This window comes from Pholis gunnellus, assembly GCF_910591455.1.
Source record: "Pholis gunnellus genome assembly, chromosome: 18".
Taxonomy (NCBI): Eukaryota; Metazoa; Chordata; class Actinopteri; order Perciformes; family Pholidae; genus Pholis; species Pholis gunnellus.
Window position 1 is genome coordinate 18,659,035 of NC_136545.1, and position 144,179 is coordinate 18,803,213.

General features: G+C 41.5%; 5 protein-coding genes across 11 annotated transcripts; 1 reads left to right on the forward strand and 4 right to left on the reverse strand.

The window, feature by feature from the left end:
* Nucleotides 1-259: 259 nt before the first annotated feature.
* On the forward strand, nt 260-20,917 carry pik3r1 (phosphoinositide-3-kinase, regulatory subunit 1 (alpha)). 4 transcript variants are annotated; one of them, XM_079178613.1, is made up of 15 exons: nt 260-470; nt 1,207-1,829; nt 11,233-11,325; nt 11,462-11,536; nt 11,774-11,905; nt 12,538-12,739; nt 13,051-13,136; nt 17,523-17,724; nt 17,817-17,997; nt 18,097-18,222; nt 18,311-18,453; nt 18,542-18,718; nt 18,827-18,901; nt 18,993-19,163; nt 19,547-20,917. In XM_079178613.1, the coding sequence occupies exons 2-15, from the start codon at nt 1,493-1,495 to the stop codon at nt 19,734-19,736; spliced, it is 2,190 nt and encodes a 729-aa protein (XP_079034739.1). In that variant the 5' UTR covers nt 260-470; nt 1,207-1,492; the 3' UTR covers nt 19,737-20,917. The 4 variants fall into 4 exon arrangements, with proteins under 4 accessions (XP_079034739.1, XP_079034740.1, XP_079034741.1 ...); XM_079178614.1 differs by having other exon boundaries at nt 13,054-13,136; XM_079178615.1 differs by lacking the exons at nt 260-470; nt 1,207-1,829; nt 11,233-11,325; ... (2 more) ...; nt 12,538-12,739; nt 13,051-13,136 and adding an exon at nt 14,707-15,099.
* Nucleotides 20,918-36,729: 15,812 nt separating this feature from the next.
* On the reverse strand, nt 36,730-64,723 carry tnca (tenascin Ca). Of its 3 annotated transcripts, XM_079179389.1 has the most exons (29): nt 64,446-64,723; nt 57,871-58,432; nt 55,738-57,051; nt 55,131-55,394; nt 54,912-55,027; nt 53,842-53,995; nt 51,839-52,108; nt 50,756-50,941; nt 50,575-50,664; nt 50,150-50,413; nt 49,443-49,844; nt 48,226-48,642; nt 47,489-47,764; nt 45,865-46,137; nt 45,431-45,703; nt 45,048-45,320; nt 43,603-43,917; nt 42,329-42,601; nt 41,962-42,084; nt 41,442-41,585; nt 41,182-41,301; nt 40,787-40,930; nt 40,546-40,676; nt 39,855-39,987; nt 39,355-39,506; nt 39,179-39,275; nt 38,940-39,101; nt 38,097-38,260; nt 36,730-37,887 (listed from the first exon to the last, which is right to left on the reverse strand). In XM_079179389.1, the coding sequence occupies exons 2-29, from the start codon at nt 58,346-58,348 to the stop codon at nt 37,777-37,779; spliced, it is 7,119 nt and encodes a 2,372-aa protein (XP_079035515.1). In that variant the 5' UTR covers nt 58,349-58,432; nt 64,446-64,723; the 3' UTR covers nt 36,730-37,776. The 3 variants fall into 3 exon arrangements, with proteins under 3 accessions (XP_079035515.1, XP_079035513.1, XP_079035514.1); XM_079179387.1 differs by lacking the exons at nt 43,603-43,917; nt 45,048-45,320; nt 45,431-45,703; ... (1 more) ...; nt 48,226-48,642; nt 49,443-49,844; XM_079179388.1 differs by lacking the exons at nt 40,787-40,930; nt 43,603-43,917; nt 45,048-45,320; ... (2 more) ...; nt 48,226-48,642; nt 49,443-49,844.
* A 28,114-nt stretch (nt 64,724-92,837) lies between these two features.
* Nucleotides 92,838-98,924, reverse strand: LOC306710166 (TNF receptor-associated factor 2-like; the record flags this gene model as incomplete). The annotated part of the gene is made up of 10 exons (XM_079178567.1): nt 92,838-93,073; nt 93,499-93,647; nt 94,357-94,534; nt 94,750-95,322; nt 95,455-95,529; nt 95,938-96,012; nt 96,121-96,282; nt 96,805-96,903; nt 97,901-97,979; nt 98,737-98,924. 10 exons carry the CDS (start codon nt 98,922-98,924, stop codon nt 92,855-92,857), a joined length of 1,797 nt encoding a protein of 598 aa, XP_079034693.1. The 3' UTR covers nt 92,838-92,854.
* Nucleotides 98,925-100,190: 1,266 nt separating this feature from the next.
* LOC306710237 (GRAM domain-containing protein 2B-like) lies at nt 100,191-107,285 on the reverse strand. The gene is made up of 15 exons (XM_079178655.1): nt 107,133-107,285; nt 106,650-106,775; nt 105,755-105,842; nt 105,601-105,670; nt 105,424-105,527; nt 105,239-105,334; nt 105,091-105,162; nt 104,614-104,787; nt 103,811-103,891; nt 103,588-103,699; nt 103,058-103,174; nt 102,390-102,462; nt 102,182-102,286; nt 101,982-102,066; nt 100,191-101,046 (listed from the first exon to the last, which is right to left on the reverse strand). The coding sequence occupies exons 1-15, from the start codon at nt 107,219-107,221 to the stop codon at nt 101,008-101,010; spliced, it is 1,431 nt and encodes a 476-aa protein (XP_079034781.1). The 5' UTR covers nt 107,222-107,285; the 3' UTR covers nt 100,191-101,007.
* Nucleotides 107,286-118,308: 11,023 nt separating this feature from the next.
* On the reverse strand, nt 118,309-122,892 carry LOC306710717 (zinc finger protein 703-like). Of its 2 annotated transcripts, none has more exons than XM_079179385.1 (2): nt 122,341-122,892; nt 118,309-121,278 (listed from the first exon to the last, which is right to left on the reverse strand). In XM_079179385.1, the coding sequence occupies exons 1-2, from the start codon at nt 122,557-122,559 to the stop codon at nt 119,785-119,787; spliced, it is 1,713 nt and encodes a 570-aa protein (XP_079035511.1). In that variant the 5' UTR covers nt 122,560-122,892; the 3' UTR covers nt 118,309-119,784. The 2 variants fall into 2 exon arrangements, with proteins under 2 accessions (XP_079035511.1, XP_079035510.1); XM_079179384.1 differs by having other exon boundaries at nt 122,329-122,892.
* Between the last annotated feature and the right edge of the window lie 21,287 nt (nt 122,893-144,179).

The following is a 144,179-nucleotide window of genomic DNA, read 5'->3' on the forward strand; positions in this document are numbered from 1 at the left end:
AAACCAAAAAGGACTTCGGTTTACATTGCGTGCGGAAAGTTATGTAATTTTGATCGGTGTTTCATGTTGCGTGCCAGAGTACATGGACGTGGGGCGTGAACGCCACTAGTGAGAATCTGATTGGTCGTGCTCGAGTGACGTCAATGATTGACAGCGCCACGGGGCCAATGAGCGTCCTCGCTTTGGTCTCGCCCCCTTGTGGGCCGCGGAGGAGACGTTCAGAGTAGAGGGAGCTTTTTTTTTTTTCTGGACGAGGAAACCGTGCCGTTATGTCGACGGGCTGAGTAGGTTTTAAAACAGTTTGTTCTGCACGTTAAACCCAAGTTTCAAACGCGAGGGGATGTTTTTTCTTTCACCGGCCCTGTAGAGGACATGTTTAGGGTTCTGTTTTATTTGAAAGTACCCGCAAAACTCTGAAGTTTAACGCAGTGGAAGCGTTAAAGAGGACTCGTTGGACCCATGCAGACTCGGTATGTAACGTCAGGCTTACTTCTGTCTAATCTCGCTGACTAAGCTCGCGAATGTGAACGTTAAACGTGCTAATGTAAGACGCTGCACTTCGTGTCAGGTCTCTGCATTTTTTTCCCCCCTTGAAGGTAGTTAAACTTAAGTTAACGTCTAGCTTTTCATTTCTTTTTTTCCTCGTCCTGTGGTTAAGTTATCAGCCATGTTCTTCCCCTCTGCGTCCTCCACATTGGTTCAGTAGCGTCACCGCGTTGGACTCGATTCAAACGTGCATAAAAATCACTTTATAAATCCACAAGTTTCTTGCAAAACTTCGCATAGAGGTTTCCATGTAGTTATAGAACAATTAACGTAGTCAATTAAAGCTGTGGCTGATTATGCTAATGTTAGCACTGTGTGCCAGAAACTGTTAAATATGCCCTTAAGAAAACAGCTGATCACTAATTGAGTTTGCATTAATAAAGTATTTGCTATTGTAGATAGTATGCATTGGTATACTTAAAACTTAAAAGTGTATATATATGCAGTACATAACTGAGTCAAGTATTCAGTAGGCTGTGCATTCTTAGTCTAAATATAAATTCTGCCCTTGCAGTGTAACATCCACAATGATTCTTCTGCAGAACAATCGCTGTCTTAATTCAGGGTAAATGTTAGTTGTGCATCCCAGCATTGAGTGTGCCTTAAGCTGTAATTGTCTTATGCAATGTGTTCGTAATGGCCTCTGCTCTCATCTTACAGGTCTGGATAGCATTCTCAAGGCTGCAAGCTGCAGGCCATCTTCTGATGGGTACACGCACCGAGAGAACCGCAGATCATTCACGAGAGACAGGAACTGTGAAAGAATGAAGACGAGCTAGATAGTGTGGTCTCTCACAGAGCTGCAGGAGGTTTTTCTTGGAAGTGTACACGTGCATTTGAACTAGCAAATGTGTAGCTGGACTCAAAACATAGTCAGAGAAACCTGAAAAGTAACCTTGTTCATTGAATCTTCGGAAGAGGCACCCTTGACACAAAAGTGATCAATATGAGCGCTGAAGGATATCAGTACAGAGCGCTGTATGACTACAAGAAGGAGCGGGAGGAGGACATCAGCCTGCATGTGGGGGATATACTGTTGGTGAGCAAAGGAGCGCTGGTGACTCTTGGGTACACCGATGGCCTGGAACAGAGGCCGGACGAGATCGGCTGGCTGCCGGGCTTCAACGAAACCACTCAGGAGAAAGGCGACTTCCCCGGGACGTATGTGGAGTTCATTGGAAAGAAGAGGATCTCCCCGCCCACGCCCAAGCCGAGGCCCCTCAGACCCTTACCTGTAGCTCCAGGGGGCTTCAGGGCGGAGGCCGACTCGGACTCCGAGCAAGGTGAGTTCCACACCGCTCGGCAGAACTCTTTAACTCTTTTAAGTGGGCCTGCGACAAAGAATGTAGAATAACCGGACAATTATTCTATCGCATGTCAGAAATAGAATTCATAATCGATTTACAACCATAGGAAAACCAGAACATTTTGACTATTTGATTATCATAATAGTAGAAGATTCATTTTCTGTCAATCTACGAATCGGATAATGAAATGATTTCAGCCGTTCTTGATCAAGAGGATTTAGTTTTTGTGGGTAACGCATATCCGTTTCTTACAAATTGCAAAGGAAGCACTAATTCAGATTTCATGCAGAATACTTGTATACCTCGACACGTCAGAGACGAGACAACAACGCCGATAAGTAAAAGTAACTTTTTTATTACCCGTCCAAACACTCCAGTGACTACTTTGAAACATGCATGTAGTGGGATACGACACTCATTGTCTGTTAAACTACATCCGAAAGTAAATGTTGTGTTTTGGATGCAGACATAAGACTTCCTCAATAAAAGCTATAGCGTAACATGTTTACATATTGTTACAGAATCCTAATTGTTCTTCTGTGGCGCCGGTGAAAACTACAGGATGTGAACTCCACAACGCCACGTTTGAGACACAGTGTTAACTTTTGCTGTTATTTGTCACGTTTCAGTTGTTTGTAGAGTTTGTAAAGATTATTTGTAACGTGCACTTTTTCGAGTAAAACGTAACTTTAGTGAGAATTCATGTTGCATGAAGATCAAAATATTATGGTGGAAGCAGCGAAGGGTAAAGGAAAGAATCAGCTGTGCCTACCAGATGTGAAATCTATATAGTCTGATGGTTAAATGACTTTTCTTCTTGCAAGGTTGTTGAATGAAAACGTAAACAACTCGCACATTTGGGATTCAGTGTGAGAAAAATGCTGATTTTGCAGAACAGTTGCGGCCTCTGACAACAAGTGTCTCTGCCCCGAGCTGTACAGCTGCACTGGATGTGAACCAACTCGGTCCCCGAGGACAATGCTGGCGTTTGTCCAGGCTATAGTACACCAGAGCATATCGGGGCCAGCCATATGCTACCAGTGGATATCATCTGTGGTTCTCTCCACAAAGGCACATCTTCAGGGAATGCGTTTCCTTTCGCCAGTGTTGAGAAAGATGATTAGATCACTAAATACTGGTGATTAAGGCAAAGTGCTCTGAGAGCCTTCGGGGAACAGTTAGTATAGCTCCATCGCGACTGAAATAAACTACGACCCCACATCCTCAAAGATGTCTTGTTTACATCTTTCAGTTTCTTCGCTGGTCATTAAAAACCCTCAGGCTCTTTTTGTTGTTTAATTTTCATGATAATGTTGCGACTAAATTAGCAACAGTCTGCTGCTAAAGCGACAGGGCCTCGCTTGGACAAAACTCATTTACACTTCTTCATGAGAAGCTCTTTTTTTGAAGTTCTGACACATGTAGGCGAGCAGTTCAAATCAACCCAATTTGTATGCACCATTCAACAAACACAAACCACGAAATCAATCTTTTATTTGCTTTGCGTGAGAAGGCAAACAAGTCACGAGTCGGACCGTTCCTTTTGCGAGTAAGATCTTTTGCTAAAAGAGTTTACGTGGCATCGAGAAACAATAAAAGTAGTGCCTTGCTGTAGTTACAGTTTGTAGTTTGTAGTCTGTATTTAGCACGGTTTGTTCAAGTTCTGCAAATTTCAAGATGGCTGCGTATGAAAATTACCCTTTTTTTTTTTTTCTGAATCAATTTAACTGCTGTTCATTTAACTATGAACTGCAATTAAAAACTCGCGTCTTTTTAAAGACGCTGCGGCTTGCGCCAATGTGCGCTCACGGCTTTTCTGCTCACCTAAAGAGCAGCTGTAGCTGCCAGGTTTCTAGTTTCTGCCCTTTGTGGTGCGATTGTGAAATTCTTTTGCCGTGGGTTTTTTTTTTTTTTTTTGCAGGGCGAGCGAGGGAGCTGCATGAAGGGGGCATGTGTTGAATGGCTGTGTTGTGGTTGAGTGGCAGCGCCGAGCCTGGAGCGAGTGTGAATGTAGCACCGAGAGAAGAAAAGTCTCTGTGTCCCGGGCTGTGGGAGACAGAGAGAGGGAGAGAGAGGGGGGGAAGGGGCCCCCAGGTTATGGGTAAGGAAGAGAGAGAGAGAGAGAGCGAGCCCCTGTGCTTGCTAAAGGGTTCGTGCAAGGGATAGTGTGCAAAAGGATCAGGATTGGAGCAGAGCTGGGGGCTTGGTCGAGGGGCCGATGCAGCGTGGGGTACAGTGGGGGAGGCACTGGGAGGGACTTGGGGCTCTGCGGGCTCAAGGGGGCTTTGAAGAGGGGCCCTGGGATGGAGGCAGGGCTCTTGCTGCTCCCAGAGTGTTTGTGATTTATTGCCCACTACCAAGGGATCTCACTCACTCCCTTCCTCCTACTCCTCAGCTTTTTTTTTCTTCTTCCACCTCCCCTCCCCTCTTCCTCCTCTTTTTTTTTTTTTTTTTTAAATGTTTTGATAGTTCCTACAGTGAACTGTGGTGGTGGGGGGGGGGGGGGGGGGAATGGAGGGGCCTCTCCTCTCTGAGCCACAGGGGTTTACATGAGTGCAGCAGATGTGGAGAGGGCGAGAGAGAGAGAGGGCTGGGAAACTATTCCCCCTCATTCCAGCTCTCAGCCTTCTCTCTCTTTTTTAAACATTAAAGTGTTGCTCCTTCTCTGGGCCCCTCCGTTGAGAGGATATACATGTGTTGGGCCCCGCCAAGAGAAAGAAACTCTGAGATTAAAAACCCATAGAACGAAGCCCGTCTGAAGGCCCCATTATTCACATTTTAATTGCATACAGAAATCCAGAATTATTTATTTTATTAAAGCAGCTTTTGTTTTTATCAAAGTAACAAAAGGTGGAAGGTGATACTCTTCTCAATCTTGATGAAGCTCAGTGACCATGTAGCGTATTTCGACGTCTCTAACGTGGTTACACGTTCTCCGTTTATAACAGTCTTCATCTCCAACATTCTTCCCAAATGTCGGAGATGAAGGTGTGAATAACCGATCGTTGCTCTACATGCTCTCACAAGGTTCAGCCGTACATGCTCGGTCTTGTTCAGGAAAGTATTTGATGCCATCAGACTTCATCTTCGTCTGAGGCTTATCATCAAGTTTTCATGTGTTATAGTACATTACGAACAAAAAACGCATTTTAAAGCTCTGCGATGAATATGACTGTAGTACATTTCAGAAGCACATTCTATCATCTTCAAACATGTTGATCTTCTGATCATATATTTGTGCAATAGGGCAACATTTGGGTTGAAGTCGTCGTTCGGGGCTACTGGAAGGAAGCGAGCAGCCGTTACAAAGGAGACGGTTGCTGGGAGAGAGCTGCATGGCTGCAGATTTAGATAATGTAGTTTTCCTTCTCCGGGCCTCTCTCTCTTAACAGCGCTGTTCTCTGCTCAGAATGAACTTCTCTCTTCTGGCTCGTACATATACGTGCACACCTACTACTAGAGGCGTCACGATTTAGAGTCTAAATAAAAAGAATCCATCAAACTGACCTTCACATTTTCAAACCCACCCGCAAAAACCAAACCGCCCTCTGCAAACTGATTTCAGACCATTTTAAGGGTTCTAATGGTGCGTTCAGGTACCTCGTAAACTCTGAGAAATCAGTGACACAGTACCCTCCTGCTCTCTAGTGGACCCTCTTTTTTTTTACTGTGTAACAGTTTGTTCCCAATTAACTGGTGAAACACGTTATTACATATGAAATTGATTATCAAATGTGGCCCATGTGGCTATGCCGCAGTCTAAAAATGGCAGAGCCGCGGGAAAAAAATGTTGAAATCGAATCGTGGATTTTGGAGAACCGCGACACCCCTACTTACTACTACACACACGACTTTTATTTTCCAGGAAGGACGGTCGCATATCGCTTAATCCATCCAAGTTACTGGAAGCATGAACGCTGTTTATGATTTTCTTTTATTAGCCCTGATGTTTTCCTCCTGTGAGGCTGAAGGCAGGAATGTGTTGGCGCTTCTTTGGTGGAGGGCTGCGCACAGACTGCGTGGGTAGACTGATTTGTAGCTTTGTGGTGAATCAGTATTGTGCTAAATGCTGATTGCAGTAACTTGGTGCACAATGCATGTGCACAATAAAAGGTTTGCACACTGAATGAGACCCCAGCGGTTGCTGTTTTACACCGTCGGTGTTCAGCGTACATGCTGCGGGCATGAAGCTAATTTAGGTTTATTTATTAGAACATTATAACAGTTTGTCGAACATTCTCGTTGTTTAGCATTAGCTCGTCGTGCTGCCAGCATTAGTCGGGGGTGAGGAGAGCGGCAAATCTGTCAGACTGGAGCGGGACTTAAATATATCTTTGACTTGTCATAGTTTCCGACAATCGGATTGTGTCACGGAGAGGATTTGGTCATAAAATGTCTGTCATGTTCTTGTAATCCCTTGTTTAACTTTGAGAACATGAGTTGCTGCTTTTGTTTTCTGTGGTTGTCGCTTAGCGTTACGACAACACACACTCGTCCTTCTCTTCAAAAGCGTGTGAAACAGGAATTACTCACCTCGATTATATCGGTTGATCGATTGTCTATAAAATGTCAGGAAACGGTGAACATACCGTCCAAATTCCCTTTAAACTTAAGATGTTCTCTTTAAATTTCTTGTTTTGACGGATCAGCAGTCCAAAGCTCAAAGATATTTAGTTGACTATCACATTAAAGTATTAAAAAATGGCAAATCTTCACATTTGACAAGCTGGATCTAAAGAATATTTTCGATTTACACTTGAAATTGACTACCAATAGTTACATATTCATGTTCTCTTGGCTAATCTATTCTTTGCTCAATCTGAAAATCCCCCAAAAAACTAAAATAATGACGCCTCCTCTACTGCTGTAATTATACCAAATAAATGTGTTGCTGTTCTGTGACGTGACAGAAAAAGATAAGTAATGTCATCTCAGGGCTCAATAAAATCAACGTTGTAATTAGATTATTTTATTTCTGTCCTAACTGCGCTGTTGGATGAATCCTTGACTTGTGTGCGTGAAACGCGTTTCATTACTTGATGGTGTGCAGAGACTAAATAGGTAAATCTTCTTTACTAGAGTCGCAGCATGTCTGCTAGCAGGATTAAGAGAGAGAGAGAGAGAGAGGCTGAGAGAGAGAGAGACAGAGACAGGCTGAGAGAGAGAGAGAGAGAGACAGGCAGAGAGAGAGACAGAGACAGGCAGAGAGAGAGACAGAGACAGGCTGAGAGAGAGAGAGAGAGACAGGCTGAGAGAGAGAGAGAGAGACAGGCTGAGAGAGAGAGAGACAGGCTGAGAGAGAGAGACAGAGACAGGCTGAGAGAGAGAGACAGAGACAGGCTGAGAGAGAGAGAGAGAGAGACAGGCTGAGAGAGAGAGAGACAGAGACAGGCTGAGAGAGAGAGAAACAGGCAGAGAGAGAGAGAGACAGAGACAGGCTGAGAGAGAGACAGAGACAGGCTGAGAGAGAGACAGAGACAGGCTGAGAGAGAGAGAAAGACAGGAAGAGAGAGAGAGAGAGAGACAGAGACAGGCTGAGAGAGAGAGACAGGCTGTGAGAGAGAGAGAAAGACAGGCAGAGAGAGAGAGACAGGCTGAGAGAGAGACAGACAGAGAGAGGCTTGTTAGACTTGAAGAAGTGGTGCAATAAGACAAGAGGTGCGATAAGAGAGCAGCACAAAGTCGAAGGAAAAGGTATTTGAAATATGTCACGTATTTGACGGGGAGGATCCACGCTGGACTGTTGCATAAGTCCCCGAGTAAGACAGACGGCCTCCGTTATTTCAGACCGGGGGAACTTTATTTTCCTAGTCGGGGTCATCGCGCAGGTAAGAACTATTTAAAAACAGAAGCATTTACCTTCTCGTATATCTCAACATGTATAGACCGCCATGCCGAGGAGAAGGGCAGCTCCAGCACCCCCCCCCCCCCATCATTTAAACAGCCGTCTCACTCCTGTCACACGCCACTAGAAGTGCTGTATCAAGGTGGTACAAACTTGGAAAATGCTCACATACGAACCACATTCTGCCTTTTATTCAACAGACTACAGAAACACTTTTACCCCTCGCATCAAATTCACCGATATTAAAATCATTAAAATCCATCTGCATTGGTGCAAAAGCTAGACAAATACCACTGTACAGGTCTCTCAGTATGCACTCATACATCCAGGCTTGCAGACTCTACTCCAGGCATTGCATGTGTCCTCTCTGCAAGTAGTAGTTGCTCAGTACACCTGTTGTTATGTAGCCTGTTATAAAACTAACTGACAGTTAATTGCACATCAGGAACCTGGTTGTGTGTGTGTGTAGGTGTTGATCGGTGCTCTGCTCTTTTATAGGGTTAATTGTCAGGCTGTAGCAACAGTGTCCTCATTGGCTGCTGCTTAGCTTATGCACTGCATCTTCCACCCTGCAGGAGGAGACATTGCCTGTTCCTTTTTTTAACAATATATTTTACATGCTTCAGCTCAGAGCTTGTATCAGACTTTGTCTTATAGTATTATAGCGTAAACCTGTTAAAGCATGTTAGAGCCTCAGTTGGAAATGTGTTCATGAAAGTTCTCAGAAAGTCTGACTAACGCTTTACATCAGCTGCACCCTTCTTCATACATTCCACTGAACAGACGAATATTATAACATGTAACACGCGTTGTGTTGTGATGCACTTCTTTGCTCGATTGTGTGCTGTGGTGTGCGTTTTTTACTGGCGTGCCTCAGCTAGACCTTTTCTCAGACGAGAAGAAATGGTGTAACCTGAAAATGCTGGTTACTTGAGTAGACCCTCTAAATTTATCCGGAGCGTGAGCTATCTTTAGTGTGTCGGTGGTGACCCACGCCTGTCCTGCCCACAGTCTGCAGTCTGTTCGGTTCAGACATACCTTTTCAGCCCGGGAGATTGTAACCCCCCCCCCCCCACACACACACACACACACACACACACCACAGCAGCACCAGTGGCAGCTGCGTCGACTGCCTCAACTTGTGGTTGACTAACTGACTACTGACTGGCGGGAGGCCTTTTGGGATATCATGAGAAGGTCTGCCAGAGAAACGCAGGCGTGTAGAGACATGTCCAAGGGGCCCCTTGTCTCCTCGCTCTCCTTTTCCCAAACTGCCACAAAAACCACCCTTCAGTTGAAAAAAAAAAAAGTCTCACGATCAGCTGTTCTAAAACGAAGCAAGACAACAGAAGTACATTGCGTCGCGACTGTAGTCGCACTGCAGTACGACAAATACGATTATTTAGTGCGTTGGTGGCGTTGGTTATACTTGCAGAACGTGCATCGGTCGTATATGCGCGCTATACTTTAGTGTGTTTACGTGGTGAAGTTTGCTCTACCTGTTTGCACGACATCAGAGAAAGCTCTCTAGTTATTGTTATCATTGCTTAAATGAACTTTTTGCAAATGTTTCCACATTATTTGGGTGTATTTCTGTACGTGTTTCGGTGGTTATTTTGCTCTGGCCGGTAGGGGCGTTGTTCGTGCATCATCACCGATAGCTCGTAACATTTCTGCCATTTTTCCGTCCGCTACGTGATACAATTCCTATCGCATCGTCGACTCTACCAAGAAGCAACTCTATCTTCACAGACCCGACCCGACCCGTGTCGCGCAGAGGCCGACGGATACATAAATAAACAAATAAAACACGTTGGAACTCTTTGAAGGGTCTTCTTGTTACAGCGATTATCACCAATCTAGAGACACGCAAGGTGGACGTGAACCTACTGTTGAATACGGCGCTCTTTAATCCTTATAGATGTGTCTTAAGTATTTACAAATTGCCGTATTTAAAACCTCTTATAAAGACAGAAATGTTATCTTTGTGTGTGTGTGTGTTGGTGGTAAATTTAGGTTCAGGTTGTAAATTGAGTTTCTCAGAAAAAGGTTGGCTGTGGAATGGCAGCCGTGTTAGGTATCTCGTCTGGGAGAAAGGTTACGCTTCCAAGGTGTGCGATGGCAGCACTGCGTGTCTTGATCTCTATTTAGGGAAACTCTGGTGTTCCATCTCAAAGTTCACTGCTTCTGAGAAACCCCCTCCCCTCCCCTCCCCTCCCGCTTTGCGGTTCCAATAATGTCTTCCAGATGACCAGTTGTCCTACATGGAGTTGTGTGTGTGTGTGTGTGTGTGTGTGTGCTGTGGTTAGAGGGACTTTGGTAATCCAGTTTTCTTCACACGCAACATGCCAGCCTGTGCGCTGCGCTGGCCAGAGAGGATGTGGATTTGGATGAAGCGGTTCTTTATTTGCTTGATTGAACCCTCTGCGGTGGAACAGGGTAGTTCCTCGGTAATGAGCAGCACGCACGCATCAATGGGGACCAGTAGATGCGCCCGATTTTCAAAAAATTCGTAATAATTTTTAAAGGGAGAAAGAGAAAGAAAAATATGGTCACTAGAAAGGCTTCCATTCATAGTTTCTGAAGCATTTTTGAAAACTGCAGACTCTTGTGTTGGAACAGTCGAGCCTTTCAGTGCAGCGCCCTTTCAAAATACGCCTTTGCAAATCCAAATAAAATCCCTGCCAACCCCTTCATCCTTTCATGTCCACACCTGGGTGCAAAGTTCTGAAGGACAAACTGAGACCTGGCTTCCCTCATATCACGGGGTATTTGCTTATTTCCACCAAACCCCTAACTTCAGTGCTCAGCACCTCCCGTGTTCCTGAATCGCTCTGTTGTAAATACTCACTTTTTTTACTTGTGAAGGCGCTCCTCTGCCCCTCGTACCTGTAGCGTGTAAGTCACGCACCCAATCGGCCCGTCGCTGGTTCAGATGAATTAAATTAAATTAGCTTACGTAAACATTCATCTCAACTTGTGATGACTAGCAGACCAGTTCCATTTGTGTATGGGCCGCTTTTACTTTCCATTTTCTGTGCTTTTTTTTTTCCTGATACGACTTATAATTGACCGAAACCGTGAACAAAATCCATCCAGTCATCGTCGCCACTCGCCTCCAGAAAGAAATGGAGCAAATGAAATCCCCTCGGAGGCCAAAAGGATGAGACGATAGACTCTCGTAGACATTATTATTACCTCCACATTGGCATTTTCTTTGCATCAGACAGAGATGGAAGACAGACAACGCCCTCATTTCACTTTATCACACCCATCAGCCCATTGCGTAACACACATCACATCATCGAAGTGATCAGCCATTGTGTACTTACTGGCAATCATTTTTATATAATATTAACAAACATGCATAGTTCAAACTTCTCAACTGTTAATACTCTCATAATGAACTAGTATCTTTAGGTTTTCAGGGGTTATGATTTACATTTTTCACTGCTTTTAAATGACTGCATCGATTACATATGAGCACCCTGTACTCCTTTTAAACATCAGTTTGTCTGTTGTTCTTCCCTCCAGGCTTCTATCTGCTGGACTTGACGGAGCAGTTTTCCCTCCCAGAGACCAGTCCCCCCATGCTGGCCAGCCTGCTGGAAGCTATCGAGAGGAAAGGTGAGCTCCACCGAGGAAACGCTCTCCTGCTGTTAACGCTGACTGTGTTTTTATTATCGCATTTTGTCGACCGGTTGCACAGAAGTTTTCTCAGTCGAAACAGATAATGATTTGTGTTTTCGGTGATTATTTGCAGGTCTGGAAAACCCCACTTTATATCGAACATTTACTGCTGGTGGTGGACTTGAAGTCAGACAGTATTTTGAATGTGGTAAGTAGTTTTTTTTTTTTATCGCTCTATGTTCCCGATCGTCGAGTGAGGAAGACAGGTGCTAGAAAGAGGAAGTCTCATATAGAAAAATAATCAATGTGTGCGTACACAGTATGTTAAAAAAGAAAGGAAAGTAAAAGGGTTTCTGAAGGCTCTACTGCAATCGTGGTTGAATATGCATGATGTAGTTTTGCAGAGTTTTAAGTTTTCAAACGTTTTTTTTGTTCTGTGCTTCAGACCCTCCCTCACCAGACCTGGAGCAGGTGGAACTTCCCGTCCTGTGTGATGGTCTGCGCCGGTACCTGCAGGATCTTCCCCAGCCCGTCATCCCCACTGCAATATATACTCAGATGGTCCACACTGCCAAAGGTGAGACCAGACGCACAGATCACATCTTCACCATCAAGCAGAAGTACCGACGTAATGCAACCTCTCTGCACATGAACATTCAGTACTTTGAACACAAAACCACAAGACCTCATCAGCACGGTTTAGCCCTCAAAGAAGACTTTTATATTTTAACTTTATTTGCTTTTTTTTTTTTTTTTTTTTAAGTGTAAAACCATAAAATATGTAATTAGAGTTTTTTTTTTGTCTCTGTTAACTTTAGTTTCTGTCTGTCTTGCTTTTTTTTGCTGCAAGCACAGAAACTCAAACTCACACACGCTGTTCTGAAGCGCTGCATTCTCTCGCTGTCACATGGCCAGAAACAGGATATCTGTGGTTAATAGGAACTAAAACAAGCCTGAGAGTTTTATCTCTAGCATCTCTCAGCAGCCAATCACCTCCCAGTGTACCTTACGCTCATTGTCAAACCACACAATCTCTCTGCGGTTTCATAACCCATCTGCACATGACGTGCTTTTTTCCGTCTCTCCATTTTTCTTTTTTTTTAAAGAAACGTCTTTCACTTTACGCTCCTCTTCCGAATCTTTGACGTGATCACTTTTTTCACATGTGTGTCGCTGACCTCTCGGGCCTGCTCTCGTCTTATTCAACAGAGGTGGGGAATCCTGAGGAATGTGCCAAGCTACTACGTCGCATCGGCAGCACCCCGAGCCTGCCTCCCCAATACTGGCTATCCCTCCACTGTCTGCTCAGGCATTTCTCGAGAGTGTGCCAAAACGGCTCCAAGAACCTGCTCAGTGCCAGAGCCCTGGGCGAGATCTTCGGCCCCGTGCTTTTCAGACAACAGGCCACCAGGTGGGTGTCGGGGTCTGAGGGATAAGGGATCTGCACAAGTGTGCAGGCTCAGTCATGCAACGCCGAGACTCTCAAACATGCACTCACATTTAGGCTGACACATGTACACACACTGTCAGGCACTCATGGGTTTTTTTTTTTAGCTGCACACGATTTATATAGGCTGGAGCTTTTCTACTTACCAGCTGTGCTGCGCAATTAAAGTAGCTAAGCCTGAATTACCATCAGATTGAAGCCAGCACAGAGCAGCAGAGACTTTAACCTGCGCTGTAAAAACGCAAACTTTATGTAACTTTTATTTGTTTTTTCAGCAGTTGTGAACCCAGCTTGGATGCTCACATCAAGATCATTGAGGTTCTGGTGACGAGTGAATGGAGTGAAAGTCAGTCAGCTCCAGGTATTTAACAACTTCATTTTTCTCTTTCCGCAAAGTTTGAAATGCTTGTTTTGATCGAATATTATTTAGAATGAAATGAGCGTTGCTGCTGTTGGGTATGTAGCATGTGTTGTTGGGTGCAGAGCGCGGTTGTGTGTGTTCTGCAGGGCCTAAAACAAGAGCTGAACGCCCTCGGGTCTGAGCTATTAATAGCTTTGAAGAAAGATGTTGAGACTTGCAACTGCAGCAGTTGTAGATGTCCGTGGACGACACTGTGGTGGTAACAAACTGACACATGGTCATTTCCTGTTTGAATCAGTGCGACAATGTTCCATAAGGTTTACCTGCTAGAGAATGTTTCACGTTTTTTGAGCTTGCAAATGACCTCGTTAGAAATAAATGTGAGTTTATGAAAGAGTTTCCATAAGAATGTATTGGATACAGGGTCCAACTTTATCTTAATTCTTTTAACTTTAGCGTGATGAAGGCGGTTGCTGGTGAGTTTCCGTTGAACAAATGTCCGTGTAGGTGTGAGAACAGAAGATTGATAAAATCTTCATGACATTTCTTTTTTTTCTGTTCGCGTGCGATGTTATTACTGTGTAACACGTCAAACTGGGAGCTGCACAAAGTCGGGTCTCATGGCCGGTGCAGCGGTGGTCTGCCATAGATGAAGCTGGTCTGGTGGTTTGTGTGAGTGCAGAGCGCTGCGTGGCACAGTTATGTTTTTACAGTGCTAGTTAAAAGCACGCTCGTTGGCTGGCCCTGGACTGGCTGTGGCTGTTTAAACATTTTATTACCTGTTAGGTCTATTTATAATGTGCCTGTGCATGGGCCACTCTCAGCTGTCAGTAATTTGCACCTGCGGGGGCACTTTGGCACTCGGATGGATGGATGGATTGAAGGGCGGCCAGGCAGTGAAACACTTTTTTTTAGTTCTTTATACACACACACACACACACGTATAAACACAGGACCCAGTCAAACATACAACAAACTTCAACTGTGCCTAGCTGGTTTCAGTCACCTGTCTTTACAGATAACCGGGTCACAAGACGAGAGAGGAAGAATAGCCTACTTTGTAAATACACATGTACATTCTATACGTGTGTGTGTGTGTGTGTGTGTGTGTGTGTGTGCGCGTGTGTGTGTGCCTCCTCCCAGTTACTGCGTGCCTATTTTAAGTAAGCGACAAAAGGCCCACTTAGATTTGGTTGGCTGGAAAGTCGGCCTGCTCCACAGAGCGCTTCTTGTTAAGTGAGGGCTGCTTCTAGTTTCTAGGGCCACTCTCTCCCCCCTCCCCCCCCACACTCTCTCCCTCCGTCCTCCCCTCCGTCCCCCCCTCCGTCCTCCCCCCTCCTGCGCCTGGATCTCCACATGTTCTCCCTGCCTCAAAGTGCCCAGCTCAGCAAATATTTGAAACTTTGCAAGTTAATCATAAGACTGAACTCCCCCTGCCTCCTCCTTTACAAACACAGAGAGAGAGAGAGGGGGAGAGAGAGAGAGAGAGGGAGGGAGTGACCGACCGACCAACCAACCAAAGAGACTGAGAGAGAGAGACACACTCACACACACACACAGCTGGTACGACTGGCTGCTTTCAGAACAGGCAGCACTGACACCAGGGCAGCAACAGCTAATCATTAACTATCTGCCTCCATGCGAGCAGGCCTCAGAGAGGAGGAGGATAGAGAGAGACTCAGCCCTTCACTCACACTCACAGCAGGAACTCACTCAGTCCGCTCAGACAAGTCGCACGTTGCACCTGCCTCACGCCGAGCGGATTACCTGGATTTCTTATAAGAAGCGAGTAAAGCTGTGTTACCTTTTTCTAAGAGTTCAGAATTTAACTATTCAACTATGAAATGGAGCTTTACTGGAGGACTTGAAAGTAACTCTGTTGGATTTAATTTACAATTTGGGAATAAAACAGAAGATACAAAGAAGAGATTGTTGATTCCACACAACATGCACAGCTTACAACGTAAGTTTGATGTTCTGCATCTTTTTAAATTGTCTTTTTTTTAAATTGTCTTTTTTAAATTGTCTAGTGTGTTTCTACTAAGACACAAATGCCGCCGCTTACAGAAGGACCAGAACAAGAAAAATAGGTTTTTGTTTCCTTCGAGCCCCCGAGTCCGAGCTGTCGGTGAGCAGTTTCGCCTCGGGCCGCTGCTGATGCCGTTTATTCTGTTCTCACAGACTGCATATAAAACTGAGCTCTGCTCGGAGGCAAGTTTTATGAATTTTAAGAGTTCAGTAAAGAGCTTCAGTTCGGACTTAATATTCCAACAGGAACGTGTGCGTCCACAGCGGAGGAGGGCGAGTTTATTTTAAATCAAATAAGAACTTAAACCCTACAGATAATAATCGTCACATGCTGGATTTTCCTTACAATTCAGATCAAGGACTTTGACATTTATACCTTTTTTTTTTTTTTTTGTTAAATACACTGATATGTACTTAATCTGCTCAGTGGTATTACTTCATAAATTAATCACGTAGAGGCCTTAGTTGAACCTAGCAGCACTGTGCTCCACTTGAATCCTTGTACTTTACCAAGAAACTAGGTCTATTTTCATTTCGCTCAGGAAATCAAGAGAGTTATCTCTGTCATGCCGAGTGTCACGCTGTGGGATTACAGGCGTATTTTGGAGCTCTGGGTGCCGCTAACCGGGCCCAGCATTATAATTTAGCTGCGTACGTGCTGCTGCAGCAGAGCTGGCTTTGTCTGAGTGCCAGCAGTGGGCCGGACTAAACCTCCGCACGACACACGCCGAGAGGAGGGGCTGAGCAACCTGCAGGGGAGAGAGAGAGCGAGAGAGAGAGAGAGAGAGAGAGAGAGAGAGAGAGAGAGAGAGAGAGAGAGAGAGAGCAGCCCAGCCCAGCTCGACAGAGAGGGAGAGGATGACCGAGGAAAAGCATGGAAACAGGCTGCAGGTCCGTTCTTTCCTCCGTTAGTGACTGGCGCGTTTGAGATGGATGCATACTAGGACGTAACGTCGGGTGCTGCAGAGAGAATAATGAGGGTTGGTTTTTTTTTCGTCAAGCTGCAGTGTTGTTAAGAATTGAAGCGGTAGGAGGTAAAAGGCAATGGGCTTTCAGAATGACCTCATCACTCTTAGGAAATGAAAGATGCAGGAGTGGTTGGTGACAAACCCCCCGTGTGATTGGCTGTGGTAAGTGATGTAACACGTTACTGAGCAGGCTGCACTTAATGGCTTTTCAAATAGATGTGTTGGTGGTTGTATAAGGAACTTATTTTTTATCCAATATGCAAGCTGTACATCTGTAGAAATGTGTCTTCTGTGGAACTGTTGCGGAGAGCCACCGTTGAGACTGGATTGTCCACGTATATGTGGGGTTGAGAACGATACATTTCTTCGAATCCGGAGAGGAAATGCGATGCGATTGGAAGGCAAAGGTGCAGCGGAAACGACTAGCTGTGGTTAGAGATGGCACGCTGCATTTCTGCACAGATTGTAAAGCTTTTGCATTTTCATGCCGTCTGCCTGCGGTCTCTGTGAGTCCTGCGAGGTCCGTTGTAGCAGTAAAGGGTGGTGTAATGTGCAGAGGGAATGAACAAAGGCAGTGCAGATTTGTGGGTTAAAAATAGCCCGCTACCTTAGCTAGCGTCACTGTGAAACCACCAGCTTGTGATCAGCCACTGCAGATGTAACGTGTTGATTTTAGATCACCAGCAGTCGTTAAAATGTTCCATCACGTGATTATCGCACATAGACACAATGTAGATCTGACTCTCAGTGCTGCTTAAAGCTGCATTAGGAAAAGGAGATCCAATGGTCTGATTGTTAAGTACACAGTTAATGTTAATTATCTAACAGAATCTGGTTATTTAGGATTAAAGCTGGGTATTTGCATTAGGTTTTCACGGTTGCATTGCTTCATCCATTCTATTCCCCTTTGTCATGATCAGTATGCATCGCGGTCATTCATTTATTCCTGCATGAAAATCTATATATTTCGCCACAGAAATCTCCTTTTCCTGAATGAAATTCATTCTCCCTGACTCATGCTTCATGTCCCCTCCCACCGCCTCGCTGTTACCGCCTCTCTGCTGGAGAGGGGAGGCAATTTTTCATCCCTATTTAATCAATGGGGGGGGGGGGGGGGAGGAGAGAGAGAGTCACAGAGCTTGTGCGGAATGCTGGACTACATTCAATGTAGTGGATCTCCCGTTTTGGTCTCCAGTTGTGTTTTCTGCTGCTTTTTAAAGAATGTGTTCGATGCCGATCGAGAGCCTCATTAAACAAGTCGCAACGAGCGCCAGAAAAATCAATCGTTCACTTCAAGTTGAGAAGCCGTTTTAATGTAAACATGGACACATTTTAGTACCTTTTTGTTTACATTCTGTGTTCTTTCCTCTTTTTGTTCCCCCCCTCACAGCTCTACCTCCGAAGCCACCCAAGCCCACGCCTGTGACTAACAACGGTATGAACAACAACATGGCGCTGCAAGACGCCGAGTGGTACTGGGGAGACATCTCGAGGGAGGAGGTCAACGAGAAGCTGAGGGACACCGCGGACGGTACTTTCCTGGTGCGCGACGCCTCCACGAAGATGCACGGCGACTACACTCTGACTCTGAGGTGAGTTTGAAATCACTTCCTCTTATCAAGCATCTTGTTTATTCACGGCATGTAGTTTTAACAGGTTTTGCTCCTTTTTTCTTTGTCTACAGGAAAGGAGGAAACAACAAGCTCATTAAAATATTCCATCGGGATGGGAAATACGGCTTCTCAGACCCGCTGACCTTCAGCTCAGTTGTTGAGCTCATCAACCACTATCGCAACGAGTCCCTGGCTCAGTACAACCCCAAGCTAGACGTCAAGCTGCTGTATCCCGTCTCCAAACACCAGCAGGTAAGACGTCCGCTTAGAACTAGAACTAGCAACTCTTGCAATGCCTTAAGTTCAAGCAATTTACTGCAACGTTTTTTTTGTTTTGTGATGTTTCCTTAGGATCAGGTGGTGAAAGAAGACAACATAGATGCTGTAGGGAGGAAGCTCTGCGAGTACCACCAGCAGTACCAGGAGAAGAACAAAGAGTACGACCGTCTGTACGAGGAACACACCAGAACGTCACAAGTGAGTACCACCCGGAGTCCAACCACGATCGAGAACTTTTCCGCGTTTGCTTGTACGACGTGCGCTCATCCTGTGCCTCTGCTTCCAGGAAATCCAAATGAAGAGGACGGCTATCGAGGCTTTTAATGAAACCATCAAGATATTTGAGGAGCAATGCCAAACACAAGAGCGGTACAGCAAGGAGTACATTGAGAAGTTCAGGAGGGAAGGCAACGACAAGGAGATCCAGAGGTAAGAAAGCACCACACAAAAAAAAACACCATTAACAGATAATAAAAAGTTGAATTATGTTGAGATTAAACGTCATTGTTGCTTTCAGGATTATGGGCAACTACGAGAAGTTGAAGTCCCGGATTAGTGAAATCGTAGACAGTAAGCGCAGACTGGAGGAAGACCTGAAGAAACAGGCGGCAGACTACAGAGAGATCGACAAGAGGATGAACAGCATCAAGCCGGACCTCATCCAGCTCCGCAAGACCAGAGACCAGTACCTCATGTGAGTACAGCGCTCCGTCAGCGGGCTGCTCCCGAAACCTTTTATGCTTCCCTCTGGGGAAAACCAAATTGGTTCTGCCCTGGTTCCTAACGTTCTCCTCTCCTGTAGGTGGTTGACCCAGAAGGGAGTCAGACAGAAGAAACTCAACGAGTGGCTCGGAATCAAGAACGAGAACACAGAAGAGTGAGCATCCATTTAATTAAGTTTTAACAAATAAACTGACGGTGGAAGGCCTTTCCCTCTCAACTTACATCTTACCTTGTTTTTTTTCTAGTCAATATTCTATGGTGGACGATGACGAAGACCTTCCTCATCACGACGAGCGGTCCTGGAAACTGGGCAACATCAATCGACTACAGGCGGAGGCTCTCCTCCAGGGCAAGAGAGACGGAACATTCCTGGTTCGAGACAGCAGCAAAGCGGGATGCTACGCCTGCAGCGTTGTGTACGTATCCGTCAGACAGCCGTTAACGGGACAGAATCACAAACAGAAGTCAGGTCCCCCCTGTATGATCAAGTGGTGTCCTCCAAAGTTAGTCTGTTTAGTTCAAAACTCCTTCTTTCATCACTATGAGACTGCTGTAGCCTCATACTAGCTTCAGATATATTTCTGCACAAAGCAATGACTTACCCCGTATGAACTGAGGGCATGATTACAGCAAGCCGAGTCTGCATTATTCTATATATGGGCACCTGACTTGATGTTGTTTTGGAATAGCGTGTGGTTTGTGGTTTTCTATAAAGAAGCAAGCGGTCGGAAAGAACATTTTTATTGCCTGCAGACAGCGGAACCGATCGTGACCGTTCTCTCTCTCTCTCTCTTTGCAGTGTGGACGGTGAGGTGAAGCACTGCGTCATCAATAAGACCCCCTCAGGTTTCGGCTTCGCCGAGCCGTACAACCTGTACAGCTCACTGAAAGAACTCGTACTTCACTACCAGCACACGTCTTTGGTCCAGCACAATGACTCTCTGAATGTGACGCTAGCGTACCCGGTGTATACCCAGCAGAGACGGTGAGGACCCCGGATGTTTCCACACGGACACAAAGAAAAAGGCCTCACGATGAGTTTGAGATACCTGTTCCTCGGGACTCCCATGATTTATAACAAAAGAAAACGGCTCCGTTTGCCTAACTCAGACTTGAAAATCGGAGGAAAAGACTCGATGAAGCCTGAAAACATTTCAGTGACTTTGCCCGAACCAGGAGCCCCGAGTCTGAATGTAGATTTATTTCTCTCTTGCTTTTTTGTTGGAGCACAGAATCAAGCAGAAACTGCTGAACTCTGCCGCAGTGGAGGACATTTGAGGCCTTTTCCTAACGGTGCTTGTTTCTTTTTCAAAGCTTTACCAGCCGGGAATGTCTAATCGCAACAGATGAACTCTGCTAACGGAACCGTACTCACCGGCCACAACGCTGTTTTCTTTCCACTTTTTTGTTTTCTTCCCATCTTTGTGTGTCTGTTTCTGCACAAGTGTTTGTGTGTGTGATTGTGTGCGTACGTGTGTGTGTGTGTGTGTGTGTGTGTGTGTGTGTGTGTGTGTGTGTGTGTGTGTGTGTGTGTGTGTGTGTGTGTGTGTGTGTGTGTGTGTGTGTGTGTGAGAGATTGTCCATGTGACCAAAACTCATAGAATCAGGAAAGTGTGTGACGTCGGGGCAGGCTGTGTAACACATTCGCTTGTGTTAACTGTTCACTAGCAGACCATGGATCAGCTGACAAATGTAGCAAAATGGCACTTTTTAAACAAAGTTTTAATTTTTTTTTTTTTTTTTGAAAAAGACTCGTATGGACTTTTTATGAGAGGAGCAGAGGGGGACGAGACTTCCGCATCCTGCCTTCACACTGTTGAGCATTATAGTGCAGACGCAAACTTGATCTTTACTGTGGCGCGGGTGAAACTATGAATGGACTTATATTTCATGTACATATGTGAAAATGTGCAAAGTCATGAATCAAAAGTGCACCATACCAAAAAGGATCAGTTCCTGTTTAGTCATATTCTGATCTGCTATGCAATTCTTTCTCCATTATTCTTCAGAATTGTGTTTCATTCTGTCGCAACCCACGATATAAGCTTGTTTTATTGCTTGAAAAGTATCTTTTCCTGTGTAAATATCCAAGAGGGTATTTTGTGTCAAAACGCCAAGATACAGTTAAAAAAAAAAAAAAAAAATGCTTATGATTTTTAAAAGATAATAATAGCAACATACACTTTATTATAGATTACTTTAACTGGTATAAAGATGGAAAAGATGAGTATTTTATTAGTCTTTTTTTTTTTTTTTTTTTTTTTTTCTTCAAACTAATGTTCTTCTCAGGCAGAGCCTTTTTAGAGTATTTGAGCTGCTTCAGTCACAAGTACTACTTCTTACAGAGCTACGCGCAGATCTTTGTTGAGCTGGACAAAGAAAAGCGCTCGGGAGGAGCGAGATGACGCGATTGTACAACCCATAAATGTAACCGTCACAGCGAAAACGACAGGTATAGATTTATTTTGTTATAAAATATATATGTTCCCACACGAGAATATATCAAAAGCAGACCGGTGTTTTCAACTGATGGATATTGTTATTAAAAGATCGATATACATTTGTCCACTTAGTATTTTTCTGTATCAGAAAATCACTGTGTTTACATGGGTGGATCGGCTCATTTCAGATAGTCTTTAATTTCATATTTCAACGTGTGCCAGTCACATCCTTGACAGAAAAGTGTAACCACAGCTCCACTTCATTTTCTTTCCCACATCTTTTATTCTAGCTCTTTAAAAGTCCAAGTGACCCGGTACGTGTGTGTGTAAAGCCCAGTGGACTGGTAATAATCACCGTGAAATGTTTTAAATGAAGCCACCAGAACTACCAATGTATCATTCTAATTAAGTCTAACCGATGGGGAGGAACTTAAAATCACTCAAACGACAGCGTCCGCCACTAATAATATATATTTCAAACCATTATTTAGATATATTTTTATTCCCACACTAAAATGTAATCATGCTCAGCACACGCTGTCAAGTTTAAACGGTTGAATATATCTTTGTGTAACAAATTAGTTGTAAAGAAACGCAAACATTAACCCGATGTGATATCGATTAGTTCTTTTCAAATCTGATTCTCTCCGTCTTTGGCACAACTTCTATTCGTGGTAAAAAGGAAACGAGCTTACCAACGGCGTTGTGTGACGAATGTAGACGATAAAGGAACGCGTTCGATATCACTGGATGTGAAGAAATGTGTCCGCGTGGAAAACATTTGATCATTTTCTTTTAGTTTAGTGCATATTATTCCCCTCTCATGGCAGACGTGTTGTACAGCTTGGACAAGCTGCTCAGATGTTTTTAGATGTATTTGACCGGATTGCTCATCCAAGATCGGTTCTTCCAAAGCCGTTGTCGTGGATGCTATATCTGTCATATATGACGTTTATTTTACTAGAAGACTATTTACCGCCCCAACAACTTTTTTTTTTTTTTTTTTTAATTCTTATTGTCAAAATTATTTTCTTTTTTTCTAGTACTTGGACAACGTGCACCATTATTTTCTTTGCCCCAAGTCTGGGTTGTCTGGTTATTTTAGGTGTCTTCTTTCTTTTCTTTTTATTTGAAGCTCATCTTTCTGTGGGTGTCCCAGACATAATGATTAGATTGAGATTTACCAGTGTTCCCCAAGTTATGCTTCAAATCTGTATTGGGCTTTGTTAAAAAGGAAATAAAACACTTCTTTTTAAGAAACTGGTCTTGTTTAAGTCTTCTTATTGAAGTTAATGCAAATATTCACAATGTTTTCCTGTTCCTTTTTTTTACTTCTTCAACATATACTATGACTTATTCATGATGTCATAGTATATACAACCTGAGCGTAATGTAGCAGTGATAGGATCTCAATGGGATCTCAATGTGGACGCTGGAGACGCATGTTTAAGGTGTAAACTTATTCAAGTTAAATCATATCTAGATACAATCTGGAAACAAGGTGTAAAGGTAGTAGTCTTGTTTTCCATATTTCCAACAATTCAAAAACCAACTGTTTTTCCGCCTCTTAACTTTAGCAACCTGCTAACTGTCAAACAAAACCAGTTCTTTGGATATCAGCTGGAGGCCTTCGCCTTATTGTGAAATATCTTTGATGTTTTTAAAGCAACAAACTCCGTGAACGTGACTGTAACACCAGGTGTGCAACAAAACTACAACACAGTGTTACCAGTGTTCCCTCTCGCCAGATGTTATCATTTCTTTCTTTCTTTCATGGGAAAGTGGTGGAAAATGTATAAATAGTCACTCTTTATAGATTAAACTATCAATAGTCATACAAATCAGTTAACATGAACTCCAGCAACTTTAAAATGCTGATAACACACGTATGCATCAATAAAAAGCAATAACTCTGCATAGTGATTATTTTACATCTGGCAATACTAAGTGTTATGAAATACTATTATGAATAGTATTTGAGTTAAATCTAAATATCTTAATCTCTAATAGTGTGTTTTTACATTGTGGCGTTGCTACTTTCACTTGAGTAAAGGAACCGCACAGTTACACAACGGCTCTGAATGTATTGCAGACACCCAGTCGGGGCAAATAATAAGAAAAATATCTCTAAAAATGTAGGTTATACATCAGACAATACATATATCAGAACAACACGTTTACCCCTGAATATCAATCATTGTTGTATTCCAAAATATAACAAAAATTGAATAAAACGGTCATTGTGAAATAATGAGATTCACTAATTCTCTTTAAAACAAGAGTGTGCAGTAATTTATTCACTATTGCACAAATGCTAATGAGAGGAAAATGTGTCTCTTACACAGACAGTATTACAAATTATATATATTATATAATGGGGGCAATGGTAGTATCGTGCTGCACCATAACACATATCATACATGTTTATGTAACTTATGTACTTCGACCAACTGCAAGAGTAAAAACACTAACAGCAGTGCATCCTCTGCATATAACCCCACTGGGTTAATGAAGCAATACGAGTTGTGCAAGGGGGGGGGGGGGGGGGTCACGAGTCAACCACATCTGCTCTGGACTCGTTCCTGGTGAAAGGTGACTCTCAGTGTGGATCAATAAATAACATGTAGCATAACCACCGCCATAAATATTTCAAAAAAGTAGAGCATTTTAATGCTAGTGCCAGTGGCACTTTCATTCGTGTGCTATCGTTACAGGCTACTTCAGTGTTCAGAGTATGGGTGGGATTTTACAGCTCCAATCACTGTGATTAATGGTCATAATCTGCAGGGAATGTTTAATAGCATTGGGGTTTGTGATAGCTTGGAGTTTAAATAAGGACAGAGCCAGTGGGTCGAGATATTTAAGGTGAATCATACATGAAACTGATGAAGCACTTCGTCTTTTATAAGCCAGCTTGCTTGAAGCAATTACAGTGAAATGCCGCTATTTTTCCTTCGGTCGTCTGCCGGCCAAAGCATCGTACAAAGAATTCCCATTATCGTAAATGTACTTTTGATTTTACTTTTCTTTTTTTTTGTGTCTCTGGTCCTTTAAGAAGAGGAATTCTTCCTCTTTTTAGGTCACAGACTGTAATGTAGTCGGGCCAGTTACAGAGCTGTAAAGGATGAGGTTTGAAGATATGGCAACGGGTTCAGACGGCTTATCTTTACAAAGAAGAAGAAAACCCTGATAGAGGCAGCACATGCTCCGGCAATGTACAGCACCCTGTTAATGTGTAACAGATATATCTGAAGCATTGATGGGCAGCTCTCAGAAAGAGATCTCAGGGATGCGATTGGGGAACAAAGTCCATCGATCGCCGCCCTGCAAAGTATTGACATGATCAGTTAGTCATTGTGTATCAGAAATATTTCAGCAATAAGCTGCATTTACAGATACAATGTTTTATCTCTCTGGTGTGTTTAAAACTATTGTGTCTCTTTTGACATGACGATAATTCTGCAAAAAAGAAATCAAGAACAATCATATTTTCATTCTCGAGCACGTTGCCTTGATGTGGACGTTTGGTTCACACACCGGGACATTCAGACATGAAACAAAAAACGAGTTCCACTGTCGATTCTTTTTTAGATTAGATGTAATCAAACCTGACGTCTTTTTTTGGAAACTGACGCGTTCCAGGAAGCAGGTTTACCGAGTGATCCAGATAACTTTGATGAGTAACAACAAAAACGGGACCCGCCTAAAATCTGATGTGCAAAGAGACACGTTCTGGAAACCTGCTTCCTAGAATAGGACCTTTAAGTGGAGACTTGTTTTTTCTTAGACTGAATTACCAGGAACACAATCTGGGAATGTTCCAAAAGTACATATAGGGCAGACTCAGGCATGGCGCTTCCTGTCGACTGGCCCAATGTCCAACATGTGATCACATTGAAACCTCCCAAAAAAAACAAAACATAAACAACCTCCACCTCTCGAATGAAATAAAATGACTTTATTACCTATAGTCACATGCTGCTGAGCGCATCGCACCATGTGGCCGCGCTGCAGAAGTCTCCATACTGTAAATACTCAGACTGTTAATGAATAAACCAGGCCATTATCCTGACTCAGCAACTCTCGCAGGCGCAGTATGTGGTGTCTGCAATCAAGAAAGACTCTATGCCTTCACATCTGCCAATCATTTTAGACTGGTGATAGAGGTGACTGTGGGTCAAAACCTTTAGGTTAGGAAATAAAGCTGAAATAACTTAAATAAAAGACTCCCTCTCAAGAAGCTGAGTACTCATTAAGCTCGTTAAGGCAATTAAGGTGCTTTAAAACCCCGAATGCAGCAATTTGCATCAAAAATCATCTTCTTGGAGTCATAACTCAGTCAAATATGAACACACAGACATGATACACATATCATTAGATTCGGGTTGACTTATGTTTTGCCGAAGATGTTATGAACTCGGATGTCAATCGTGAATAAACGTCCATTGATCCGGTTAGAAATCATAGAAAAAAAAGACGCTCCTTGTAATTTATTGGGACATTTTCAGGACTATTGTGTGTTTTGCCAAAAAATGTAACACGTGTAGGCTAATAAAGTCTATCTAATCTAATCTAATTAGACGGGGCTGCCATGTGTCCATGTCTGTTCACGTCCCCAATAGTCTAATGATTGTGGGAACTGTAGTTCCAAAAATGAAAGCATGAAAGAAAGAAAGAAGACCAAACGTGACTTTGGGAATGACAAAATCAATCCACTCTTTTCATGTCGCCACATTTAAATCATAATCTGATCACAGTCATGAATAATAGATGAGTTTTTGAGTATTAAACTCTCCTATTATACCTTAAGATGTATTTATTAACTTTGTTGCCTATTTAATCGTAATATTTGATGTAATATGAAAATACTTCAGTTTTAAAGCTCCATTTTTCTGTGGCTTTAACCCCCAAACAGGTTACAGACTAAGAGGAAGGTAAATCTATGACGCCGTCTCCAGACTATGTCCAAAGATCATGTTTGGGGCGATAATGTAATTGCTAATGTTATATGGGCCTATCAATAATTGAAGAGGCAGGGTCCGCCCGGCCCGCGATGACATCAGCTCTGATTAGTAGAAGTGTGTGGATGGAAGTCAAAGTGCTGAGAGAAGGCCAGACCATAAATCATGATTCCATTACTGTGCGCCTTAATTAATGAACTAGTCCGTCAGGTCGCAACACAAACAGCAGGGACAACAGAATCTCTGCTGCCCTAAAACAAACAAACAAGGTTTGACTTCACAGTAAGATATTAGCAGGTCTGGTACAGACGATGGTAGTTCTATTGTTCCCTCCTCAAAGCGGCAGCCAACGCTAAAGCAGGAATTACTTTCAATCCTCACCGTCACTGATCTTCTATACGAGTCAGAAGCTACACACATGTAGCCAGCGGTGGAAGAAGTAGTCAGATCGTTTACTTAACGTACAACAATTCACAAGTAAACGTCATGAAATTCAAAATGTTACTTAAGTAGAAGTAGAAAAGTATTAGCATCAAAATATAAGTAAAATACAAAGTACTCATTATGCAGAAAGGCCCACATTATATTATTGAGTTATATATTATTGATGCATTAATGTGCTCATCACGTTAATGGGATTTTTTTGTTTACTACTATTATTTCACAAAGGGATCAATAAAGTCTTATCTTCATCCGTCATCATAAATCATCATTATGTGTTCATTTGATTTTGTACTAGTTCCAAACATCTTTGAGCTTCACTCTTATGTGAAAACCTTCAGAAAGATCATTTTCCATCATGACTTGTGAGCACATTTGAGCCTCTCTCTCTCTCTCTCTCTCTCTCTCTCTCTCTCTCTCTCTCTCTCTCTCTCTCTCTCTCTCTCTCTCTCTCTCTCTCTCTCTCTCTGAGCTTGTGGCCGGTTCAGTCAACGTGGTGGAAATGTCTCATTGTGTTGTAACTTCGCTTAACTGTCACAGTTAAGAAACTGTGGTTTGTGCAGTTTCAAAGAGGAAATCTGTGAACATGGAGGATGGTTTTCTCCTCTTCCTTCTTCGCACATTCTCTGCTTTGGGTTACTTGCTATAAAATCACATGAAGGTTCACTGCACCATCATTCTTTTGTCATTTTTGCACGTTATTAAATCCTCATCATGCTCTTTGCATTCTATATCACCGTAACATTTCACCGGGCCACATGCTCTTTCCATTGTCTTTATCAGCCTCTGCTGATCTTTGACCCATTGATTTTCAACAATTTCAGGCCTCATTCAAAGCTTCCGTTTTTAGGAGGAGCAATTTGTGGCTTTGCAGATATGGAGGCATATAGTCATATATTTTGATTTAACACATTTTAGCTCGTGATAGAGGTGACTGCAGGCCCTTGAACTTGAGTAGACAGGTTAATTAAGGTTTGTGCAACAGGAAAGTGCTCTATTTATTTATTTTAAGTTAGATATTATATATTAAAATGTATAAATGACTCTTAAGGAGTTAGTTCATCGACTTCATTGTCAATATATGTGAAATATGAATTTTCTGTAAGTCCTCTATTTGCTCCTCCTTCCTCCTCAGTTCCTCCGCAAACTCCAGCTCGTCTTTAATCCAATAAAAAGGAGCCTGATTGAAATCTCGTTCAGCTTACTTAGAGTATGTTTCCATCAGCTGAGGATGAGAACTACATTTAAAATCATTTCAACAGATTTGACCAGGCTTGAGTTTCCTCACATCTGGATTACTGTAACTCTCTCTACAGCCTGAACCAAGAGTCAATCTAACAAACTCTAAGACTTTTTAAATAATTACACAAACAACCTATTGCTGCTCACTTTTACTGGTATGTTTAATCCATGTTTTACTTAAATGATGTTCTAGTAGTGTCATAATTCTAGCATTTTTTTTGGATCATTTCATATTTCAGATTATTATTAGAACTCTTTTGTTATTTATTTGATATTGCTGTCCAGGTCCAACAGAGACAGAGATCAGTGGTTACAAACTGCATCTTCTTCTCTATTCACTACATCAACCATTGCATTGCAAAGAAAAAGAACCACAAACGATTAACCGACCGAGGACCAGGAGCCAGAGAAAAGCAAGAGAATGCAGTTAAAACGCACTGGAAGATGAAACCTGCCACCACCGGACTCTAAAACAGCATGGCAGTTATCAAAAACGGACACCTCACTGGAATGACAGCTGATCAAATCTATGTTTAGCTACAACACGGGATGGGGGATTTATAAAACATTTCAAATGTCAAAGGTCACGGAGGAGCTGACCTCTGGGTTTGAATGCCAGAGGATTCATTGTGATGCTAATCCTGTTTTATCCAGTCGGACCCTAAAATAAACCGAGCGCTCTGAAGAATGAGCCGTAATCCCCATCACCGAGCGCCGTGCGCTCCTGTTCTGAGCCGGGATGTTATGTCACAGTCGGTGCTGCAGAGCTAAAACCATCATGAAATGAGGGTGAGGATACGAGCAGGTACAACAGATATCATAAAAGGATTTTCTGAGCTGATTTGAAATGTTTTACGCAACATATAAACAATCCAATTGTATGCACACAAACCCCACAAGAGCTGGAATTAACATACATACAAACACAGAATGATGGATTATCCTCCTTTTAAATTTAAAGGAATAGTGTAACATTTTGGGACGGTTATTCTCATTCTCACAGAGAATTATATAATGCAACGCTCGTGTTTGTAGCTTAGCATAAAGATAATTATGCTAAGCAAGCTGTTTGACCAGGGGGGCAAACAGCTTGCCTCGCTCTGTCAAAATGTCAAATAAAATCCATCTACCAGCACGTTTAAATCCCACTTATTAACACATTATGTCTCGTTTGTTTAATCCGTGCAAAAACAAAGTGTAAAAACGCCAATTTGTGATTTTGGTCACTGGTACGGCCAAGAAATGGTCCAGCACAAAACCCCTTGTAGACAATTTATTAGAACCTTTGAAAGAGCGAGGCTAGCAGTTTCCCTCCGTTTACAGTCTCTATGCTAAGCTAAGCTAACTGGCTGTAACTTCATATTTAATGTACAGACATTAGATCTTCTCATCAAACTCTCAACAACAAAGCAAATAAGCGTTTTTTTACCAAAATATCAAACTGTTACTTTAAGGAAGTACAAAAAATGCAATAAAGCCACGTACAACATGTCTTTTCGTTACAAGCTCTTTAATCAGGATTACCCCTCGCAATTCCATGCCCAAAGAAGACTTTTACTATACATTCACAAATGTATAGGCTGATGGAATTTGTTAGCATTTTCTGTAAGGAGCTTTGGACCCAAAAAGCCCAGAAAGTCCAGATGGCAACTTGATGAGGTAAAGAAATTGGGGTTGTGATCTCTGTATATAGGACTGCAATAAAGCAGCTTGAGCCGTCATATGTGAGGTTCAGCATGCATGCTATAAACACAGCTACAATCCTCTTAGGCTGCGGTCCAACTTGACGTACATCTGCAGCGACCTAATGAAATGTGTTTTCGACCTTAATGCTCTCAATGTAAAGCTATGAGGAGGAATGAACGTGCACAGCCATGTGAGGGATTACAAGATCACTTAATTTGGGCTAAAAAGGAAGGAAAGCTACCGTTCACAGAACAAAAGAGGTTAAAACTATAGCTTTGAAGCTCAAATAATTCACTATAATGTAGCTGTCGGCTCTGCTTTCTTGGCTTAATCGGCGGTCAGGCATCAGACATCTGGCCTTGAGGCTTTTCATCGAATTGCGCCGCTTTTCTGAAATGGACAATAGCATCAAATCTATCAATTCTGATCAAATCCTCAGTGATTAACTAAATGAGCTCTTTATGAAATCGGGAACCATTAGAGGAGATCACTCGGTCATAAAGCCCCCGCCCCCAAATGCATGTTGTAAGCATGTACATGGGAGGTCACTGACCCTCTCTCATTTTCCACGCTATCCTTTTGATGACACGCCGGATGGCTGCACCCATTGTTGAAGGCCACAGATGTCAGGAGATGATCACAACGATTAATGACTATATAATGGGATATCATTTTCCACAATCCCTTGTGCGAACGTATGTGACTCTACAGTACTCTACAAAAAGAGCTGTGCATCATTTCGTGGTGGAAAAAAAGACATTGCATCACAATCAGCTTCTGGATTGATGGATGAATACTGTTTTTACGCCCTGTATGGTGTCAGAAAAGTTGAAATTCTTTGGTTTTCCATTTTTCCAAAAAGGTTCAGAGTTATGTGCTCTAACAGGTTTGTTTTAGCATGTTAGCAGCATGGCTCCACACCCAACCGTCTCAACAACTATTTTCAAAAACTATTTACTGCAGACATTCCTGATGCCCAGAGGATAATTCCTACTGAATTTTCATTTTATGTTACTTTATACTTTTACTCCACTACACTTTAATATCAGCTGGGTTGGAAGGCAACCTGGACCGGCCAGAGACGAAACGGAGGAAAAGCACTTGCTCCTCATTGGTGAACTCCTCCAGGCTACCTAATGTTCATCAGGACTCATCCCGCCTTTCTGTCCTGCTGTAAAACCTTACTCTCCTGATATCAAAGCCTTTTTGTACTACTGCACCTGACCTGCATATAGTTTGATTTATTTTAGGTACTGAAGTTACTATTTTCCTTTACTGTTTTTATATTATGCATATAATGTATTTTATTACCTTGTTTTCATCGGTCAGTTTATGTATTGGATGCTTCTGGACTTCCGTGTGTTCAGTGAATTATGTGCAAATGCAGTAAAGAAAAGAATTTAATGATGAAACCCAATTGTGTTTTTTCAGTTTGTTCTACTGGGGTTAAAGTCGAAAACAGTCAAAAAAGTCATTCAATCAGGAGAGACTACATTAGAATTTCACAATAATTTATTACACATTGTACAAATGTGAATAGTGCAACGTCTTTGGCGATTGGACTCCATCCTGAAGGAAGACAATCGATGTTGATGAAGGGAGTTGCTGCGGAGTTATAAACAGCATAGGATGTCGAAAAAAGTCATGAAAAAGTCAGTGTAGTAACTTTAAAAGTAAAGTAACTAAAAAAGTAACTTTAAAAGTAAAGTAACTAAAAAAGTAACTTTAAAAGTAAAGTAACTAAAAAAGTAAAGTAACTAAAAAAGTAACTTTAAAAGTAAAGTAACTAAAAAAGTAACTTTAAAAGTAAAGTAACTAAAAGAGTAACTAAAAAAGTAAAGTAACTAAAAAAGTAACTTTAAAAGTAAAGTAACTAAAAAAGTAACTAAAAAAGTAAAGTAACTAAAAAAGTAACTTTAAAAGTAAAGTAACTAAAAAAGTAACTTTAAAAGTAAAGTAACTAAAAAAGTAACTAAAAAAGTAAAGTAACTAAAAAAGTAACTTTAAAAGTAAAGTAACTAAAAAAGTAACTAAAAAAGTAAAGTAACTAAAAAAGTAACTTTAAAAGTAAAGTAACTAAAAAAGTAACTAAAAAAGTAAAGTAACTAAAAAAGTAACTTTAAAAGTAAAGTAACTAAAAAAGTAACTAAAAAAGTAAAGTAACTAAAAAAGTAACTTTAAAAGTAAAGTAACTAAAAAAGTAACTAAAAAAGTAAAGTAACTAAAAAAGTAACTTTAAAAGTAAAGTAACTAAAAAAGTAACTAAAAAAGTAAAGTAACTAAAAAAGTAACTTTAAAAGTAAAGTAACTAAAAGAGTAACTAAAAAAGTAAAGTAACTAAAAAAGTAACTTTAAAAGTAAAGTAACTAAAAAAGTAACTAAAAAAGTAAAGTAACTAAAAAAGTAACTTTAAAAGTAAAGTAACTAAAAAAGTAACTAAAAAAGTAAAGTAACTAAAAAAGTAACTTTAAAAGTAAAGTAACTAAAAAAGTAACTTTAAAAGTAAAGTAACTAAAAAAGTAACTAAAAAAGTAAAGTAACTAAAAAAGTAACTTTAAAAGTAAAGTAACTAAAAAAGTAACTAAAAAAGTAAAGTAACTAAAAAAGTAACTTTAAAAGTAAAGTAACTAAAAAAGTAACTAAAAAAGTAAAGTAACTAAAAAAGTAACTTTAAAAGTAAAGTAACTAAAAAAGTAACTAAAAAAGTAAAGTAACTAAAAAAGTAACTTTAAAAGTAAAGTAACTAAAAAAGTAACTAAAAAAGTAAAGTAACTAAAAAAGTAACTTTAAAAGTAAAGTAACTAAAAAAGTAACTAAAAAAGTAAAGTAACTAAAAAAGTAACTTTAAAAGTAAAGTAACTAAAAAAGTAACTAAAAAAGTAAAGTAACTAAAAAAGTAACTTTAAAAGTAAAGTAACTAAAAGAGTAACTAAAAAAGTAAAGTAACTAAAAAAGTAACTTTAAAAGTAAAGTAACTAAAAAAGTAACTAAAAAAGTAAAGTAACTAAAAAAGTAACTTTAAAAGTAAAGTAACTAAAAAAGTAACTTTAAAAGTAAAGTAACTTTAAAAGTAACTAAAAAAGCAAAGTAACTGAAAAAGTAACTTTAAAAGTAAAGTAACTAAAAAAGCAACTTTAAAAATAAAGTAACTTAAGTAAAGTTCTGACTTTTCGACATGGTACACTGACTTTTTCATGACTTTTTTCGACATCCTATACTATGCTGTTTATAACTCCGCAGCAACTCCCTTCATCAACATGAAGCTGCTTAGTGACAGAAAGAACTATTCCTGCATACAGCTATAGTCTTTAAAGAAGCTGTTACTAATAAAACAGACTGAGCAACAAAGTAACATTTTCACAATATTTCTTGCTGTTTATTTTTAACTTTTTGGGCCGAATAAAAAGGTACTTTTTACATTTTATTGATGCTTTTCAATGTAACTGGTATTTTGTGTTAACAATGCTATGCATGTTGGGCTATTTTACCCATGACTGCTCAATGATTGTCAGTAATAAACAGCAGTGGAAGAAGTACTCAAATCTTTTACAAAAGCAAAGATTGCAGAGCAAAAAGATACTCTGCTACAAGTAAAAGTCCTGCATTCAAAGTCAAAGTACCATGTATGACTATGAAGAAAACCACAACCTAGATTTTAAAACAGTCAAAAAGATCATTTAAATGATTGATATTATGTCTGCAGGCTTAAATACAATATTAAAGCATGTTTCTTTATGCCACAGTTATCTTCAATCTCAGCACACTGAGCATATGTGTGACGGTGGAGTGGAACAAAGTGTGTGGAGTGCACTGACAAGGCCGTGAGCAGATGATTTAGATACATGCTCACACAGTGCCAGGGACTCTGCACCTGAGGGCAGTGCCAATTCAAATATAGCACAAACTCTTGGGAAGAAGTTTCCTTGAAAAACATGATTAATGGCAGCCCAGCATGTTTCGGTGAGGCTGCATGCGTGACTAATGCAAACAGGGATTTTTGTTTTTAGGTAACAGACTAACCTTTGCTCAACTAGCACCTTATTTTGGTTCCTATTTGACCTCTATATGAAGCTATAGTACAGCGTTGCTTTCAGAACATATTTTACACCCACACCCACTTTTCTGCATGTTGAAAAACAGCAGCCAATCATACACTAATAATAAACATAATGAAAGCCGCCCCCTATTTGTTGAATGCAACAAAAATCTCAGGGTATGTTACAGGATGCGATGTGCACATATGCTGAAAGTTTCGTGAATTTTCGACAAATGGTTGAGAAGTTATGTGTATTGATATTAAGCCACGCCCCTAGGAAGTTTATTGGTCCATATCTTATCAACGCAAAGAGATATCAAAAAGCTTTTGATAAATCTGAGTGATCTACATACAATAATGATCCACAACAAATTTGGTAGCAATCGGACCCATCATGTAATCAAAGACTGAGCAGTTTGCAAAGATTTGTTTTTCACTAAATTCAAGATGGCGGAAAATCTAAGTAGGCGGAGCTTAGGGGTCTGAGAGGCTTTTTTTTTTTAGATCTAGCAGATTTGGACATGTGTGTTGAATTTCAAGTCAATCAAACATACTGGCAAAGGGGCGTCGCTGGAGCGCCTTGTAGGGGGCGCTAGAGAGCCATTTTTGTACACACAAATATGCAACCTATATCAGATGGTTATTTTCACCAGGCCTGACAAGTGTGCAACATTTGGTGAGTTTTCTAGTATGGCAAGTCCCCCAAATATGCGCCCGAGTGCGTTCGATGTACTATGTGTGTGCGAATTTCAATAGGGCCTTCGCTGGCCCGACGTTGTCGGTTGCTCGGCTCCTAATAAACTATAATTTACCGGAATAGAAACCAGACTGCGTGAAGTCAGACTGGTCGTTAGTTCGTTGCATTAGCAGGTTGCTGAGTTGGCTGTGTACATTTGAGGCAGCTCTTTGTGCAAACAATGATATAACTGTGCAAACAAGTTGTATCACAATGTGTAGCAACACCATGACAGTTCTGAGAACTGTTGGCTAATTTTGGTTCACATGTATTGAGGCAGGTCCTTGTTGAACTGCAGCCGTACCTGATGTATACATTACCCTATAGGACACAGCTGCACAGCAGGTTTCTATATACGGTTAGTTATACTTTCTAGTGAAGATAAATTAAATGCCAACAAGACAGAGTCTACAGCGATGCTAACTGTTAGCAGCTAACAGTGAGGTTGTATTTAGGCACCTTTAGGCTTTGAGCTAAATGCTAACACAAGCATGGACTTTAAAAAAGATTTAAAATACTCATATCAAGCAGACATTGCACACACTGTATATTCCTATATTCCTACAAAATGGCCAATTAAAAAATAGTTAGTGTTTTTCTAAGCAGCTTGAGGGTGTCAAATCCTCATTTCACTTTTGTAAACGTTTGATGTCATTTATGAATCAAAGAATGCAGTCACGCTAGCAACTAAATGCTAGCATCAGCATGCTAACATGCTGATATTTGGCACGCATAATGTCCATCGTCTTAGATTAGCGTGTTAGCATGCTAACATCTGCAGGTATTTTTTGTCATAAACCAAATTAAACAAAATAGTTTCCACTTGATCGCCAAAGGTGTTACAATTCACCATCTGGGGACCATGAATGTCGTACCAAATTTGTTGTACAGTTGGCGACAAATGTGAGCGTCATGGTGGTGCTCGAGGAAAAAATCTAGAGTTATCACCAACGTCATCAGCATTCATCATCTGGGCATGCATGACAAAAAAAAATCACAAATATGTGATTGCAGTCCATCCTGTAGATGTTGAGATATTTTGGTCTGGACCAAACGACCAATAGGCAGACATTACCATCTCTAGAGCCACTAGAAAGGCTAAAAACAATAGCAATCTAAACGCTATTTCCTTGGTTAGCTTTCTGGAAAATCTGCTTGATTTGGGGGTATTTCACCAAGAGAACCCATGAAAATACATATGGTCTCTAAACAGAGGCCGTTATCGGCTCTTATCTGTCCTCTTGGCGACAGGAAGTAATCGAGGGTCATGGGAAATATGGTGCTGCTGATTTTGACAAACACAAGTGCCAGACAATTGCGTAATCTAATCTCCTCCTAAACATTGAGGGGTAAGATATTACAGTTACTCTTCGGAGCTTTATTACAAGGACACTTGAGTCATGACCTCCAAGTCCTCATTTAAAAACATCTCGGGCTGAAATGTGAGCTCAGCGTTTTGCATTCGTAGAAATCCAGGTCAAGAGTTATTTCTAAATCCTGAACTTCATACGGAAAACTCCCAGCTCCGTGCCAGCCGACATCTAGTATCTCCTCATTCCTCACAGTCATATTCTAACTACATGTTCCAACACACTAGACCCTCGACAGCTGAGAGTGTCGGGCTTCTCTCTGAACAGCACGAAACATATACTCAGAAACATCCTGCTGTGATATGGACTGAACCAAACATTCAGTCCCGGTCTGATTGACCTCGAAGAAGATCGGATGCAGGAACATCGGACCAAATGTACCCATAAAAGTGGGCTTCAAAACAAACACGGCACTAAAAAAGAGAGGACACTGAGGTGGCTGCAGATTAACACTAACGGGAGGGTCAGTCGCCCACAGGATGTTGAAAGACTGGAAAGAGCCAGTAGGAGAGAAGTAGGACATGCAGATCGTTCATATATAATTCAATCATCTCTCACTTAAAGCACTTGTGTTATTTCCAAGAAGTTGGGAAGTCTTCCGACACCAAAGTCTCCCCTTGTCATAGGTGAGGACTTCAGAATCTGGAAGCTAAACTTATATGGATGTGAAGTGCAGAGCAAAGATATCGATTATTTTGAACCCTGTGCCGCTTGCACAAAAAGGTTCCAAAGGGCTACAGTTGCAAAAAATAAATAAATAAATAAAGATAACAGACTTTTGGACTTTGGAAACATGGAACAGATCCTATATATAACTATGAGGCTGCACTAAAGCCAGCAAGTGGCCGTCTAATAGGTTTATCAGAGAACTATTTCAAACCAAGGCTTGGTTTCATGTATGTTCATAAAAGTCCCCAGAAAGCAAAGTCAACATTAAGAGTTTTAAAGTTTCTTGTTTGAGAGTAACTCCCGACTCCTGCCATACAATGTATAAACTGAAATTACATTTTTTATTTGAACGGGAGAAAGTTTTCTGATATCAAACAAGTAACAAAAGGGTTTCTGCAGAAATTAAGACATAAGTCATAGAATGACAAAATAAAAATGTGAAAATATGATCAACAACCTGAATTAATTGACATTGATGCCACATTTGTTGTCTGTACTTCCAAGCTTTATACAACATAACAGAGCAGCAAAAAGATGATGATTAAAAAATAACATATTTTTTGTTTTGCTAATTCATTGAAGTATTTTTAAAACTACAGTACTGAATGACATTATTTTCAAGTCCATAAATAATTCATATTTTTTGAAAGCTCTGTAAAATATCATCCTAAGTAGCACAATAACCACATGAAGTACATCCACATGAAGTACATCTTACCGTTTTGCATAGCGGGTAAACACTGCCATCTAGTGGCACAGAGGTGGAAATCATTTAAACGTCTACTTGCTTTCTTTCGTTTTTAAAGAGTTCACACACACTTTTATCAAACTAATGTTTTTATTTGTATTGAAGGTTACAGAGCATCTTTCTATCAAAACTTAAATATGAATTCAGTGGTGGTCTCCAAATGGTCTCTTGGTTGTACAGTAAATACATTATATTCATTAATGTCATTTTCTTAATTTACCCTATAACTCATAATGAACATTGAATTAACTTTACGTTATTTTAGAGGGTGTGACGCCTTCTGACTATGTGCCCTTGACATGTGACTGATTCAGTGGATCCATTTACACACTTTTACAATGAATTCCTCATATGATAACAGATGTTTGGTCCCAATAACACACTTACGTACTGTATGTCCATTTACGCTCATCAAACTCATCGCTGCTTCCAAATATACAATCACACATACGCAACAGTGCCAAATTGGGATGGCGACACAAAAAAACGGTCCGATTCTTTGGCGTAAATGTTACCAGGTTCATTCCATAATTTCAATTACATTCAGCGTGATTGTCTTTTGTTTTGTGTGTATTTTACAGAATGATTCGATGATGAGGGAACACGGAAGTTCATGACTGCCGTCGAGGCTCGAGAGTGTGTGTGTGTGTGTGTGTGTGGGGGGAGATGAGGCGTAGACGATGACGGGGGTTCGCGAGTCTACGATCGTTTTTTTCTGCCCTCAAAATTTCTGAAGTTGGCCGGCCTAATCTTCATCTCTGCAAATTCAATTGAGTGTTCGTGGCCCTTCCAGTGGAACCAGTTGATCCCCTGCAAAGAAATACACAATACAAATCGTGAGACATCTAACGCGGCGAGACTCGTCTTTCCTTAAACGGGACGTCCAACAATTCACAGACGTGGAAGGAATTCTACTGGAAAAAATCACCAAAGATGAGACGTAAACAGTTAAATATCATCCCTTCCCCGAGCGATAAAAAGGAATAATCTAAGGCCTTATGACATCAAATGTAACGTACCTTGCTGTGACTGTTGTCACCATATTTTCCCATGAGGTTGACACGATGACAGTTTTTATACCAAAAGGCACCTTTGTACGACAAGGCGCAGTTGGTGACGGCGATGTCGTTGTCGTTGTCGAAGGTGGAGAAGGGTCGACCCTGGTGGTACGTCATGGAGTCGCCTGGTGGAAATGTTTTTAAGAGCAAAGCTCAGAAAACACAGCTCATTAGTCAATTAAAGACTAATAAGTAGTGTCATGGAGGCTTTTCTTTAAGTGCGTTTAGTGTAGAGCTAAAGCCAGGGAGACAATTAGCTTAGCTTAGCATAAACAGCTATCCTGTCTAGGTCTAAAAGTAACAAAATCTCCCTACTAAAGCTCAATAACTACACTATCGCCCAGAAAACATGCCTTTACATCCCCAAAACCAATCAGGAATAGCTTCTCAACCACAAGACTTGTATGCCTATTCATGGTCTCCTTTGAAAGTTAGGAAGCTAAGGAATATGAATCCATTGTAAGTAAACCTATTTCTACCAACATTCCAGAGTAAATAAAGATGCAACAAAAGAACTCGCCGAGTAAATTGGGTGTCGTCAAATCAACCAAGACTAAAATGTTGAGGATTGTCACTTTAAAGTCTTAATCATTGAGCTTTAGAGGTGCTGGAAGGTTGATTTCCTTATTTTCAGACAGAACCAGGCTAGCTGTTTCCCCTTGTTTCCAGTCTTTAAGCTAAGCTAAGCTAACCGGCTGCTAATATTTACTGAGAGTGGTACCATTTTTGTCATCCAACAAAAAAAAAAAAAGCAAGCGTGTTTGCCCCAAAAAGGTCAGACTGATCCTTTAGAGTAACACCTACCTGCTGTTCCACTATACGCCCCTATGTAGACTTTATAGCGCGTTTTTGGCTCTGCAATCGTGAGCTTGTCGTACTGAGCGTAGGCCGATTCCCCGTTGTCCCTCATGTCCACTCGCAGCTCATAATGGCCAGAATTCGTGATTTTATGGAGGTTGGAGAGACCTGTAATAATTGAACATGTGTGAGTTGGGCAGAGGGGCTGACGTAAGACAGAGAAAGAGGAGGCGAAGAGCTCTTACCCAGCCAGAACTCATCGTTCTTGTTTCCGAAGCCAGCGGTGTAGTTCTTCCAATTCCTGAAGAATTCCAACTTTCCATTCTGGCGTCTGAGGAAAACCTGAAGAGCACAGAGTGTCAACAACAGCTTCGCAGTAATTAAAACAGGTTTACGGATTCCAGAAGGTTGATCCACTCACCAACCATCCTCCGCCATCAGTGGTCATGTCACAGTAGACCTGGATGGGCTGGCTCTCCTCTCCTCCCACGTAGGTGGTGTACAGACCAGAGGTCGTCTCTCCGTTCAGTAAGATCTGAGCACAGTCCTTAGGGCGCCTGTACAACTGTCCAACTAGAAGCACACATTAAAAAGACATCAGCTCAGAGGCCTCGGCTGCTTTATCTTCCAGACAGCACATCAGGACCTTGGAAAGAAAAGTAAAGAAAGGAAAAACAAAAAGGCTTTTCCATCGCGAGCAGCTCAGACAGAATGAAAAATAAGCACAGGTGGAATATCACATTAAAGGAAAGGAATTTGCTTTGGAAGAAGTCAAATATTTCTATCGAGCATCTGGACAAATCACCAGCTTTCAAAAAGAAATAAAAGTACCGGCAAGTTAACGCTGCTTTTTTTAGGTGCATGCACACAAATAAATAAAAACACTAAAATGTGTGTTCTTGCATGTGTTTCCATCCTCACTAGTAGTGAAGACGGTGGTCACGTGACGACTCCTCCGGTCTCCAGCGATGGTCTGAAGTCTCACGTTGTACTCGGTGGAGCCGGTCAGCTGAGCCATGCTGTAGGAGGACGCCGTCGGGCTGAGCACCACTTCCTGAATCCAGGAACGTGCATATATAACGAGACAACAAGACATTTACAAAGAGCAAAACCACACTGGAGGGTTAACCACCACATGTGCACGTTTGGCATGATTGGTAATTTGTTTCTTATACCGACTTTTTCATTTGACACGTCATTGACTACATCTCAGAGGTAAATATTGTACTTTTTACCATGATAATATTTATGTACTAAATTGGCAGTTGGTGCCCAAAAAGTGGGCTATGGGAAAAAAATCTAACTTAGAAAACAATAAAATAAAAACACGTGAACACCGTAAAACTGATTCTTTTTGAGTGTCCTGCATTCAAAAGCAGATTTCAGATGTCTGAGTTTCCTTGAATGCACCAAAAAAATAAAGTTTTTATTTGATAAGTGATTCCTTGACGGTGTAAACAGAGAACAATGACTGCCAAGAAGTTATATAAAACAGGACGGCATGCTTTTGGAAAATTGTCGTCAGTAAGCATGAATTCACGCAGTCTGTGTTTTTTGGGGATTTAAAGAAAAAAAACAGCAGTGATTGGACTCATGCGGCGGATGTACGTACCCTGATTGTACCATCAGCTGTGGAGAAGGTGAGCGTGTAACCGGTCACAGCAGCCTGCGGAGGTTTCCACGTGAGAGTCGCACTGTCGGTTTGAATGTTTACAGCCGTCAGATCACGAGGAGGATCCACATCTGAAAAATACAGCAACACACTGTAGATTCATCATTACTGAAAATACACAAGAATCAATACAAACATTGAGTTTCAGGGCTTTCCTCTCTCTCTCTTTCTATGAGCCTACCGGTGGTGAAGTCAGTAACAGCAGAGTCGCTCTTCTGAGCTTCCTTCATAGCATGTACTCCAACTGTGTAGTGTGTTCCTGGAACCAAGGAGCCCATCTCAAACTCCACCGTGTTCCCAGAAACATGCTCCACCATATGGGACACTGTAAGGCAGGACACACCCACCAATCAATTAACCAAATGTCACAGTATCAAAGCAAAATGTGTCAATCACACACACTTTGATACACCTTGAAATAAAAACTCTTTCACTTGTGTTCTGTACATGTATATTCTCGGTTCAACCTGCTTACTTTCTCCATTCAAGTCCATTCAAAATCAACCAGGATTGAAATCTTAAGGAGTGCACCTTTAAGGGTTAATGCAGATAATACATATAACAAAGAGAACCCACCTGTATCAGCGGTGTAAGTAATGACGTAGCCATCAACAGTGGCCACAGACGGCTGCCACACCAACAGGGCTGAGATGTCGGTGACATTAGCTGCAGTCAGACCCTGAGGTCTGTCCAGAGCTGGAGGACACACAAACGGGGACAATTCAATTTACTAGGAACCGACTCCAACGTCAGTACGAGTCAGGGAGGACTGACACAGACGTGTTGTATAATAGAAGAGGAGGAGGAGGAGGAGGAAGAAGAAGAAGAAAGCCAACCTGTGATTACAGTGTCGGTGCTGGGGTCACTTTCCTCAAGACCCTTCACAGCACTCACAGTCACGCTGTACATCTTTCCGGGGGTCATGTCGGGCAGCAAAGCCTCAAACACGTCGCCGTCCACGGTCATGATCAGTGGGCTTCCTGTGGAGGAGAACGGAGTCAAATATGGACCCTGCACTAAAAAACACATATTGTACATTTTATTTGACGATTTATCTGCAAGTTCACTCCATAAACAACTCTTGTATAGTTTCTGATTTTAGTTTGATATACAGTTTATCTCTTATTTTTTTTACTTTCTCAATTTACAGCATATGTACTTATTTCTGTCCTTGTGATGCTGTAACAACCAATTATACAATTATATATTTGATCATTTCATATTTGACTTTTCAGTTTGATTAAACTAAAACATATTTAGCAAATTCAACTCCAGCTGAACTATGTAAGTAAATTAAAATGTGGAAATAAACCAGCAGCCTATCTATGGCAACACAACAACGGATTGACCTCCTACCTCCTTCAAAGGGCACATAGGTGATGCGGTAGTTATCCACTGGAGAGCGAGGCATGGACCAGTGAACCACAGCCGAGGACTCCATCACTTCAGAGAAGCTGAGTCCTCTTGGAGTGCTCAGGCCTAGTAAAGTATATATGCACAGGACAACAAAAAAAAGGTGAGTTAAAGTGAAGAAAACATGTCCAATAACATCGCAAGAAAAGAAGACGCTCGGAGGATCCATCAGAGTCAGACATGGAGTGAAGCCTAGACCAGAGGGATGAAGAGGATTAGTGGGACTTCAGTTCTCATCTCTCCCAAAAAGCTTAGTTGTTAGTTTTAAACTCCACACTTTGCTGTGTTTTTTTTTTACATATACATATACCTGTCTGAGCAACCCCAGTGATAGGTAGGGAGCGTTGGTCCAACGTGACGCCATAGAGCTCGATTTCATACTCGGTGCCGCTCATGAGTCCGGTTAAAACCTTGGTTCGCTCAACGCCGCGGACGCTGTACTCTCGAGGGTGAGCTAATCTTTTGCCGTCTCTTATTTTGATCACGAATCGGTCGAACAAGTCTTCGTCGGCCGTCCACGACAGACGGAAACCGTCGGCCGTGATGTCCGAGACAAAGAGATGCTCCACCTCCAGCTCAGCCTCTGGTTAGACAAGGAAAACATAAACGTTGCAGTGGGATTTGGTGTTTTTTTCCCCCCCCCCCCCCGGCAATATTCATCAACTTCTGAAGAAGAATGGAAGAAGTCAGGAAACAGGTTTTTCCAGGCGGCAGCCACCTCTCCACATCTGCCATGCTCAGGCGTCCGTTAGTGTAAATCAGTTAAAAAAAAACACACGGCACACGGGCGACGAAGGTTTGGTGGATTAAAAAGTCAAGATGCTTTTTGTAAATGTTTATTTACGTCACATTCCTTAAAAAGGCTCTGAGGGCTCTGTTGGGACGGATTTCGTCAAACGCCGGTTGAGACGAGGTCCCCATGCGTCTTCGAGGCATTCAGTGCATTCAAAGACAATGAAACAAATGAGATTAGAAGTTAAATCAACTGACATTTCATGCTCAGAATGTCTTGTTGATTTATCAGTGTTTTCCAGCGTCTGATCATTTAGTTTTTTTTTTTTCTTTAAAACCCGATTGATGAACCCAGCATGGAGAAGGAAAAGGGTAGCAGCTTGGTGAAAGTAACTTTAAAGTCCACAGACGTATACGTGTGGCGCCAATCAGAAATATGAAGGAAAACACATTTTAAAATATGAACACAAGCAAAATTGCTTGTTCATATTTTGGGAGGTACAGGAAGAAACGGGGAGGGAGGGAGCTTCACGTCTCGTCCTCCCGGTGACGAAGCAAACGCTTAAAAGTAAAGAAGAGTGAGATCGTTCTGGAAAAAGAGTCGTTTGTTATAAATCAGAGGTTAGGTCACAGAACCGAGCCGCAGCCTCACCATCCAAACATGGCGGTGAGCAAACTTTGTATGACATCTTTTATTTTAAATGATCAAACAAAGAGCATGAATTTCAAAGCTATTCATAGACCAGCCAGGGTGTGATGGTGAAACTTCAGTTTTTGGATCACATATTTACAGTAGTCGACAGGGTTTTTTTTAGTAAGAGGAGGGGCCTTGCGGTGCACTGTGAGTGGTACCTGTCACAGCCACTGTAGTCAGAGGCCGAGAGAGAAGCCCCGACTCTGACACCCCGGTCAGCCTGACCTCATAGCCTATGCCGGTGATGAGGCCCCAGATGTCCAGGTGACTTTGGTTTCCCGGCACAGTGAACTCCTGAGGCTCCAGCAGCCAGCCAGAGTCAGTCACCACTATGTGAAAACGGCGGAAGCCGCCACTAGAGGGCGCTAATTCCTCCGGCTGCTGCTGCTGCCGCTGCTTCACCTCCCACGACACACGGAAGCCGTAGGGAGTTATGTTGGAAATGGTCAAGTTTTCCACTTTAGGCAAAGGAGCTGGAGAGGAGTGGGTTTGATTTTTTTTTTTTGTTGAAGTGTGTGGGAGGGGGAACAAGATGCCGTCAGGAGGATAATGTGTGCAAAGATTGCAAAAGCATGTCATAAAATCTGTTCCTCCTGTGAGGCAAAACGATGGGAACATCTGATCTGAATATAATATTAGTAGAATATGGATGTAACCTCTCTTTCATAATGCCACATTTTGAAGCTTGGATTTAATATCTGGAGCCACAAAACCAAAGCAAGAACGAGGATGTTACGAATCTCAAGATTTGAAGGCAGAAAAGTGACTTTTGAAGTCAACGCGGGCATCTACTGGTCATTAGTGGAACTGCATCTTAACACGATTTCGGCTTTAGGTTTTAGCCCTAATCATCACCTGATGTCTTCTACTGACGTTTGCACTTTAAAAGCAAAGTTTAATCAATGCCGGCTCTTTATCCAGAGGTGGAACGTAATGAAGAACATTTACTCAAGTACTGTACTTAAGTACAAGCTTGAGCTACTTCCACTTTACTTGAGTATTTCCACCTTTTGCTTCTTTATACTTCTACTCCACTACATTTATTTGACAGCTGTAACCCAATAACATAATATATACTGTATTATTTAAAAATGGGACATACTGCCAAATGACTGGTATATTTTAATGCTCATACTTTTGTACTTTTTAAATCAGGATAATAGAGTATTTATACACATATTATACTACTACTTTTACGTAAAGTAAATTATCTGAGTACTTCCGCCACCATCTTTATCATATTTACTGACACAGCAGCCAATTTTAACGAAATAAAAAAAATCTACAGTATATGAAAACTAACAATTTCTGTCAAAGCTTATAGCGAAAGATTTTTTGCTTCCTAACAGAAATAAATATTAATATTATTTGGGGTTATTAATTCAAATTATCTCATGCATATGCTAACAATATGTGCTCATGATGCATGTCAAATTTGCTCTTATATCAACTTATAACAATATTTATTCTCTGCAGTTATTCTGGTATGTTAAGCTGATAGCAGGAGACACATTTCCCCAAAAGCTACTTTTGGTGCAAAACCATTTTTTTACAGACGACTACAAGAGACGCGAGTTTAAGACATGAGTAAAATACGTAGTACCTGTGACGCCGTGGGCTAACACAGAGGGAGTGTGGCGCCCGTGAGAGATGCCGTACAGTTCAATATCATAGCCCGTGGCGTCCATCAGGTTAGAGACGGTAAAGTTACGGGCGTCACCGGGCAGTCTGAACTCCAGCGTATCAGACTGCTGCTCGGGGTCACTGACCCGGACAACAAAGCCATCAAAGTGGCCCGACACAGCGCTCCAGGACAAGCTGAGGTTATGTGGGCTCACAGATGAAGCAGCTATGGGCCCCAACTGTGGGACATCCTCTGAACAGAAAAAAAGAACACGGCTTTTCAGTTATGTTGCGCTGTGGTTGAATCACAATGTGGCTGCAGTGCCGGTAAAAAACAAAAGAAAATGCACGTTAATGCGATACCTGTTGTAGCTACGTCAAACAGGGGCTGTGTGTTGCGGCCCCCGGCGCTGGCGTACAGCTTTATGCTGTAGCTTGTGCGCGCTTTGAGGCCGGCCATGACCGTGGAGCGCGCGTCTCCTGGCAGAGCGCGCCCCATCGCCTGCGAGGGCAACGCAGACTCTCTGACTTCTACTATAAAGTTATCAAAAGCCTTCTCTCCTGTCCGCCACGACAGAGAGAATCTGTCTGAGGTAATGTTAGAGACAACTAGCCTGGACAAATCAGGCTCTTCAGCTACAAGGGGGGAGGAGAGAAAAATATAAAATATGTTGATTTGTGGACATAGAAAGCTTGTATTTGTCTCTGTGTATACAGGCCCGAGCCGAATCTACAGCGCAGATAACACATCTGATAATAGGTGATCCTATTCTTTGTAATACACAAAATCAAAATACCTGTTGATGCAACAATACTGAGAGCGCTTGTTCGGGATCCCTTGTACACCCCATAGACGTAGGCTACATAGTCAGTGCTGGGCCTGAGCCCGGTTACGTCGCGGGACTTTACACCGCGGGACACGTTATATTCCTTTTGCTCCGTCAGCCAATCGGAATCAATTATCTCCAGGATAAAACCATCAAATTCTCCTTCAGTGCCGTTCCAGAAGATTGAAAAGCTCTCTGACGTTAAGTTTGAGATATATAGTTTGCCAACTACTGGTTGATTCACTAAAGAGAGAAATCATTATTAGAGTTTCATTAATAAAAGACAATTTGCAGAACACATTCTAAAAGAGGTAATAAATTACTGGTAGCTCATTGGTTTGATTTATCACATCAAAATGTGTTACAGGACACTCACCGCCACCCACTTGCAATTCCTGATAGTCTGAGTAGCTTAAAAGATTAAATACATGCAGATATTTAACTTGGCAGCTTGACTTTTAAACAAATTATGCCTAATGCTTTTATTTAAAAAAAAAAAAAAGGTGAAAATAGCTGAAGATTACTGGCCTGCAAGTGTTTATATTAATGTGAAAATGCAGCAAAGGAAGAAATATAATCGTATAAAAAATATCTCTTTCATGCGTGTGGAGGGAGATCTGATCGTGCAGTTGATCTGAGATAAATTCTGCAAACTGTTGCACCGGAGTGATCCAAAGCAGAAAAGGAAACTTATAAAAACATATTTCCTACATGCGATGACAAAGCCAGTGGCTTGCAAAACATGCAGCAGATAAATTAGGCATCATTCAGACGTAGAACAAGGTGGCGTTACTGTAAACCTCACATCATATTATCAGCTTTTTACCTTGATAACGACAAGAAGGTTTAATCATTTGCCACCTAGCAGTTCAAAAGGAAATGAGGATATTTACTTTGAATCAGAATCGACAAACTGATCTCACACAAGCTAACGGAGCTCAATTGTCACAAAAAATAAATAAATCAAAACGTGTGAGCAGCACATCCACGAGCAAATGATCCCTCAAGGTTAATCAATTATTCACTGAATGAGTGTTGATGGGATGAAATGAGATGGTCACGCTGTCGTGGTGTGACTGGGCGTGAAAGTAGGTGAAAAGTTATTGGTTTTGCTTTTGCAATCATTGCAGCACATCAGCGTCAAACCTCAACCACGATGCAGGGGATGGTAGAGGGGGAGGAGGGGCTTCATGCACTTCGGTAACTGGGATGGAGGGAGCGGTTCGGGGTAAGGGTGAACATTTGAGGGGCGTTTGCTTTGTTCAGTGATGCGGCACGAGTCCTCATCACCCTGCCCTCTCTCAGCTGGACAGAAACAGTGGCTGGAGGGTAAAGAATGGTTCACGGCATGTCGGTTAAGTCGGACAGTGACGACAAAAACAGAAATGAGGTTATTGTGTCGTTCTCGTTTTCATGCAGCGTGGACGCTCCACTGTGAGTGGGGACAGCAGAGGTTCGAGTGTCTGTGTGTGCTTCGCAGACACTCGACTGAAATGGAAAGTTGTGAATCAAAAAGGGAAAGAAAGTTTAAAGAGTTAAGAGGCCAAAAGAAAAACAAAAAACAAAACGCTGCAACGCTGCGAGTTGCAGGTACCTGTGGTGGCTTCAGTGTACACGGGTTCAAGGAAGGAGCCCTGATACATCCCAAACAGGCCAACCATGTAGCTGGTGTTGGGATTCAGCCCGGAGATGCCGAGGCTGAAAGCGTCTCCGGACAGACTGAGGTTCTGGCTCTCTTCGAAATTGTCCAAGTTTGTTACCTCAATGACAAAGCTGTCAAATTCCCCCCCGGTGGGGCTCCAGGACGCGGTGAAGCCGTCCCATGTAATGTCAGAGGTGGTGAGGTTCACCACCATGGGCTTCAGCTCCTCTGGTAGACAGACAGATCAGAGTGGGGGGGTCAACTGAATGGATAGATGGACTGTAAAAAATGACTCTCGCATAACCTTTCACAATATTCATGAGAAGTTGGGCCACAGTGAGAGAAAAATTAATCTCAGAATTCAGGATTAAAGACGAACTATTCTGAAAAAAAAGTCATAATTCTGAAGAAAAAAAAAGGAATAAAATTTCGGGAATTCACATGGAAATTTATGAGAAAAAGTCATAATATTTTATAAAATTTTTTTTTAATCTTGAAATATTATGACTTTAATCTTGAAAAATAAAGACTTTTTTCTCAAAATATTTTGACTTAAATATGAAATAAATGTATTTGCGGCCCTATGCTCTGCCGTAAATCAGAGGTAAAGCAAAGGAACATTCGGGATGAAAGAGGGTGACGGGTTGTGATGAATGCCTACAAAAAGAGAAAACATTTGCTCCATGTACCTGTAGTAGCAAAAACTTTGAGAGGTAAAGATCGCTTCCCTTCCACCAGCCCTTGCAATGTGATATGATATCGTGTGGAGGGGGACAAACCCTCTATTTCAGTGTCCCTCACACTTCCTGGTAGTGTGGTCACATGCTCTTGTGACGGAGCACTGAGCTCCACCAAAAAGCTATCGAACGCCTCGTCAGGCGCCGACCAAGCCAGGCCCACGCTGGTGGAGGTGACGTGGACCGTGAGGTCCCCCAATACGTCCAGGCTCGAGCTTTCAGGCTCGGCACCGGAGCTCGTGGCACCAGTATCGGGCGTGTTTAGAGGACGGAGGGGATCTGGGCTTTGAGCTGCTCCGATATCCAGAGCGGTTGTCGGGGCATCTTTGATGCTCAGCGTAAGAACATCTGGAGAGGTAGGCTTGGGTGCTAATGTGAATAAAAGCAGGTTAATGAATGAATTTGTCACCAGATCTGTTGATGACTGAAAAAACAAACCTGTGAAGAAGAAGCTGGGTTAAAATAAGAACAACATATCGTAAAGTTCAACTAAAATAATTCTGTCCGTGACAACCGGAACTCTCTTATTTTCTCGTCTCTTGTCATCCCAGTTATTTCCAGGACCGCAGACTTTATCATCAAGCAACAGCTCGGGCATTAATGGCGCTAGAGGCAGCGCCATTAATTGTTGAAGCCTTTTGAGTAGTCCACCAGAGTGGAAGTACACAGTCGTCTTCAAATAGATGGTGAAGCCATGCACAGCCATTTAAAGTTGCTGCTGTTCTAAGGAAGTTCCGAGTCACTGTTCTTTTGTCATGCGAGTGACATACGTTGTAATTTTGCTGGAGGATCATTTTATTCTGAAATGGAGAGGATGAATGATGCAGATGGAATTAGCTTTCAGAGAGCAAAAGTATTGCTTTTAAAAGCTCAAATGCAGGAGGAAATCGGGACAGACGGCATCTGAACTGTAGATCTCTTCTTGTATTTGAATTCTAGGAAGCAACATTCTGCTGCTGTACTGAAGCCTCGTGAGATGACAGGTGGGATGAGGTCAGATGAGTTGTGTCTGTTAGGTTTGCCTTCATTCTGTCATGCATGATGGAAGGTATGATCTCAATGAGGAAAATACCAGCATGCAAATCACACCGCTAAACAACTATCCGTCCTCTATGCAAAACAGAAAACGGGACAAAGTGTCCCTAATAAACTAAAAGACGAGCTTATACCTGTGACTGCAACAGCTTCAAGTAGCGCAGATCTTTGGCTACCGGTAATTCCATAAAGTTTTATTTGATACTCTGTCGATGCATTCAGGCCCTGGATTCTAGAGCCAGTGGCATCTCCAGGAAGTTGGGCCTCTCTCGCATCCCATAATCGCTGAGTGTCTTTACATTCTACTGTCAAACTATCATAGACGCCGTGAGCCTTTAGTTTCCACGTGAGGTCAAATCCATCAGGCGTGACGCCCGAGATTGTCAGCTCCCCGAGCTCATCCTCAGGCTCCGTCCCGACTGAGAACTGGGACTCGGAGGGGTCTAAATACGCGAAGCTAATGACATTGTCCTCCGAGCCTGTGGCAGTCGTTAGCTCACGGTCGTCTGAGTCAGCTAAATAAAACGTGAAAGAGGCTACAAGAAAAAACAAAAAAGGCACAAATCAAGAACGCATCATTTAGGTGTAAGTGCATCTCATTTTCTTGGTGTTCGTTGGCAGCAAAGTCTTCAAATCTGTGGCGTTCATCCATTTATAATATACACTTAAAAAAACACTCAAATCCAAACAATTGAACAGAAAAAGGTCGTTTTCATTCATCTAATGCTCTGAAGAAATTCTGACAGCATATTTTGCACGACAAATCTGTTTTTATCCTCCTTTGCGAGACATGTGTTCTAATTTCCGAGATTATATTGTGGTGAAATGGTTCCCTACCCACCTGTGGATGCAGATAAGGTGACAGGTGCGCTCCTCTTGAAGCCCCTCTCTGCAGCCAGAGTGAGGGTGTAGCTCACTCCGGGAGTCAGGTCGGACAAGACGTAGCTAGACGCCGTGGGCGGGATCTCCACCTCCCCGACCTGTCCGTCCCTGGAGACGTACACCAGCCGGTAGGCGCCGACCTTGGCCCGAGGTTTCCGCCACCTGACGGTGAGGGAAGTCTCTGTGGACGCCATTTCTTCCAAATCTCTGGGAGGATCGATATCTGACAAAGAAGAGGAATTGTCTCACTTCTGTTGCATGGCTCAACACAAATCAGAAATCACTTCCACCCCCACAGTTAGTTTCATTTTGTCACCCAATTTGTATCAACAAACATGTCCGGCTGTGTGCGTATGAAGGGGCGTGAGGGACAGCGTCTCTCACCAGTTGCAGCATTTGTAGTAGCAGGGAGGCTCTCTCTCTCGTTCTTCACGGCAGTCACACCAATCCCGTACTCTGTCCCCGGGTTTAGCCCTGCAGCACAGAGGGATAGAAGGAAAATTACCCCGTGGGATGACTAACGCAAGTCACCTGTGCTCGCACTTAATATACGTTTGAGCCTTACCAGTGATGGTAGCCTTCGTGGTGTCTCCCGGTCCTCGTGGGAACAGCTCCTCACCGTGAGTCGCTCCGGAGATGGGACTGTATTTCACCAGATAGCTGCCAACATCCGCTTGACTGTTGGTCCACTCCAGAGTGATGCTGTCGTCCGTCTGGGACACAGCCAGCAGGTCCACGGGGGCGTCCAGGGCTAACGGAGGTAAATACATTTATCATCACATCGGGAGAAATATTGTTTCTGCTCACAAACATTGAAATTGGGCCACTGCAGATTGCAGTATGCAAACAGATGTATGCATAACAATCAATCAAACTGTAGTTGTGTGGCACCTTTCATAGAAATGAGTGCAGTTCAAAAGGGTTTCACAGATGACAGGCAAGCCAAAAATAAGACCGAGAAAACAACAGATAAATCAAAAGAATCAAATATAAGTAAAAGATAAATAATAACAATTTGAGATATACCAAAGTATCCCAAAATAAATATGAATACTGTAAAAAATATCCATACTAGTATGTTCTGCAATACAGCATTGTCCCATGAAAAGACAAACATCCCTTTGGTTCCTATCGAAGTGGTAAATCTCTAGTAATTTTGTTTAAAAAGATCAGTAGTTTACTAAAACAGCTGGTCAACGTGGTTTTTAATCAAATGCCACTCAAAAAGGAGGAAATGGGGCATTTGTTGGGGACTATTTTCAGCGGCGGATTAATCCACACGTGGAGCTCTAGTGAGTAATTGTGGCAGCAGGACGGTGAATGTGGGATTAAGTTAAAATGAACTACAGTGTGTGTTGTCATAATGAAAGAACATGTCACCCAGTGCAACAATGTGGCTCATTGAAGTGTTTTTAATCGTTTTTGGACAATAATGGAGCTCTAATACACAGAGGGAGAAGATATATCAGGCTTTGATACACATACTTGTTGGTAGGATACAATTATAGATAAGAATAACATAAAATATCACCATAACTTCAGTATTCCCCACAACATTTTGACCTTGCATTATGTTTGTCATGCGAACCGCCCATATAATTGCAGCTATAAAGTAATTTAAAATATAAATCCGCCATCACAAGCCTACCTGTAGTGAATGTGGCGACGGCAGGGTCACTGGTGAGCCCTCCGCTCCTGGAGACGAGCGACACCTTGTACTCGGTGTCTGGCCTCAGACCGTCGATGTTGTGCTGCTTGTCCGGGGGGGAAATCTCCACTCTGGTTTCATCCGAGGGGTCGGCGCTGGGCCCGTAAAACATGGTGAGTCTGTCGGTGGGAGACGCCGGCTGAGACCAGCCGACCAGAGCAGAGGAGTCCGTCACGTCCTTCACCTCCACCTGCTGGGGGCCGTCGATCTCTAAGGGTGGGAGGCAAGGGTGAGTCAGAAATGAGTGGGACATCGAGGGAGAGAAAAGGGCCGACTCACTATATATAGTTTCTTATCTGTAGTATGTGAGCCATTAGGGCCATAACTAATTACTACTTTCAATGTGATTTACAGACCTGTATTACACCGGAGGATGAATTGTAATAACTGATAATCCGCTGACTTTTTATCTAACACCATCTTCAGGTCCACATTTTCCTATTTTATCCAATACTTTGGTTTATGATGATAATACCTACAAAACGATCGACATTTCCCATCAGCCTCAGTTGTACTGCGCTTTTTACTTTCTGATCTTTAGCAAATGTCTGCATGCTAACAGGCTAAACCAAGATGGGGAACGCGATAAACATTAGAATAGGTACAAATCAGCATTGTCATTGTGAGCATATTAGCATGCTGACGTTAGCATTTAATTCAGAGCATCACTGTTTTTAAGTACAGCCTCACAGAGTCACTGTGAAGATGAGACACAAAAAAGTTACTGCTCCTGAAAGATTGTTGCACAAAACCTTTTACACTTCGATTTGAGTGTGGAGTAAACAAACAAGATACTTTGATAGTTAACATGTTAAATTGGACGCTTTAGAGGTGCTGTTTCTCTTTGCTTCAAGTCTTAATGCTAAGCTAAGCTAAGATGATCAGCTTCACATTTAGCAGACTGACATGAGAGCGGTATCGAGCTAATTTTCAGAAAGCAACTAAGTGTATTTCCCAAAACGTTGCACTATTCCTTTACAGTTCTTCAGCAGAGAAAAGTCTCAACTTTAAAAAAAAGATTGTTATTCTGCCTGTGGAGGAATGATTTATCTTCTAATAGCGACATTCACAAATCAAATCAGGACAAAGTCTCAGTCTGCATTGGTGTGAGACCAAACATTAACACTCCTGCTATGTTTTTTTGACCCTTTATGCATAAAAACAGCTCCTATAAAGCTGAACTTGGCTCTCTCATAATACAAAGCAATAACTTGGATCAACAAGGAAAAAGGCTATAGTGAAATATAATGTGGTTCCCTTTCACTCTACACTACTACTTGACAAACCTCCTGTGTTTACATGTGGAGACGACGTCTTTTCTCCATGTTAAAGCACCTCTGGTGGTAAAAAGGGTACGAAAGTTTTAAATGTACTTCTATCATTCATCCCTGGAAACCACGTTTAGTTTTCAACCTACACAAATAAATGACGTCAGAAATGACGTCTTTTCCATGCACAATGAAACTTGTTTGGCCCGGCCTGCCGTATCGATTGCACGAGCAACTGGAGGCATGTCGACAGCGTAATGTATGGAGTAGCGCCGCAATAAAAAGCTGAGAGCAAGATTTAGTGAAAGTGAAAAAACCCTGTAATGTGGTCATGCTAGGGTGAGACTCAATGTGTCATGAGTTATTACTCTTCTCTGTTAGATGGAACTAAGGAGAGCCAGCAGGGATTTCCGGTTATCACTCTTCTCTTCATTATGGTATTTCACTCTGACATTAATGTATTTTTTTTTTCACTGCTCAACTGAAGTGAAGGTTTTTTTTGTATCCTCCCAAACTGGTAATAGCTGCCAGACAGAGCAGGAACATGACATAATCGTAGCATCTGAACTTTTCTTAGGTTGAAACTGGATATTTTTAAACATCTATGATCTCACCGGGTCAGTCTATTTAATCCAAAGTGCTGAGAAAAGGTTTGTTTGCAACCGGGAGACTCACTGGTAGTGACTTTTTTGGATGTTGGGGGACCTCTGGTGTTGTTCTTGACGATGCTAACAGACACTTCGTACTCCTGTCCCGGTCCAAGGCCTGACTGGTGAAACTGGTTTTGAGAAGGTGGAAGGGTGCTCAACACTTTTCCGTTTTCTTCTTTCTGCAAGGACAGAAAAAAACGAATGTAAAATATCCTGTTGAGGACGTGAGACCAGATCACTGCGAGAAAATAAGTAAGCTAACATCCAGCCGGTCTGTATTTAGATTTCTGGCATTTGATAGAAAAAACATTTTTAGGCTTACTTTCTTTGTTGTCGAGGTTTAGTAGAAACAACCAAAAGCATTCTTATATCCGTCTGTAAATTTGAAGCTCGAGCCGGCAGACTGTTAGCTTAGCTTAGCATAAACACTGGAAACAAGTGGAAACCGCTAGCCTAGCTCTGTCCAAAGATATAAAGGAATTATCCCACCTTTACCTCTAAAGCTAAATCAAACCAATCCGTACAAAAACGGTGTCTTGTTATGGTTTCATTCATACAGAGCCGGGGTAGCTGTTTCCATCTGTTTCAAGTCTTTATGCTAAGCTAAGCTAACTGGCTGCTGCTTCATATTTAGTGTACAGACATGAGAGTGGTATCAATCTTCTCATCAAACTCTCTGTGTTTATGTCTGCAGCTGTCACAGGAAATGTGTGAGAGGACAGAGGGCCGTCGTGAAGTAAACTACATCACACGGCCCGTTATCAAAAAAAGGTCAAGAGAGGACATGCGTGTTTAAAAATGGATGAAAACTCTGCAGCATAATTTAATAAGGCCTCCGACTTATCAGCTGGCACAGTAATATATTTCCAAGTCATAACTGCCTCGGATTTACCCGCAGTGACATCCAGACCTCGCCCTCATTGAGGGTTTTTTTTTTTCCACATGTCAAAGCAATTTTAAATGCTTAGCACTGAAATAAATCCATGTTTCGCTGAGACTTCCAATAAGCTGGTACAGCTTTATCACCGCTCACTTTTTCCCCTGTCGCTTAATTAAAAACCCGGGCGAGCCTTCAAAAGAGTCGGGCAGACTGACCGTGTTGCGGAAATAGATCTCCCAGCCATCAAAGTGGATGTCCAGCTGGTCCCACATCACCTCCACCGAGGTCTCTCTCACTGATTTGAATATTAAACCCTCTGGCTTTGGAAGCTCTGGAGGGTCGGAAACAGAAATAATCATAGTCAGCTGAGCCACACCAACTTATTCTTCTATATTTATTCACATTAAACCAGCAGGAGGACGACTGTGACGTACCCGTGGCCACCCTCGCGCTGATAGGGACGCTCCTCTTGTTGCTCAGAACAGCGTAGACATTGATCAGGTACTCGATGCCGGGTTCAAGCTCTTTGACGGTGGCCGCCGTTTTGTCTCCTGTCACGGCGAACTCCAGTTGAAGACCATCAGGACCGGTGGGCACGTACGTCACGAGGTACTCTGTCACCAGCATCTCGTTGTCCCAGGACAGGTCCACCGTGTCAGCGGTGACGTCGCCGACAGTCAGGTCCTTTGGAGGAGACACTGGAGGGGGGGGGGGGGGAGCAAAGGGGTGTTTCCTTGTTACCTCAATCACCACACAGAGCTGATGCAAACTCCAGAGCCACATCTGGCTGTGGTGTAAAGAACTGCCAAAAACAATTGGAAACAAAGTGCACACAAGGGCAATACACGAACCAACAAACCTCTTTTATATTCACTGAAATAGATTCTCTCAAGATGAGTGAATTTTGAGAATAAGTGGACATTACATCACCCTGGTTTTGATTTTACGGTACAACTAGTTAACACATGGAAAGTTTCAGAATTTGTGAACTGCCAGATAATTTGTTTGTGTTTCTGCGGTGAATAAAACAGAGCTTCTTACCTTCTGAGCAGTCTTCTCCGATGTATCCTTCATCGCAGACGCACTGGCCGTTCACACAGCGGCCTTTGTCCAGGCAGCTGTTGAGGCAGCTCAGCACTGCGCAGCTTTCTCCTTCATATCCACTCTCACACGTGCACCTTCCTTCGACGCAGCGCCCCCTGTTGTTGCAGTTACCCGGACAGGCGTGCACAGAGCAGTCGTCTCCCGAGTAGCCTTCCCGACAGACGCACTTGCCGTCGACGCAGTGGCCCCGGGCCAGGCAGTCGTTGGGACACGCCTTCTGACCGCAGTCCTCTCCGGAGAAGCCCTCGTCGCAAACGCACTGCCCGTCGACGCATCGGCCGCGGTTTCGGCAGTTGCTGGGGCAGCTCAGCTCGCCGCAGTCCTCGCCGGTGAACCCCACGTGGCACACACAACGGCCCTCAATGCACTCGCCGCGGCCGTAGCAGTTCGAGGGGCAGGTCCTGATGCTGCAGTCCTCTCCGACAAAGCCCTCCTCGCACACGCACTGGCCGTTCACACAGCGCCCCCTGTGCAGGCAGTTGTTTGGGCAGGAAAGCTCAGCGCAATCTTCTCCCTGGAAGCCGACATCGCAGGCGCACTGCCCGTTTACGCACTGGCCTCTGTCGTTGCAGTTGTTCAGACACGCCAACTGGCTGCAGTCTGCGCCTTGATAGCCGATGTCGCAGATGCACATCCCGTTGAAGCACGTGCCCCTGTCGTTGCAGTCTTTGAGGCAGGTGAGCCGAGAGCAGTCGTCTCCGCTGAAGCCGGCGGCGCAGACGCACTTCCCATCCACGCAGTAACCGTTACCGTGGCAGTTGTTGGTGCAGGTGCGTTGTCCGCAGTCCTCCCCGGCGAACCCCTCGTCGCAGTAGCAGGTGCCGTTCTCGCAGCGTCCGCGGTCGTAGCAGTCTTTGGGGCAGATGAGTTCAGAGCAGTCGGAACCGGTCCAGGGTTCGTCACACAGGCAGTCTCCGTCTTCACAGCGACCGCGGCCAAGACAGTTGTTGAGGCACTTGGTCTGCGAACAGTCTTCGCCGAGGAAACCATCCGAGCAGATGCAAACCCCTCCGACACACTGGCCGTGTGCTCCGCAGTCCGCAAGGCAGACCTCGGTCGAGCAGTCTGCTCCGGTGAAGCCCTTGAAGCACTCACACTTTCCGTCAACGCAGCGGCCCCGGTTCTGGCAGTTACCGGGACAATCGGGTTTGGTGCAGTTGGGTCCCTTCCAGCCCGGCTCACATATGCAGCCACAGGTTTCAGCGCTGTAGTTTCCATGACCGTGGCAGTAAGGTTTAGTTCCCACCTCACCTTTGATAAGAAAGTAAAGACCAATGCAATTTTTACCAATTCAATTACAAAGTTTTGTTGAATATGCAATCAACTTGAGTTTCTGGAATTGAAGCAATAGCTTATTTGCTTTCTTGAGAGTTAGATGAGAAGACCACACTCAAATTAAAGGACAAGAGTGTAGGAATAAGTGACATCTAGTGGTGAGGATGCAGATTGCATCCAACTGAAATCCCCTCTGCTCACCTTTCCCTTTTCAAGGGTGTCGGAGAACTACGTTTGCATTTAAGTAATGAAGAAAGTAAAGCCAGTGTTTGGTTTTCCGTTCTGGCTTTAAATCGTAAAAAATCAAAGGGTAAAATGAAAAAGTGTATTTTATGGAGGGTTACCTGCAGGACTATTTCTTGGTTGGTTTTTTGTTCCAGGCGTTATGCTAAGCTAAGCTAATCAGCAGCTGGCTTTATATATCGATGGCGTCGATCTCCTCCCTCTAACTCTCAGCAGGAAAGCGAATATCGTGTCTCCCGAATGTTAATCTCTTCCGTGACGAGTGCATCACTCAGAAACGGTCCAAAGCTTATTTTAGCAGACTTTTCACTTTCATTGATATGCAGCAACTGTATCTCATGGCATTTGAGCCAAATAAAGGCCCTTTCAAACTGGAGAGTATTACACCCCCGCACTGGATTCCTGAACTCCCCAACAGATGACTGGAACAGATGTGCTGTGTGATATTCTTAACGTAGCACTTTCCAATGCAGTTTGAGAGAAACAAAGGATTATTTTACTTGCTGTAAGCTACATACCAGACAAAAGCACGACAGACAAAACGACACCTACCCGTGACCTGTGCACCGCAGCAGGGCCCGTCACCGGTGCACTGATCCCTAAGTGCTGAAATTTCTCCTTCAAGCATCTCCAGTCGGCTCATGAGGTCTTTCAGGCCGGGTAGGTCTGCGGCGCAACCGCAGGCCTGCCGAGGTACGTTGATGCGGTGGGTGAAGACGATCTGGTTCTCCCCGTCGACCGTGTGCTCGGCGATGTGCTCGCCCGAGGAGACCGCTGCATCTTTAGGACGGAGCTGCGTGCTCCCTGGAGCGTCCAGGTCCACCGAGCACAGGGCACTGGCGGGAACATTGATGTTGTAGACGTGGTTGAACACCACGGGATGGTCCGCGCTCGGCAGCGTGACGTTATGTTCTTGAGAGGGCTCCAGAGTCTGTCGTCGATGCCGGAGGATTTGCTTAACGAGACCAGCGTTTGATAAACTGAGCAAAGCGGTCAGGAGGAGGCAGCTCAGGACGCCCCGTGCACCCATGTTAGATGTGGGACGTGGAATTAGTGAAATAAATATCCGTTTGAACCTCTGAATGAAGGCCAATCCTTATTTCAAGGGAGGGTTCTGGAAAAGCAGAATGAAAGTATTTCATCACACAAATGTAAAGCTGCAACGATTAGTCAATTATTCGATAAATAATTGGCAAAACCAACCGTCAGATCCAACAACTGACCAACTCCTTGAAGAAAGCAGTAAGATGTTTCAATATCATCCGATACCAGTGAGTTAAAAAAACAAAAATATCTATTATAACACAGGAAGGTCTGAAAACATATTAAGGATTTTTACACTCAGGAACAACACTTCACTTGCTACCTGATGTTTACATCCTGGCTGATTTCGAGGTAAGCGATCATTTTTTTCCGCAGCTGATGGAAGAAGCCAACAAGTGAGCCAATAGTCGAATAGTTTTGGAATAGATATGCTTTGTTTTTATGGGTCACAAGCCAAAAAACACTGTTTAAGACAAATGAGTCCAGTTATGAACCCAATGGTCTGGTAATGGCAGCATTCATTCATTAAGTCTTAAGTGTGAGAAGAAACCCACACAAACATGTGAAGTGTCTGAGAATTATTCACCCGCAGTTGCTAAACAATCAATTATATGAAGCTATGATGTTTTTTTAATCCACTTTTTCCAGAGATATTACTGCACTTTTCTAATTCCCACTGCAACGCTGCAACAAATGTGTTCATTGGAACAAACAGCAGATGTCAGTCAGAGGAACCAGGAGTCCCTTCACACTATTCAAACTGACTCCAGGCTTTTTCTGTGGCCCACCCACAGAGACTTTATTTTTTGTGCGAGTCAGTCTGATTATTATTTACAGTTTGTGCTACATTTCTAACTGACAACAGAATACCGCAAGCCACCATGGGTGCAGGAGTTCGCTGTATAAAAGAAGCTGTTAAAAACCAAAGAATCCACAGCTGCGCCGGCACGTCAAGCTCTTTCGTAGTGCACATATATGAAAAGTCTCAGCTGTTTTACATGAAATACTATATAGAACGTATAAGACAGAGCATATCCCATACGCAGGACCTCCTTCTCGCCCACGATGACTTCATCAGCTGGACACTAAGAAGGCTATAATTTGTGGGAGCCAGACGAGAAGTAATGACAAGCTTCTTCCTCAGCGTGGGAAAGCCTGCCTGGATTACTCAGTGTTGAGTTTCCGAAGGGTCCGAGTAAGCATACTGAAAATCGATAGAATAGGCCAACAGACTAACTGACATACTGTATCTGTGCCCCTGAGGTTCACATGCACGTCTGCTGCTATGTCTGGGAGGCTGCGAACTCCATACGCCTATAAAAAGGAGGTTTGCATCTCTGTCAGTGTTGCATGATTGGGTTCAGATTTTTTGGATTGGTAGCATCTGACAGAAGCTCGCACATTCAATCAAATGAAAAATGACTTCCAGAAGTGAATTGTTCATGCGGTGATAGCTACGAAAAGACATGTGGTGCTCTTGGATTTAGTTTCTCATGAAGACTTCTGGAAACTATTTGTTCAGACAATACTGATACTCGGCTATCAGGTGACGAAAAAGTAGATATTTAACAAAAGGATGTCAAAATGCAAAACACAGAAGGCAGTAAACGTTTGACACACAAAGAAGCCTAAACATACGAGATCCCGAGCAGGACCAGAAACTATAGTACGAATGAAAAACAATAACACGCAAAAATACACACATTTTGCCTCCCTCTGCATTCTCAATATTAAACCCGCTGCTTGTCTACCTTTGACCCGACACCACGGGGTTAATGCAGCGTTCATGACATAGAGCTGTCGTAATTACACGTTTCTGAGATTGTTATAACGTCTGACTTCAAGTTGAAACGGACAACAATGGGAATCTCTACCATCCATCCCATTTGACATGAATGCTGCAAAATGCAAAAACAAAACTCTGAATATCTTCTAGAATATCAGAATCTAAATAGACTTTTAAATAACAAAACTACAGTCACAAGGTCCGTGATCGATGGGCAGATTGAAACTGTGTGTATTCATCTTTTGTTCCAAAATATGAAGGAGCTCTTCACAGGTAGTGATGAATTTTTCCTGCTAAAGATTTATATTTGGGGAAAAGCACTAAAACAGATTAAAAAGCAGGAATCAACAGTTCATAATGTGACACGTTTCGGGCTATTGGCCAACAGTCTTTGCAAAGAGTCCAACAAGCTGACAGGACATTTTGTGGTTTCATGCAGATTAATTGATTATATTTGGACGACAGGCTGCATGATTTGTCCCCTAAATCAAACAAATACTTTCCATTACTGTCACCACAGTGCCTCTTAACCCCTCTCATCAATCCTCTTTCCTCTCCTTTCTCGGCCTGACCTTTGACCTTTTCTTTCTCCTCACCGGGGTGAAGTTTTGCACCCCGCCACCTAAGACACAGATGTAAACCTGAGCTTGAGTTTCACAAGTCCTCGCACATCTGGCGAGTGGTGGGATAAAAGGTAGGTTGTGGCCGGTGTTGTAAATCAGGAAAACCCAAGTCTGTCAATATGTTTCTGATCTCCTTCCAGACAACTTTACAAGACACAGAGAGTGATAATTTGCAGGTCTTGGAGGTAAAGAATGAATCCTATAAAAAAAAATCCTCAGCACACGCTTCAGCTGAAGATGCTCAAAAGTGGCTCCGTGTAGCTTTTCTATGCATTTTTAAATTCATCAAATAGGATTCATATACAGAGTTTCATACTGTAGCCATAATGCTTACAGTTAAAAAGCCAAGTTAACGTCTTTTAAAGTAGACTAGGAGTTGACCGAGGACATCTCATGTGACTACGGGGACATGGGAAGACAATTTGGAGAGAGATTGAAATAAATATAACCTGTTCACTAAGCTATAATCCAGAATTGCTGTAGCTTTGGTACTCGTCCCTCATGCTGGCAGAGAGAAGGGAACTTTTCCGCGTGGAAAAGAGAAACTGGGAATGTTGGCCCCGGACTGCCGACATCTGTTTTGCTTAGTCAAAGAAACAAAAAAAGAAAGAAGGCGCTGTTGTTCTTGTTTGGTTTCCAGACAAAAAAGAGAAAGTGTGACATGCATGCGTCGTCTCTGATCATCTTTGTGCCAATCAGCCGGCTGAAGAGCCGCTCCTGGTGACGAGACGCAGACGAGGTCGTCTTCGTTTCACATCCATGGAAGCAGCACAAGTGCACCACGTCTGGAGTCTGGACGCACTCATGGAAAACATTTGTGGCCGACGGCGGCGTGTCAGGACTCAGCGCAGTGAACATTAATCTGGTGCATCTGCTCGTTTGATCATCTGTGATATTTTAGCTTTTTTTCATTTATTTGTATTTGTCTGATTCTCACGGCACAGCTGGAAATCATCTCAAGAAAAGCTAATTGGGCCTCGTTACTGCAGCAGGTACGACAATAGCAGAAATCGTAACACCTCATTAGCATATTGCACATTTTCCCCGCTGCTGAACAGATGAAGTGTTCCTTTAAGAATAATAAACCTGAGCTTTATGTGTTCCCATGTGAGCCGGAACAGGATGCAGGCTTCACTTTCAATTTGCAATCATCGGGTCTCTCCTCAGTCGAGGAGAAAGAGCTTAAAGATTTGTAAAAAGAGACTTGTTTTTCTTTCTTTCATGGAAAATTAAACAATTTTCATAGTCTGCTATTTGTTTCAGTCATTTTTCAAGCCAAACATCTGCTGGTTTCAGCTATTCAAATGTGATGAGTTGCTTTCTTAAACTGAATATCTTTAGATTTTGGACAAATCAAACTATTATAATATGTAACCTTAGCTTTTTACAGTTTTCCGATTAAACACCGATTAAAGGTGCCCTGTGGAGTTTTCTTTTAAACATACAAAAGTTAATATCCAGCGATCCTTGAGGTCATTCTCTTATAATTTCATTACAGCACTTTTACTTCTGTTTACATCCATGTTTACTAGCTTGCGGTCTTCTTCTTCCCGGTCTCTGTTGGCACATTGCACCGTACTTTGACGTGTCACAGTTTGGATCAGAGGAATAATGGGAGACCATTGGTCGGACTGTGCATCGCGTTACCGGCACGAGATAAACAAAAACAAGGACCTCCTCACGAGGAAACAGCTCTATAGCACTACGAGAGGTCTTAGACTCCACAGGGAACTTTTAATCTGCTGAGAAAATAATCGGTAAATTAAACGTTACTGAAAAGTTGCAGCTTGCGTTTATAGCTGTAACGCTCATTTTAAAGTAAGCAAAAAGGTGAATTTATAAACTGAAGTATTGGATAAATGTACATTTTGCAGCTCTAGTATTTTTGTTTTCTGAGCATTTAATGCCAGTAGGTAGCGCTGAGCAATTAATCCAAATGTTATTGAAACCGCAATATGACCTAATGCCATTTTAAAAACCGCAGGAGGCACAATGTTGCTTAAATATTGTTATATATAATGTTGTTCTATAGTCGTGCTGCAGAGATGTACACATCACATTCAACATGAGATCCACGCAAGAAAATCAACTTCATGTTTTTCAATGAAAAGAATATGACGTGTGCAGCGTTTGAGCCAAAGACAAATATCCCTTTGGGGACAATAAAATATAGCGTATCGTAATGTATAAAATTAGATAAACAATATTAAATGATCTTTCCCTTTAATATTATATATATCGCAACTGCAATATGCAGCCAAATATTCGCAATTTGATATATATTTGTTTGTAATGTTTCAGCCTTATCAGTAGAATATCAGAAGATATTCCTGCACTCGTTAACGACCAAGAAAATAAGAGCAGACTTTAATAACCCAGAAATTGAACTAATTACAAAAGAGCAGTCTAATCGCCCTCCTGATCAACACACCTGATTCAAGACGATAAGACACAGAACCTGCACATCATCCTCAAATATACTTATTAAAGTATTCTGCACTTTAAAATGATATCTAATGTTATTTCAGATTGTCTGACTGAGGACAAAGAGCGACATGGATTATTGGACGAGTGAGCCCGTCACACCACATCCTCATTAACCCACACAAGCTCTGTCGCTCAGCTGACCCTGGAGTCCAACACATTTTCACATAACATGCTAAAGAAGTGTGATGCTGAGTTATGATCGACCCCTGGCTCTTTGAGTGCACAGAGGTCACGCAGAGGGAAAGTGTCTGGACGAGCCCTGGGGGTGGGGTGGGGGTGGGGGGGGCTCAGGCTATTAAACCCGCTGTGTCCCTCCGACTGCATGGTTTGTTTCACAGAGACACCTTTCTCTCCCTCTGCTGCATGGACACATCCCAGGACGGCCAGCAGCACATAGCAGAGAGGCTGTAAAACATCCTCACACTGAAAAGCTGCAGATACGAGTCGTGGGGATGAAACTAAATGATTATAATCTTCCTCAGCTGAAAACATTCAGAAGCTAAAACTACCAAAAGCCAGACTTTGATTTCAATTAAGCAGAGCTAATGGACTGCATGGATGAAGTCTTTTTTTTTTTTTTCATCCTTGCCCACACTGGCAGACGCTGCCGTCCACTTTTCCCTTTAATTTAATCTCCATGATGGAAAGATGACACACAATGAAAACAGAAATGCATTGCAGAAGCTAATGTGATGAATCACCAGGCTGCAAAGCTGCAACCAGGGAAAGCAGATACTTGCACACAATGTTTGCCTCCATACACAAACACACACACAGATGGACAGTTTATTTTTATTTTTTGGAGTATTGATCTACAACCTGACAAAAATCGGCGAAAATCTTTTTGGCAGGAAGCGTGCTGGCTGCTGATCAAAGCTTCCACATGTTCTACTCCCTCAGCAGTCAGTCATCTCTGATCCTGCATTGGCTGCTGTGTGTGTGTGTGTGTGTGTGTGTGTGTGAGTGAGGAAGAAGTTGCAGTATAATCTAAAAATGTACTTCCAACGAGCTAGAATCAACGCCTTCTGGCGTCGTAGTAACCTGCGCTAGACTGCTAAAGAAAGCCACTATTGCATACACCTCTCATATGGAAACCATAATTCAAGAAAAATGCACAGGAAAAGTCAAGAAAATGGACATGAATTCCAAGGAAATGTCTATAAATATACAGAAATATATCTTCCTACCTGTCACAAGCACTTGCAGGTCGGATGAGGCGCTCCTCCGAGTCCTCACGCATCCATTGAGGCCAAAACAAATTGATGCTTTGCTCCGTTGTGACAACTGCAGCCTCTCCAGCAAGGTAGCAGCTCTGTCAGTCAGTCCTCCCTCAGCCAGCTACCTTATCGCTCCTTCACAGCTCAGACTGGAGTTCAGCTCTTTTACTGACAGACAGAGAGAGCGAGAGAGAGAGAGAGGGAGAGAGTGTGAGTAAATGTCTTTTTAAAGTGTGAGGAATAGTTTAGGTCAGACCCCCATTGCTTAGACTCCAACCCTTAAATAGCCATCATTTCTCCCTCCCTCCGCTGCTCTTCATTCCTCCCTCTGCTGCAACTAATCTGGGCTGCTGCCTTTAAATGAGATGCCAGTGTTACTGGGAGTCATGACAGAGCGAGCAGCGCTTGCGGTTGTGCAGGAAAATTAGAGGGGGAAGCCGGAGAATGAGAGGAAAGTTAAGTCCGAATGTAGACAGCAGACAGACTGTTTCCCTTCAATGAGTTTGCAATAATGGTTTACGAGCGTCTCCCCGGACAAATAAAGAACAATCGGTGTTCTCTTTAATGAAATATATAATATTTGAGGAAATAACTACGAACAACTACTTCTGATTTCCAAACTTGTGATGGATATCTAACCATTGTATTATTGCTATGCATGAAAGCACTCTTAATCGAATACATCTGCGGCACGTTCCCTGATTGAAGAGCTCCAGTGATTCTCCAGTTGGTGATGGTGGAGTTTTCTTGCTCAGACATAGTTGTTTCTTAAACAGACACGGTTTCTTTCTCAGACATTTAACAGACGGGATGAGCAGGAAACGGACACGTTCTCAACCAGCCATCTTGGATTAAAATGAAAGGCTTTCAGGGAGAAACGTAATACCAGTTATTCCCAAACCTGCGCGTATACCTGCAAGAAAACTCAGAGCTCAGTTGGGGAAACAGGCACCATACGGACGCAGTTTACCCACAATTTAAACTTAATATGATTAGATGAGGATTAAACCTCTGTGAGGCGGGTTTAGATGTTCACAAATCCTTTAGATTGAGTGGAACAACTCAGATTAGGCCACTAACTTTATTATTGATTAATGTGCTGATGTTTTTGTTGTTTAATCGATAATTCATTTGGTTTATTAAATGATAGAAACACAAGGTGGTGTTTTTAAATTGATTCTTTTGACCGACCAACGGTCCCAAACCCAAAGATGATTTGTTAGTCATCACATTAGATGAAGATGAGTAGGAAATGAGTTAGCGAAGAAAGTTAGTGCTGCAATTAACAATTATTTTCATTCATGTTCCGTTTACTTCGATGAATCATTTGGTCTTAAAACTGTGAAAAACTCCAGCGCGAAAAGCATTAAAAGCCAAGATTATTAAAATTGCTTTTCTTCCACCGTCCGGATCCCGTTTATATACAGATTACTCTCACATGAGATAAAAACATGCAACGGATCCTCACAAACTTTGGTATTTTTTACTTGAAAGAAATGACAATCATTCAATTATCCAAATAGTCTTAATTGCCTAATAATTGTCGTACTATTGAAGGATATTGTTTGATAATAGATGACCATGTAATATAATTATAGCTCTAAACAGAGAATCCGTTTTTGAACAAAATCTTAAATACGCATCAAAAGATTTGACCCCACTTCTGCATTCTTGAAGAGAAAATGAATTCCAATTAGAAATGTAAGTTCTGACCTTGTTTTTATAAAACGGAGAAGAAGAAGCAGCATCGAACTAAAACAATAAATCCGGACTAATCTAACGGCACTAAGTAGATTTGTCACTCTTCATTGCGGGACGCTCGGGTACACGAAGCCACGAGATGCAAAAACAACAAGCGTCTGTTCTTCAACACAGGAAATATCAGCATGTCTGGGTTCAAGTATGCGACGAAGAGGCTCCACTCACAGAGGCAGGAGGATAAACTCATGACATCTGTCATTGTAACATCTGTCACATAAATCAAATATTCTCCTCAGCTTCAGAAGACCGCAGGGATCTGGTCTGAAGGAGAGATGAGAAGATGTGTGTGAACCAAGTTCAAGGCTTACCGAGTGTTTCACATGCAATGCAACCCATGAGGCTCATGCACGAACACATAGAACAGCTGTAAACACGGTGTTGTGATTATAACAACACAATCTGAAGAACGTCTGACACCAACACGCTGGTGTTTAGCAGGTCAAATCGTCTTAGCTTAGCGTGTTAGCATGCTGACATCGACTAATTAGCTCTAAACATAAAGTTCAGCTGCGGTTGATGAGAATGTCGGGTATCTGCTCATAAACATTAACATAAAAGTGTTTTCGTCGTATCCTACACGTCTTAATCGGAAAGAATTGTCACATTCAGAATAGTGGAATATTAGTGTGCATATAAACGTTGTCAGTGTCAGCAGGATTCATCCTCTGGGGAACATTCTGCCGACATTTCTACCTTTCAAAAAGTACTTCAGTCTTGGCCAACATTTGAATCTTCAGAGCCAGAACAATAGAAAAGCTAAACATGTATAAATCTAGCATCCATCAAAGGCTGTCAGCACCTCTGAATGTAACTCAGCGATACACTAAACAGAGGGTCAGACAATGGTGGTGAAAACAAAGTATAAAAGTCAAACACCTTCACGACTAAATCTGCCAACCAGATGTGTCTGTGAGGAGACTCAGACTCCAACACAAGAGCACCGGTGTGGTTTTAACAAAGCAGGCGTTACAGATACAAGTCGTCTTCACCTTAAAAAAAAGGGTCCAGTTCCTGTTATTGAGCTATGATTCATAGCAGGAATATGAGTCTGGGGAAATAATAACGTGCACGACAGTAAGAACACGGTTTTAGCTTCAACATCAACAACTAAGTTTCAAGAACACCTTAAATGAACAGAAAGCAAACGGTAAGAAGCTGGGAACTCTGTGGCTTAAGTTGAGTAAAATCTATGAGCTGGTCGACAATTTTAATAATCAGTTAGTCTTTGAGTCATGTTTTAAAAGCAACAATGACAAAACATCAGTGGTTCCTTTTCAAATGGAAATATTTGCTGGTTTTTGAAGTCTTATATGATAGTAAACATAATTTCATTCAGTATTGGGACTGAGGTTTATCAAAACTAACCGTCCAAACCTCTTAAATTGAGGAAAACCCACTTTTTTTATCATCTTCTTTAACAATAAATTGATTATCTTTGGGTTTTTGACCTATTTCAGTATTTTCTAATGTTTTTAATGACCAATTAATTGATTAATGGAGAAATAATCATCAGATTAATCAATAACGAGAACAAAGAATTGGCATTCAGTTTTTGAGACACTCAAAGATTACCGTCGTCTCTCTTTAAGTGCACTGAAATATTCGTTTGTCACTAAAGACTAAACATGAATTGGTAGTTTATATTCTGGCATTCTTTCCTATAAATTATAACCCGTCCATACAGGTGCTGACGTGTTACTCGGTCCAGTCCTCTATAATCTCAACAGGCTGAAAGTGGCATAAAGAAAAGCAAAGTGTCTCCAGTCTGACCTTTGGACAGGCTTGTAATCATAGAGCGCAAAGGGTCACGGCTAGTTTGGCCTCAACTGTTCACTTAAAATGAACCGTGAGGTCAGTAAATGATTTGTTCAAACTACAAGAAACTGACTTTTTTTTCATTTATGGGCCAAATATGTGCCAAACACATGTTGATATGTATAAAATACTGTTTATATGTAACAACGTGGAAAGAGCCAATGAAAGACTCATGTTTTCATGTAGACATGGATTACAGGGAAATATTTACACTGTCACTTACAAAATGTTTAATTATGAAGCTCTATAATTACTGTCTTTTGCGAGAGGCGTTAACGTACATTACATTACAGTCATTTAGCTTTTATCCAAAGCGACTTACAATAAGTGTATTCAATGTAGGAGGTAAACGAACAGTTTGATCTTGTTTTAGTTAAAGAGTACAAAACTAAGGGGAAGAAAGAACGAGGAAATAAAGTCTGAATGTGTTGTGTTTGATTGATTACTCTTGAAATAGTTGTTGTTCAGAGGTGAAGGTCTTTGTTTTGACAGAATTGCACATGCAGTTCTCTTTAGTGAAGGTCACCAGGAACTTCCAGTCCTTACATGGTTTAGATTTACGCTTTCATTTCCTTATCATTTATTTAAGGCATGTCTTGTATCATCCCCTGACTTGTGCTTTTCATTCAGCTTCTTTTAGGGTTGTTTGAAGTGTTCCTTCGTCTTCACGGTGGAGCTTTTGTCACAATGTTGTTAAGCAACACACATGTGGATCTTCCAGACACATGTATTTATACTGCAATCAATTAAAACTGCACTTTAGGAATATTCCATTAAACGGGTAAGTTTTGTTTTTTATTGAGATCCGTTTTCACTTTTGACATTTGAGTCTTTTTTAAATAATCAGTATCAAAAAGCCACATTAATTATACTTAATATAAATATATGTATTCAATGTTGTAAAACAATGAAGCACAAAAACTTCAAAGGGCCGTGAATACTTGAAGACTACCGAGACTTTACCCTAGATAAACAGAACCGTGTTGTACCTTATCTGTTCCTCTAGACTTCTACATTGTGAGGGCTTTTTCCAGCGCTGGGTCATAGATTCATTATCAACAAACTGTCAGTAACACATAAACACGGCAACACAGCTAGAAGCTCCTTCTTAGAAGACCTCGTTAGCTTTAATGACTCTTGTAAAGTTGTGACAGTTGCGAGAAACTGTAGCTGCCTACAAACGGATTGTCTCAAGATTACAGCTGCTCGTCAAACGCTGGAGGGTTAAGCAAGGTGAAATGAAGACAGCGAGCTGCAGAACTAATTAAATACTTTCAGATGACAAAATATTTGCAGTGAGAGTCGGCTGCACTAGAGACAAAGAAACCCCAGTAAGATGGAGAGCCGTTGCATCCTCAGATGTGGCGTTGCAACCTCACCAGTCTGACTCTGAGTCAGCGACGGGCCATGTGCAGACACTGAGCAGACCAGAGACGTCACAGCTCACACAAACATGAACTAATATGGCTCTGGAGTGCTTTCGCAAAATCCCTCTCAGGTCGCTCCGGAGGATGCCTGGCAGATCTGCAGAGAGCCTCTGATTGCAGCCACCAGAACCACAGACAGAGCAAACTCTGCACGGAGATCCCTTTGTTGTCTCAGTGCGGTAGCTCTAATGAGCTTGTGCGCTTTACAGATTAGGAGGATCTGAACTTCCAGGCATTAGTTGAAAGGATTATATTGACACTGGGTGAATGAGCCGTACTGAATGTGACCCTATTGTTAACAGCTGTGTTTGGCTGGGTTGAGTTGGAGCTCAATCAACCCGCAGGGCGCGATGTCATTCATGAGATCGGTGATCAGTCATTCGTCACCGCGGTTAATGTCACAGCGATGAGAAGGATTACACAAAGCATGACATATACAATTCATATCATGAATGTATTATATAAGTCCAGTTTGCTCCATTTCTACTGAACACTAATAAAACATATACATGTGTACATTGAAGTGAAGATCGGCCCGTTGATGACACAAAAGGAAACGTTTAGCGCTCGCCGAGGTTTTTACAGCCGACACAAAAACAGGAAATGTGTGTGTGTACTACATTTTATGGCAATTCATCCAATACTTTTTGAGAAATTATCTTAAAAACAGACGTCCATCTTATGGCGCTAAAAGGAAAAAGTCAGTGGATCATCAAAGTCAGTGGGCTTCATCCTCTGGAGACGATGAACGTTAGAACATTTCATAGCAATAGATCTGAAAGTGGTATGGAGATATTTCAGTCTTGAACAAAGTGGTGGACCAATCACCCGACAATGCCATCCCAATAAATGAATACATTATCTTAATTCATATTATATAGTTCAGATAACTCTGAACACTTGAACAGATTCAGAACACAGCTCCGACTTTAAAACTACAAAAGGAACGCGTGTGTCCGCCGTTATCGTCGACACAATCCAATTTGTTGAGTTAATGGTTTTATTGAGTTTGGAGGAGAAATTATCATTGTCAATTAAAAACAGACAAAGAAATATGAAAGACATGCACTGACTGCATTAGGAGTCTTTTGTCGGTGCTGCATGCTCCGGTGAACTCAGTGTTGTAAAGTGAAGATGTTCGGTGGTTATTAAACTTAAAAAGAGAGTCCTGAAATAAAGAGAGACAACTCAGGAGTAGATAAAACCTGCCTGAGTCAGAAGTTTAAAATAAACCCATTACCTTTGGCTGCATTTGCTATGACTACTTGATTATAAATAACTTCATAACCTTTACTTCAAACAAATGATAAAGCAGAGAATCCACAGCTCGATTCTGTGTGAACAATACTATTGTCACAACAACGCTGAAGCTTGCCAACACAAGAAGACAGAGGAAACGTGCACGTTCCCCCCCCAACACATCTTCTTAGGTTCAGAACAAGCGACACACATTTTCCCAAAACACATCAGCGAAGCAGAAGGAAGCCGTGAATGTGTCGACTCAGATATCCCGTTGAACGTTTATGCCAACGTCTCTCTGGTGTTTACGTCCCTGCATTAGACTGTAATCCTCTCCAGGGTGTTGATGACATTCACGCCAACTGCAATCCTGCCGGGTCTCTCCGTTTGTGTTCAGGATATTTCTATGGAACAATTCAGCTTCTAGCTTTTGAGTAACGGTCTGTTTGAGCGACGACGAATGCATTTAAAAGTGTTTTGTTACTTGTTTGAATAGTGACCTATCAAAGCAAAGCAACGGCTACCTTTGCTGCAGACTCTGTGTCTGTGAGTTGTCTGCCATATAGTTTAATTTCAGTAGTACTTGTACTGAAGGGTACTGAAGTACTGAAGAGATACCGCCATCTATTTCACTAGGAAACTAGAAGTAAAGTTGTGTGTAGAGTAACTGTTTTAAATCGTTTTCATCTCTCAATGGTTTCTGCTTCAATCCATATTTGTTGCAGTTTAACCAGATAAATCTGTTGAATTCATTTAAAAACAGAGTCTGGATTACATAGTTTATCCGCTCTAAAGTGTAACATATCTTAGGTGATAGTATCTTAAGTCACAATTTAAAAAAAAACATAAAATCTAAAAAATCAGCCGATAGTATATGCAAGAATCCAGTATTTGACGGCCTATAAGATGATGTACACTATCTTTTGTAAAATCTTTTGTAAATCTTATAAACAAGAATAACGTAACGTTCTCTTTAGTTTCTTCATGCACGGCTGATTCTGCTGTACCTTAATTAATATTGTGGCTCTAAACACGTCATTTTGTGCCTTTAAAAAGCTTCGGCATGCAGCTGAAAACAGTCCCGGAGAAGTTAAAGTCTCGCTGGCACCGTCTGCATGAGCTGCAGGGTTTTACCCGGTTTCCAGGCCCTTCTCTCATTCCGTCCAGCCGACATTTCACCTCACTGTGGGAGATGGCTGGTCTTCACAGAGGCTACTCAGTCTGGCCTTAGTTAGCAGCTACTCAGCGCTTTCATGCACACAGCTGCAGGAACTCTGCGGTCTCAACTTGGACGAGGACATATTGGAAAATGTGTGGGAGCATGAAGCGATCCTTCTCACTGTGACGTAGTTTTTCATCGAGAAGCGGTCTACTAAAAATATCCAGTGAGTCTATGAGGAAATGTTGAATGATTGTAAAAAAAGTGAAGCCATTTCCTAACTTAAGGCTAATTTCCACAGTGAGTAAGAGTGAAATATGGCAGCGCTAACGTCCACCAACTGCATTACATTCAACTGGGAACAGACCAGAGGTAAACGACTTCCTCTGCAGATGAGCCGGCTGGCCATCAATAGCTGTCAGCAGTGGCTCCGCTGCATAGAGGGCATAAAGTTTACACCCAGCTTGAAATAAATACGTCATGTCGATAAATACGGTGTATTTCAAACTACGTCAGGCCCCATTGAGGCAGCACAGCGCACCGGTTTTCCTCTGCAGATGACAGCGAGGACAGGCGTGTCTGCAACTGATCATTATCTTTTTTTAAGAGATCCTTTCATGTCTGATAAAAGAAGGCTGGCGATACATAAATGAGATGTTCCGTTAGAGTAGATTAATTCACTTTGGCTCATCCGTGTGATGAGCAATGGAAACAGAGCATTTGTACAATGTGGCAAACATTACATTGTTCATGGAGATGACATTTTGTAGTCGCTGTGCGTCTGCAGGAAAGCCCTCACACACACACACACACACACACATACTAATGTACCGTACAAATACACACACACTAAAGGCACGAGAGTCAAACTCAGCCTCATATTTAATCTATCTTGTTGGGGAAAATCTAAATGACTAATTATGATGTGTGCTTACAAAGTTTGGTGTCCTAATTTGATCATCTTTATTGCACCCTGTCCTTGTTGTGTGAACTGCCTCTGACATTAATTAAGGACCACAAATGTTTAGCCTATTCGAAAGAACACTCAGCAGCGTGTCCTGGATTGAAATGATAATGAGGACTGTGGGAGCGTTAAGATGGGTACAGAGACAGATCTCCAAGTAGCCTTGATCCATGTATACTGTATGTGAATCAACTCTGTCTCCTTCTTTGCAAAGAATAAATGTCCTGTTTAATGATTTTCCATCGGTCTCGAGTGAATTCTTCTAACATATCCTTTATATTATTTTGTATCCAAAGCTGAACTAAAGCATGTCTGACTTCTGTACTTTCATCTACTTTAGTAGCTGGGAAACAAGTACCAGGAACTTTAAGTTCCAGGGAAAGTCATTGTAATAAAAATAATTAATGTATTGATAAAATGAAACAATCAAAATGTGCTTTATTCGAAGTTGACATGCACATTATATGACAGGCACCAGGCGTCTATCCAGTCGTATTTTATATCGATGTAATAGCTTCTTACATGGTCTTGGCAGAATAAAAAGGTATCAAAGTAATGAGCCGAATAAGCCAAAGCTACCGCAGGAGGAAACTTCAGCACCGTAAATGCGTGAAAAGCCACGAACATGTTTTGTTCATGATTCTATTTGTATAAAATGTGGCAGGAAACATTAACGAATGCACACAAGGCACAACCAAATATTTACCACATTAGGTCATGAGATTTACAAGAGTGTAGCGGACGAATATAGAAACGGGAGGAAGAGAAAAACTAGGCGCCAATCACATCAGCAGAGGGTGTTTCCATGAGAACCTCTTCCAAAGGTTTATCACTTCAGTACTGCTCAGTCATTGTCATTTGTGGGAAGAATATGGTGAAGTTCACAAAAACACAGAATTCATGAACAATAATTGAGCCCTTCTAAGTAATTCTAAATCTGGAAACTAGACAAAATACTGAAATGTTCTTGTTTCAAACAGCTTAAAGATTGTTGATTTTTCTATTTGCGGGAGGGTTCTCTCTCTTGAAGAGCTGCTTCACTTCACTTCACAAACAGACACCTCTAATCATTTCCAGGAGACCGTCGTCAACCATTATACGGATGAATCTGAGTTCAGATGAAGATGTTCTTTTGTTGACATGCCAGCTCAAACAGAGAGTTCAGCAGCTGCTTTGTGATCCAAACAACAGAAGAGGAGAGGTGATGTCATGCTTACCAGGCCACTGGGAACGTTAGTTCAAGTCAAACTCCCGGATAAACATGTCCACGTTAAGTTAAACATCACCGTGCCAAGTGTCCATTCATCGGATTCATTACTGGAAAGCCAATGGAATGTAATCAAAACTTTAAAAAACAGCGAATATCAAACTGCTGTCATTTAGAACAATAATAAAGTAAACATTTTTTATTTCACATTGGAGTTATTTGTGGCTGTGATCATTCCTCCCGTCCTTACCAGCAGTGAAGAGATCCTTTTCTAGAGTAAGAGACAAAATCTACATCACAAAAAATCATAAATGACGTCACGATGACAACGTCCACTTATTATATACAATAAGAAGTGGACGTAGTCATCGTGACGTCACACATTGGTTCTCGTCGTCGCCATCTTGGAAAATGGCCGTATGTTGGGTTTTTTCCGCAACCAATGAACAGAAGTTACCATATTTTAAATTCTCTAAATTTACTAAATGAACATCATGCTGTATTGAAGAAGACTTGAAACTAGAGTTTGAGACCATAAACTCATGTTTACAATGTTTACTGATGGAATAAATCAAGAGAGAAGTAGAGTCATTTTCTCATAGACTTCTATACAACCAGAGGAGTCGCCCCCTGGTGGACATTAGAGAGAATGCAGGTTCAAGGCATTTCAGCTTTGGCTTCACTTGGCAGAACCGGAGGTTTCCGCCTGCAAAAAAGGCAATCAGAAGTTCAATGAATGCTAATAAAGTGTTGTTTACCAGTGGATAGTGCCTACTAACAAGAGGGCAGAGGATTTCGTATCAAGATGGACTTGAAAAGATGAGAACAAATCCATAAAAAGTACCAACAACGTTGATGTTCCAATTCAAACATTTCTCAGGGCAAAATCAAGCCTCATTGCAAGGAGGGAAAAGCAGTCGACTACAAACCGTGAACATGCCACACACTGTGGCCAACACCAAACCACCGTGTCTTCCTGCTGCTCGCGAGTCAAGTTCTTCCAAATATGAAGTCAGAGGTTTACTGGTTTTAAATCCTTGTGGAGGAGATCTGTAGCTCAGATCAAAAAAATCTTAATCCACTTCAAAAAGGGAGATGTGTTGTTTAAAAAAGCGTGCGTCAACGCTAGTCGACCAAAAACAAAACTGAGGCCAAGAAACATTTTGATCAATTTGATCCAAGTCAGCTATTCCTCAATGTTTATGTCCCAGTCGTTTGGTTCCATTGCAGATTCAGTTTCTCTGGTTTATTTAACAGGCCAGCTCCCCCAAATGACACAAAGACATATTTCAAATTAACCCCTAATGTCATAAAGCCACGCAAATACAATCAGTTGTATGTGTGGAGCTTTTGAGCAATTTGTCTCTGAGATTTCTGCCTCCAAGCCAGTACGAGGAAAGGAATGTCTCTGGTTGAGCTGAAAGCATTGAAAATAAATTTGAAAAACTGAAGAGGAATGAAAACGTCCCACTAACTCTGATGATCCACAGACCTCACTGTGAAGAGTTTTCACGTAAGAAATAAGGATGAAATATGTGTTTTGTAATATGGATGAATTAAACCTTTACTGCTTAACTAGAAGAGCAAACACAGCAGGTCAGTCACTATTCTGTCACTATTACATGAAACTAAAGATAAAACTATTAGTTGATCAACAGAAAAAGAATCGGCAACGATATTTCAAGCAAAAATGGTGAAAGAATGCTACAAATTCTCAGGTTTCAGCTTCTCAAATGGCAGAATTTCCTGCTTTTCTTCTTCATACATCACTGTAAACTGAATGTTTGGGCTTTGGACTGTTGTTTTATACAAAACAAGACATTTGAAGAAGTCACATTGGGTTCTGCAAAGTTGTCATCGTCATTTTTTGTTGATGGATGGATAATAGAAATATTATAATAGTTGTAGCCCTGAAGTCAACATGTTCATGTGAGCTATACACTCAGAAGTCTGTACTTTTTGATCCAATTTATTACATCAGAGAAGGGACAAGCTGATACAAAATGAATTAACGCATTAGGTGCTTCATAGCACCATTTGAACAAAAGGTTTTTAATATGAAATTCAAAAGGTTAAACCACTGAAATCAAAAAAGAAACACGACACATTAATACCCTTAATTACTCAGACTAGCTGTTCAATATGACTGAAGACTCGGTGGAAGGGATTTCTTCTAGAAGAGACGTCTCTACAGACGGAGTGGAGAGGAGCAGCTCCTCGGTGAAGGGATTTCTTCTAGAAGAGACGTCTCTACAGACAGAGTGGAGAGGAGCAGCTCCTCGGTGGAAGGGATTTCTTCTAGAAGAGACGTCTCTACAGACAGAGTGGAGAGGAGCAGCTCCTCGGTGAAGGGATTTCTTCTAGAAGAGACGTCTCTACAGACAGAGTGGAGAGGAGCAGCTCCTCGGTGGAAGGGATTTCTTCTAGAAGAGACGTCTCTACAGACAGAGTGGAGAGGAGCAGCTCCTCGGTGGAAGGGATTTCTTCTAGAAGAGACGTCTCTACAGACAGAGTGGAGAGGAGCAGCTCCTCGTGGAAGGGATTTCTTCTAGAAGAGACATCTCTACAGACAGAGTGGAGAGGAGCAGCTCCTCGGTGGAAGGGATTTCTTCTAGAAGAGACATCTCTACAGACAGAGTGGAGAGGAGCAGCTCCTCGGTGGAAGGGATTTCTTCTAGAAGAGACGTCTCTACAGACAGAGTGGAGAGGAGCAGCTCCTCGTGGAAGGGATTTCTTCTAGAAGAGACATCTCTACAGACGGAGTGGAGAGGAGCAGCTCCTCGGGCCTCACCGACACAAACCGACCAAAACAATCTGCTGTCCCCATGACAACCACACTGCTGCCTTCAGATGTGGGCGATCGTGGGAGGTGGAACGTTTCCGTAGACGTTACTCATACGATTATCCTCACACGGACATCCTGCTTACAAATTGAGCTTTTTGGGGAGATTTTGCACTAAACGCATCGTCTTTCACAGATAATCAGCGAGCAGTCGCTGAGGCTGCAGCTGCTTTATGGACGATTGAGGGATTTAAGAGGCGATGGAGACTTTAAATGGTATTTTTGCACAATTAGTGACTGATTACAGGCAGTGACTATTTAATGACATGAAGTTAAATGAGGATTTGCTGCTGCAGTGTTTTAGAGTGTTAGCTGGACAAAACACAACAAGATGTCATCTTGAGCTCTAAAGAAAAAAGTGACATTTAACTGACTAAACACTTAAATCAATTAATAAACAAGAGTCTACAGCAGCACCTTTTCAGCTAACGTCGGCATGCTAACATGCTGAGGTTTAGCAGGTATAAGATTTAACCTGTTAACCATCTTTTTTAGCGTCACATAACCACAAAATACAGCTGAAGCTGAGGGGAATGTCATTGTTTTAGCAGATATTTGATCATAAACCAAAGTATTTGACAAATCACATTCGACCCTGATGGTGGCGCTAGAGGAGAAGTCAGGGGATCGCCAAAGTAAGTGGGATTAATCCTCTAGTGAACATGAATGTCTGCATTCTGCAAATATTTTGATAAGTGATTAATCATTTTCAGCCTCCGAGATATGATGATTTCCTGCGTTTCCTATCATTGCACATTGAGCATCTCGTGTTTTGAAGAGTTGGTCAGACAAATGAAGACACAAAGATGTGACTTTGGACTCTGGGAAACATGGCTGGACATCTTTCACAATTTTCTGACACTTTATTGAGCAAACAATCAGAAAATAATAAGCAGATTAATCCGAAATTAAAACTATAGTTAGTTGCAGCCCCAATAGTTATTTTTGACTCTTGCAGCCACACTTTGCGCCATGCTAAGAGAAAGGTATACTGGTAGAATATTGTTTCCATACCTGCATTAAATACTACAAGTTATATTTTAATTCTGCTCAAGTGTCACCATGACAAACTGGTTTGTCCTGTGAGGATACGGAGATTTGACCCCGGCAGTTTGCACTCCGACATACTTTCTAAGTTGCATTTAGCATCAGTTTGTGTTTGTCTCAAACTCTGATCCATCTCCAGGAGAACACGACTGCAGTCTCTAAAACCATGGTGAGGGAGACACAAACATCTCAAACAGTGAGAGGGATGAGGGGAGACGCTCAGCGAAGGAGGCCGTCGGTCTGAACCAGATGTGCCGACACATCAGCCAACTGCTGTTTTCAACAACTCCTAAATAATAGACAGTTAGATTACAGCTGTGTGCTACTGAACCCTGTTATTTATAATGCTATTAACTAGAAAGAAAATGGAAGTTTTTGTAAAATATTCCCTTTGTTTTCAAAATCCTAGTTTTTAAATCATTACTGGATAACAGGAGGTGTTTTTCTTTCCAGTCATAGTCAATGTTCACAACATGGTAATAAAACAACGTGTATACTATATTATGTATGTAATGATAAACGTTGCGAGACAAAGATATTTAAAAACTGCTTTGAATGCAGCACTCTAAAATAAATAAAGTATATAATAATAATATATCACAGGATTATAATTATTATGCATTAACCTGCAAGCATCACTAATGTTGCAGCTGGGTCTAATTTTAACTACTTTATATACTACAGGGTAGTTTAACCCATAATAATACATATTCATTTATTTGTTGTATTAATAATCCGATTGTACAAAGTAACAAACGAGCTAAAGCTGTCAAACTATTTTAGTGGCATAAAAATACAATATATAATATTTCCCTCTCAGATGCACAGAATTCTTTTGACGCCGCAGTGACCAAATCTATTCGCGCAGAACAATGACATTAATGTCTGCTGAATAACACCAAGGATTGTGGATCAATAATGCTAATTTTGTCCAATATTAGAGTAAAACAAGTAATTTCTTAACACTTACAGTAAAAGACGTTTGTCCACCGATTCAACTGGAGCAGATGAAACCAAGTCCTCTAGAAGAATCCTCCAAAACACACATTAGAGTTAAATCCCAGAGCATCCACATGATCCAGTGTCACATTGTATCCACCGATGGAGTACTGATTCAGCTATTAAAAACAAAAATATAGAATTAAACAATGGATTTATCTTAAGCGGAATAAACGTGTAATGTTTGTTGGCGTCGCCAACACTAGCTGATATGTGCATGGGTCATCTGCCTCCCTGCAGGAAGTCTGCAAAAATAAAAGAAGCCAAAATCAATACCGGTAATAAGCCATCAACTGAACAAAAGAGGTCAGTGCTTCCAGACAGAGAGGGATTAGAGCTGGCATGCTTGTCTGGGCGACGCAGGCTGAACGCTGCTGTCCTGCACTTGGATGGAAGTTTTTACTAGCAAACATGTCTACTTTTATTGGATGTCCTGTGTAATCTACAGTTAATTAAAAGGTCAGCTTAAAAGACGGTTTTAGTAAAAAAAGGTTTATGGAAAAAACAATAAAGGAAAACCAAACGACACCCCGAGAAAAGAGAGCTGACCTGTGGTTTAAGTTACAACCCACATGACCCTCTGGGGTTCCTGAAGAGAAGGCATTGAGTGTCTCAGGTCCTGCGTTAAAAGTGTGACATGGATACCCTCTTGGTGCCTTTGATGTGTTTCTTCAGGAGGCTGCCCCGAAGAAATTCTTGGAAAATTAACCTTTGGGCCCAGCGATGGGCCTGACAAACAAAAAGTAGCTTTTGGGGGAATCCTCTTGTTTGCCAGAGCGTAACAGTAACAACCAGAACCCACATAAGATTTCCCCTCTTCTGTCACTGCAAATGTTGGAAGTTATTCCACCTCAGGGGTTGGAGACAGGGAGGTGACGAGTAAATCATCGCTCACCAGTTTTCCTCTGAGGATGTCAAATGTTACCTCAGAGTATCATCAGTTGACTTCATGTCCCAGAAATTGAAAGATTTAAACTTTTTTCCCCCCATGCATTAGTCATGACACTGAAGTGTTACGCCCAGCAGACTTCACAATGATTTCTCTATCACTGCAGCTAATAATACTGTGGAGGCCTAGAATGCCACCAACAGCTGAGTCATTGTCACAATGAATCACCACTAGTTGCAGTCGAGGCTCCAACTTCTCAAAGGAAAGATTTGAAATTGTGACCTACATTTTCAGTATATCGTCACATTTTACAATGGCGCCTCATTGATTAGTCGACTAATTGGTCGTTTTGGTCTCTGATTAGTCGTTTTTTTTATGCTTTTATCAGGCTGAATGAATTATTTTTATGAAACTTATGAGCATGTATCTGGTAAACACAACATTTAAAGTGTCTTTGTGGAGAAAGTAGGTTTTACAGATCTGTTGATTAAGTTGACTTATCGGTCGACAACATCTTACAATAGTTCAGGGACTTTAGTTGAGGACGGCCCTATTTTATCGACTTAAAGAGGGATAAATGTCTCACAACATGTACATTCCTGATGTACAACTGATTCTTAGTGTGAGTAAACATATTCACACCTCGGCATATTACATATCTTTCCCATTTTTAGACGGCATTGGAAACTTAAATTGATCAATTTCTGAATCAGCTCCCCACTGCACAGATCTCTACTCGTCAATAGTGAACATGAATTACAATAATCAGGACGCAATCTGCCCAATCCAGACGAAGAGAGCCATCAGATCAGATGAGTATCTGGAGATAATTTAGATTTCAGGGAACAGAAAAGATGTTCTGGCTCATCCCTACGAGTAAAGACAAATCGCTGCTCATCGCTTTCATTGATGGATTTGACGTAAAACCTTTTCTGTAATTCAAATTTCACGCTATAATACGCTAAATTATGCATACTTGTGTTTTTAACATTGCTGAAGTGACAGAACACCAATAGATCAATATGCATGCTGCCTTTTCAGTGTTCAGAGTCCGAAAAAAGAAAAAGCTGCCGTGTGAGTGATGTCGACCTGGAACTACTGGAGACCGAATGCACAATTTATGCAAAAGTTTTCTGTTTTACGCCATTGCATTCTGTTATACAGACTTGTTTTGAAGTAATCAAAACTGTAACTTCTCATCAAAACCACTTCCTGAACTTGATTCAATCCCAAAAAAAAAAAAACTGCTGATGTTTCCATTTTTCTTTAAATATTTGGTTTCCAGGGAAACTTTTGACTGAGCATCAGTACAACTGTGTTTTTTAAACATGCTGACAGGAGTTCTCTTACTCTGAATCTTTGGCTCGTTAACTTTTTGTCTAACAATAATACTTCTGCATGTTTTGGATGAGATTAACAATGGCACCAGATGATGCTGAGCTGTTTGTGATGCATGGCTGAAAGCCAGCAGTAGCAGAGTTTACTCTGCAAGACTTCTAATCCCACATGGACAATTCATTAGTATTGTATCGCAGATGTGTTGGCACTGACACGAACTACTGCAATTTATAACTTTAGATGCAACACCAGACTCTTACTTTCAGAGGCAATAAACTGGAGCAGACAAATCCAGAAGTGTCAGCAGGTTTTTAAAAAAGGAAGCCGAGGGTCAAAATCAACCTCGTGGAAGAAAGAATGTGATGAATCAGGTCGTTGTGAGATTACATCATCGCTACAGGACGACGCAACAGTCTGCGAGACAATTCTGATGATTACTATAAGTTATATTCATGTTTTATTGATCAGTTATCAGACATTTATTAGACCGATTCTCAATCCGGCGTCTGCGATCAATATGAGACCATGTATGCCTAAAGATGATATGCATCTTTGTTTTTACTTTCTATGGATTATATTGGATCATTGAATCGCTGTTAAGATCCAGATCGATTCAGCGTTACACCCCTATTCACTACTTTTTGGGTTGCCAGGTTGTGATGAATTACCTTTGACTGATATTTATCCTCTCAATTCATAACAATTTCTATTAACATGTTGTTCTAAACAGTGGTAAACCATAAATGAATACTCTTTTTCTGATAAAGTCATCAAGTCTGCAGTTATAAAAGCTAAAATATAGAGATTTTGGTGTAATATATGCAAAAATCTTTTCCATAAAGTAAATCCAGTGTAAATTAAAGAACTTAATCGACCAAATAATGCAGGAGAAGGATAAACATCAGTGAGCCAACAGGATGTCTCACAACCTGGCAACCCAATAGTTCTGCTAATAACTGATCTTCACAGCATTGGTAAATCATTTGTTAATATTAAGGCCACAACTCATTTATTTAGGCAAAACTGTGTGCAAGTTATTCAATATGTTCCAGCAGGTGATTGATGTCGTCCCAGCTGTTTTTAAAATTTTGTTTTAAAAACAAAGAGGTTACAAAAAAGTAAACGTTATACAGTATAATGTACCGTTAAGATCTGGACAGAAGGTTTTCCAGCCCACTGTAGATATGTATCAGGCTACCAATAAATCTCTCTTTCTCTTTCTGCGTGTCCTGAGCCAATCTCATTAATTGTGTAATAGATATAAAAGCTCAAAAACAGTCTCCTCTTTTCTCCAGGAGTCTTTCCAAGAAGAACAAAGACCCGGGAGGCCCTGGAAGATCTCAGGACTTTTTCAGGAAGTTGTTGAACAAGAATACCAATAAAAACACACTCTGGTTCCAGAAGACCGTTTATCTCGTGGGGCAGACGGCTATTTAGGAGACAACAATGTGACGGATTGAGCAACATGTGAATTCCACTAAAGAAACTTCCTACGAGCTTTAAAACTACCGGTGACGTGAAGTTCATGATTTCTTTGCAGGTTATTACTCCTAAAATGTTAGAAATCATCAGCCGAGTGACTTTGTTTCTGTCAACTTTGGATGAACTGAGTTTTTACGACACGATAAAATGTGTTTTTCTCAGTGGAGTTTGGTGTATTTGAGCGATAGAGCTGCTGTTTCAGGTTAAACAAAAAGGATTTTACTTTTTTAACCAAATGTAGGGTCCTTTTCATAATGTTATGATGTTGAGCCAGTATGGACTCCTTTATAGCACGGACAGTTTGACAGAGTACCGGCTGGAGGCGGGGCTTAGCGAAGGGTCAATTAAACGACACTGACACGCTTCAAAAAACACAAACGGTGATTTAGCTTTGTTGACCAACAGCATTTATTTGCCATTTCTGTCTCCACTACTCATATTTACTTTAATTACTAACATTACAGTATCTAACACTTTATTCTTTAAGTCCTCAAAAAGAAAAGGTCTGGTTTACTCAACAGTCGGGACCTTAATTTGGGTGTTGAGTAAACCAGACCTTTACACCGTTAACGCTGGTTGTATAGGTTATAAGTCACAGCGAGAGAGGATTAAGTGAATGAGCTCACTGATGTCCAGGTGGAGGATGAATCGGTTGCAGATGAGTTACCCGCTGGTCGTGCAAACGCTCAATCTCAAACACTGGAGCCACTGACATCAAACCGAAACACCAGCAGGCCCTTCATTACTCAGCCTTTGTACTTTTACATTTGGTGATGGATATTGTGGAGGAACAAATGTGTAGTTTAAGGTTCATAATATAAGACATTACTCAACTATACGGTCGCCTCCTGACACACCACACACTGGTTCATTCTGTGCAGAGAGAGCAAGAGAAGCGTGACTGTATCCGGTCTTTTTAATTACGTATTGACAAGTCCCCGGGGAGTGACCCAATTTCAATGCTAACCAGTATTTAGTCAGCCAATGTGGGACACGGTAATAAGCTAGAACATGATACAATAATGTATAAATATACATACATAAACCTTTATCAGACTAGTGGCTTGTCAAAGTGCTCTTGATGTTCTGTGATTGTATCATTAGCAGCCCACTCCTCAAATAACAGTCATCTCAGATCTTTTACTTTAAAAGTAGAAATACCACGGTGTAATAAATACTCTGCTACAAGTAAAAGTCCTGCATTCAAAACATAAGTAATCAGCATTCAAATCTAATAAAGTTTATACACATTACCAACTATCTTAGGTACCAGACTATGTGTATAAATGTGTATAAACAATAATGGAGCTGCTACAATGTTAGCAAAGAATAGCACCGATTGATCAGAGCTTCATTAAAGTTGTTTGCTCGTCGTCTTGCAGAGACATGAATTCAGACTTTTTACAAATCTGCATTATTATGTAGTTATTTCAGCATCCCTTTTATCCGTTTACTATTAAATCAGAGCAAAATTGTTCATTTTGGGTTCATACAGCAGTAGTAAACCGATCGACCTGTGGATCAATAGATAGAGTAAATACAGCTCGATGAAATTCACACAGCGCCATCCATAATATACTTTAATAGTTTGGGACACTGTGGTGTACATGTCTTGATTCTCATATGAATATCACTTGATTTTCACACATACTCAAACAGCCGAGGCGTTTTTCCTTGTCTTGAATAATGCTGCTAAACTCCAGCCACAGCTCGCTTGGCTGAAGCTCAAGCAGCAAAACTGCGTCCAGGACACGGAAATGGAAACTGTGGATCCTGTAAACTCCACATGGAATTGTTTGCAGCTTGATCTCCCCCTCTGAACTCCCAAGATATTCACATTTGACTTGGTTTTGTATTTGTTGACTCAACTATAGTTACCGGGCTCCTCTAGATGTCCAGTAGGGTCTACAATAATCTGACTGTGAGGTTGTTTTCAGTGCTTCCTGGCAACCACAGACTGTCCTGTGCTTTAAAGACGAGCTCTTGGAATATGACGTTCAAAAGTATGAAGACTATATAAACAGAGGAACTGAAGGTGTTCCTGCTAATCCCCTTTGACTAACCGCCAACACACATTCGAGACCAGGCATGCCATCATGATTGCCGTTATGAAAATACATCTTCATCTCGGGGGGGGAGGAGGGCGGCATACATCAGCCATGACAGCACGAGTAAATGTTTGGATCACAGAGGATACTTAATACTGTCAACAGGAATGGAGTCTTTTTCAAAAATTCAGCCGTTTGTCGACTAGTAGTTTGAGAAAAACAAGACAAAGGGTCTACTGCCATGCTAGCGGCTCTGTGGTGTACGTATCAGCATGCTAACACGCTACATTTTGACTTGGTGATGGCGCTAGATAAAAAGTCAGACGATCACCTTTCAAAACAAGATCATCTTGAGCTTCTATTTTCTGACATTTTGTTGACTAAACAATGAATCAATATCTACAGCAGCGCTTTGGAGCTAAATGCTAAAGTTATTACCATGTTCACCAAATACCTCATCTTAGTTTAGCACATTAGCATGCTAACAACAATACAAACCATAGCCTGTATATAAGAAGTGGATGTAGTCGTCGTGACGTCACCCATTGGTTTGTGAACTGCAGTTTTGAAGCCTTCAATTTGGCGTTTTGGTGGTCGCCATCTTGGATTTCTGCCACCGCCATCTTGGCTTTTTGCAACCAGTGAACAGAAGTGACCATATTTCAACTGTGGAGTGACACCTTGGTAGAGATGCCGTATACGACCCGATAGCGGTAACAATCCATCAAATATTAGTTACATTATACACAAGAAAACCTGCAAATGTCAACCTGCTGCTGACTCTGGAGAATATATGAAGTGGTGACAAAAATATCATCCTCTGGGGACCATGAATTTATTGCCAATCCATCTTATTTCCGTTTTTACCAAAAGGTGGACGAACACGCAACACTTCATCCACATTCCTCCCCTAAATAACCCGACTCTGTTCCTTCCTGCAGAGCACCTCACTTTAAATGAATGCACCTCGTGAACTTTAACCGCACTCTCCAGCCACAATCTTTCAAACAGCCGCATATCTGGGGGATGAGCAGAGCGTCCCTGTTCAAAGTTGCATTACGCAGAGTCTTCAACATGGTGACATCATCAGACCTCAGCTGTTGCCATGACTGAGCAACTCCTGCCTGACCTGAATCGCTGACGCTGTGCGAGGAGAAGCGCGCCAAACTTTCTGCGAATAAAGATGCCACACAGCGTCGCCAACACCTGCGCAAATAATACATCAAAACATGCAATCTCATCGGGAATCGTGTGCAATTAATTTTCTCAGAGATTCGCCCAGCGGTTTTTATAATTTTATAATTAAAATAATTGTTTGTTGCAGTCCCTAAACCAAATGTTCAGTTAATTTGAGATTATCAAGCATTACACAGAGAGCAATTTAGCATTAATTTGCCAAAAAAACGTTCCCTTACTTAATAGCGCAGACGTCATAAATCCAACAATGCCACTTCAAATTTATGAACAAGTTAATTCATGTGTAACAGCTAAACCTTTACCCTCTACAGAGATAATAGATGCACAATAAATACATACTAAATAAGGTTTAATAGAGTAAAAAACTCTGTGCAGACTCTGGATCACATCATCTATAACCCCTCATGGGTTTCCACAGAACCAAACAACACATTCAGGACTCTGGTTGTTTAGTCTGAGCTCGATGTCTGACTTAAAGAGAGCGATCCAAAAGTGGCGATGTGTTAATGCCTCCGTCATCCTCAAACGTCTGGCTTGTGTACGTAAAACCTCTTTGTCATTCTTGTTTGTTGCTTTCGGTCCAAAACTGAGCAAGGTGACGTCTGTCTCAACTGTTCTGAGTCAGAACTCGTGCGAAAAATGGACAACTTTTGTTTTTGGGACGGAGATTACAAACATTTATTCAAGAAGTAAAACTTAACAAACTTAAGAGACTGTACTCAACTTAAGTATTTCCTTTTCATGACACTCTGACGCTTCTACTTTACTACATTTCAGATTAAATATTGTGTTTTTCTACATGTATATGCTCATATTTAGATTCTACATGAAACTGTATAAAATGTGATGCATTGCAAGAAAGTAAATCTACCCACCAGTATCAATTTTAGCTTAAAATGATCAATAAAGACTTATTAATTATATTTTTTAATGCTTGTATTTAAAATTTTCCATCAATATTCCAACACTCAATAAGGATGTTTAACTGTGTTCATAGATGGGTTGTATATTTAATTATCATAGACGTATAGCATTTTTGGAGACTTGCTTGTTTACAAAATAAAACTCAGAATTCAGTTTCTGTTGAATCTAAGAAAGCATTTTAAATGATGTCTTTTTAGATAATTATTTTTTCAGGAGTCTCCATCTGGTCCAAACTTTTTTCTTACTGGAGGTCATACAGTAAGTACCGTTAGCATTTCCTTAGTTTCACCTGAAAGAGGGAAACAGAAGGAAAAGTGGACATTTTCAGTCAGAAGTTCATTCGTTTTCCATCTGCTTGCACAGAAGAGGAATTTCCACTCTGTCCTCTCGTTCGTGGTCCCAGCTCAACAGGTGCTGAAACTACACCTCATCTCGCCACCTTGTGCATCACTGCAGGTGTAAATGATCCTAAATCCTAAATGACTAAAGACAAACACGTGCATTGGATGTAAGTGATTTAAATATACACACAGGAACTGGCTGAGCCAAACAACAGTCCACATCCTCCCAACAGAGCGGACAACACTGGAACATCTCTGTGGAGATTCACTCGGCAGCAGAGGAGCTGGAAACAGATCGACGTGTGCAGCAGCGCGTCGTCTTTTCCACTCAGCCGTAGTTTCACATTTGAGTGTTGGAGAAGAGGATGCAGATGTTTATCTGCTGCTCCGCTGTGACAACCTGCAAACATCCTTGTGTCAGCACGACGACGAGTCCTCCAAGTTAAACAACAGAACGCTCCGCTTGTCCGTGTCCTCCAGAACAAAACTGGACAACGTTATGGTTAAAAAGGCACAACTTGTGTCAGGGAAAGATAATGTTTAAAAAGAGGCGCTGATTCAGTTTTGTGGTCATTTTGGAAGCTGTTTAAGCTGTTTAATTAAATGTATTTGTACAGCCCAAAATCACAATTCACACATTTACCTCAGAGCACACGTGTGCTCCTGCTCTGGTGCGCCTTTGTACAAAACAGAAAGCCTTTGAATTTGCACTGTTCCCTCTCTTATCTGTGTTGAGTGGCTCAGCGGAAGCCAGATCATTGGCGGTTGGCGGTTCGATCCCCGGCTCCTACTGTCTTGCATGTCAAAGTTTCCTTAAGCGAGACACTGAATCTCATCAATGCTTATAGGGCAGATTAAATGCAAAGGCCAAATTTCGTTTACAAACGCAATATAAATTGCTCTCATTTAAAATGTGATAATCTCAAATGAACTGAACATTTGGTTTAGTGGCTGCAACACACAATTATTTTCATTTTTCATATTAAAAATGTCCAATGTGACATCTTCAAAATGCTTGTTTTGTTCCAACAGTACAAAACCCAAAAGATATTCACCTTACAATTATATAAACGGGCTGAAGACATCATTTGTATTCTTGATATATATAACTGACATGGTTTATTGATCAACAAAAATTGTATTTTTGTTTATCAACTAATCGTTCATCACTAATTTGTATATGAAGATTGAAATAAAGTTTAAAGTGTGAAGGCAGCAGGTTTCTGTTGCATCTTCAGTCTCTAGAGGAGAACTTTCTATTCTGTTGTTGATTCATCTGACTCCTTATATATAAATACAGGTTTCTCTTTATGGCCACTCTCGGCCTCCGTAGCAAAAATGGACGCCAAAAAAGATGTACTTAGCTTGGTGAAGTGTAGCGGTTTTTCCGTCTTTGAAACGGTCCTTCAAAGATGTCTGAAGTGTTGGTATCAGGCTGAGCTGTTTTATGAATTCATGTATTAAAAGTAGCGGAAGCTACACGGCTCCTCCGGTGAGAATAACGTCCAGCAACAGGTGAGGCTCGAGGCTTGAATTAGCCGCGCCATTGAGAAGGGTGCGCTCGATTTAAGAGCCGGCAGGTAGAGTGTGGAGTCATGTGTGAGTGAGACTAGCACCGCACAGGAGTTTTATAAAAGTATGAGTGAAGAATATGTATTATATAAATTATATATTAAAATATTATTTGTATTTGTATCTTCATCTTGTTTTTCATTTTGTATATTTATTTATTTATTTTATTTTATTTTATTTCATTTATTTTATTTTATTAATTTATTTTATTTTTGTATCATAGACTTCCATTAGTGAAATAAAAGCTCAGATATTTTACTCAAGTAAAATAAAATTCTTCATTACAGGTGTACTTATTATGCAGAATAAAGCCCCTCTGAATGTTCATTATTATGTATTATATTATTGATAATGTTGCATTAATAAAAAAAAATAGACAGATAAATAGTCTTTATTGTCCCACGTGACACATACAGTGGGCATAAATACACATGTACATTGATATATGTTATTAACATTATTATTGTCAAAATAAAGGTCATGGGAAAACCTTACTGTGAATCACTGTCCCCATCTCCTCGTCCCACCACATCCTCTAAAGGTGACCACTCCTCTTGTCAGCTCACTTCCTCCGAACTCCTCTGCACAGTCTGACTCACCAAGACTCATTACAGAAGTATTTAAAGTTCTGTTCATGTTTGATACAAACTCGTCCTGTTTTTGAGCATTTAGGAAGTGGAAGGACACAAATTAATCTTTATTTTTAAATCCACTCGGCTGTGAACAAAGCACAGCATTGTTCTGAGGGCCAAACTGCTCACTTTATTCTTTGTGTGAAGAAGTTCACGTCCAGTAATTATCTGAAACTGTAGATTAATTTAAATTACTCTGCACATAAAAGTACAATGTTCCCCGTTTCCCTGGTTTTTATTTTTAGTGAACTGAGTGACCTCATTCAGAGCAACAAGGCCGTTTGTTTAGCGCCCTCTAGTGGGCAAAGATGGGAAGTAACTGTACAACTTTGAGGTACTTGTGCTTTATTTAGAGGTAAAAGTATCCAATATTTCACCAAAACAGCAAATGAAGACACATTTTTGAGACAGGACTTTATTTCCTTCTTTCTGATCCTTCAAATTTATCTCAGGATTAAGATAAAATACCACCTAAAATACTTAAATGTACATGAATTAGTTTAAAAAAAGTAAAATACTGCTTTCACATTAATGCGTATTGAGTATTAACAATCTAATGATGTCACATTTAATAACAAATCAATATCAGGGGATATTTCTCTGCATAACATTTTGATACTTCAAGTACTTTTAGCTGATAATACTCTAAATAGGATTTTGAATGCTTGAGTATTTTTATATTGTTGTACTTTTACTTCTGAGTCAAGCTTTCTACGGAGAAATTAATAAAAAATACTCAACAAGCTGAAACCTTTATTACATACTGCATGTCCTTTATTAATCGTAACACATCAATATTATCAACGTCAGAATATATATATATACACATATATATATATTTCAAGGTACATAAATCACTCAACGAAATACCCTGTTTTGGACAAACAACCGATACAAAGTGCACAAATAAAGTGGATTAAAGTCGACTGCATCACATTTACAGAACTGCTGTTTTGCGTTTAGAAAAAAATAAATCTACATCTTACATTCAAAAACCAAACCTCGGGAGGGTTTCTGTACTCATGGGTTAATATCATATATTAATATTCTTAGAGAAGGGGTGACCCATGCGGCGTATTCAAATGACACACACACACACACACGCAGCACAAATTGAAATATAAACATATTTGGCACCATATTTTAGCATAGAACATAAAATATAACTTGCAAATACAACATTGTTAGTATACGGAGGTAATATTTGATTTTGGCACGATACAAGACCACTTAAGACATGTCATGTTCATCCTACTCGTTACATGCTCAGTCTTCACTGAAACGTTGTTGTTTTATTTCTTTTAAAGTGAAGAATAGAAACCTCAAGTCCTCAACATTTAAGAAAAACGTCTCTCTAAAACCTCACTTCATCAATAAAAACTACGCTCAACGACGAGGAAAGCGGCGTTTTCTTTCCTGGAAAAGTTCCACGAAAAAAAAAGAACGGTTGCAGTTCTTCGGTGTCACAAATGAGTGATGTGAGCAACTGAGTGGAGTAGGACTTCTGTAAACCCTTAAAGCCAAAGTGTCATCAAAATATAACAGACATAATCGTACATATTGCACTCTAGAAGGAATCATAAGTCCTTCCTGCACGAGGGGGGGGGGGGGGGGGGGGGGTCGTCCTGGCCTGTTCAAACCATCTTGACAAACAAAAAGCTGGTATATAGATATAGAATTAATAAGGTATTCAGTAATACTATGTTTATTATAACATCTCGTGTATATTAACATTGATATATAGATTATTTCAACATTATGATATGAAAGATACATATTTATAAATTGCTATGAATATAGGCGGCTGCTGCTGCTGTTGGACAGACGCAGCGCCAGATATAACATAATAACTATTCTATGATTATTGTTTCGTCCAAACAAATCACAAATAAACGCTTTCACACACGCGGCCCACGGGGGGGTAAACCCCCGTGCGAACAACTCCATAGTGAAGAATGGATTGAAGCCTCCCATGCACAGAGAGGGTTCAATACAGGTCGAGACTGGTTTTCAAACAGGCCAGCGTGAAACCTCAAAAACCTCAGCATGCATGCTAAGTGAGAAGAACGGCAATCTCTGGTGGACACATAGAAGAATTACATGTTATAATGTGGATTATTGTGCAGTGAGAGCACATTCAAAAAACACTAAAAGAGCTATCTGGGGAGGAACATCTGCAATAAGTAACGTCAACAACGTCAAAAGTATTACAATCTCTCGTTTTTCACGTCGCTTCTCAGCCTCCGCACACATTTACCTCATGTATATTTGCACCGACATATATATATATATATATATATATATATATATTATAGATTCTATCTTAAGAGCAGCAGAAACACACACTTGTATACTTGTATGGACAGAAAACAAGGAACGGACAATCCCTTCATTTCGTGAAAAACCTGTGTTGACCTCGAGTCTGTGGTGGGGGCACAGTACTATGTGTTGAGATGTGAGCTAGTGAGCATATCCTGGGTGGGGGGGGGAAACTCCAGCTATGTTTGATGTTATGTCAGAGTTTAATGCCTCAGGCTTGACCGGCAAGCTGCCCTGACTCCTTGGTAACTCCACTGTATCTTCCACAGATGTACCAAACCACCAATCAGAACCACCAAAAAAAAAATAACCCCTAAAGAGGAACAAATAACACTAACTTTACATGTTAAAGTAGCCTGGCTCCAAAGACGTGCAGGCAATGTCCACCATCACGGATGGCTAATTCACTAACGAGTTCAACAACAAACGAGGAAGCTTTATCGTAAAGCTCAGTGAGAGAAATGAAAGAGTCATTTTATACGTAAAAAACGCCAGCGGCATGCCAAAAAAAATCAAAAAGAAATCAAAAAAAGGCAAAGAAAATGCCTGTAATCTTATTCATAACATAACTCCACGTTTGTCTATGCAAATTCACTCGACACTGGAATTGAGAAGCTCACAATATCCACAATCTGCAAGAAAGAAAAAAAAGCTGCAATCAAGCCATGCTCTAACTCTATTATAAGTCATCAGAATGATCACGCCAGCTGTCTGTAATCTACAACCCTGTTTCTAGCACGCACCCCTTCAACTGTAGGGGCTTAAAGGAAGATGCTTACTCACTCTTTTTGCACTCTTTCTTGCACTCTTTTTTGTCAACTCTGCTCCTACTCAACACTGCGCTGACCCTCGCTGCACCGGTGCTCCTGTGTCCTTTTTCTTTTTTTAACTGAAAACGTTATGTGCAACAACTGAAGTGACATTTTACCGCCCAAAAAAGGCTTTTTCGCACCCCGAAATGTACGGCAATGGACGGTGGTCCTCGCATAGAGACCACCCTGGTATATGACGATGTCAGCGCCGTCCGGACGGAGCAGACTGCAGCCACACTGCAAGGGGGGGACAGTGAGAGGCCTGAACAGAGCCCTAAAAAGGACCACCATTGAGCCTAAATGAAGCTTTTAATGGTCAAACAGCTGCCTGGTTGCCAAACCGGAGGTATGGGGGGGGGGGGTGTCTAGAGGCCGGTGAGGTCCACGATGGCCTTGATGAAGATGGTGTCGTCGCGGATGTACGAGTTCTTGGCATCGAGCTTGGAGAGCGGGCAGAAGAGCGGACAGCCGCTGGCGATGTTCATCTCGCTCACCGGCCGCTGGAAGGAGGAGGAGGTGACGTCGGGTCGAAAGGCGTCGATGATGTGCTCCCTGTTGCTCTGGTCCAGCAGCATCAGAGTCACCTGGAAGAAGGAAAAAGACCCACGAGAGACGTTATTGGATCGGCGCTCGTCTACTCGTTAAGACTTTTATTATTAAGGCCGAGTCCAGACCGACTGTCCCTCTGCGTGAAAATATAATGCAACTTGTTTATTATTTATTTCTCTCCTGTCAAATAAATACAAATTACAAAAAGTTTATCTGATTTGAAGAGCCATTTAAAAAGACCTGTGCATTCATCCCACAAGAGTATATAAGTATATATTTGAGGAAATAATAAATATCTGGATGTTGTCGGCTCCTCTAAAAGATCAGTCCTTTGATGACTCATTAAAAATAAATGTTGAACATATTTCAAACATGCAATCTTCATCATCTTTGTCTTCTATGTTTCCTTATTTAATAAGAACAGTGAATGAACCCCCCTTTAGATCTGCAGGCGTTTTACCTTCTGGTTGAAAGGCCATTTGAGCAGAGCGTCACTCAGTCCCCTCATCACCACAAAGAACAGGGACAAGTGGCTGCCGCGCCCCGTCCCGTCTCCGTTCAGGTAGATCCGCAGACACATCTTGTAGCCGTACTTACTGGTGTAGAAGGCTGGAGGGAAGATTCAGCTTTAGTCATTTGCAGATAATGAAGCTTCTGTATTAGAAGGGTTCCAAACGTGAGACGTACGCCGTGCTTCTTCACGGAGGCGGGGCTTTCGAGAGCGAGTGCTTTTGCCAAACTAACGTTACTCTCGGTGGACAGTTTATGTATTTAGTATTGCATTACAGAGTGGTGTTCATGTTATTTAGTCTACCCCTCATTGAGGTACGGCGGGTTCAGCAAAAGTGGGACATTTAAGCATTCTCGTGTTTTGCCATTTGAATTAATAGAACCAATATAATGTTGTATCTTAATATCTTGCAACAACACTACACACACTACTACTGGTTTTAAGTAAATAAATCATTATAGCTTAAGAAATACAATAGTCTCTGACCACATTTCACAATAAGAACGCACAATATATGCAGTGTAATGGGGCAGGGTCTCTTTGTATGGCCTCATGTGTTGAGTACATGTGTAACACCAGAGTGGATCTGCTCGTACTTGCTGGTGCGTCATAATCATTGCCGGTGGAAAAATGTGCATTTCTGGGGTGAATTGCTGCACTTTTCTGCTCATTAATTGTGTGTTGCTGTTCAGCTCGACCAGGTCCGATTGTCCTTGGCTCCCTTTTGGATCCGGTATCATATTGCTACCGGTCTGTTTTGGATTGGGTGCAAACATTTCTTAACTGTGTTAATGGACGATACGTTACCTGGTGAGAACATGGCGGGGGCTCGACCTGCGATGGCGTCCTGTCTCTTTTTGGCGAAATCGGAGATCCTCCAGACAAAGACGCCGTCAAAGGTCGTGGCAGACATTTCCCTCAGCCGGCCCTCCATCTCAGCGACCGTCAGGTCCTTCAGCCCCACCGTCCTCTCCAGCTGTCGCACCTGGACAACCAACACAAATACATACAGTGATAAAGCCTCACAAAATGTTGTCGCTTCTATTATTATACTTTGTGTTGCTCCTATTATGGAACTACAGTTCCCATAATGCTTTGGTGGATGTAAACAGGAAGTGTAACGTCAGTATGGATTCAGTGAGTAATGCTGTGGGCTGCAACTTCAAACTGCAGCCACACTGGGCACAGTTCCAGTCTGACCTTGTTGGTCAGAGCCTCGATCTTGTCCTGGTCCAGTTTGTGCTGGCGGTTGCTGGCCTCCATGGTGGTGGCGAACCTCTCCACCTCTCTGTTCAGGACACACACCACGTTCTCAAACGTGCCGGATTTGACCTCGAGCTCCGTGCACCTGCGACCCAGCTCCACCACTTTGGTCTTCTCGCTGTGGAGCTGGAGCTCCAGCGCCGCGCCCACCGAGCTGGGCAGAGGCGTGAAGGAGGTGGACACGGACAGAGTGGGAGCCAGAGTGGGCGGCGGAGGGAGGGGAGCTGAAGCGGTCGGACCAGGGGGACCGGAGCTGGAGGATGAGGATGAGGAGGCGGCGGCGGCTCCCTGCACGGGAGGCCCAGAGGAGGTGGTGCTAAGCTGGGAGACTCTGGCCTCGAGCTCCCTGAGGGACTGTTGGAGTTCCACCAGTTTGTGTCCGGCTATTTCCAGTCCCTGGGGCTGCAGGCCCTCCATGCTCACTTTCATGCCCATAATGTAGTGCAGCAACAGATTGAGGTGCTCGTAGGCAAAGGCGCGCTCGTGGTCATGAATCTTTTCCTTTTCCACCTACAGAAAAATTGAAAAGACAGGAGGTAAATAAAACAGAAACAACACCTGCACGCAGTCTGATAGATTCTTTGGAACCTTCTCTTAACTTAAAGAATACAATATTATAGAGCGGACCATCAGGCTACTTACAGACATGTCACATCCCACGACATGAAATCGACACGGAGTTCTGAATTTGCTGCAGAACTTAATATGGTCCACATACTGAAAAATAAACAATAACAAGTGTTATTTGCAAACCTAGCAAAGGAGCCCAGAGGTTCAATAAACAACACTCACAGCTGTTTAGGAGATATTCAAAGATTCCTTTAAGACTCGTCCAACCGTCTAGATGAGAAAACATTCCAGAAATACTAAATCGTTCTCCAATCCTTTCTGTTATTTTATCTTTTCATACAAAAATACCACCTTTATAGCAAAGACATATGTAAAAACGGGTTAAAATCTTTTATAATCTTTGTATGTTGACAGAAACGTCTTTCTCTCTGGAAACACAAACCCGCTGTGTGACTTGAATGTAATCATTCACACACTGGTGATAAGTAGCTCGGTGGGACTGTGAACCTTTTCAATTCTACAACTAAAAGTTTCCATCTTGTTTCACAGATCCACCTTTTCTCTGGGGATTTTCTTCTTGGCACAGCCTTCACAGATCATCGGGTACTTGGGACAGATCTCATCATGTGCCTGAAATTGAAAAAATTAAAAAAACAACAGTGTTGCTTTTCGAGACGTATGAAGAGCAGCAGTGACGAGCCGAGCGTCTCCGCTAACTTTGAATGAATCATTCCCGACCTTGATGTTTTTGAAGTGAAACGGCTCCTTGCAGTACTTGCAGTTGAGCGTCCTCTCCGGGCACTCTCGCTCGTTGTGGCGCTCCTGTTCATTGAAGCGGATTCGTTCTTTACAGGAGGGGCAGGGGATGATCATGAACTCACACTTCCCCTCGTGGTTCAGCTGTAAAAAAAAGAATACAAATAAAAATGAATAAATAAAGACGCAGAGCTCTTAGTTGTTGTAGCGGTCTTTACAGGACGGAAACTTCTGCAGCGCCTTCGCTGTTTTATAGAAACAGAATCCGGTTTATTGCCAAGTAGGTTTTAACATTTAAGGACTTTTCTGTGGTGTTTTGGTGCTTTACAAGAAACAGTAAGAGGAAATATAAATAGAAGCTGTAAAAGTACTGAAAAAGACAAAGAACTATAAAAAATATGAAACAAATACTGTAAAAAAAACATTAAGAATGTATCTGTTATTAAAATGAAAGTAGTGTTGTGCCGGAATAAAGTATAATATATATAGTATACATAAATATATAGATGCAAAAATATACATACAAAGAAAAGCTAAATGAATGAAAATGACTTCATAGACATTGGGTACAAACATTGTTGGTTTGTCTAAAACAATAGAATTAAAACATCAATCAAACATGTAAAAAATGCAAAAAGGAAGTCCTGAAAGTAGGTCAAAGGTCACCTCATAGTCTTTAATGCTGCCCTTCCAACTGCAATTTTCATTGATACAAACAGCTGAAAGGTTTTCGACTTCCCGTCGCACCGCGTTGTCAGGAAAAGCCTGAAAAAACAAGAGAAAGCAAAAAAAAGAGTTTCTCCAGCGGCCGTGCTCCTTTTTATAGATTATTAATGTTCAGGTGAGTTTCTTTTTATCAAAACATGGAAGTTAACGTGTGTTTTTAGGATCGCAAAGATTAAAAACATTTGTTCTGCACGTCTGCTGCTCACAAATAAAGCACGAGGCGGCAACAAGACTTCAACGCTTCTAAACAGGTCAGTGAGCCGCTTTCATTCTCGTCCATTATTACAAGCAATGACAGACATTTACTGTCCAGTTTACACGTGTTTACAAAAGAGGGAACGGAAAGTATTGTTTTTAATTCATCATCAGTCATGTGGCTCCTTTGTACCTGAAACTGTTTGGTCAGAAAGTTTAAAAAAAGATAAATAGAGGAACATATATTGTGATGAGGTCGTCTCAAGAATCAAGAACTATACTCAGAGGCCACCTGACAGCAGTGAGTACTTTTACTTTTGATACTCTGAGTACAATACTTCAGGACTTATGTGGTATTTTGATTAAAGGGCTTTACTGGTTGTGGAGTATTTTTACAGTGTTGTATTGGTACTTTTACTCTGTGGCATCTTTTCACAGCACGTCTTGGTCTTTTATTCTATTTAAAGACATCAAAGTGAAACTGAGGCCGATAAAGTCTTCATTTAAACTGCTGTATTTAGACCCTGAAGACGTTTGTTACTGCTGGTTAATGTACTATTATACAAATATATATTGTAAATACATTAATGCATGTTGTCCGTCTATGTTATTCCTCGTTTTACTTTCTTTCTGAATGATACTATTTATAAGTATTATTCACATGCATGTATTCTTATGATTTTTATTAATGAATTGGAGTTTTGGACTGTTGGTCACTACTTTTAAAATGTAATACTATTGGAGGTACAAATTCTGTGCATAAATTCTGTGAAGACATTTACTTACATTCGAGAGAAAAAAAACTTTTTTCTAAACTGGATGAAAATGTGTTTATACTCACACATCCTTGTTTCAAAATCGATGTAGGATCCTCAAAAATATCCTCTTTAATGCAGGCGCTGCATTTCTGAGGTCCATTACTGCAATAAAACAACAATATACTCTGATGTACTGCAAATCCAAAATATGCAAACAGCACATACACAGTGGTGGAGAGTAAGAGTACTTAAGAACTTTCACTTAAGACACATAATATCATATAATATATATACTGTATCATTCTGAAATGAGCCATTCTGCATAATGAGTACTTTCACTTTTGGTACTTAGAGTGATGCTAATAGTTATGTACTTTGAATGCACGACTTTTACTTTCAACAGTATTTTACACAAAGTATTGCTATTTTCACTCAAGTAAAAGATCGGAGTACTTCTTCCACAACTACTGATACCACCAAAAATACAATAACATAATAAATGTAATTCTGAAATGGGTCATTCTGCATAATGAGTACTTTTCCTTTAGTTCATTTTACCGTATTCTTCTGTATTTTGACTCAATTAAATTTGTAAATGCATGACTTTTTTTGCAGCAAATGTGGTATTACTAGGTTTACTTCCTCCACCAATGCAGATACCGCCCCAAAAATACAATAAAATCATAAATATCATTCTGAAATAGGTTATTCTTCATAATGAGTACTTTCACTTTTGGTAATTTCAACGTTCATTTTTTGCACTTTTTACTAAAGTAACTTTGGTAATGCGTGACTTTTTACTTGCAGCACAGCAGTATTGCAACTTTTACTTCCTCCAGCAGTGCACAACACACACACACACACACGCACACGCACACACACGCACACACACACGGTACACACAGTTTTACCTCCTCACCTCACAGTCCTGTTGAAGCAGTAGGAACAGAAGCGATGTCCACACTGCGCCTGAAACGGCCGTCGGAGGATGTTGTGGCAGCAGTTGCACAGGTGCTTGTCCTCCAGCTGGTTGCCCAGGATCTTCTTGGGGAAGCCGGGTTTGTTGCTCTCCATGGACGAGGGAGGGGACGGCTCCTGCGTGGCCATGGTGTCTGTTCACACGTCACACCTGGAGGTAAAAGAGGGGGGAAAGACGTGGAGGGGAGACTTCATCTTGATGCAACAGTTAGAGAGAACATGCATTTCCTATTTTTAGCACTGACATCCATCCTGCCTTAATAACCCCCCTACTCCCCCCCCCCCCCCCATCACAGGCCAGCTGGAAGGCCCACACCCTTTGTTTACATTTCGAGTATGCATCCCTGGCTCCTTCTTGTGGTTCACTTGGCCCCATAAACTGACGCTGCTGCCTCTCTTTGCACTCACAACAAATACTCTGCTCAGCCTACCCAGTAACGGGGCTGACAAATCGCACATCCATTGTCTCTCCTCCGCTTCCTTTCCGCCTTCCTTGTCGCTGTTGCTAAGCTATCAGCATCCTTTTAGTCAGAAGTGGTACCCAGCGCGCGCCGCCACGCCCCTTTCAAATGTGAAGCTTGCAGCCTGAGACACCATTTACCAACTGGAAGGAAGAAGAAGAGAAAGAAGCTTTGCTGCAAATGTTGCAATCACTAGAGTTTGCACTTACCAGCGTCTTTTTTTTTCCTAGTCTAAACTGTCATCGCGTGCAGAGGCTGTGGAATCACCTCTCCCGGTCGCAGGTAGTCGCTCGCGCAGCGTGCAGATATCGCATGTGGTTTTGCAGCCGACTGGAGGTGTTTTCTTCAACGTTAGCCACATAATATAGACGTGCTCCCCCGAAAGCGATGGCTGTTATTGTCCAATATCGCCATTGCACTTTCAGGCTGCCTCTTACGTCATGCGGTGGGCCGAACACGGGTTGATAGGCAGACGAGATGTGGAGGCGCGCGTGCCATTGGTTCAAACCCCCACGAGTGGGCGGGTTCGCTTTGTTGTGAAATAAACACTTTCTTTATAAATGCATGTTCCTGCTTTTTGCATCTGTTTAATGAAAAACATTTTTCATCTTTGGTCTGCAGCCCTTTGTATGAAATGTGTGTATATTTATATATATATATATATATATATATATATATATATAGAGAGAGAGAGACAGAGACATTTATTAATAAAATAGAATTAATAAAAAAGACGCAGGGCATTTTTTCGTTGTATTTCTGCTGTTACTTCAGTACACTGAGTACTTCTTCCAGCACTGCCAACTGGCATCAGTATTTGTGATTAGATTGCTTTAGTTTGCATTCATTTGTTTATGATCTTTGTGACCCGACGTGTGTTCAGACCTGCTGACAAACTCTCTGCTCTCAGAACAAATACAAATTCAGACCAACAGAAACTGTATCCGAGACATTTATTTCAGGACTGCGACACAAACAATAGTTAAAGGTACAGTCTGTGATCTGAATGTAAACAAACCACCGCCGTTTAAAGCACAAGCTCTTTCTCTTCTATTGCTCCTGAAATGATTGACAGCTCTTCAGATACAAGTTTCTGTGGAAAAGTACAGGACAAACTTTTAAAAAACTATGACCAGCTGAGAAGCGCCTAAATAAAAACTATAATTTACATGGTTAGAAAAAACATTTACAATAAAAAAAAACGCTTCACCTAGCAAACTTCTACTCACATAAGCAGCTCATTTTCTACCGTCTGATACAACACACTGTAACAAGAAGTTGCCTTTAAATGTCATTAAAAGATATTGTCCTAACATCCATATCGGAGTTATTTTTACACAAGACATAAATATAATGTATTTGACCTTTTAAGAAATGTTTGGAAAACATTGAAATATGACCTTTGGACCTTAAAAAATAATCCCACTATTGTGAAATACAGAATAAAAGCTCCCAGATAAATACTGCATAGATGCCTAAATGTTCTCTTCACCAACACGCTGCCTCAGCTCACCCTCCTGCACAACATTGTGTTTGGAAAAAGTAATAAAATAGTCCTGAGTGGAACGAGGAAAGAAGCTATTATTGCACAATTTAAGTTAAAGTTCAATCTGTTTTAGGAAAGCTTTCTGTATCAGCTGTCCGGCAACAAATCTATTACCAAACGTGATCTCTGCTGATCTTCAGTGATAAACCGACACCTCTAATAAAAAAAACGAAACGCTTCAGTCCAGACGGACAAAAGTCTTCTTTCAAGTCTCTTCAAGTAGCTTCCGAAGGCTTCTTTGAATCTAGGATTTAGAAACAAGAAGGACATCTGAAAACATCCTCGGATAAAAATGATCAAATATTCATCATATTAACTGTGAACTACTGCAGATAGAAGTTTTCAAAGGACGGTTCAACAGTTTAATACCACTCCCATATCTGTGCAATAAATATGAAGCTGCAGCCAGCACATGGTTAGCTTAGCTTAGCACAAAGACTGGAAACAGGGGGAAACAGCTAGCCGGGGCGGTGACTGCATACTTGCGCCTCTAAAGCTCGCAAATGAACATGTTATGTCTCGTTTGTTTAACCCTTGAATGCAACGCCGGGATTATGTTACACCCCGGCAGTCATATGGTTGAAAGCTGCACATACAATGCAGCGACCCACACGACGTAGATGCAAGATGTTTTTAACAATAACATTTTTTTTATTTCTGATGTCACTCATATGTTTGTGTTTTGTTGGCTCGTCTCTAACAATGTGAACAAAACTCTTTTTAAACAGATGCAGGCTCTGTAGCGTCTTGATAACAAACTCATGGATCAATAACTCCTCCCCTCTCTTTCTGTATCTTTGAACAGAGCCGGGCTAGCTGATTCCCCTTGTTTCCAGTCATTATGCTAAGCTAACCGTCTCCATGATGGAAAAACATTTACAAACTCTCACACAATTAGTGCACTACAATCCAAGTCTCATCCATCCAGTCGCAAGTTTACAACTTCACAAACGCATGCATCTTAGCTGAAACCTCACTATTTAAAAACACTTTACTCGTTTGCCTGCGTGTGTTTTAAATATTGAGCATTCATCAGGAATTCAAAGTAACACAAGGTGAGTTATTGATAAGCAAATAGTAATTTTGTGGGTTTAGGTATTTCTTTAAACTATTAGACATAACATTAGAGACTCGTCAGTGACCATATTTGCTGTGCACGTGCACGAAAACTGGACAAACCTTTTCTAGCTTGAACAAGTTGGAAGACAGCTCTCCATAAATCTCAGCATTCACTTCTTCCTGAGGCCTGTGGCTCACCGCGTTTCTGCAACAACCAACATTTGCACCAAAAGAAATATAATCAGCATGAGTGCATTTGTTCATCGTTTGGTGACTCTGACACCAACATGACGTCGGTAACATGAGAATCCGGCTCTTACTCATTACGAATGTGTTGCCCGACGGACACCAAGGAGTTCAACCGATGCTCAAGAGCCACGATCTTGAACGCCATGTAACAGGAGGACAAGACGAGAACGCTGACTCTATGAAGAGACACGCAAAAACACATTCAGACAACTGCCGGCACGCCCAAATAACGATTGTCTTGTCAGAGTCTCGTGTTTCCTGTAATGAAAGGTTACTCACAAAAACAAATAGATGAGGAGGATGGCTTGTAGGGAGATGGGCTGTGAGGATTTGTCTTTGAGCTTCGTAGACCCTACGAGGAAAAAGCAAAAAGAAAGAAATATTCATTTGTAAAAAAGTAAATAAATGAGGTGCCACATTAAAGGTATATTTTGAACTTTTTAGGAAATATACTTAATGCATTAAAGGAAAATATTGATCTCATGTCTGCACAGTAAATAATGAAACATCAAGAGACAGTTAGCGTAGCTTAGCATAAAGACTGGAAACGAGGGGAAGCAGCTAGCCTGGCTCCGTCTAAAGGAAACAAAATCCACCTATCAACACCTCTAAATCTCACTAATTAACACGGTTTGTGACGCTGTAATGACACCCGATATACCTTTGGACAGATTCAGGCTAGCTGTTTCCTAATGTTTCCAGTCTTTATGCTATGCTAAGCTAACCAGCTGCAGCTTAGTTTTTACTGTATAGACATGAGAGTGGTATCAATCTTCTCATCCAACACTCAGCAGGAACGCAAATAAGACTATTTGCCAAACTATTCCTTTACATATACATAGATGACTTGGTTTATAACTGATATTTATAATCTGTAGTTCTTCTGGGAATCACCGAACGGGTTAACAAAGCTTCTTTTAACACAAAGATAACTGGTATCAAGCTACCGTTGTTCAGGGCAGCTCCGTGCTTTTGGCTCTGCGTCTGAAGATGAACGTCTGCGTGGACTGAAACCTCGGCGCTCTTCACTGCACTTAGAAACGTGTCCGGGAGGCCGGCGAAGTCTGCTCAAACACACAGGAAAGAACTTGTAACTCTGGCTGCCTAAGCAAATATTAATAGACTCACCAAACGTCTGTACAAACACAGAACAAGTGCTTCATGTTTGCTTGTAAGATGGAAAAAACAGAAAAGCTGACAACAAAAGCTTAAGATGTTGTTCATCATTCGATAGGATCATCACTGTTTTCATGCCAACTGTCTTTGCTATAACAAATAAAAGCCTCCATGGCTCAAATTCCACTTGGCTTCCCTCCAGCTATTTGCAAACTAAAGGCTGTCCGAGCCACAGTGACACCTGACACCCCAAGCACAACAACAACACAACCAAAGTGAGTCGAGCTGATTAAAGTAAGTGCACAGTAGCTTTTTAAAGGGTAAAAGTACACATAGAGGGATGAGGATGGAGCACACAAACCAGTTATTTTGTCATAATCTGGAGTTTGAGAGCCGGAGCTGCTGCTCTCCATCATCTCCTGACGTCTCTGTTGCACAACTCCATCGAGGTCGGAGAAGTCTGCCGAAAAGTCCTGGAGTGCACATACAGGAAAAATACAATATACAATGGGTACCACATACAGAGAAGGTATTGTATAACATGAGAACAAAGTGTTTCTGTAGATTTTTCCTTCCCGACTCACCAAAGGAAGCGACGTGGGGCATTTCACCCTGAAGCTGTTTTCACAGGAGGAAATAACGGCGCCGCTACAAGTTTTATCCACCTGGAAGGACAGAGGACACACATTAGTGTGGACAAAGAAAGGTTTTATTTAAGCAGCAATACAAGTTTTTTGTAAAACTACTACTACTGAATGTTAGTCTAACGTTCTCTCTCCTTTAGCTGCTTATCGCTTCACTGTGTTCACCAGCTAGTCGCTAACTGTGTCTGTCTGCTGTTTGCTGCTGAGCAATAATCACATTTTAAGGTTTAACGTTTATTTTTCTTTAACAGGGTATATGTACCTATGGATAAAGCCAGGCTAGTTGTTTCCCCCTGTTTCCAGTCTTTATGCTAAGCTAAGCTAGCCAGCTGCTGGCGGTAGCTTCCTATTTAGCATAGAAACATTGTATCAATCTTATTTGAAATGCATGAAAACATATAAGCCATTACCACTGCTCCACTCTGACCAACTGCCTCACTGACATTAAATCATGGATGCAAACCAACTTCCTCAAACTCAGCTGTGATCAATCTGACGTGCAACCTCTCCTTTGAGCAAGTTAACCAAATCACCAGAACTTCCTTTTTCCACTTAAAAAAACATAGCCCGTCTCCGCCCAACACTCCCAACACTACATCCAGAACTCTGCTGCTCGCCCGCTCACCCTCGATCACATCACCCCTGTTCTCCAGAATCTCCTCTGGTTCCCCGTCCCACAACGGATCCAATACAAAGTCCCTCTCCTCACTCATAAAGCCCTCCACAATCAGGCCCCCGCCTACCTCACTGACCCGCTCCACCACCGCACTCCATCCCGTCGGCTCCACTCCTCTGACGCCGACCTCCTCTCTCTTCCACTCAGGACCAAGCACCGGACACGGGGCGACAGAGCCGTCTCCATAGGTGCCCCCTCCCTCCGGAACTCTCTCCCCAAACACATCCGAGACGGCACCGATCTGTTCAAATCACAAAAACAAAACTCGCCTTTTCAGAACTGCCCATCCAAATGTCCCAGAGACCAAGGTGACGTCTTCAAACTGCATTTTTGTGCAGCCGACAGACCAAAATACAAAAATATTCAATTTACTGTGATATGAAACAGAGAAATTTGGGACGCTGGAACATGCAAATGTTATATATCTGGGCTTGAATTGGGTTTAATCAACCATCTGACTGATCATTTCTCTCATCTTGTTTACGCCACAATAATAATAATAATAACCATTGAATTCTATGGGGACAAATAAGATGTTACTTACCTCCAAATGGCCGCAGAGGGAATGCAGGAGTTTGTAGGTGGAGTTTCGAGAGAGGAAGGAAACAAACACATGCTGGAAAAACATGATTTCTTGATTAGAATCACTTTTTTTTTTTGTTTACGTATATTTGTATCAACCATCTTCTTACCTGATCACTTATTGTTTCAATCACGAGGGCGTTTGGCACTAATAACGCAGTTTTTGTTTTTTTGATGAACGTCACAGACACCACTGGGATTGAAATCTGTAAAAAAAAAAAGGCAAAACGCCACCGTGACTTACCGGATAGTTCACCCATAACACATGAACGTTATCACAGTGACCGTGTCATACCTTAGTATCTCTGCCAAAGACTTTGGAGAGGAAACAGATCCAGTTATCGGACACGTACATTCTCCCCTGATATAAAATGTCTCTCTGCAGGGCACAAGTGTAGCCTGTTGACACACAAACAGATGTTAGTGTCGTTCCTTTGCTTCTTCATGTGAGAAGAGAATCTAAAAAACGTACTTTGTTTGAGGAGCTCATCTTTTGTGACCTCCTTGAATAACTTATGATACTGGGCGTTTGTCTTCGATAACTGAAAACAAAGAAATGTTGTCAACAAACTGCACAAAAAACAAAACATGTAAAATGTGTTAGATTAGAGTAGATGTGTCCGTACGTGACTGTACTGGACTTTCTTCCTCTCAAGCTTTGTTTCACAGTCGCTCGGAGTCAGCGTTGGAGAGAGCTGCTCCACAGGTTTCAATCTGACAAATTTAAGGTGTGTTAAAGGAAATATAAACGTCCTTCATTTGGCTTTGCAGGGTGTCAGCGGCGTTACATCAGAGCTGCTTACACAGCAACAGACAAATGTGTAAACAGCACTTTGGTCATGAGGTATACACAGTAGTTAGGTGGAATTACGGAGCTGGTATGACGACTTTAGTGAAATCGATCCAGTTTAAACTACGATAAGATTTCATTTTAAAGAAAATGAATCTTATTCTTTAGATTTCTTCAGGGTGTTGCTAAACTATAATTTTAGCCTTTAATCCATCTGTGAAGATGCTTATTAATTAGCATTTTTTCACCATAATGGATGCGTTTTTATGTCTGAAACGACACAGTCGATAACAATCCAAAGACGAGACAGTTTTAATGTATTAAAAATCTACATTAATTCCAGTTGTTTTAGCACATCATAATATTTAGATTTGGTTGTTTTGAGGGCCACAACTACTAATTTATTTCATGCCCGATTGATTTTATAAGCCTATAAGCTAAATGTGCAATTCCAGAAACTAATGTGTAGCGTTTTTATTCTTGTACACATGCTCTCAATAAGACAACCCGTTTAAATGAAAGATTAAATACATTTTAAAAAACTACCAATTATTTTCTCAATTAACTGCTTAAAGACCAAAGCGACATCTTTAAATATCTTATTTTGTCCATCAAACAGTCCAAAACTCTAAAATATTCGATTTAAAGTGATCAAAACAGCAAATCCAGCATTTTAGAAGCTAAAGCTGAAGAATGTTGCTTTAATAAAATAAAGAAACACCCTTCCTCACCCCATGCCGGCTGGCTTCATCTTGCTCTCTGAGGGGTCTGCCTCTGAGTCCAGATACAGCTGGAGGTCTGCAGGTGACCCTCCGCGCCTCATGTGTCTCCTCCCCCCTCCATGGTCCACCTCAGACCTGGGAACACCACACAGGACACCGTTCCCTCTTTTTAATGTGCATCAATCTGCTGCACAAACACTGTCAAACTAAGTATGCGGGATGTCTGCAAGCATTGCGTTAAAACAGCCAAAGCAGACCCATCGGCTATCATTCATAACATGAAAAGTTATTATTCTCTTCCATGCAAATTAACCATATCTGCTCTTATTCAGTGCCACGTACGCGTCGCGTGCATCTGTTAAACAAAGTGAGCACAGCCCTTTATTAATTCGAAAAGAAAAGCAGGATGTGTGTGCAAATAAATAAACCCAGAATGCACGAGGCCTGGAAAGCCACCCTGGGCCCTTTCCTCTCCATCTTATCCAGACTTACCGGGTCCCTCGGGAGTCCCTGCGGAAAAGTTGGTCCGGTGCGGAGAGCGGGGTCAGAGGTCTGTCCGCCTGCTCGGTCATCAGCACCATGGTGTGTTATATTTCATATCCGACGCGTCTCCCACTTCCATCGGATCCAACACAGAAGCTTCAGGAAGCCTTGGCACGGAAAGTTTTTTTTTTTTGGGAAGCTCGACTCGGTGGACCGAGAAGCCCGGCAGAGGAGGAGCCGGGAAAATGGGAGAGGGGGGGGAGGAAACAGCGAGGAACAACATCAGCAAGAAGAAGTTTGGATCGTGTTATAAACATTGCAGAGAAACATTATTCCCTTGTAATAAACAGAGAAATAAAACGCTTCACAAGGTTGAGCTTCTGCGTAAAAACAAAGTCCCACAAACTTGTGAGTCGCTGGTTCCAAACTCTCTTATTGTCCTGCAACTGCTTTTCAAACATGAAAGTTATATCAGAGTGTGTGTGAGGGAGACTACCAGCAGGGGGCAGTAGAGACCAGGTGAGCTGTACTTTCAGGTGTGCTTTAGGTTTAACCTCACGTGACCTCGTGGAAAGCAGCAAAATACCAAAATGTAAATGTTAGTCATCTACTGAAGTACTGCACTCAGGTACTATTTAGAGCTATTGTACTTTAATTATTTTACTCTACTTTATACTTTTACTGCACTTTATCTTAGAGGGAAATATTGTACTTTTTACTAAATTAATTGTTCCTTTACATTTTCAGATTTCAAAATATACCTAATAAATAATGATATATTATTATAGATTAAACTCCCCAGCAGTATATAAAGTAATTAAAATGACACAAACCTTCAGCAGCTGCAACATCGAAGTGATGAACACATTAATGCATCAATAATTATAATTGATATTATTCTAAAATGATATATTCTGCATTATGAGTACTTTGGTACTTTAAGTATATTTTGATGCTAATAGTTTTTTACAAAAATGTGAATGCAGGAATTTTACTTAAAAGTATTTTTTACACTGTGGTATTGCTATTTTTTTGTCAAGGAAACAATCTTGAGTACTTCTTTCACCACTGTACTTGAGTACAGTCTTGAGGTACTTGTACTATAGTTGAATATTATCTGGTATCTGGTTTGGGCCCATCTGGGCTCGTTAAAAGGATTCATTTCTTTATTGCACACATATTTTTTCTCACCTACAGCAGATGTTAAGCATAAAGCTAAATGTGTATACAGCCAAAATAATGGAAGTTTGATTGTAAAATAGGCCAAATGTCTAAAACATGCACACCGACTTTGTTATTCAGATGTCGTGAAGCCTCCAGGTGTCGCTGTTGCAGCATTTAATGAAAACACCAGTTTTTTGGGGGAGAAAAATACTTCATTAAGTATCCAGGAAACAATGGCACAGCTGGCAATGCAAGCTAGCAGCTAGTTACCTAGCAGCTAGTTAGCCTGCCCATTAATCATGGCTGACAAGGAACACACGGGGTCAGAAGACTCGGTTATAAACTGCCTGCTTGTGCTGAGAGACATGGAGAGTTTGTTTACCGGCTCACGTCTACAAAGAAATGTGACCAGAGTTGATGTAAAGTGACATAACATTACATAATTACTGCAATTCACAGATTATAATTACAGTCAAAACAGTTGTTTCAATAGAATATGAATGTCCAACTGATGGCAGTGAACGTCAAAATAAAAGTGTAAATGCACCATAAAGGGGAACAGACGTTCTGCCATTCCCAACAGTATTGATAGAGCCAGAAGAAGGTTAGCTTAGCTTAGCATAAAGACTGGAAACAGGGGGAAACAGCTAGCCTGGCTCTGTCCAAAGGTAAAAAAAAAATCCACGTACCAGCACCTCTAATTAACATGTTACTTTAATCACGAACTTAAGTGTAAAAAACAGTGGTGGACGAAGAACTTTACTTTTAAATACCACAATTTAAAAGTCATGCGTTCAAAATTATATTTGAGTAGACGTAGAAAAGTACAATGTACCAAAGTAAAGACAGATTTATATTATTGTATAATAAATGATGGGATGATCCTTATCTTTAATGCATTAACTCCTTAATATACAATCAGGCATTATAATCTGTAACAATGGTTCATATTGTGTAAGACGGTAATGCTGTTATTTATTTATTCTACGGGTCCCAAATGTTCCATGTTATTTCTAAAATATTTCCTGGAAAGATATATTTAATTTGGTGCTAATTGTTTACAAAGAATGAAAGAATTTCAATTAATTCTACTGTAAATCTAGTGTATTTTTGTCAGTAAAAATAATACAAATTTGAATTAAGCTTTTATTTAAAAGAAATAACAAATGTCCCGATATTTAGTACCAAATCACACAGTTCTTTACAAGAACATTTCTTGGAAATTATTAACAAATAACATGCCGACATAATAAAGATGCTGCCAAACATTTTAATCTGTAAAAAACACTATCTGTGTCAAATAAATGTAGTGGAGTAAAAAGTGGAATATATTCCTATATATAAAAATGTGATGGAGTAAAAAATATAAAGTAGCATAAATTTGAAATAGTGGTGCCAGGCTAGCTGTTTCCCCCTGCTTCCAGTCTTTATGCTAAGCTAAGCTAACCCTCTCATGACTGTATAGCTTCACATTCACTTGTTGTATCGCTCTTCTCATCCAACTTTCTGCAAGAAAAGCAAATATTTCCAAAACTATTCCTCTGAAGGCTGTTTTTTTTAAAATATAAAAGGGTTCTGATTATTAGATTAAATGTGAAAGATGGGACTCATTCTGCTGCCTTTTCCCTTCCGACAAAACATCTCGTCCTGCGGGCAGAGGCCACTTTTTCAGAAAGCCTGTCAGATATTCCGGCACAGAAAGACAGAGAACAAGGCCGACACAGAGAAAGCAGGCTGCTGCTGCTGTGTGGAGGGAGAGTGCACACACAGAGAAAAAAGAAGAAAAATTGGTATTCGTGACGGGGGAAGATTGAAGTCCTGTTAAGTGCTCTGCTTGAAAGCATGTCTGGCCTCATTAGCTGTCAGTTGTAACAATACTGAACTGGCAGTGAAGACAGGTTGGAGTCTAGTGGTCATAAATCACTCCTCGACAGCCGCCTGACAAGCTGGGAACCAGTACACAGGCACGGGCACCCTCTCAGCCTGTCAAGACACCGTGCACAGGCACACTGTAATCTTACAAAAATCACCGCAACTGAAATTACATATAGAGCCTGGAAAGAAAGAAAGAAAGAAAGAAAGAAAGAAAAAAGTGGTGTTTTGTCAGAAGGAAATTGCTTTTATTTCACATGTATGTGCACTCGTATGTAACCCCTGCATGGCTGTGTCCATTAGCTAAATGAGCAGTGGCTTCTGTAGGGAGGAGGAGGAGGAGGAGGAGGAGGAATAGGAGGAGGGGGGTAAAGAGCAAGGCCAGCAGGTCATTAATCACGGCCCCTGACATGCAGAGCAGGAGGCCAAGGCTCCCCTATGCATACAGCTGCTGGGCCACACTCAATGCACAGGCGATGTGTTGACCCTCGCTGAACCCCCCCCCCACACACACACACACACACACACACACACACTCCCAGTGCCTGTGGCTCTCATCTGTCCAACTCCCTCTCCGTTTCTGTCACTCATTTCTGTCAGACACCACCTCCTCTTGACCAACCGCAGCGCTTCCCGTTGCAGGTTTTTTTTTAACTTTTCGCTTGAGTCAGTGAACACAACTTTTTCTTTTGGTCCAGATAATATCTCAAAAAAACGACGGGATGGATTGCCGTGGAATCTGGTGCAGACGTTCACGTTCCCCAGAAGATTAATCCTCATGACTTTCGGTGATCCCCTGACATTTCCTCCAGCTCCACCATGAGGTTGACATTTGTTTTCCAAAGCGAAACGTCTCAACAATCTATTGGATGGATTGCCATGAAATTCGCTTCTGACATTCGTGCCACCCTCAGCAGTACGATGGCGTATTGAGGCCGTTGTTGGTATAAAAAAAGAAAATAAATTATGGAGCCGAGGAAGGGGGGGGGGGGGGGGGGGGTAAATGTTCTGAGAAAGAACTCAGGATTTACGAGATCAAAGATTAAATTTGCTCTCTGATTTTAATTCAATACTTTGGTTTCTGAACAAATACCTGCAAAACTAACGACATTCCCATCAACCTAAGCTGTACTTTGTGTTTAACTAGCAAATGTTAGCATGCTAACACGCTAACCTAACACGGTCAACATTATTCCGGCTAAACATCTGCACGTTAGCGCTGCCGTTGTTAGCATTTAGCTCAAAGCAGCTAACCTCTGCTAGTAGATATACTTTTCATACAGTATCTTTAGTTCGTGCGGCTAATATCTAAACTTGACTCATCATCCGGCTGTTTTCCTTCAGTTATATTAGTGACACGCCTCAGAGAGATCGAGCACAACCAGTAAAGAAACTGGGAGCCAAACGTCCTGCTCAAAGGGAGGGGGGGGAGTGGAGGTTATTATTCACTATTCCCACCCATGTTTCCACAGTTCATCCCTCACAAAACAACTCTACCCTAATCTCTTGGTTGCCACAGCTCTTTTTTTTTTAACTTTATATATTAAAAAGACTCTGGGTATTGTAGTTAGAGGTGAGGGCCGGGTCGGTTGGTCTGAGTGAGTCCTGGGTGCAGCGTGACAGCTCCAGTGATTAATGATGACAGACTGTGGAGCTGCTCCTTCATCACATGACAAGCCTTTAACCTCTCAATCAGCCTAAACCCCGTGCACAGAAAAAAAAAAAGGGGAAGGGAGGACTCTCAGAGACAGTGAAATTGTTTCTTAACATTAAAATCATTAAGTCACAAATTGCAAACATCTGCGCCGATGCTTTGTCTGAATTGTCAGTGAGTTACGGAGACGTCTGCCGCCCAGAAAGAAACTCCTCTGCTTTCATTTTGTCTTCTCTCCAGCTTTATCACTTCATCCATCATCCGACTATGAGGGATTCTTTTTTTTTTCAAGTGGTCCAAAAATAAAGAGGACACAGATGTCAACGCTACACTGATGTTTCTAAAAAAAAACTAAAAACGGAACACCATAAAGCCAAAAACCACAATAAGCCACATTTAGACGGAGCTGCTCACAATATGTACTTGAGCTTTACATTACATTTATTTGACAGTTGTGTACGTTTGCAGATTCAGATCGACAATATTAAATATTATAATAGTTTGATTATGATGTTTTCAGATTAAGCAACCCGGTCAACGTATCCTCATACAGCGGTTCATATGATATACAAAAAGTTACTCCTCATTTTTCGTGCATTTTCACACAAAAGTCTAGCAACACGTGTCAATTTCTGCTCGTTATGTGCGAGTATTTCTACACTGTTACATTGCTACTTTTAGTAAAGTAAAAGTACTTCTTCCACCACTGTTTAAGTATACTTTTAATAATACTTTTGTACTTTTACTAAAGTAACTTTTTGAATGAACGACTTTTACTTGTAACAATGTATTTCTACAGTTATATCGCTACTTTTACTTAAGTAAAAGATCAGAATACTTCTTCCACCACTGTTTAAGGAATGCTTTTATTATTACTTTTGTACTTTTACTTAAGTATCTTTTTTTAATGCAGAGTATTAACAGAGTACTTCTACACTCTTACGTCGCTACTTTTACTTAAGTAATAGATCAGAGTACTTCTTCCAGCGCCTCTCGTTCCTCATGTCTCCCGTTTAAAAAAGATGTCGACAGAGGGAGTTTAGTGGTGTACAAGAGGGCAAACGCAATTATGGCTTCGTTGCTAATGTGCATGGCCCCAGCTGGTTTTGATCTGGCTGCGCTCTGAAGGGCTCCGAACTCAGTTGTCAGCTCTCATGCATCACAGACCCGGTGCTTAACGGAAAAACGTGCTTTGGCAGCGACCAGCGGAGGCCTGGAGCCCAGCGGGTGCTGCTGGGTTAGCCACATGCAGAGGAGGGGGTGGTGGTGGTGGGGGTGTGGGGGGTGTGTGTGTGGGGGGGGTGTTGGTGACACCATCCTCTTCCTGCTGCATCTGGATCCTCACGGTCACATTCCCTCATTCCTTTTGGGTTTTCACCCTCTTCATGAATGTAATTGGCCGGCGTGACCCGGAGCAGACGCCACCCAACGCCACAGACTTGGGAGGTCAGAAGAGAAGGACTCCAAAACACACACACACACACACACACACACACACACACACATGCACATACACGCACACACACACACACAGATGGACGGCAACGGAAAGAAAAGAAAAAAGTAAAAAAAAAAAAACTTCTCAAAACCAGAATGAGAAAGAGATGCCTGCATGGAAATAAGCAGACATGATTACTCAAATACAGTCATTAAGGAGGAAATGTTGTTTTTCAGGCTGTCAGGATGATTAATGAGGGACAGAAAATCCACTCAAATGCTGTTGTTTAGTCTAACCAGCAGACCTGATCTCTGCCACTAACGTAGAACAGACAGGATGTGTGTGTGTGTGTGTGTGTGTGTGTGTGTGTGTGTGTGTGTGTGTGTGTGTGTGTGTGTGTGTGTGTGTGTGTGTGTCGGCTTGTTTTACAAGTCCTATGGGGACATAAATCTGATTACAAAGCAACATTGTGGGGACTCGCTTTTTTTTTGGGGAGACAAAATGGGAAAAGAAATTGCACGTGCCCATAACGTAAATCATTACATATAAGGGTTTAAAATAAGGGATCAGCTGGCAGCTGTTATGGTGAGGGTTAGGGTGAGTTTCCAGAAAATGAACATAAGTCAATGTAATGTCCCCAAAAGTCATGAAAACCTGACTGATGTTTGTGTGTGTGTGTGTGTGTGTGTGTGTGTGTGTGTGTTGAATCACTCAAAAAATGTTCAAAGCTTGAAAAGAAAATGTACAAAGGAAAGCTGGAGAGGTAAAGTACTACAACACAGTAATATAGTGTTTGTGTGACACTGAATCACACTGTTTACTGTGTGTCATGTTAATAATAATAATGATAATAATGATGATAATAATAGTATTAATTGACGAGACAAGGACATATTTCCATGACTGGTCAACCGACTGTTCACTAAACTCCCTGAAACAGTGATTGCACATTCATAGCTTAGCTCTTGTATTTAGGCACAAGAGATTTGCAATGGATGTGTCCACGTTTAATATGCGGCTCTAGTTATAGTCATATTTAGCATTCAAAGAGTTTGTCTTTTAACCGAAAACACAAGATTAAAAGTGTAAAGAAGGGTGGGAATATGGAGGTACAGGGTACCGCCTTAGCGCAGACATCCTTCATACCTTCCAGTATTATAACTCTGTTAAAGGTTGACTATAATATATGACTATAATATATATATATATACATATATATATTATATTGATGCAGGTGGTGTCACTCTTTTTGCAGAAACCAGGTCATGTGTTTTTTGAAGGCCTCTGGAAATAGCATTTGACGCTAAAACACGTACTTCGACCAACATTTTTATGTTTGGATTTGAATACACAAGAAACACCAAAGGGATGCTAAAGAGTTATATAAAAAAAAGAAAAAACTAATGGACCTCTGGGTGATATGACAGGTGTGTCACTTGCATTTTGTTGTAGCTACTTAATTCTTGATTGTTGGTGATGTTGTTGTTGCACCTTGTTGCTAAATCTTTAATTGTAATGTATTTTTGTTGTTGTAATTGTCTGACAGTTGCCACAGACAGGAAGATAATTTACAAAAGGATAAATTAACTAACTGAGAATGGACACAACGTAAAACAGAAGCTGCAACCGTTAGCATATCCCGCTAACTAGCTTACTACGTACAGTCACGTCACTTCCGAGGCCAAGAAATATTTCATTTAATACATTTTTGTGGGGTTATACGTTACGTTCGTGGCGGCACATTCACTGTGTAGTGTTTGTAGAGTCCCATCCTGAATGCTATCAGAGTTTAAGCAAACGTTAGCGACTCGGTCACGCTCTTTAATGGATTTGCACGGGCAACCAAAGCCAAACTTATAACCTGAGATCTCTTCATTTGCCAAACACACTCGTTAGTCCTGGAACATGGAAACATACTGCTTTATGTAAGCTAACATTAAGTAGCCAATTAAGGACATGTCAAAATGAAGGAGAAAGGGTTACCTCACTTAAAATACCAGGAAAAACAAGCTCTGCACTGTAATACGAGATAAATAATGCTGTTTCTCATTATCAATGTAAACTGTGTGTGTGCTTTGATTGACAGGCGTAGCAACAGTAACTAATATGGGTCGTGTTCATTTCGTTTACATGGCCGACTCATGCTAATAATGAAAAATGTTTCCTGTAAATTGTTTTTAAAATATGCCGTTTTCTGATGAAAAGCAATCAAAGACATCTTTTACAGCACCAAGTTCTTTCAAAAATACAGTTTATGCTGCAATAAGATCACCTGGTCCACAGTGAACGTGTCAACACCTTCCAGAGAAAATTAGCCCTCTTTGTGAGCTTTTTTTCCAGCTCGTTTTGTGCCAGAAAGTCCTTCAGAAACTCCAGATGTTCTCCCCAAAAAATCATGCTGGAAGGCTGATAAGGAATCAGCTTTCAACAGATGCCTTGTGCCTCAGGACTCAGTGATTTAGTTGCTGTGAATGATGAAACAGGGTTTCAGTGTCTCACAGCCTGACAGGCTTTTATAATTATGAAGGCAGCTGCGAGGCCGGGTGACGTCATGTCAGCGGATGGGAACCAGAAATGAGATGGTACATTAGCTTTCTAGAGTTTTTGTGTTGATGTATTTGTTAAAGCGTGATATACAATCACTGGAATGTGGAAATGGAGCACAAGTGAAGCAGGTTGTCTTGTCCTTGGAAATAATCTATAGCTTTTTCTGCAGTGTGAGATTCCGTTTAAGGCTCTGGAGGAAAGCAAGTAACTGTTAATTTCATTATCTATTAATATAGAGATGATTTCAATAAATCAATTTAATTTAAGTTTATTTTCCTGCACTGTGAGTTCCAGCTGAAGGTTCCAGGAATGCAGCTAGCATGGATAAAAGTTGCACCACCACCAATATCTCAAAATAGTACAACAGTATTGAGTTTGAAAGATGTCACTGTCATTAACGAAAAGTGCATGAATATTTTGTTGGTAAAACACCTAATACGAATGAAAGCTGTCTTTGAAATGATTAGATATTTGTTTTTTAAAAACAATACATTTCACAAGGAAAGAATTTAATTAAATATAAATGATGGGATGATACAATCTTAAATTCACTCCCCTGCTCTTCTAGACAAACCCTTTTATTTGCTTTACTGGTTTATTCATCGGGGACAAAACACATGAATTCACATTAAAATACATGAATGTGTGAGATTTATCCAAAAGGCTCACCTTCATGTGCTGCTCCTCTCTTAAGAGACAAGACACATCATGATGTTTCCTCTTGATTAAACTTAGACGACAACCAGGTTTCGTTGGTCACCAATAGGTGGCATCCCAATCCAACACTTTACTTCCAACTATACCTTTAGTGCAGCAAAAACACAACTTAAATCCAGCAAATTAATAACACCATTTCTCCCATATATCAAGTCCAAGAACGGCATCGACTGACCTACATTGTTCGTATGAGCAGCTAACTTGTTTCTTAGATTTAATAAACTTAAGTGTGTCTGATCCAGGTTCATTCTGGTGAACCTAAAACCTCCAGTTAGGACCTACAGGAGGATTTCATGCCCTCCTGCCGAACTCGGACACCCCACAACAGTGTCTCAGACCGCTGAAACAGGAGCGCTTTCTCCTGTTACAGCCGGGGGCCGCCTGTTCTGACCCCTGTGGGTCCCTTGTCAGAGCTGTGAGCGACCAGCGTGGGTCATCTATACTTCGCCCAGGGAGTCCCAGTGTCATGTTGCTAGGAAATGGCACATTACCGCTGCCAATCATGGAGTAAGTGGAGCGACAGCCGGGACGTCATCTTGGCTCTGATGCTTATCAGGATCCTACAGCGTGTATACGTTACATCCTGTCTGATGGGTTTTGACTTGTACGTCTTTCTTTTGTAAAACACATTGTTAAGACCTGAGTATTGAATAAGGATGCTGTTGCTTTAAGGTGACACTGCTTTTACTGCAGAAAGAACAGAGGAATGTGAGCTGTATCCCTGTGGTCCGCTCATATGCTGCTCTGTCGACACGGAAGTAAAGCACACCTCAGTCATCAATCATGCGATTCTCTCACTGTAAAAATAGCCACGGGTACAAATCCACTCAAAGCCAGGCTGAAAAGTTTACATCTTGCTTTCATTAGCAGACATACAAGACGGGATGAAAAGGAGGAACAACAACTATCTATCTATCTATATATGTATAGATATGTATCTATCTATCGTAAACAGTTTAAATATTTGGAAATAGTTGTGTCAAGAACAAAAGAAGTGAGCTGAGAGAGAAGAAGTGGAATGTAACTCAAGTAGTGCACCTGCAGTAAATATGAGGTACTTTTACTTGAGTATTCCATTCTATGCAACTGCTCCACTACATCTCAGAGGTAAATAATGTACTTTTTACTCCACTACATCTACTTCTTCAGATAAATAAACTCTTTAAAAAGCCTCTTGGATCGGCTGCAAAATGCATCGTCACAAAGCTGAAAACAAGCTGTTTGTTCTTTTTAGAGATACGTGGTTCTCACAGGACAGAGACGCTACAAACATGATGATCTTATAGAATCTGATGCATTGATGTAGATTAAACTAATAACAGGACATAAAGGAGTGAACATGCAACATACACATTAATGCAGCAGGAATATTAATCCAGAAATCATCAGATATGATGATCACAATGAGTACTTTTACTTTAAGAACTTATTCTGCTGAAATGTACTTTTACTTCAGTAAGGTTTTGAATGCAGGACATTTACCAGTAGTGGAGTATTTTCATAGTGTGGTATTAGTACTTCTTTTACCACGTTCTCTCTACACTGGTTTCAATGAGACAAGGGCGAACTCAAGTGAAGAGGTGCAACAAATTGACATGAAAGAACCTGAGATGATCACCAAAATCTGATTGTTATTAGAGATAAAGAGTAAATAAAAGCTATTCAACTTCAAATATGTGATTTTAACACTTTGCTGCATGAAACTGAATGAAACTTATAAGAGGACTCATGTTAGACCAGGACCAAAGGAAATGAAGACAACAGAATTTACATCTTCAGTGTGATTTATTTAACAAAATATGACCTCCACTTTAACTGGACACCACCACAGGGTGTTCCAATTTTTACATAAAAAATATCACATCTCATTTTTATTGATTTGCTGTGGAAATAATAATAAAAAAAGAAAAGCTGAGGAGTTCAGAGAGAGAGAGAGACACACAGAGAGACACAGAGAGAGAGACACAGAGAGAGATGTGATTTCAACATTCATTCACGAAGAAGTTCTTAAGACGTTTTTTTCGACATCTGTCATCTGGGGCGTCCAACATGTCTGCTCAGAGGATTGTAAAAATGAGAATAGATTTATGTGGTAAACAACAAAGCCAGATCTCCCAGTAAAAAATAAATACAACTTCTCAGTAGGAATAAACAAAACGTAAGGAACCAAAACAAATCATCGCAAACCATTTGGGCTGACTAAACGGTTGAAGGGTGTACGCTGCGTCGGGCTTACATGCATCTCTTTGCGGGGAGAAAGCGACTGTGGCCAGACTCGCATCAGTCCACGGCTGCAGCTTATTGCCATCCCTGCCACACCACATTTTTCCGCACTAAATCATCATCATTTGCAGCGAGAACCCTGAACATCCAAAGAGCTATTACGCGGCCGTCCAACCATCAATTTGCGGAGCCCGCGGGGCGGCAGAAGTCGCCCGAGGGCGGTCACTTCTGCTGCAGAAGTATCCCAGCAATGTGCAGACATGCAAGAGCCACACGTGTCCTCTGATCTTTAGCAGTGGAGCCTGATTAGAAACACCCAAATCTCAAAATATAATGTGTGAAGAAAGATTTGCACCCTTCCACGTCCAAGTTCCACTTGAATCCAGTCAGAGGAAGAAGAAGCAACTTGGCGCAATTAGGTTCGAAGCTTTAAAGGAATAGTTTGCCATTTGGTAAAATTTGCGTAGCGGCTTTCTGGTTGCAAAGTTAAATGAGAACAATGAAACCACTCTTCTATCTGTCTATAAGCTACAGGCAGCAGCTGGTTAGCTTAGCTTAGCACAAAGGCAAACAGCTAGCCTGGCTCTGTGCAGCAGCGCCCCTGAAGCTCACTTATTAACACGTTATATCTCGTTTGTTTAGTACTTACAAATACTGAAGTGTACGCTGTTAAATTTGCCGTTTTCCAAAAGGTTACGTGCTGGACTATTTCTTGGGTGGAGTCCCATCGCGTTGATGGAAACTGGTCCCCCATAAAACGGTGATATTACGTTTTTACGCTTCGTTTTCTTTTATGTATCAAACAAACAACATTCAAAACGTGCTGGTTGGTGGATTTTGTCCCATGTGCACAGAGACTGGCTAGCAGTTTCCCCGTTTCCAGTCTTTGTGCTAAGCTAAGCTAACTGGGCTGTGGTTTCATATTCAAGAGAAAGATACGAGACTGTTATCAATCTTCTCATCTGACTCTTTGCCAGAAAAGCAAATAAGCGCATTTCACAAAATGTCGAACGTCTCCTTTGAACATATTAAGCGGGTGGTGTGCATCACTGGTAGCCCAGAGCGGATGCAGATCCAAGTCTTTGACTGTAGAGAGCGTAATGAGGGTAGTACGGGCCTGTGGTGGGCAGAGAGTGCAGGGAGATGGAGGAGGGTCCAGGGGGCATATGGACCTTGTTGTAGGGGTGATAGCGAGCTAAACCCATGCCGGGCGGCGCCCTGAGAGAGAGGGAGCTGTGCATGGAGCCTGGGCTGCTCTGGTGGGGGAGGTGGAGGTGGCAGGAGGCGGGTCCAGAGGAGGAAACGGCGAGCATCTTACTGTCCATGCCCACGGGCATCGCTGTGTGCGTGCGCAGGTGAGCCAGGAGCTCGTCGGACGTGGCGAACCGCTTGTCGCACGGCCCCCCCGCCGAGACCCAGTTGCAGGCGTGGGGCTGGGGGTCGTTGGGGAGCATGAAGCCGTACGTGTAGAGGGGGTGCGACAGGGAGGAGGACACGCTGGACGACATGGAGCTTTGGTGGAGCGAGTGCAGCGGGTGGGAGGGGTACACCAGCGGGAAGTTTGATTTGAGGGTTGGGGAAGGGTCGTGGATGCAGGAGTTGCAGTTGCTTCCGCCGAGATGGGACATGCTCGGAAAGCTGAGACAGTAGGGGTCCCTGCATAGACTCTGCATGAAGGACGGAGGGGAGGCCCCTGTGAGCGGGCTGGAGCTCGGGTGCTTTCCTCCCATGCCGAGGCCCGACTTTGTCGGATCCATCCCGGGAACGAACTGAGACGGGTAGCCGGCGTACGCCCCCACGACAGATCCGTGGTAGCCCATGTTAGAGGGCAGGGGGAAGAGCTGGCTGGTTTTGTAGGGAGAAATGGGCGTGATGCGTCCGTGGCCGAGGTTGGGCTGCGCGGACTCCGCTTTGCCCCCCTCGTGGTTGGAACCCCCGTCAGAGCTGCCGTTGCTGCAGTTCGTGACGGCTCGGGCGTGGCTGGAGTTTGCGTCGTGCGGACTGTCCGAGCCGGCCTTGTTTACGTCCGCGTCCTTTTTGGGGTTATTGCTGCTGCTAGTGGTGCTGGTGGGGCTGCCCTGCTCGTGTGCAGCTTCTCCACCAGGAGTGTGAGAGCGTGGCTGTCCACCAGGAGACTGGCTCAGTTTGTGATGCTGCTGCTGCTGCTGCGTGTGTCCTGGTGGGGTGCTGCTGCTGGCTCTGGAGCTGGGTGAGGCAGCGTGGGCTGGATAGGACTGCTGGCCATTGGTTGAATTTCCATTAGTGGTGACATTATTGCTGGGTACTCTGAACCCGACTTTATCGCTGCTGCTGCTGGTAACTCCGTCTCTGCGAGAGTCTCCACCACCTTTGTTGTAGGGCTTGAAGCTACACTTGTCCTCCGGGGAGGGGCGGTGCTCCCCGTGCTTCGACCGACCGCTGGACTCCTTGTCCCCCTGGCTGCTGGAGGAGCTCAGCTTGGAGGAGGACGGAGGGTCTGGTTTACCGATCTGAGAGCAGGTCTGTGCCAGCAGGGCCAGTGGACTCTTCTTGGCATCCAGCTACAATAAAATAAAGATTGTGATTAGCTCTTGATTTTTAAAAAGGTTTTAAGGCAAATAATACATTAATAATAAGCAAAGTCTGTTAACTAATTAACCAAACGGACGTTAGTCCTTTGTAGGCCTATTAACTGTTGGGTTTCTTAACTTTAACAGTTACTAGCAAGTAATTAGCAATTCTTTTGACTAATATTTTCTCAATTAATCCTGATCACCAATAAAATAATAGAAAATAGTGAAAAATAGGATTTCAGAAACCAAAAGAACGTATTCAACTTGCTGCTTCTAGAGCTCAAACGATTAGGTGACAGAAAAATAACCTGAAACTATTTCTAGAATCGATTTATGGTTTCAGTTATTTTTCAAGATACATTTTAAAAAAGCCAAAAATTCTCTGCTTTAAACTTCTTAAATTAGACGATTTGCTGCTTTTCTTTGTCAAATATCATAAACTGAGTATCTGTGGGATTTAAGGGTTTTTGGGTCAACAAAAGAAAACATTAAAAGACATCACCTTGGGCTCTGGTTAGTTGTGTTATGTTGTTTTTTGTTGTTTTTTATTTCTTTTACAATTTATCAATAATGAAAATAATCAATAATTGCAGCCATACTTGTTTGCTTTGTCTGACCAATGAAGTAAAACCTAAAAAATAATAAATTAAATGTCATATGTGACAAAGATACATCAGTACTCCCATTAAAGACACACAACGACTTGATTATCAAAACAAGTGGCTTATTATTGACTATTTGATTAATCGACTAATCGCTCTAATTAAAACATAAGTTGTCATTACTTTAGAGTGTTAATAAAAAAACAGTTATGTAATCTGTATGACAACAACAGTGAGGCAGAGGAGCATTTGTTTGTTGGATTTTATTCTCTTCTAGAATATAAATCAGGATTTGTCTTCGCTGTCATAACGGATGACACTGCGATTCATTTTCACCACACTGCTGTGAAATCACAAAACACTGCAGTGCAAATATAGATCTCGACATATTCCTTTCTAAATGACAAACATGTTTGTTTCTAAAGACAATAAATACCTCGATGCTCACTGGCGCGGGCGTCAAAGGCTGTAAATATTCCGGGTGTAGCAAGTGTCCGGTGTGCGCAGTCAACATCTTGAGAACTCGGATGGGGAGCCGCTTTGCCTGCCGAAGTGGGTCCAGAGGGGTCAACAGAGACACCACAGCACCGGGACGAGGCTTTGTACTGTCGCTGGTCTCACTGAGCTCGATCCGCTTACTTACTGGTCCTGAAGGGAGATATTTCATTGGGGAGAGGGCGCTGCGCTTTAGGTGGATGTGCGTCAGGATACTTTTAGTCCAGAATAGTGTTTACGGGTGATAAATGTAATCCATGCAGTCACCAAAAAATAAAAACGCACACACAGCTGGACGTCCTTAAATGTCCCGAAGGACGGAGAATCCTCTCAGCTCAAGCATCACCGACAACGGCTCCTATACTCCAATTTTAAAGACAAAAAGAAGTCCGCTGTGTGAATAATGCGCAAAATGGAGACAGTGTCCGTCCTGTTAGTGCATTAAAAAAAGACCAGAGTTTACTTTATATAGTCCAAGAGAGGAAACGTCCCACTGCGTGCTTTCGGTCCGGACTTCAGCAGCTCACTGATCACACCAGGCAGGACTTCAAAGTGTCCGCTGGGCGGCCGCATCACTCACGAGGTGGGCGGGGAGGACGCGCGTGAGGGCGGAGCGACGGCGTCCTCAAAGTGACAATACTTTTGACTCTAGTGGAGGAAGTACTCAGAGCTTTTACTTAAGTACAGGTAGAAATACTACAGCATATATATACTGTTTTATATATATATATATATATATATATATATATATATATATATATATATATATATATATATATATATATATATATATATATATATATATATAAAGCTTAATAAAAGCATCAAAATGTAAACATTATGCAGAAAGTCCCATTTCAGATTCATAATATATTATTGCATTAGTGATGCATTAGTGATGTGATGCATTAGTGATGCTTGTCACCATAATGTTGCAGCTGGTGAAGGTGGGGCTCATTTAAATTACTTTAAAATATACTGATATCTTGTAATTTATTAGTTGACTTATATTTTGTATTAGTCTTAATCTGCAAAGTAACTAAATGTTTCATATGAATGCAGTAAAAAGTAAATTTGCCTCCAAAATGTATTGGAGTAAAAGTACAAAGTATAGCAGAAAAGGAAAACTACTCAAGTGAAGTACCTTCAAATTGTGCTTAAGTGCAGTACTTGAATGAATGAATTAGTTACATTCCACCGCTGTCTTTGCAATATGTAAGTTTGCATTCTGATAAATATTAAAGTTTATTGTCACATAACTGTGGTTTACTCACAAAAAACCCTTTAAACAAGTTATAGCATTAAATGTGCAACAAATGGGTTGTGTGCCGACAGTGTCATGAGCTCTCCGGTTATTAGGAGAACAACGTGATACTTTGATTATATTTGTGGGGATTTGGGTTTTTTATTTCCTTCATTAATCATCTGTCATTCTGCTCTCTGAACTAGATGAACCGAGGTTGAGCCAGTCCACGATGTTTATCTTTATACAGCGACCAACTGTCCTACAAAATGACCCATTTAATTCAATTTTACGCAAAGAACAAGATAATCACATCCATCTTTTGTGCATTTATAAGCTGGACAGTTATGGGGCCCCATATTCTGGATGAAATTATTTGTAAGAGTTGCACTGTCTAGATGTTGTGGCCGATCAGGAGACGCACAAATAAAAAAAAAGCATAAAATTCGTGGCTATAAGATGTTGTCGACCATGACTAAGAGAAGCGATATGATCTCACATGAGGTTTCAGTGCAAAATCATGAGCGTTGGATCATACGGTTCAATTTCAGGGAGCAGTTTTAACATCTTTGACACGTGACCGTTTAAACTCAAAGGTTAGTCGAAATGGAAAAACTTAACTTTGCTCAAAATGTCAAACGGTATAATTTCCAGCTCGTGAAACATAGATCTAAAGGCACGAGCAGGAACTTCACCGCTGACAACTTCAACAGAGAGCGATACCATGAGTGTACTGGGACGCATGCGGTGCGCGGACCCCCTTATTAAAACTAAAAATGCACTTTAGTGAGTGTCACGGTGCTGAGAACAAAGTCAGCGAGCAGTGGAAATAAGTCGTACGGTCACATGAGTCATCCTTCACTCAGCTGTCGACAAGCAGATGAGTACAGGGCAAACACCAAAGGGGGTTTACCAGTTGAGATGCTTGTTTTTCACAGCAATTTAGGTTAAAAAGATTTCTGAGCGTTTCCTTGGTGTTTAACTCAGTCAAATCAGAACACAAAGTGGTGATACACACATTTATAGATTCAGTGTGACTTATACTTTTTTACCCGATGTCCAACTAAACTACACGTCCATAAATCCGCTTCAAAAGCAAAAGAGATGCTCCAGAACTTGCCTCATCATCACTCATCATGTCTTTAAGTTTGCTTCAGTATCAAAGTAAAGCAGTGAAAGCTGTCTGTACATCCATGGGCAGGTTGCAAACAGGAACTAGCTAATTCTGCATGCTTTTAAAGGGGGACAAAACATTCAGCTGAATTGAAATGTTTTTTGCAGCTGTTCCTATGTTAACTTTCATCAATTGCATCATGTCAGCAGCTATAGCGATTATATGTTATACATCAAATGGCTCGACCCACTCTTATTACCTCATTGCATGCGTTTACCGTTTGTTCTTCACTACGTGATGTGAGTCATAGAACAAACGGGAAAAGACATAAATGTAGTTGACAGACGCACAAACAGGTCACATATTTTCTAAATGCTTAATTCTCTTCCCTTTGAGGTTCACACACATGTTCAGCAAGTCATGCTGAATACCGTCACCATCTCTATTATTTTAAGGTTCGAGACATTATGCACTCATTTTCTTTCAATAAAAAAAGTTCAGGCGTGTTTTGACGCGTGGTGTGACGGATCATTTGTCTTCTCGCTTTTGCTCTGAGCGTAACATTTTCTTTTAAAAAATCAATAAAGCACAAATAAAATGTCACCACAGTCTATTTTGTTTTCTTTTTTAAATGAATGCCATTCATACCGGGGAAGAAACACCTGATAAAGACGGATCGCCTCAATATTAATGTTCTATAAATCTGGAATGTTAATAACTTTATTGCATTACCGCCTGCTGACTGACTTTGCAATGAGCTAATTTTGTTAACCTAATTATACAATGAATTGGTTAAAGTACTTAAAAATTACGGCTGACAAGAGCTATTAGCAGCAGCCCAAAATAGTCTCAGTCTGAGAGTCTTTGAATCTCTCAATCCTTTTGCCGCCTCAATTGAGTGCGAAATCATTCCTAATCCCTCATAACCTGTGGCCAAAAGGCTGCATAATGTGAATTAGTTGATGGATATTTGTACATATCCTGCAGGCTCCTCCTTAATCTTCAAAAGGAATGGTTCACATGTAAATATAGGGAAAAGGGAAATACATTAATACTGGAAAAGGGTTAGAATGTAGATTATTTAAAACAAATTATCTTACAAGACTTGTTAACTATGTGACATCAGCATTAGGTCACCGTTTAAAAAAAAAAAAAAGAACTAAAGCAACTGTCGCCTTGACCTCGAGCCCTAAACAGCAGAAACAGCCACTCTCAGCAATCCATCAATGTCCAATTTGTGATAAGAAGCAGAGAGTGGGAGCACCATCTCATCAGCAAACAAGGTCACAGTCTGCAGCGCTGCAGAGGAGACGGCACTAGTGTGGCTTTAGGGGGAAACAGACACAGCAGGAGCAGCGGGTTTCTCCTCACTAAGTGCTGGCACAGTGCAGTAGTTGTTAGAAAACTAGGCAGGGATCTACATCAGGGTATTTAATCATTTCATAAATCTATGAACCACAGTATTTAGCAGAGCTTCTCCTGTAGGATTTGCAAAATCAAAGCACATAAAAAAACATAAAAACTGCCGAAAGTAAAACGCCTGTATGCATCCGTCTGTATTATAAAGTCACAAAGAGGTCGCAGACGAAGTGTAATAAACGATATGACTGAAATGATCCCGGCACGGTGTGGTAATTTGGTATTGTGTGTAAAGAATAACAGCATCATATGGAAACCAATCATTCTTGATTTCCGATTATTGATGCAGGTTTAGAGGCAACACCCAAACCCCATATCCAAAGGAACGCAATGTGCAGGTGCAGATCTCTTCAGACTGAGAAATATTAGTAAGGGAAAAGGAGACCATGGGGGAAGAGAGAGAGAGAAAAGAGAAGGTCAGACACTGAGAAAGAGGCCACAACAAACAAAAGGGCTCTTCTCTTTAACTTCTCGTGACTTGCCTTGAAGTTGGTCATTAGCGGAGACAGGTTTCCTCTTGTTCCCTTATCTTAAAAACATAATCAAAGCGGCAACACGACGAAAAACAATGAAACCAAAAGGGACTGAAGCCGGTCTTAAAGACTCCCAACTACAACGTAAATGGTGTTTGGACTGTGATAAGAGGCAGATGGATTGACAGACATTTATAGAGCTCCAAACACCAGATGTGTCCTTTCTGTAGCTTTTGGTCTTTCACCCTAGAATGAGACTGAAAGCTGCTTCTGAAACACTCTCTTCTAATTTAAGTCTATTTGACACTTAAACCTTCTTGTAGAGCTGTTCATTATAGCACGAGGAATATGCAGCTCACAACAACAGCAGTGGCTGTTTGGCAAAGTTTATTGTATTTGCTGAATGAATAGGTAAACAAAAGCTACTTCCCATTGCTAGCTGATGAATTTTGATTACATTGGCTGAAATGACGACTGTTGCTAGCAGATTTTAGCAGGTTTAGCTAGCGAGCTAATTAACACTTGGTTGAACACTCAAGTGTCCAGCTGACTATTTTAATGCGTCCAGCTGATTTGTTCTTAATGGCCTCTCTTTTGCGTTTTGGAGTCTTAATAAAATCTCTGCAAAACCAGTACTTTGGCATGGCTACGCATCAGTCTCGACTTAAAATGTCGGTAGATTCAGGTGGATACATTGGTCTCTTGTGATTGGTTAGGATATGATATGGCTAATATCAGGCAGGACTAAACAAAAACTTGGGTGAACGTATCGCTGTCTCACTGGAGTGTAAACTTTAGAGGACAGAGCCGCTAGCGTTAGCTTAAAGTCTGATACGGTAGCATCTTAGCTCCAGCAAAGTGGGTGTTCAGGTCCTGAATGTTTTCTAATCTAATATAGTATCTAACTATATAATTAGGATGATATGCTCGTTAAGATTTGGCAGTAATGCTGGGTTAGCATTATAAGAAGTAAGCTAGTTAGCCAGACATGCTATCTCAGTAGCTAACTAGTGATTAAACACTCTGCTTAATCCATTCCACACAAAATACAAGCAAACTGCATAAGAAGAAACGCATGAGAAAATATACTTCACATACTTGCTTACGTACAGTACAGCATGAAACAGAATATATGAATGCTGAGTCTGTTGATCATTAATGCAAAAAATCATCATAATGCACTCATCAGCTTGCCTAGAATATGCCCAATGATTAAGTCTGTCCACCTGTCTAATCAACTTTCCCTCACATTTTTTAAATCATTAAAGATTGTTGGGGTTTTTTTTCAGCACACACACACATAAAAACACACACTTTCTCAGTAGCACAGATGCATTTTGCATGTCCTGTGGGTGGAAACGATCCGTAGAGATCCGGCTGCCAGAGGATGCCAGCCTGCAATCAGATTGTACTGTGCTGTTCAGAGAAATTTCAATGTGACATCAAAGATAGTTTTTCACACCCTTCTAGATTTGGCTTTTTGTAGAGGATCTTATTCCAAAAACTCAGAGCTGCCTGCTGGCAACCGTGTGAAAAAAAGGGTTCTTGTTTTAACTGCTTTAAAAGGCAAAATACCATTTTTTTTAAAAGCAGCTTTCTATTTAAATTCATGTTAATACTGAGAGCTATACTTTATATTTAAAGACAAATCAATGTGGATGTCTTCTATTTTAATTCAAAATCTGAGAGCAAACGTGTATGTTAGAGAGCATAACTAGCACTGCATAACATTATTTTGTGGGTTTTCAGGTTACATTAGGAAAAATAAAAAACCTGCTGGACTGGTACATCCACTGTGTGGGAGCCAAGACGCTACTATTACAGAGTTTAAAGGAACGTTAGCATTCAAACAGGACGCCGACATGTCGCTGTAGCCCCAACCCTTTAGCATTATGTCATGTATGTAGCCATCAAGTGGGTTTATTTATTTATTATAACATTTTGAGGCGACCAAAATGTTAGAATTAGCTTTAATGAACTGAAAACACACCGTGAAAGGTTTAAAGTTGGAAGACGAAAACACAGATAACTTTCAGACCGGACAACGCTGTGGTAGCGACCTGTCAATCACAAGGTAGCCCCGCCCTAAAGACTCTAAATGGACCATCATTTACTAAATGAACATCATGCTGTATTGAAGAAGCCTTGAAACTAGAGATTGAGACTATAAACTCATGTTTACAATGTTTACTGAGGTAATAAATCAAGAGAGAAGTAGAGTCATTTTCTCATAGACTTCTACACAACCAGAGGAGTCGCCCCCTGGTGGACATTAGAGAGAATGCAGCTTTAAGACACTTTTCAGAAGCGGAGGTTGCCGCCTGGGTACACAAACAAGTCCGCCAGAGCCAGAGACGCTTTGGAGGTCATCGAGGCAGCTAGCGACAGCTGTTTTTTTGTGTGTTAAAAGTGCTGTTTATCTTTGTAAATTCCATGTGTGTCATGCTAAGATGGAAAGTTTGCCAAACGTTTTGACAAAATTCCCAAAACACTGCGTTTTCAACGTACGTTACTTAATTAATTATCAGAGATATTTGACATCCAGTCTTGCAAAAAAAGCACTTTTACTTCTGAGGGCATTTGAGCGATCTAGTGGACCCGTTGCTCGACCGCTGCAGGGAAATTGATTGTGACTGCACAGCCCTGGAGGCGCTAAACAAACCTTTCCATTAATGCCTGCAGCCTTCACTCCACACAGTAGCTCGGCAATCATTTACCATCGATCCCCCCTCTGTTTGAAACACTTCGACAGATGCAAAGCGGAGGCCAGGCTTATCACATTTGTCAGGGCCTGTGCCACGGATTTATCTAAAGCCGACGTCCATCTTACTCACACGGCGTGAAAGTATCACACCGCACTGCAACACATCCTTATTGGGAACATAAAACCAATCAAATTACAGCTTTTGGCTGGTAAAGAGGCATTCCTAATAAGCTAATAGGCCTGTCTAAAATCTGGAAGTTGCACAATAACGAGTACATTTTGGGATTGAGCTGGGGTAAATGTCCAAAGCAAGGCAATATGGTTTCTATATTATGAATTGCTTCCGTATGCTCATTGAGACACATGGCATTGACTTATTTTGATGAAATAGTTGTTGATGCAATTGTGCAGTTTAGTTTTAGTTTTGCATTTGAAACAGATGCAATAATGATGAGTTTACTGAATTGTTGGTCAAAACAAACAAGCCCCAAATGGGCAGAAATTCAGTTGTAAGACAGTTTTTAGGGGAACTAGGCCGCCTTTAGGGTGTGGCAAAGTATCTAAAAGCAAAGACAGAGAACAATGGACAAATTGTAAAGATGAGAGAGTGAGCTCTTCAAAACCGCATGAAGTCGAACCTGTAAAAATATACTGTACGCCGCCACACTGATAAAGAAACCGTTGAGTGCTAAATGTGTCCTCTTAGAGCCATTTTGTATTTCCTACAGATTTCCCCGTGTTGATAAAGAGAAAGAGGGCGACACTGAAGTCAATTGCTCTCATACTGGAACCCCATTAATCCTGAGCCTGTCTATAAAATCAAAGAAGAAGCGGTTAGCTGTAACGGAGCGCTGGAGCAGGAAGTATGTCACGCATTGATTCCCCCTGTTCAATAAGTTACCCTGATAGAAAACCCTGTGGGTTATTTAAACAGAGCCACGGAGGGGAAGCAGGGAAGGCGCTCTCTCTCTCTCCTCGCATGCTCCCTACTTTGATGGCTTTATTTACTTAACCCTCAGCACAACCCTCATCCATAAATGTCAGGAACGAATCCACGCACCATTTAAGAAACCCCAAATGAGAGCTACACCAAACATAGGCTGTGTTCCTGCGTGCCTACAGCTGCATAATCACCGGTCAGCGGCAACCGTTTCCAAACCCCGAAAAAAAAAACACCATTTACAGAAGGAGAAGATGCATTTCAGCGTTCGTCCCACATCTGTCATCGCTCAGCGCGCACCACACGCCTCCTCTGCTCTCCCTCAAGACATGCCAGCACAGCAGACAAAGTCTGTCATAACACTTGACTTGTGGTTTAACAGACTATGGCAACACTGGAAGGTGGTAAATGAGATTGCTTTCTTTGTTTGTATTTCTGTCTTTGCAAATAAATCAAACCGAGAGCGCGCATGTTGCACCGAATAAAATCAAACTGCCGTGCAGTAACTCTGTGGAACCGCCTTTAATTTCAAATTCTGTCAGACATTGCAATATGTCCCGTAGGCAAAAGGTGTCCGGTTTCAACGCTGTGTGTGTGTCGTGACAGTTGAGGGGAGCTGTGAGAGGTATGAGGGCGGCCATATTGTGCCCTGTCAGTCACAGGAGGGGAAGAAGAAAGGGCTGTTGTCAAACCACTTGTCAGGCTTTGATGTAACAAAGGGCGGAAGAGCTCAATTAAAAGGCCATTATTGTGTTAGTAAATCAACGCCCATCCGCCATGTCACTTCAAACAAATGATCCTCACCCGGCTGCGCCAGCCTCATTTATTTCATGCATGATAGTTGACTGCAGAGATCAAGATAAAGGATGCAGCAACCGCTCAGCTGCAACGTTCGAGGAGTTGGAAGGGGGGGATGAGGAATTGTTTCAAATGAAAGCAGCACTTAGTCTTATTTACAGTATGTTTTACGGCTAATTCTGAAGATCATGCGTGGCACCCTGTTTCTAATGCTCAAAAAGTCATGAATTACTCTGTTGATCACCCAACAGGCCTCTCCCTTTGGTTTGCGATGACAAAGTGCTCTATTTAGGAAGTTAGATTGAAATGTCTGGGGTCTAATTTATCGCTCCGGGATGAATACATGAATGTGAAGTAGCGCCATATTTCACACACGCCGCCCCCACCCTCGGACAGAATATTATTACCGCTGCCCCAGAAAGTTGCGCAGGGAACCGTTTTTCACCTGAACAAGCATTACGGTGTCACATTGAACATTATTCACCGTGTGCAGAGCGGTCTGACACGCCGTGAAATATTTTCTGTGCTGACCTCAGATTTTCTGCTGAAGTGCAGAGTTTCCCCCTCCGGCTCCAAATGTACGGCGAACTTTAGAGGAGGTGAGATAATGTCGTGATTTTCCACAGAATCATAAATACAGATTTACTCCTGATATCTTTGAAGCATGGATTACTCCTTTTCCACTGTTCACCTCCCGCTGTTTCACTCCCACTTGTTCTCTGTAACTCAAATCCCGTATGGGACGTTGAGTTACAGACGCATTGATAACTTCTACTCAGAGGAACATCTGGTGAAAAGATTACACTTTAATGTGTTATTCTGTGGGTAAATCACATAAATATACCTCATATTAACGGTAATATAATAGAGTTTAAGGAGCAATACACCACTTTTGGTCGGATTTCAAATATGTAACCCAAAAGCTAATTTAGACTATTTTAACCACAAGACTAGAAACATGAGTAAACATCTAAAAAAAACAAGACCAATCTGAGTAATGTAAGGTGTTCCTGTTCCTTCCATTCTTCTCGACATCACATGTCTGCAACATTATGCTGCAAATGTTAGCATGCCCGGCTAACTAGCTTAGGCTACTAGTAGCAACCAATTGCTCGGCCTTGCTTGCAGCTTTCTTGAGAACCGCTCACCTAAGAAACTTCACACTTAACACTGCACTTCGTTGGCTCCTCAGCAATACGCCCGCCAAGTGTGAAGTCCATCGGATGAACGGTTGTTGAGAAACTCAAAGGAAATACATACATGCATTCATGCAGATATGAGACTCCTTCCATTTTTAGTTAGATGGAGCCATGAAGTCCTTATTTATCCTGTTGGTGTTCAGACAGCAAACTCAGGTCCGTCTGCTCGTTTCATGGTTCGTTTGAGCTGGTGTGAAAGCTGTCAATCGAACCCTGGTGCAGAACAAACAGTCGAAACGGAGACCGCGACCAAGCGTACTCCGGTGCGGTTTTGTGGGCGTGAAAGAAAACAAACCAACCACAGGATTTTGTGATGTTCACACCAGTCATCTGGGAGCACACGCAAAGAGAAATAAATATGTTTGTAGCCATGTGAATAACTAGCTACAGCTGAAAAAACCTCTTGGCAACATTTTAGCAGGAAAAAAAACGAATGTTGTCGACTAGAAACGAGAAGCCTGACACATGTGGTAAACACTTTACACCATAAGGTGGTATTTTGTGGGACGTTTTCTCTTCTCTTGCCTTGGACATGTAGCTTTAGCCTCACCCTTTTAGCATTAAATCATGTGAATTAGCTAACTAGCTACAGCTGAAAAAAAACCTCCTAGCAGGGACAAAAACAAAGGTTGTCGAGTAGAAACGAGAAGCCTGACACATGTGGTAAAAACACTTACATTAAGGTGTTATTTTGTGGGTAAAAGTGCAAGCTTTTCCCCTCACTTCCTGCCAAAATCGCGCTGTAAATTACTCACAGCGCGGCCACATCCAGCCTCAGCTTTCACCGTCTCGTGTATCCATGTGCGTTTGTGAATACATGTGGGTGATGTTGGCGAGATGTGATGTTACCGCAGATTGTCACGAGGATAACGGCACTAAAAGCACTTTCCTCTGCTGTCAGCCATGATGAATGTGTTTCAGAACACGACCGAGCATATATTATATCACCTGTAAGGTATACACACTGTTGAGACCATAACTCTCCTTCCTCGCCAGAAAAGAAAAGAGAAGTATGGCATTGTATATTTCCCCACTCGACACGTTTACAAGCCCTCCCTGTTGTATAAACTCAGTGATTGGTATTTCAAAGCACCTTGTCAGGCCGAGTACTGAGCACTGCCAGCTGCCTCAGCTGCCTCAGCAAACAGTGGGAGGCATTTCAGAGAGAGAAAGTAAGACTGAGAGAGTTACTGCCTCTGCAAAGTCGAATGCCTATTAAAAAACTCTCTCTTGTGACTGTAAATTTATAGTGTTTGTGCTCGCCGCTGTTAAAAATCAAAACCATCGCCTGGCCGGGGTTGTTCATTCCACATGAACCAGTTGGGAAAGATTTCAGCCTTGTTACAGGAAAGCGCTGAATGCTTGAAAAACAGTGGCCCAACGGGCAAAGACGATAACATTTTCTTAGATAAAAAGGGCTTTTTCTGTATCAACATGAACAGATGAGATTTATCATCAAGTCAGAATGTCATAACCGAGGCTCTGAGTGGATTTTTGGCCTTGTATATTTGGCTTTTTTCTTCTTTTTGTCGTCTCTCTCTCTCTCTCTCTCTCTCTCTGTAAGCCTTGTCAGAGCCTGTTACAGTCTATCTGGACGCTCGCATGTATTTTCATTGAAGCTTGAGCCAAAGAGAATTATTGTTGTGTAAATCTCGCCTATTTCAAAGAGATCACAGTAGTGGTAAGTCAAACAGTTTACAGTTTGTCACGCACTGACATGTGCTCGACAATATTAAACGAACAACACGGAGGAAAAGCAGGAATGCTTCGATGAGTCCAAACGTTATATCGCTCATATGGTACTTATCGAAGCCCAGAGACGCCAGGAATGGAAAAGAAAACAGTTGATGCGTGCTAAAAATATAAAATACACATGGTCAAGTCAAAAATTATGAGATAGTAAGTTAAAGTTTTGACTTTTATAGACAGTCAGAGATCCAATTACATCCACAATTTGCAATGTTTGAGCATGTTTTACTGTGGCGAGGACCAACATGTCACATAAATATTCAAACGAGGAACAAAAGATTAAAACAAGAAACACAGAACTGCTCTTCCAGTTTCCTAATCAAAACCAGTTTTATTTATCTTTTAAGAAAGCACATTTTCAAGCTGGCCAGATTCCGCTTCGTAATGAATGTAGTAATTGACACTGTCATGTTGTTTGTAAACCCATTTTTAATTGACCTATCCTATTATCTATTATTTATTTATTTCTATACATGTTTTTGTGATGTAACAAATCAAAATAGGAGGGAAATTCAGACATTACAGTCAGCCTAGAACAACATGTAAATGCCTGCAATCATCAAATGAAGTTTTTAAATTAGGCTGCCACCCAGAGCACACACGGAGGAATATCATTTTGACACTTCGTCACCCTCCGGGGCTGAGAAACGGACCCTTTTTGATGTGTGATCCGCCAAGGCTCGCGTCGGCTGGCAGATTTTATCAGCAAACAAGACAGGCAAGCAGAGAGCGCGCAGACTAAATAAAAGGGGGGTGAATGATAAAAATGTCAAGGATTATCTTCACTTCGCGGGGCGCTGTGATGTCGTATCAAAATGGATTTGGTGGAAATGATTTGGCAGGAAGAGGGGCGATGATGGGAGGAGGGGGGAGGCGAGATACAACAAGTGACGGTTGTGTTATATGTGTGTGTGTGTGTGTGTGTGTGTGTTTCCTTTTTGACTATTCAAATTGTTCGTTCCCTCATTTTTTTTTCCTGTCCTGACAATAATCGTATTACTGAAACTGAAACATTGAGCAGTCAACATGAAGATGCCACTTCCACTTTTGTTCCGTGTGCATAATTGAGGGGAAAAAAAAGAGAGTTGTTTATAAAAGTAGGAAACTTACTGTTGAACTCACAAACTGTAACTACCACGTATCCTTGTTTTGACCCTTAATCTCGTGAACTTTAACGCGTGAGCTGTGGATAGAATCAAAGCCATTCCTGTGTTCGTCCCTCAAACAAAGGCATCATTTGTTCCAGACTGCTCCATCCAGGGATCTAGCCTCTTTTTTTATATATATATCCCCATCAGCCATGTTTCCAACAGAGTGACAAACGAGGGGCGTTTCCTCCGGCACCGTGAGCCCATGTGGAGAGTACACAAGGTATTGGGGAGCTGTGACTCCCAGCACTGGTGCTTTACTGGAATTGTTGAAGGTTTTATCATTCCCAGTTGGATACCGGGTTTCCAGAAAATGACTCGCAGTCGAGTGAGGACGACAGCAATCCTCAAAATGCGTAGTATATGGGAGGTTTTTTTTACTGCCGAAGGAAAATAAAAGGTGAAAAGTTTTAACGTGAAGTAAAAGAGATGAAACCAGGCGGCAACCTCCGGTTCTGCTGAGTGAAGCCAATGCGGAAGTGTCTTAAAACTTGCATTCTCTCTAATGTCCACCAGGGGGCGACTCCTCTGGTTGTATAGAAGTCTATGAGAAAATGACTCTACTTCTCTCTTGATTTATTACCTCAGTAAACATTGTAAACATGATTTATGGTCTCAATCTCTAGTTTCAAGTCTTCTTCAATACAGCATGATGTTCATTTAGTAAATGATGACAGAACAGACCATAAAGCAGGGTATGCTTTAGGGCGGGGCTACACAGCGATTGACATTCCAAATATGGAAACTTCTGTGCATTGGTTGCAGAAAAAACAACATGGCGGCGGTTCGGGAAATCGCCGAACTCGAGACTTCATAACGGCAGTTTACAAATCAATGGATGACGACACGATGATGCGTCCACTTCTTATTTACATACTATGGAAGACACACTGTCAAAAATAATCGTACTTAGTCAAAATATTGACTTACTCAATCAAATATATGATGAGAGAAAAAAAATCTCATAATTTGTAATTTAGTGAGTCATTATTTTGATTTACTATCTCTTCATTGTGATTCATTATCTCATCATTTTGACTTAAGCTTGACTTTTTCTCTCGTAATCTTGACTTTGCATCAAATATTTTCCATTTACTGTGTATACTGAAGTAATCTTCATCAGCTTTCTTCTTTTTAATTCTGTCTCTGGCATAAAAATAGGCTCTTAGGTGTAACTTACCAAAAATATTGTATTTATTTAGTATATATAAGAAACAGCTTTGAGGTTACTGGTATGTTGAGATGTTTTCTTTTTTCTCTGTGAGTCAGTGTTCTCTGGTGAGATGCTAGTAAAGGGTGTGAAGCGTTGACGGGATTGTGTGATTATTGTTTTGCCACTGCTGTGTTTGTGTGTATGTGTGTCTGTGTGTGTGTGTTTTTCCTAAGAACTGTCATTTTGCTGTCACCCTGCCACTTAACGCTACTTCCCCTCCTCCCTCTATCTGTCCATCATGTTCCGGCAGGGAGGATTAGAGCTGTGGCTGTACACACACACACACATATATATATATATATATATATATGTGTGTGTGTGTGTGACTTTGTAGTCTTCACCCATGACCCACATTTTTTTCAACACAGGGTTTGAGGCGAGGCCAGTGTGTGTGTGTGTGTGTGTGTATCAGTGTGTCACTCCGACCTTATCATCTATGCTCGGCTGCATCCAGACTGCCTGTGGATTATCGCCGTCATCACCTGAGAGGAATGCAACTCAGTCTGTCATGTTCACCGTTTTGATCTCTGAAGTGAGACAGGGACACAAACATACATTACACACACACACACACACACACACACTGGTGACTCCATTGTGGATCCTTTTTAGGGACCCTGGAAACTACCCAAGTACAAGTACCTCAAATGTTCTACAGTGCTGGAGTAAATGTACCTCCACAACTGTCCTCTTCGTCTTGCTCAACCGCTCATCCCGAGGCAAAACAAAGACACGGAGCAAGCCCCGACAAAGGAAGGACACACGAGGGAAGAGGAGGAGGTTAAGAAATGAAAATAAACCTGAGAGCAGAAACCTGTTGACACACACCGAGTGGAGGTATTGCTTAAAACTGGAAAGCACATTTTTTCAATAACACCTTTGATGTGGCGAGAGGAAGAAGAGAGCAAGTCACACCGTTCACTCACAGCGGTGAAATGAAGCGCAGACTTTCGTGCTTTACACTCATCCGAAGAGACATCTGGAAAAGACGTCCCTCCGCACTCTTTGTACTTTTATTTTTTTTTGACATGAAAACATCGTGTGTCTCGCTGGAGATCACCGGCGGGCCTGACGGCAAATATTTACCCCCCCCCCCCCCCCCCCCCAAACCTCTCAGGTCTTTCAGCTGTGTTGCTCGCAACGAGGCACATTAAAGACGAGGTGATGACAGAAAAGCCTCCGTGTTTGTTAAGATAGTTTAAATAACAGAAGAGGACAAAAATGGTGGGGAGGGAAGAGGAAGCTCACAGGATTGAAAGTGTTGTATTAAACAGCTTTTTTTAAGAGCACAACATTGGCACATCATCAACTCAAGATTGTTGCACATCAAGCAGTTAAAGAGCATCTTTGTCATTTATTTGGAGTCGTGTTTTTGGGCTTTACGTCTAATATTCCCTCTCTTTTAGTCTATGCTATGCTATGCTATGCTATGCGCTATGTTCACCAGCTAGTTCTTGTCAGCCTGCTGTTTGGTGCTGAGCAGGTAGTGTACAGTACAACGTCTTTCAACAGCTGCCTGCTGCAGCCGAAAATAAACGCTATACGAGAGCAGTGAAAGTGAACCGATAAACGTGCGGTCCGGACGGCTAAACAATTATCTTCCTAATTCCTGTGCGCGCTCTACTTTGACTCTTCCCCCCCGTCATGCTGTCCTGCTGTCCAGGCAGCACTTCGACAAACAAAGCCCAGGGAGCAAACTGCTTTTGAATGGGCGCATCCTGCTGGCAGGATCTGAGCAGGCTGTTTATGGAGGGGCTTGTCAGCTGTTACCACTGGGATGTTGCAGCATGTGAAAACAGTGGGAAGAATCGGCCTTTGATGCCCCCCCACCCCCCCCACACCCGCACCCCCTCCGACACACTCGGTTCTTCCTCGCTGCTCTTCTGTTCTCCTGTTTTCTCTTTGATGGAGTTCTGTGAAGTGTTCTTCAGCGACAGGAGGCCGACGTATCAACCGCCCACACAGGAGAGGCGAACACACACAGCCCAAAACTAGCCGCACACATTTCACTGCACACCTGCTTAGCAGTGGTGGAAAGTAACTTTTACTCATGTAAGGTACTTTAATACAACTTTAAGGCACTTTACTTGAGTACTTCCATTTTATGCTTCTTTATATTTTTACTCCAACTGCATTTGTTTGATTCTTCAGACGCTAGTTTCACTGCAGATTCAGACAATACAACTAAATATAATCAACTAATGCATTATTATAGACTACATATTTAGTTAGTAATAAACCGCATGTTTACCAGCTGCAACTGTAAAGTGATGAGCACGAGTGCATCAATGATTAAAATCCAATAATATACGTTATTCTGAAATAGGCCATACTTACAAACCTCCCCAAACCTGGGTGCCATATGTTGTGTTGCAGGTGTATTCCTCCAGATAGAAGTCGTGTGAACACTTCATTTTAAGGCTTATTTGACAACAAATCACTGCGACAGCATCTTGGCAATCACACAGTAGAACTACATTCACATTACAAAGACATAATGTGACTTAATGCGTATGTGTGACTGTCCACTTGGCTCAGTGCTACTGTCAGTCTGAACACAGTTATTAATTAGCACACAGAGCACGAAAATGATGCTGCAAAAAAAAAAGGCGGTTGATTTTTCGGAGCTTTCGCACCCTTGAATAAAAGCACCAACCAATCACGTCGTGGGAAACACACATATTCTAAATATAGTGTAAAAACAACACTGAGGTTACGTAGTCTGAACCCAGAAAGCGCAGACCAGATCCACTCCTTCAGGTCTTACCTTTCAAAATAAAAGACATATACACAGCGTAGCGGTTGACCAGAGGGAAATTCACTTTGAGTATTCTGCTGAAAGAAAATTCAATGAAATATTTTACAAAAGCTTAGGCTGTACAACATTTCACCTCAAACAGACGGCAGATGCTGCTTTGGTTCAATGGGATCCCGCTAGTTGGTCTTCTGCCTTTTATTGAAAAAGTGTTGCAGCTGACGAAAAGTTTGCATCGCTGCCGGTATGACGGGCGAGTATTTAGCATTTCTTGTTGTTTATTTGTCACGTTCAATGTGTGTAAAAAAAAAAAGGTTAAAAAAGTGTTTTTTCCTACTTGAGTTAACCAAAGCTAAGCGCTCCATTCAGTCACCGGTATAATGGACAGGCAACCAATCGGCTTTGTAAGCATATACTTATCAAACAAAAACACGGCGAACCTGTAGTACAGTAATGCAGAGCAACCTCACAAAACATTAATCCGTGTGATGAATGATACGTGACAGAGCTGCAGCAGCTATTAGACAAAGTGCAGAGCGGAACAATAACAGTCCTCACATGACATTAAGTGCTACAGACAAGGGTTTGATTGCTGTCTGAGCTGACTGGCTTCCCCTCGTGAACCCTCCATTATCTGGTCACGAGATGTTTCATTTATAGACGCTTCCAATGCCAAGTGTAAAGAAAATTGGTCAGGAAGTAAAATGATGTCGTAAAAAAAACCCGCAGTAAAGGGCGGTTGAAAATGCCCTCAGTTGGTTGGTACAAGAGGGTCAATGCTGTTCTGTCGACGGCACTTTTGGTTTAATTTGACATATTAAAGCCGATGCCAAGAGCTCGGGTCAAACACAGAGCAGCTGCACATCCCGCCACATGTTCTATAGTTTTTGCAGAAGTCCATAACTTCCAACTCCTCTCATAAAACATTTAATAGGGCTTTGAACGGAGAAACACCGAGGGTGTTTATAAACTCATCTCCGAGTCATGAATGACGTTCGTGTGCAGTTTGTCACAAGCTACCCAGAAGCATAACATGTCATCACAATTAGCCCCACTAGCTGCAGCATTAAAGTTTATTAGTTGTAATAATCCGATAATATAAAATGATTCTGTGGTAGACCATTCGGCATAATTATTTATTTTACTTTTGGTACTGATGCCAATTACTTTTACTAAAAGTAAACTTTTGAATGCAGGACGCTACATGTAACACGCATCTGTTGTTTATTTTAATCTGTATGAAAACACGGGGTTATGATGGGGACTATTTTTTAAAATCTCAATTAGCTTTAGATGCTCTCGTAGGTTGACTTTGTTTTTTTCAGAGCCAGGCTAGCTGTTTCCCGTTGTTCCAGTCTTTATGCTAAGCTAAGCTAAGCTAAGCTAAGCGGCTCCAGGCTTGTACACCAGAGTGGTAACAATCATCTCCTCTAACTCTCTGCAAAAAAAATGAATAAACTTAATTCCCCGAATGACAAATCATCGATTCCTTTAATTAAAAATCAAATCGTTTAACAGCCGTCAGCTGCTCATTTTGGCAACACACTGAATGCAGCAATATCACCCAGGGAATATGACCATGTGTTCTGTTTCACAACTGTTTGTACAGTCATTAATCACACTCATCTGGATTTACATGCAGATTCAATTTGACTGAGTAAAGAAAAAGTTTCTGAGCTCATAACTTGAGATTCCAGCTCACACATAATATTCTTATAGGCTCACGATTAAAACACCTGCATGTACATGTTCCAGTAATACGTGGTAGTAGACATAGACGGTAATCACGTGTATTTTTGGCACTTTGGATATGAACTTTTCACCCAGAGAGAAGCTCAGCTGCACCCTGAGCAGATGGAAACACAAAGAGAGCTCATGTTTTGCATTAAGGGAACTGGTTGCCTGATACGACTTAAGTCTGAACACGTTTGACTCATGATCTTCCAAGGACACAAATCAAAACCAGCGAAGAGGTTCAGGAGTAAAATTGAAATGATCGTCATCGTGAATTTATTTCTCCACAGGAAATGTTGATGATGATTCGACTTCACATATCGGGGCTGAAAACGACCACAATCATCAACTTCAGTTACAACCAGCGTGTAACTGAGAAATCTTTAGCTGCAGATCTCATGAAATCAACCGAAGCAAACACTGAAGATCGGTGATGGGAAGTTGTACAGAAGTACAAATCTGAAGTACTTTACTTAATATTTATCTCCCATTTGCTGCTACTTTCTACTTTTACTCCGCTATCGATTGTACTTCTTTACTCCATTACCTTTATTTGATCATTTAACTTTACTTGTTTACTTGTTAAATCCATCAAAAGATCAATAAAGTTTTTTTATCATAACTTTATTGATCCCTTGATGGAATTAACAAGCTACCCGACGTTAAGTACTTTCACTCTAACTGGTTGTAAAACAGTCTCAATTTAATACTGATGCCTCTATATAACCTACATAAGTAAACAAGACCATCAGCTATTTATATATAGTTATTTTTTAAGGCGCTGTATTTAACATTCTGAACATTAGCAGACAACTATCATCTATGTAAAGAGATAGTGGAGTGACGTCTACCTGAACGGAGCATGTTATCTCGACATAGCCGTGTCGGCTACGCATGCTTTTAGTGCATGTGAGTGCATGTGAGTGCATGTGAGTGCATGTGTGTGCATGTGAGTGCATGTGTGTGCATGTGAGTGCATGCGAGTGCCCCGCTGGCTAGCTTGCAGCCGCGGCTCTGCACTGCTTTTAAATGGCGGTTAAGGTGCCACCCTTCGGTTTCCCCTCAGGTAAACACCGTTAGCTCTGTCGGCACTGATGCTAGCTGTTAGCGCTGTTAGCCGCAAGCTGTCGCCATGTTGAGAGACGCGTGAAAAGCAATCCCTCAACTATGCTCTGAATTTAGAGTTTGGCACCTTTAGGTAAAATATCTGAATCCTTCTTCCACCTCCTGTACGTAAATACAACCTTGAGGTACTTGTACTCTACTTGAGTATTTTCATTTGCTGCTACTTTCAACTTTATTCATATAAGTCAAAATAATGTAATATACTTTAAAGAGCCATTTTTAATTTTTGGGATTAAGCATGGATGCTAATACTTTGTTCTTTGTACTAAATGCAGAACTTTAAATTGCAACAGAGACTTTCCACACTGCGGTGTTACTACTTTGAGTACTTCTTCTTCCTCCTCCTCTGCTGAAAAGGAAGATGAGATGAAGGCAGAGACCCGACTAAATCATTAGGACAGCACTGTACCGGGCAAACCCTTGAAGCACAGTGTGATGAGAGCAGAGCTCAACACCTGACAGCGAGAGAGACAGATGATTTACTCCAGATTAAAGAACAACAGACACATTGTTCTCTCATCTTTCTCTCACCCCATTTATCCCCCTCAGCGAATCATTGATGCCATTCATGCCCCTGAAATGCTACGCCGTTGTGATTTTCTTCTCCTTCTTCTTCTTTTGTTTCTGCGCTCTCTCTTTTTTTCTCTCTCTCCCTCCCAACCCCAAGCGTTCCCGGGGCACTGGAGGCTCTCCTCTTTAAGTTTTTCTTTCCGCACAGATTAAGTGTGACAGATTGGCAAAAAGAGCACATGACAGGAGTTCAGATGGCAGACAAGAATAAGATCAGACATGTGATGCGATATTAAGAGGTCACAAGAGCTGACGCACACACACACACACACAAACAGACCAACCAAAGGCCTTTCTTTGCACACACACACTGATGTTAACCATATGATCCATAGCCACATTATTATTGGCGGAATATAACAAAGTACATTTACTCAAGTACTGTAGCTAAGAACAGATCTAAGAAACTTGTACTTGAGTATTTCCGTTGTATGATACTTTATACTTCTACTCCACTACATCTAAGAGGTAAATATTGTACTTTTTACTCCACATTTGTCTGACAGCTTTAGTTACTTCTCAGATGACCACGTATCTCCAGATGTGTTGATGTTGAATGTTTGTGATAAACTGAAGGATGAAGTGTTCCTTTATGTGTTGATGTTGAATGTTTGTGATAAACTGAAGGATGAAGGGTTCCTTTATGTGTTGATGTTGAATGTTTGTGATAAACTGAAGGATGAAGTGTTTCCTTATGTGTATATGATGAATGTTTGTGATAAACTGAAGGATGAAGTGTTTCCTTTATGTGTTAATGTTGAATGTTTGTGATAAACTGAAGGATGAAGTGTTTCCTTTATGTGTATATGATGAATGTTTGTGATAAACTGAAGGATGAAGTGTTTCCTTTATGTGTTGATGTTGAATGTTTGTGATAAACTGAAGGATGAAGTGTTTCCTTATGTGTATATGATGAATGTTTGTGATAAACTGAAGGATGAAGTGTTTCCTTTATGTGTTAATGTTGAATGTTTGTGATAAACTGAAGGATGAAGTGTTTCCTTATGTGTATATGATGAATGTTTGTGTTAAACTAAAGGATGAAGTGTTTCCTTTATGTGTTGATGATGAATGTTTGTGATAAACTGAAGGATGAAGTGTTCCTTTATGTGTTGATGTTGAATGTTTGTGATAAACTGAAGGATGAAGTGTTTCCTTTATGTGTTGATGTTGAATGTTTGTGATAAACTAAAGGATGAAGTGTTTCCTTTATGTGTTGATGTTGAATGTTTGTGATAAACTGAAGGATGAAGTGTTCCTTTATGTGTTGATGTTGAATGTTTGTGATAAACTAAAGGATGAAGTGTTTCCTTTATGTGTTGATGAAATCCTCCTACTTCTTCAGATAAATAAACTCTTTAAAAAGTTTGTTCTTTTTAGAGAGACGTGGTTCTCACAGGACAGAGACGCTACAAACATATGATGATATTATAGAATATGATGCATTGATGTAGATTAAACTAAGAACAGGACATAAAGGAGTTAAAACATGTGCATTAATGTGCAAAATACACATTAATGCAGCAGTAATATGAATCCAGTAACATCAGATAGTAAAACACTGAAAGGAAACATTTTACAGAAGAATGTGAACTTAAAACCTAAAGT

What these genes read in the sequence shown, in the direction of transcription:
- pik3r1 (XM_079178613.1), top strand. Translation starts at nt 1,493, where the DNA reads ATGAGCGCTGAAGGATATCAGTACAGAGCGCTGTATGACTACAAGAAG. An exon ending in CGACTCGGACTCCGAGCAAG is followed by an intron (nt 1,830 to 11,232) that starts GTGAGTTCCACA and finishes TCTTCCCTCCAG; the next exon opens with GCTTCTATCTGCTGGACTTG. An exon ending in TGAAAGTCAGTCAGCTCCAG is followed by an intron (nt 13,137 to 17,522) that starts GTATTTAACAAC and finishes CCCCCCTCACAG; the next exon opens with CTCTACCTCCGAAGCCACCC.
- tnca (XM_079179389.1), bottom strand. Translation starts at nt 58,348, where the DNA reads ATGGGTGCACGGGGCGTCCTGAGCTGCCTCCTCCTGACCGCTTTGCTC. An exon ending in TACTACAAATGCTGCAACTG is followed by an intron (nt 50,414 to 50,574) that starts GTGAGAGACGCT and finishes CTTCTTTGTCAG; the next exon opens with ATATCGATCCTCCCAGAGAT. An exon ending in GTGACAACAGTCACAGCAAG is followed by an intron (nt 37,888 to 38,096) that starts GTACGTTACATT and finishes ATTTCTTTGCAG; the next exon opens with GGGATCAACTGGTTCCACTG.
- LOC306710237 (XM_079178655.1), bottom strand. Translation starts at nt 107,221, where the DNA reads ATGGTGCTGATGACCGAGCAGGCGGACAGACCTCTGACCCCGCTCTCC. An exon ending in AGGGACTCCCGAGGGACCCG is followed by an intron (nt 106,776 to 107,132) that starts GTAAGTCTGGAT and finishes TGGTGTTCCCAG; the next exon opens with GTCTGAGGTGGACCATGGAG. An exon ending in AGATTATGACAAAATAACTG is followed by an intron (nt 103,175 to 103,587) that starts GTTTGTGTGCTC and finishes GTGTTTGAGCAG; the next exon opens with ACTTCGCCGGCCTCCCGGAC.
- LOC306710717 (XM_079179384.1), bottom strand. Translation starts at nt 122,559, where the DNA reads ATGAAATATCTCCCTTCAGGACCAGTAAGTAAGCGGATCGAGCTCAGT. An exon ending in CCGCGCCAGTGAGCATCGAG is followed by an intron (nt 121,279 to 122,328) that starts GTATTTATTGTC and finishes ATTTTATTGTAG; the next exon opens with CTGGATGCCAAGAAGAGTCC.